This window comes from Lemur catta, chromosome 1 (assembly GCF_020740605.2).
Source record: "Lemur catta isolate mLemCat1 chromosome 1, mLemCat1.pri, whole genome shotgun sequence".
Taxonomy (NCBI): Eukaryota; Metazoa; Chordata; class Mammalia; order Primates; family Lemuridae; genus Lemur; species Lemur catta.
Genome location: NC_059128.1, coordinates 222674234 through 222816726, shown reverse-complemented (window position 1 = coordinate 222816726; position 142493 = coordinate 222674234). Strand labels below are relative to the sequence as shown.

At 48.9% G+C, this 142493-nt stretch overlaps 1 protein-coding gene across 1 annotated transcript; it reads left to right on the top strand.

The window, feature by feature from the left end:
- The first annotated feature begins 55697 nt into the window (after window positions 1-55697).
- PDIA5 (protein disulfide isomerase family A member 5) lies at window positions 55698-141631 on the top strand. Its single transcript, XM_045540131.1, has 17 exons — window positions 55698-55884; window positions 78614-78740; window positions 81723-81810; window positions 90781-90864; window positions 91120-91165; window positions 95039-95131; window positions 98193-98253; window positions 102987-103054; window positions 110275-110366; window positions 110458-110529; window positions 116508-116644; window positions 126815-126885; window positions 127398-127558; window positions 130816-130946; window positions 134933-135003; window positions 140970-141104; window positions 141402-141631. The coding sequence occupies exons 1-17, from the start codon at window positions 55843-55845 to the stop codon at window positions 141480-141482; spliced, it is 1560 nt and encodes a 519-aa protein (XP_045396087.1). The 5' UTR covers window positions 55698-55842; the 3' UTR covers window positions 141483-141631.
- The last annotated feature ends 862 nt before the right edge of the window (window positions 141632-142493 follow it).

Genomic DNA, 142493 nt, shown 5'->3' with positions numbered 1-142493 from the left:
GGGTTCAGGAGCTCTGTTCCTCACCCTACATTGGAAATATAAAACCAAGGCCCCCATTTTTTTAAGAACATGCTCCATCCATACTTTGAAAGATAGAGGAGGGGGAAACTGGGATGTTTTATGGCTTTAGCTCTCTCTTTAACAATAACTCAACACACATTTCCTGAGGCCTCAGTGCCTGGCATTGGGCTGGGCAAAGGGACACAAAGATAAACCCTGCTCTGTTCCTGCTCTGGGAGATGGGCTCACAGCAGGGAAACCGCACAATGATGCAGTGAGGCAGCACCAAGCGCTGAGGGTAAAGGCAGGAAGAGGTGCCTGATTCCCCTCCACAACCCTAAAAATATAATGAAGCCCAGCCCCAGGGAAGTGTGGAACCCCAGGGCTTAGGGCCAGGGCCTGACACCCATCGTCCCCCGGGATGCTCACATTGACAGCACAGGCCACGTGGTATGATGGGCCAGAGCGTGGAATCTGGAACCAGAAGACAACGGTTTAAAATTGCCTCTTAGGCTGGGCACGGTGGCTCATGGCTATAATCCTAGCACTCTGGGAGGCCAAGGCAGGAGAATTGCTTGAGCTCAGGAGTGTGATGTTGCAGTGAGCTATGATGATGCCACTGCACTCTAGCCAGAGTGACAGAACAAGATTGTCTCAAAAAACAAAACAAAAAAAATTGCCTCTCAGTAGATATATGGCCCTGGACACATTCTTTCTGGAGAATTTCTTCACCTGTAAAATGGGTATAACAGTACCAAACTCAGAACTGTCCGTAACAGTAAGAATTAAATGAGATAATGTACATAACACATTAGAACAGTGTCTGGCATGGAGTTCAGTAAGGGGAAGTTGTGGTTGCTGAGAGAAGTAAATAAGGATGTGAATGTTCTTTGACAACAGTCAAGCACTCCATTAAAAAGTGGTTTCTGTCAATCTCATCATCATCGTTTAGCCCAGGGCAGGTGAAGGTAAATTACCTGAGACTATAATGAACAGGTGAGCAGCCCAGCCTTGCAGCCCAGGGGCCAGAGGAGTGGGCAAGGCCAGGAGCCTGGCAGCTGCAGTGGGGGGTACCCTACTTATTGCCTCTCCCAGGAACTGTCAGCTCCCAGAAGGCCAGAGCTGTGCCGTATTCATCCCATCGCTCCAGCATCCAGCACAGTCCTGGTATATGACAGGTGCTCAAGTCAATATGTGTCCAAAAAATGACAAATAGCATATATTGGACATTAGATCAGTCCGAGGTGGATCTAGAGAAATGGGAGGGCAGCTCCAGGGGTCAACACTGTGAACAAGAGGGTCCATGTGGGGCACTCGGCTGGCTGAGGGCTGTTAGAGCCCAGGGCTCCAAGCAGGTAACGCCACGGGCTGGCCCTGGTCCTGGGCTCCAACGCCAGCTGCCAGCCCTCTCTGTCCTGCTCTGGCTCTTCCCTGCTGAATGTGGACCCATGTGGGGCGGGGACGGGGGGGTGCTAGAGGCCGCAGGAATCCTCACACAGAAATGCTGCCATTTACTCACATGTCAATGTCCCCACCTGATCGAGGCCAGGTAATCCTGGTTTCTCACCTATCACTTGAAATGTAAATCTTATCACCAGATAATGAGAACACTAGAAGCTCACAGGTTGTCTCTTCAAAACACTGAGAATGGCAGTGACTTTTTCATACCAGGATGTCCCCATCTTCCACCCATGTCCATCGTCACTCAAGGACCAGCTTGGCTATGAACCCAAATACACAGTCCTGCCTGGCCCAAACTCCAGAGTCACTTAGCCTCCTCACCCCAGCACCTCTGCCTGTGCTAGATGTTACCCCAGGTCCCCCCAAGCACTGTGAGTCTCCAGTTTACTGCAAGCTCAAGGTTAATGCCTCCATCCTGGGGTCTCAGAAAGGGTGCCCAGGACACAAGCTCCTGAGAGAGGTACAGGCCTTGGTGTGGTCACTAGAGGGCTTAGGATGGCACCGAGGCTCCTGTCCCAGAGAAGCCACAGGAGAGGGACAGACTGGGAACCAGAACAGGGCTGGGGGATAAGAGGTGGAGGTCGTGGCTGTGCTGGCTGAGAAAGCACTTCCTACAGCAGAAGCATGGGGTGGCCGCCCATCACCTCTCCAGGACATAAAATGACCCAGAGAAACCCTCTCTGGGGCTCCCAGCAGCAACAGTGCTTCTGAGCAACATCCCTGCAGAAAACACTGCATCCCGGAAATGCTTGAGCCCCCTGGTTTCCAACCTCCCCTCGGTCACCACACGCATTCCCTGGCACACCGCTCTGCAGGAGCCTGCAGCCAGGCCTCCAGCCACCGGGAGAGGCCACTGTCAGTGGGAAGAGCACACTTTGGCGTCACTGTGGCCTGGGTCCAAATCCTGCCTCCACCTCTACATAGTTGTGGGATGTTAGGCAAGTTTCTTAACCTCTCTGAGGTCTTTTCCTCATGGGTAAACTGAGGAATCATCTCTCCCTCACAGGCCTTTGTGAGGACTTAAATGAGAGACTGGCCCAGTAGGTCCTCACACATGGTAGTTGTTACTATTTGAGAATACAAAGCAGGTCCCACCAGAATTAATCCCTGGGCTGGAGGCACTCACCCGGCTCCCATGCCTTCTCCCTGGAGCTGCCTCTGCCCTCTCCCCGTGTGCTCCCACACACACCCATTTTCCTCTAACAGAGCCCCTGGACGAGGCCACAGCACCAAGCTGCCAGCAGAGGGCTTCACTCGCAGGCAGGGAGGGCAGGGCAGCATCCCAGGCATGTCCCCTCCACTCCTGCCCCACCCAGGCCCCAGGTGTGCGGTCCTTCTCCCCAGTCCTGCCCTTTCAAGGACAGGTGTTTCTGAAGTGGAAACTGCTGTAGACATTTAGCCCAGTGTGATAATCTCTGAACAATCCTCTCTCCCAGCAGGACGTGTGAAGTGTAATTAAAGCCATGAGTTAATTAGGTGAGGCTGCCATCTTGCCAAGAGGAGAAGCTCACCTCCTGTCATCCTACACCCAGAGGTCCGCAGCTGCGGGAGCCAGGAGGGGGACCCCACGACCTTCTCCCATCCTCTTCCTCCTGCACCCCTCCACCCCAATCCGAAAGATCTCCAGCAAGGCCGTGCCTGAGTTGCCATCCATCAGCTGTAGCGTCACTTACAGCCGTCCCTCTACAGATCCCTGGAGGGAGTGGAGACCTGGACGTGAGCTAGGGCTTCAGGGAAGGTGCCCTGAAAGGTGTCCTTAGAGATGGGCAGAGCCTTGAGCCCCCAGTCCCACCGAGGAGATGGTGTGAGGACTGTTTCCAATGCAGGATGCTGCAGGATGCTGCAGGATGGAGCCAGGGATGGAGGCAACGTGATGAATGAAGGGAACAGGAATGAAAAGCTGCAGCAGTCAGAGGAGAGAGCTGGGAGCCAGCAGGCCACGTGGCTCGGAAGCCTGGGATTAGATTACTAGTTATCTAATACCTCCTTCTCTCAGCACATCTCAGTCACCCCAGCTGTAAAATGGGGGCACTCTTAGGGCTTTCTTGACCTAAAATACATACAGCTTGTTAAATGGCCTGCTACAACGTGAGCTCTCATAACCCAGGAAATCCTCACCACACCCGCCCCTTCCGGGAACTGCCCAGAGGCCCGAGCTGCTCCCTTCCCCACCTCTCTCAGACACTCCTTCTCCACTCCCGTGGCCTCCACAGTCCTGGCCCTCACCCTCCTGCTGGGCCCGTCCCTGACGCCACCTCCTCCCCCACCCCCTCCCCATCCCAGCCCACCCCCACCCCCTCCCCATCCCATCACAGTGGAGCTCCAGCTCACTAGAGCGCTCTGCGGAGGGACGGCTCTGTTTGGTGCCTTGGGGTCCCAGGCACTTCTTCAGGTGAACTGCTTTACAAAAAGGAACTGATTTCATTCAATTCCCACGACAACTCTCTGAGGTCAGCACTATGGCCAGTTCATAGATGAGGAAACAGAGCCTCAGAGAAGAGAAATAATGTGCCCAAAGCCACCCAGACAGTAAATGGCAGGGCAAGGGCTCCAGGCTTTTCCTGCCACCCAGGCTGCCCTCCAAGCCTGACTCCTCCACGGAGCATCTGAGGCCTTCATGTCCAGCACCCCTCCCTGCCCCCAGTCCAGCTCCTTGAAGCACCTCTCACCTTCACTCCGGTGCTCACCCCACAGTCAAGGGCAAGAACAGAAAGGAGAGAAGGAAAGACTGCAGGGGAAAGAGAGGACTGGAAGCGTAAAGGATGCTGAGGGGCGCTAAGGGGTGCCCTCAGATGTGTCCTACAGCTGTCTCCAGCTTGTGGGATCCCACAGGAAGGAAAGAAGAGCAGAGCTTTGGGCACAGGAGGACCAAGCCGGAGGCTGGTGAGAGGCCGGCAAAAGAGGCTCCAGCTGCTCTGAATGAGTTCAAGCCACTTGGCCAGGACAGGCATCAGGGAACAGGGAACATGCAAATGAGGCCCAGCACAGCTGTGGGGAGCTCACAGGAACCCTGACAAGATCCTGGCATGCACTGGGGGCTGGGAGGCCTGGCTTCTAGAAAGGGGTCTGAGGTGGTTTTTGCAAACCACAGAGAGGTAAACTCGATGTGTCACCTGAGAAAGCTTCCTGCAGAGACTCTAAAGGAAGGGTGGGGGGCACTAGACAAGGGCAGCTGAGGTCATGGCAGACAGTTGAGGGACAAATCCTGCCAGGCAAAGCTCCTCTCCTCCACTGACAGGGTTACCATGCTGGTAGACAGGGGAAATGACACTTGCCGTGGAGCTGATCTTGAGAGAAACATCTGACAAGCTCTTCATGAAATTGCTGTGTACAAGCTACAGAGAGGAAACCAGAAGGCAGTAGAATTAGTGGGACATAGAGCAGGTTGACTACTTAGCAATGGATCACAGCCCCTTGCAGGGATGCGTCCTGGGGTGTGCTGTAGAGCTCAGACCCATACCACCCCATTCAACCTCGGATCAATTCCTTGGATCAATATACAAGAAGCACTTGAAGCCGGGAGCAACAGTAGATATACTGGATGACAGAGACAGGATCCGAAATATCTTAACCAGCTGCAGAGATGGACTGAACTTAAGATAAAATAAATTAGGGGAAAATGTGCCAAACAGGAGACCAAAAGGCCATATAGCACTGTTATGGGATGACCTATGTCCCCCCAAAACTCATATATTGAAGTTTTAACCCCCAATACCTCAGAATGTGACTTTATTTGGAAATGGGATAGTTGCAGATGTAATTAGATGAGGTCATTCTGGAGGAGGGTGAGCCCCAACCAATATGACCGGTGTCCTTATAAAAGCGAAAATTTAGAGACAGAAATGCACACAGGGAGAACAGCATGCAAAGATGAAGGCAGAAATTATGTCAATGCTTCTGTAAACCAAGGCATACCACAGACTGCTGGCTACCCACCTCTGCCAGGGCAGGGCACAGAACAGATTCTCACAGCCCTTAGCAGGAACCAGTCCTGCCAAAACTTTGATCTCAGACTTCTAGGCTCCAGGACTGCAAGACAATAGGCATCTGTTGTTTAAGCCACCTAGTTTGTGGTCCTTTGTTATGCAGCCCTAGGAAACTCATATAAGCACAAAGACAAAATTAGGAAGATGGGGCTGAGTAATCATTTATGTTAAAGAGACCTGGGGGTATTGGTTGGCTGTAGGCCCGGTAGAGATTCACAGCGCTGTGGCTGCTAAAAGCAGCCAGTTCAGATGGAGGCTTCGTTATTAGAAGGTATGATACCTGCACCGATAGGGGTGTGCTGGTCAGGCCTCACCTGGAGGGCGGGGTTTGGTCCTGGTGATCTTCACTTGAGACAAGTAGGAGGATCTTCAGAGTCTGGCACCAGAATGAGAAACAAATCAGAGGACTAATGGAAGTGGGGAGGAGGTGGGAGGCTGATTGGCTTCCAATGTTGGAGAAGCTGTGGCATAGGAGAGGGACCCAACAGCCACAAGGAGAAGAGCTATAATAGAACCCGTAGGAAGAGAAACAGACTTCAGAGAAACACAAGAACTTTCTATGGGCAGTGTTGCCCAAAAAATCAAATGGGCCACCCTGGGGGCACATGAGCTCTCTGTCTCCGAGGAACTCAAGACTCCACCTGCTGACCACTCAGTAGGGACTTGTACGGGTCACTCAGGCGACTTGCACCTCCAAGAAGGGTCCACTCACATTACTGCCTGCCTTGACACCAGCAACTCAGGCTTCTTACTATTGAAAGTTTGAGGCCACCATGAAATGTTTGGTCTCCAAGACTTTCAACTGATGGCTTTAGCAGATTAAACTGCATGGTGAGGGCAGGAAGACTCACAGGCCTCAGGTGAGACCCAGGTCTACTGTAGGGATGAAGCTCATGCTCACAGGACAGGGGTCCCAGGAGGATGAGGGGTGGGAGGGACAGCTGGCCTGGCTCTCCATCGGGAGGCGTGGAGCTGGCAGCCCAAGTGTTAACTGATCCCTAACTCCAGCGAGCCCCCACATTGCTGTGTGCTGTGAGGGGATACAAGGGAGCCTACACCCAGAACTCCCTTTGAAGGCTCAAGGAGAGCTCACGGGGAAGACAGGACGCTGTAGGAGAGGCAACTGTGATGCCAATAAGAAGACACAGTCTTTCTAGCTTTTGATTTAAAGTCAATAAAAAAAGAAGAAGAAGACACAGTCATCCCCTCGTATCTGTGGGGGATTAGTTCCAGGACCTCCTGCGGATACCAAAATCCACGGATGCACAAGTACTTTATATAAAACGGTGTGGTATTTGCATATAACCTACACACATCCTCCTGCTTACTTTAAATCATCTCTAGATTACTTATAACATCTAAAACAATGTAAATGTTATGTAAATAGCTGTTATACGGTATTGTTTAGGGAATAATGACAAGAAAAAAAAGTCTGCATTTGTTCAGTACAGACACATTTTTTGCCTGAGTGTGTTCCATCCACGGTTGGCTGAATCCATGGATGTGGAAGCCACAGATACCAAGAGCCAACTATACTTCCCAGGCTGACCTGATTCTAATAATGAGCATCTACATGAGCTCACTTAATCCTCCTTTAAACTAGTCCTCCTCATCATCTTATGGTTAGAAAACAAAGCAAAACAAAACAAAACCAGAGAGGGAAATGAACTTATACAAAATGTACAACCAAAAAACAGCCAAGCTGAGTTTGAAACCAAGCCTATCTCATTCTCAAGCCCATGCTCATTCTAAGGGTCTCCACTGCTTCCCTAGTAAAGGGTCGTGGGTTGAGTTTCAGATAAGTGCCACAAGCATTCAGCAACAGAAGGAATGACCTAGCATGGTCCAAAGCAGTGTCTCAAACTTCAGCATGCAACAGAATGACCTGCACGGCTTTATAAAGCACAGGTTGCTGGGCCCCACCCCAGGAGTTGCTGATTTAGTGAGTCTGAGGTACAGCCCAAGAATCGTTGCATTCCTGCCAAGCTCTGGGTGGTGCTGTTGCTGCAAGTCAGGGTCCTTGCTTTGAGAACCACTGCTCTGGAGAAATCAAGAAGGGAAGTGGGTGTTCCAGCCTCAGAGCTACATAGAGAGAAAGGTACACTGCGGAGTTGATCATCTGGCTCCGGGACAGGAGTCCCCTAAAAACCAGGCAGCAGGACTGCCAGCCAGTGATGCAACAGAAGCTTACTCCACTAGAACCCATCTGGCTGGGAAGATGCTCATTCTAGAAAATGAAGGTCCCTGTACTTTCCACTCTGGGCTCCTCTGGTTCTCCCAGGCTGCTGAGCCTTGTTCTCTTCTACAGGAAGTCCTGCTGCCTCTGTGGTCGACCACTGTGACCCTAGTGTTTTCTCCCTTTCTAAACAGAGGAAATCCTTTCACCAGACCTTTTGTGGCTGGGTTTCCCAACTCCCTCTTGAAGCTGGACCCTCTCAACCAAGCACACTTGAGTTGGTCAGGGTCCCTCTAAAATCTGTGTTCAGAAATGAGCACCCAATGACCAGGAAGAATTCAATCTAGAACCTGTATTTCTCTTAATGGTATTTAACACGGTGTTATTTTGAGCAACCCAATCACCTTGTTGGCTCTGAGAAAGGCTGTGCACAATTAAACCCCTCAGATCTTTTTCTCAGGACCTCAGCCAAATCAGGTCTGCCCCCACCCCCAACCCTCTCATGAACTTGAGTAATTAATTTCTGCAATCTAAATGGGACTTTCCATCTGCTGCTGTTAAATTTCATCTTGTTAGTTTAAACTCAGCATTCCAGTTTGTTGAGATCATTTTTATATCTTTATTCTGTCTTTTATAGGAGCTGCCTATCATGGCCTTGTCATCAACAAATTTGATTAAGCTCGCTGACTCCAGTTTCATCCAAGTTGTGAATAAAAATGTGAAGCTTCATCTTTCAGAATCTCACCTGCCACAAACCATCTTCCCTTTTGGAATCCCTAATCATACGATCATACTTTTCCAAATCAGACTTCCTATAGTCTAAGGGAGGTCTCTGGGCATGTCATTTCTTTCCTTGGCTATTATTAACACTAGCCTGATGTGGCCTCTTTCATCTGATCGTCTGTCACATTACCTAGTTCTTGGTCATGGTCAGAATCGAAACAGAAGGATGGTTTTGGTTGCCATTTCTTGACCTTCTCAGCAATGACAACACTACAGAGGCAAGAATGCAAGAATAGATCTGATCCTCCACTTTAAGGAGTATTTGACTTCCAACAGAAGTCAGGCTACCTATCTCCACCATTACTATAGCATACTTCTCTGACAGCCTTATAATCTATACTGGGAAATTAGCATTGAAATTCTTCCGACTGGCTGGAGAAGCTGCAATAGGGATATGTCATAACTTGGACCTGTTCAGCTTGCAAGGCATGCTGGGATCTTGGCAGCTGGTCAATGAAGAGGCAAGAAATGTTTTCTAGCATGAGTTACTTGTAGAAAGAGGGTGAGGATATAGCTTAGGAAATAAAAAAGAAAAGAGGGCACTGATGAACAGCACCCCTATCTCCTGCCCTCTTCTGCTGGAGAAAGGCACAGCATATGTCCATGGAATGTTGTTGGAACATTTTGAACAACTTGTTGACAACAAGCCAAGAGTTACCCCAAGAGGATGGAGAATAGCATATGCAGGAGTTAAGTGTGTAGGCTCTGGGTTTAAATCCCAGCTCTACTACTTATTAGCTGTGTGACCTTGGACAAATTGTTTCATTTCTCAAGGTTTCAGTTTCCTTGTGGGGAAAGTGGAGAGAAAAATAATATGTGTATATAATGCACATGGGGATTAAAAGAGATAATGCATATACAAAGTTTAGCAGACTGTCTGGTACATAGTAACAGCTCAATAAATAACAGCTGTTAATAATATGATAGAACAATATCTTGCAGGCACTGAGCAGTATTTACTAATAGTTCAGGGGCTGGAGGTGTGAAAAGGAAAGAGCTAAGAAGGTGAAAGGAGAAACCAAGGATGCTAGAGATCAAGGGCAGGAGAGACTCCAAGTTCATCTGAAGGGATGTGGCAGAATTGTGTGAAATTGACTTAGAGTTGGAGCCTATGACCTAGACTAGGTCAAGGGATTCTGATCTTAAGTCAGGTACAGCAAAGCAGTCATCCTGAAGCCTCAGAGGATTTCAGTGGAAATAGTTTGGTATTTTAGCTTTGAATCCAAAAACCTTTCATTGCTATAAGAAGTCAGTCAAAAATGGTCTAAATGGTCCATGTTAGAAGGAGGCATAAATATTCTACTTCTAGAAATCTGTTCTGAGGAAATAATCATCGATAGGCACAAAGATTTATGGACAAGGATGTTCACTGCAGCATTATTTATAAGAGTGAAAAATGGTTTACAATTTAAATGTCCAACCACAGGGGGGTTGTTAAATAAATTATGCCACATCCATGTGATGGAATACCAGGCAACCATTAAGAAGCCTGTTCTAGAAGAACACTTAGGACATGGGGAAATTATTACAGTATGTTGTTAAATGCAAATGGTGGTTACAAAACAGCACAGATAGTACAATCACAATTTTATTCCATACATCTCTAGAAGGAAATATGCAAAAATGTTGAATGAACATGCATTACTTTTATAAATGCTTTTTAAGAAAAAATGACCAAAAACAAGTAACCAGACAGGAGCTCCCACAATCAGCTTATAATAGAAAGTCATTAAATTCAGAACACAGGAACACAAACAGTAGCTATGATCTGAATGCCAGGAGCTGTAGCTGGTACCGATTAGAAAGGACCTGGCTGTCTTAAAGGGCTGAGGGCTAAGAGGTTTTGCCTGCCATTGGCGTGAGTCCAGGCGGAGTCCAGGAAAGAAGATTTAGGTCAGTGGCTCTCAACCATGGCTGCCTATTAGAAGCTCAAAAAAAAAAAATACCAATGCCCAGGCTCCACTCACAGGGATTCCAACTTAATTAAGGTCTAGAATGGGGCTGTCATATAATTTTTTAAAAGCTCTGCAGGTGATTCTTATGGGAACCAGTGAAGTAGGGGCTGAGCTGGACCAAGCCTCTCTTACCTGTATACAGAGGTACGCTTGAGCCTGCTCACCCTATTTCACAGTTAGCCTTCTTTCTAGACTGGGCCAAGCATATGAAGACAGACCCACTCTGGAAGCTAGAGAGATGTTGAAACGGAGCAGGTGCCCCAAGTTTGGCCTTGGGGGACATTAACAGAAGGGCTCCTTAAACTTTGCCTGTTGGGAACTTTTACCACAAGGACACTGCTATATATGTAGGCTCTTGACCCAGGGTACTAGGTGACTCTGTAAACTGAAAGTACAGGCTCTATAAAAGGGAGAAGGAAAGAAACCCAGGATCCTGGGAAATCTACAGGGACCTGACCCTGCAAATGCAGGAGCTAGTGGTATTTTCCTCTTCTGTCCTGCTTTTGGGCAGAAATACACACCGACCAACAGAGCAATGTGTAAACCTTAAGAGCAGCCTGCTTTGGGTGGATGAGGCCTCTCAGAGGGCTCCCAGTTTCCCCCAGGCGCCTTGAGGGAAGAGGAGCAGAGGGAACTGGCTGCTAGAAACAAAAGTTTGTGTTAAGTGATAAGATCTCCCTCAGCTTCTCACTACAGATATAGAGTTACTCAAGGCACCGAAGAAAGAAGGGAAAGAAGAGGCCTGAGTTGGGTGCTTCAAACACTGGATCCATCTATCCCTAAATAATTAAGAGCCAAATGCAGCTCTTTTGTACTCCTTGTGGGTGGGGCTCCTGGGGGGCCTCCAGGACAATGAGGAGGCAGTAGGGAGGGAGCTTTGGCTCAGGTAGACCAGTGGGGCTGGCAAGTGGGAATGGACCTAAATTGCTACCCCACCAGCCATTTCCCTGCAGTTGCCTCTCTGGGCAGTCTGGCGGAGGAACAGAGTTGCAGGTAATCTGATGATCAGACTGAATAATGCACAGTGTTGCAATACATTGTATCTGTGTTTATACCTGGATATATATCTATGTTTATACATGCACATATGCCTTAATACACAGCCCATTTACCTTCCAAATGATGTTTGGCTCAGGCTGAAGAGAAAAGGTGAATGTACTCTCTGAAGATGCAGCAACTGGCAGGCAGATGGGTTACCAACAGGGGCTCTGGACGGCACCTGGAAACTAGCCTGAGACTAACACTCTCCACAAATAATCCACAAAAAAGTGAATGAACCACTCTTGGAAAAGTTAGGAAGTGTCTGCAATATCCATTCCAAACCACTGACTTGAGGGCCAGAAAAGGCTTTAGGGTCCTTCTGAACACCTCACTTTTACAGCCAAGGAAGCCAATGGTTTGGCAGAAGCACTCAAGCAGGGATTTCCCCCTCATTTCTAACACAGCCTCCTCCCTCAGAAACTTAGACCTATCTCTTCTAATTTGATCCTCAGGGGGACTGGCAGAACAGATGGTCACCAACTATCCTCCAAGTACCAACCTTTCCCATCACAGAAGATGCCAGCCAGAGACATTCCTGGGTCAAATGCAGAGATATTCTGATACCATCGACAAGGCTTCAAATTCAAACAAGTTCCATGTCCAAGTCTGATTAAGTCATCCTTACTGAATGCAGATGGATAAGGGCAGTGTCATGGTGGACTCAGCACATACAGCATTGCCTTTAAAGCTTTCATGTACCGGTGGAATCCTTGTCCTTCTGTTTCAAGTTTGACAGTAGAGGAAGATAAGTAGGCCAGTTGAGCACAAGGTCAAACTCCCCCAAGCCCTGTCCCCATCTCAGGGGTCCCTCCTGCTTTCTCTGCTTTACCTAGCAGCAAATTGGACAGGAAACCATCTTCTTTTGTTGTTGTTGTTGTTCTACTCTGAAGCCACCAAGTCTAATAATTTCTCAATAGCGAGTCCCCCACATGTCAGGATTAAAGAGTGCGTTCTGCAACGTTTGGTTTTCCTCTCTCATGTTCATTAAAGCAAAACACTAAAACATAAGAGAAGGGAAGTGACATGGCAGAGCCACAGACATTCAGCACCCTCCCTTCCCTTTCCTTTCAGAACTCTGCTCCCAGCTGGAACTTCTCCCTGCCACTTTCTAGCATTCAAGCTGGTCATAAGGGAAATTTCTTCAGAAGGAAAGTTTTGGAGGAGATCCATCTGAGATTGAGAATGGCACACACAAAGATCATTCCTTTCCAGATTACCCGTTAGAGAATCATCTCCTCAGCTAAGGCAGATGTCATCAAACCAAAAGTCACAGAGAGGGAGGTTTGCAAAAGTACAGCACTATGCCTGTGAAACATCCAGGTGTTGCCCCTGCAAGCTATAAAAAAGAAGGGCTCAGTCCTGTCAATGCAGTGAAACTCCATTAGTCAAGACACTTGCTTTGGCCTCTTGCCATACATTTAAGACCAAGTTATTTAAGTGTTGTCATAAATTTAAGACCAACTTAGTGATGGCTAAACTCAAATGCAAAGATCAGAATGGAAAGAAAACTTATTCATCGGAAATAACCATTTCCAACACACACACACACACACACACACACACACACACACACACACGTCATCAAGGAATGAAGGCAGGCTAGTGATTGTGGTGACTAAATGAGGCACGGGATAGTCCCCAGGACCCACTGGGGTTCAGACCCATAACACTCCCTCCCAATACCCAATAGTTGTCATCCCCAGATCTCCTGGTGCCTGGCTTTGATGCTCAGCCCCACTTGAGAAGCGAGGAATCTGAGGCATGGAGAGGGACTTGGAAGTAGGGGAACAGCTAAGGTGGTGAAATCCTAGCCCTCTCAGCCCTCTCCCTAAACTCCAGGTCCTTTGGACAACTCCACATTAGCTGTCAGGTCACCCAGAAAAACCCCCAGAGAAACACACACACATACACACACACACACACACACACACACACACACACACACACACGGAGTAAATTCCATCATAGAAGTCGAAGCAATGCTGATAATTGTGTTTGAGTTATGCTGATTCACCTCCATCAGGGGAGGTCAGAGACATATCTTGTTTATTGTTGTATCCATACCTCCTAGAACAGTGTCTGGCACATAGTAGGTGCTTGGGAAATAATGAACATGTGTGCTTATTGCCACTGTTGGTCTCATTTACCCTGAACCCAGGCAACAACAGAAACAACGCTTGTTATGATCATGGGGAACATCTGGCTATTGACAGGGTCTGGGTGCTGGGGCACCAGAACTCAGCCCTGGGGCCTTTAAGGCAATATAACAAGGTCACATGCACTTCTCATCAGGGATCTTGTCCTTTTTCCCTTTGTGTCCATTCTACCACTTCAGTCCTCAATGAAAGCAGTGAACTGGTTGCCATATTGGTATTGATCCGAGTTGCCATCTTATTGACTTTCCCTGTGGGATACAGGAGAGTGACCAAGACTAAGGACAGGGGTATCATGGCCAATGTTCAAAATAATTGTACCCAATAGCATCTTCTTCCCAAATACATATACTCCATCCAACAACCTTGTCAGCCTAACCTTCATTAAATGTCCGCCATTCCTCTACCCCTTGCTGGAGTTCCCTTTCCTCTTTTTAGACCCACACTCAGGACTCAGGGCTTTCTTTCCTTTTTTTTTTTTTTTTTTGAGGCAGAGTCTCTCTCTGTCACCCTGGCTAGAGTACAGTAGTGTGATCATAGCTCACGGCAACCTCAAACTCCTAGGCTCAAGCGATCCTCCTGGCTCAGCCTCCCAAGTAGCTGGGACTACAGGTAAGCACCACCGTGCCCCACTAAATTTTTCTATTTTTAGTAGAGATGGGGTCTCTTGCACAGGTCGAACTCCTAACCTCAAGTGATCCTCCCACCTCAGCCTCCCAGAGTGTTAGGATTATAGGCATGAGCCACTGTGCCCAGCCAGGGCTTTCTTGATGTTCCGTGGGATCTGCAAACATCCAATATGAGAGTCCTATCTTTTCTCATCCTATATCTTTACTACACTACAGGAAACAAAAAGTCATGGTTGTATTTTTTCTTTTTTATTAAGGATAAAATTGTCCAGAGATGGTGGAATATGCCTGTAGTCCCAGGCACTCAGGAGGCTAAGCCAGGAGGATCACTTGAGCCCAGGAGTTCAAGGTTGCACTAAGCTATGATGGTGCCACTGCACTCCAGCCTGGGTGACAGAGCAAAACCCTGTCTCAAAAAAAAAAAAAGAATAAAATTTGTCCCACCAGATTTCTAGTGGGGAGAGGGACAGAAGACCTGAGATCCAGTCTTGGCTCTGTATTTGGAACGCTGTATTAATGGAGGTGAAGTGCTCATATTTTTATAATACAAGATGGCTCCCTGACCTTAAGGAACTTATCATCTCACAGAAAAATCTTAATGGGTCCAGAGGGTAAGGGCAAGCCAGGGGTCTGGCAGGTTGGAGGTAGGACCAGGCTGTGCAGTATTCCAAGCAATCGCCAAGGCATCAGAGAGACACGATAACTTTACATCCAAAGTAGGTGAGATCACTTCTTAGAATCTTAATTTCTTAATCTATAGATAAAGGGGGTCAGATTACTCAAGGGCTAGAAATTGATTTTGTTTGGACCATTTCATTTGGCCAATTTAACTTTGAACACCCAATTGTCCACAGGCTGAGCCACTCCAATTATCTAATCAACACATTGTTACCTGCCTGCCCTTTGTAGGCATTTGAGTTTGATTCCCCTGACATGGACAATCTCCAACCTCTTCCAGCTTTGGGCCTCAATAAGAAGTGACTAATAGGGAGGTTTTCAAACAAGCCAAGAGGTTCTTCCTAAGACAAGATAGTTTCTGGGGCTCCTCCAATCCCAAAAAGGAGGTAGCAATCTACAAGAGGCTTCTCTTGTCTTCCTAGTTTAGTTCTAGGAAAAGTGGTAAGGGAGTCCCTTCCCCTCCATCCCTTCTGCTGTCCCACCTTCCCTATACAGACATCTGGTGAGGAAGGGGGTGCTGGCTCCTCTCTCTCAAGGCAGAATAAACATCCCAGTTCTCTGTCCCACCTGAGTCACCAAGCTTTTTTTAACCAGTCCTTGTCTAAACCCTTGGTTATGATTTGGCACCTTGCTGCCTTGTACTGCTTGTGCATTTTCCTGTCCCTGTTCTCCCTTCCCAAGCACATACACAAGTGTCTCAGGATCAAACTGGCAAATTTAGCAACCTTTCCAGGCATGGGCTCCTTCCTGTACCTCTTTGTATCTACCAGCACCTAGTACGGTGAATTGCACACGGTAGGTTCTTAAACAGTGTTTGATGCCTACAATGATGATAACGGTGGCTACTATCAGCTCTGGAGAAGGAAGGCTCTAGCATTGACTGGAATGAGAAAAGAGATGCAAGATCTGCCAGTCCTTCCCAAACTGGTGATGGTAACCGTCGATGTGCAGAAAGGAGCTGTCTCCCTCCGCCAACACACGCACACACACACTCACACACACACTCACATACACAAATCTTTCCCAACCTGGAACAGCCAGAGAGAGGCAGCTCTACCTTCTGAGTGGTCTGCCTGGCACCACTCCCAGGAAGGCCCAGAACAGTCTCACAGCCCTATGAGTGACCCAGTGGCAAGTTCTCCCTCCCTCTTCTTGATATGACATTCCCCTTGCTCCTCCATTGGAAACCTAGACTTGGGGCAGGGTACCCGCGGTTTCTTTCCAAGATGCTTCTTAAACTGTCTCCCTTTTCATTAGTTGAGGTCCAGTTCTAAGGCTCAAGTTCCTCTCTTACCCCTTCCTCAAGGTCATCTATCCCAGCCCAGAAACGATGATGAGAGGCCACTTATCAATGTCAAGATGAAAAGGGGGGTGGGAGTGAGGAGAAAGAATGAAGGAGAACAGGCTAAGAATAGGCTGAAAGGTGAGGAGGGGACGTGGGCGTGGGGAGGAGGAGGAGCAAGCAGGCAGGAAGGGCGCTGGAGACAGGCACCGAGGCCAAAGTGGGGTGGCGGGTGGGGGTGCCTGAGAAACGTGGAAGGAGGTCGGATCCGCTAGGGGCTGAAGGAAAAAAATGGGAGCTAGGACCAGAGAATGTAGGGTCACAGTGGGGTCTAGACACAGGCAAGCTTTCAACACCCCATCCCAATTCCGTTGGCCGGCGAGGAGCGCACCCGAGGGTAGGCGTCCTGGAGTGGGTCGCAGGGGTGGGGGTAGAGTCCAGCGGTCATCTCTCCCCATCCAAACTCGGGGCCCACTTCTGCCTGGCGCGTCAGGGCGGTCAGATTGACCCGAGGACTGGGCACGGGGCGGGGGGATGAGGAAGGGGCAAGAACGGCGCTGCAGGTGGTCCTCCTCCTGTTTAAAGTTTGCGATAGGCGAAGGAGTCGGTTCCGTGTGGCCGGTCCGCTCGAGCCTCGCCTTCTTCCTCCGCGGGTCCTACGAGCACTTCCCTCTGGCTTCGGCCCCGCGCGGGTCCCGGATCCCCTCTCCTGTCTCCATCCCTCCCTGTGCCCGAGCGCCCCCCGTTCCCTCCCTCCGCGCTGGATCTCCCGTACGACGTGAGCGGAAAGTGAATGGGCAGCCCAGACCACAAAGACAAATTACCATGAGAAAAATAAATCGGGAAATCGCCGTTCGCGTCCCGGGTTCCCGCCGCCGCACCCCTCTCCACCCGCCGAGGCGGGGGCGCGGGGCTCCGGGCCTGGCGGGCAGAGTTTGGGCTCCGCAGGACCCGGTGAGGGCAAGGGTGTCCTGGAGGGGGGTCTGGGAAGAATCCGGGTGGGGGCCCCGCAGGCGGCGGCGGCGGAGCGGGAACGTCCCCGAGCGGGAGATTTCACACTCCAGGCGGACCACGCGTTCCCACGCACCTCGCCGCCCGCACTCTCCCTCCACCCCGTTTACTTGCCGGCTCTCTGGGAGCCTCCATGTCCGCGCCAGTCTCGGCGTCTCTGCCCCGCTCTCTCTCAGGCTTTCAAACGACCGTCCCCCTCCTCCAAGACCAGGCCCCGGGTCCCCATCCAGGCTGCAGCCCAGACGCGCCGACCGCAGCCCAGGGAGGGCCCAGTTCAACCAGAAGCCGGAGCTGGCGGGCGGCGGGAAGGCGGCAGCGCCGAGGGCGCCCAAGCGGAGGTAGCAGCGGGCGGCGCGGAAGCCCGGGGACCCTCTGTGCTCCCGCCCGCAGCCTCCCCACCTGGCTCCAACCTCTACCCACCCAAGTTGCTGAAGTTTGCAACTTGCAGCCTCAGTCAGCGCGGGGGAAGCGCTCGGGGCTCCCGGGACTCACCTCCGGGCTGCGCAGGTGCCCGATGCCCGGCTGCTCTCGGCGGCTCCCGGCTCCCGGCGGCGCGGAGCGGCGGGGGCGAACCAGAAGGGCTGACAGCCCGTCTGGGAACCGGGCGGCCGCGCAGGAACGGGCCCCAGCCCTCGGCTCAGCGCTCCCGTGCAGTCTCCACCCGGGCCCGCGTCCGAAGCGCTCGGGCTCCCAGCAGCCGCTGGACGCGCGGCCGACTCGCCCGGCTCCGCGGAGCTGGGCTCTGGCACCAACCCCCGCGCTCCAACCAGCTCCCGACCCCGCGCGCTGGAGAGAGCAGGAGGAGGGGACCGAGGGAGCGAGAGGAGGAGGGGAGAGGCGGTGGGGGAGGAGTTGGGAGCGAGGGGAGAGAAGGAGGGGAGCGGGAGCGAAAAGGAGGAGGGGGTTGGAGAGGACCTGCCGCGGCGGGCGCTTCACCCGCCAGCCCCGAGGCGCGCGGAAGAGCGCGAGGGGGCGCCCTGCTTCTCCACGTCGGCTCAGCCGGACTCCCGCCCCGGACCTGCCAAGTGTGTCACCCGGAGGGTGGACCGAAGCCCCCTTCCCCAGTCGGCATTCTAGCGGCGAGACTTCGATCCCTGAGTGCTTGCCACCGTTTGCTACATCCCGCCTCACGGTCCTCGGTCTCCCGATTTCGAATCTGACTTCCTCCAGGGGCATCAGCGCGGCCTGCCCACCCCAACCCCGGGGGCCTGAGGAAACACCCAACACCCCCACCGGCTCCCAAATCCCCCAACCCTATTAGCTGGGAGCAATCTTCCTGCTTGTGGCTTTGAAGGGGAAGGGGACCGCGATCGGCTATAAACTGCAGTAGCCGGGAGCGAGGCTAGGTTGCTGGGCTGGACTGGAAAGCCAGAACTGGCCGGATTATGGTTCACCTTGCAAGCTGTACGACCTTGAGCGAGCCTCTCCAAGCCTCAGTTTCCCCAGCTGTAAACTGGGGTTGGTAATAACGCACCCTACAGAATTGTGCAGAACAAGTAAGGGATACAGTTAGTAAAATAACATAAGGAACATTGGGAGAGCGTCCAAGAGATGAGCGATCCAGGGAGGCGGTGGAGCTTTCTCGGCGGAGAGAAGGTTTAGCGCAATCACACCGAACGAGGCTGAATTGTTTACAACTTTAAGTGATCTAGTGTCTCTGATGGCTAGAAGGCGGGAGAGAAAGAAGCAGGGGGCAATCTTCAAATCCAGGCTGCCCGGGCTGCAAGAGGGATGGGAAGGGAGCCCTCTGCCGAACAAAAGAGGTATTTTAAAATAAAAAAAGGTGACCTAAGAGAAAATGAGTGAGAAAGACAAAGGATCTGAAAAATTAAAACCAGGGAAGTGTCATTCTAAGAGAAAACCAAAGAGAACTGTGAAATAAAAATAGATGAGTTGGAGGAAGGAAAACATTAAAAGACTTGCTAGAGTATGCCAGAAACTGGAGATTTAAAACAAAGTCCAAGTGAAGCATTTTACATAACGAAATTCTGGGTAAAGGAAACCCCAGATAAAGCAGAAGAATGGAGAACCATCCCCTTCCTGCCACCCCCTACCTCTGAACCAAGGTAGGAAAGCAGTTTGGCCAGGATGATGGCTCTGAATCCAAGAAGGGAGTTTATAAGATGCTGTAAAAAAGAGAAACGGTGAAAAATCTCAGAGATAAAGACTTTCTAGGGCAACAGAAATACTGCAACTCATAATGTGTAAAAAGGAGGGAAACTTGCAAAGGTAAAACATTCTGGACACAAGGAGATGCAGAGAAGAAAATAGGAAGGAAACAGGCATGTCTGGGCATACCAGTGGTAGCCCATCCATTTAATATTGGGGTAGAAATCAAGTTGGAAGAGGCAATGCAGAGTATTGAGTCCAAATCTATCATTTTATAGACAAGGACAATGAGATCTGGAGGCGGGGGAGCCATTCTCCCAGAGTCCTAGGCTGGGATGGGAGCAGGTCTCTGGAGCCCCACTCTGGAGCCCTTCCCTCACTCTGCCCCACCCTCACCCCCACCCCCATCCCATTACCTAAAGAACCATGGGGAATGTTTTTGCCATCACAAAAATAGAAATACCTGCAATATAGAGACACCTTCTAATTAAAACAAAAACATGAAACCGTGCCATATACTGCAGGGGCAGGGAATGAGCAAGCAAGAGAGCTTCCCATTTGTCTGGTTGGGAGAATAGACAAAATGCCTTCTGAGTGGTTCTGTCTGCCACAGCTCTCTCTTGAAAGGCAATCAAAATCTTTTCCATCCTTCATGCATTCTCTTACCCGCCCTCTCTTTTTCTACCACGTTTTGATCATTTTCTCTATCTTCTCTTCCCACCATCACTTCATGCCCCTTCCTGGCTCTCCCTCTCCACATCGCAGATGAGTGTGACAGGGGGCTTGGCACAGGAAAAGAAGAGAGGAGTCTCCCCAGCTCAGGGACACAAGGAAGGAAACCTTCCTTTTCAGGAGAAGCAGGAGCCAAAAAGAGGAGAAACCCAAAGAAACGAAGACCAAGGAGCAGGGCAGCTTGCAGCACTGGGCCAATTAATCCTAAGTGCATCCTAAAGTATTGTATTGATTAACAGTGATTACTCAAGAGCTCTCAATACAAGAGAGCTTCAGAAACCCAACCCTCAGGAAGGGACAGTTTCTTTACTAGCCTGGCTTACCACCTGCTATTTGGCAAACCCAGCCTGGTTAGAATCTCTGATTCATTTACTTGGAACAAAACCTGGGGCACTGATCCCATTACCACAGTGGCACCAACAGCTTCTGCCACCTTCCCTAGACCCTTGCAATAACCTGTAAGATAATTACTTCTATTAAGAGCAATTCTCTTCCTACCAAAACACTGCTAATTAAGCAGAATATAAATACAGTAATTAATACAGAATTATCCCAAACAAACAACCTAACTATAGGGAGTGGGAAGGAGTTCTGAAAATTCACTCTTGACCTAGAAATTCCAAACTTATCCTGAGTTAAGTTTCCAAGGGGTTAAAAAGTAGGTTCAAATTTTCATGTTCAAAGGTAGCAAAGCTGGGAGCCCAATCCTGTCTCCTTCTTCCCACCTGAGGGTGTTTTCTGGGAGATCAAGCTACCTCTGAAATAATGAGTACAGCCTCTCCCAGGAGGCCATATGTGTGTGTGTGTGTGTGTGTGTGTGTGTGTGTGTGTGTGTGTGTGTACACATGCCTGTGCATAGCCCAGGCATAGGCACAAACCTTGCCTTGCAGCAAAAGACAAATAGCCAGTCATATGCTGGAGAGAATTGAAAATAAAAAGGCAGCACTTACAATGTCCAAATAGTTTCCGGTCCCAGAATTGCCTGGTCATTGTGCCTGCAGATGGCAGAGAAAAAAGAAAATTCCCACCCTAGAAGTCATTGTCGATTTGCGAACCGAAAGCATACTCAGGTCAGAGGAACTGAAGTGTCACTGAATGACAGCTTTGCCATTGTCCTGAACTAATGTGAGAGAAGAGATCTTCCTTCCTTCCTTTCTTCCCAAACATTTAAGTGCCACTCATTATGCTAGGCAGAGAGGTCACAGGAACAGCCTCACAGGCGGGCAGGAGAGACAGACATAATCATAGCAAACGCAGGGACCGCCACAGACTGGGAGCTCTGCAGGCACACGGAGGGCCAGTGACCAGCTCTAGCAGGAAGGACAAGGAGGTCTTCATTGGAAAGGGCCATTCTAGCCAGGAATGGAAGATGGGGCAGGAATTTGCCAGACAGAGAAGCGGGAGGAGGCAGAGTATTCCAGGCAGAGGAAATAGCACGTATAAAAGCACAAGGCGATATAATTAGATTTCTGTTTGAAGAATTACTTGGCCCCAGTTAACAGATTCAGAGAGAGCTGAAGCAGTAAATGTGAGCAGGTGCTCCGCGTGGCGGAAAGAACACCATACAAGAGGATGGGGCTTCTCTGTCCTAGGATGAGCCTAGCCACTGAAGAGCTGAGTGTCCTTGGACAAGCCTCTTCACCTCTCCAACCTCAGTTGCCCGTGGATGAAATGAAAGGGATCGATCAACTGGTTTGTAAGGTTGTCCTTGCATATGCGTTCTATGATTCTAACGTGAGCTGCAGATACTTCTTTAAATCTTGCTCTGCATTAGGCTCTTTACAGTATTTATGTACATAGTCCTTTCCATGTGTGTAGCACTTTACAGTTTGCAGAAATATTTTCCATACACTCTCCTTTGACCTTCACGGCCATGTATAGGAGATAGTGATACTCAGATGGTCTTGGCCAGTCACTGGCCATAAACCTCTCTGTGCTGATGATGCTCAAGTTTGTCCTGCAGTTCTGATCTCTCTCTCACATTCCAGATGCACGTCACCAACAGCCTGCTGCCTTTCCTCCACCTGAGCATCTAATCAGCATCTCAAACCTAATAGGTTCAAAGCTTAACTTCTGATTTTCTTTCCCAAACCAGTTCCTCCCTCAGACTTCTCCATCCCAATAAATAAAAACTCCATTCTTCCAATTCCTCAAGGTCAAAATCTTGAAGTCATTTCACGCCCCACATCCAAACCGTCAATCAAATATTTTCAGAATCTGACCGTTTCTCACCACCTCCTCCACCAGCACCCTAATTCACACCCCTCTCTTCTATCACCTGGGTGTTTGCTCTGCCTGCGTCCACCTTTGTGTCTGTAGTCTATTCTCCAAAGAGAAGTCCTCCTAAGTCAGATCCTGTCACTCCTCTGCTCAAAAGCCTTCTATGGCTCCCCAGTTCTCTAGAGGAAAAGCCTTACCAGCCTGACATCATCTCCTAGCCCTCTCCCCTCCCTCACTTCTCTTCAGCTACACCAGCCTCTCTGCTGTTTCTTGAACACTCAAGGCTCTCACCTCAAGGCCTTTGCATCTGATATTCTCTCTGCCTGGGAAGCTCTTCTGCCACATGTCCACGTGGGTCATGTCCTCACTTCCTTCAGTCTCTGCTCCAATATCAGTTCATCAGGGATACATTACCATCTTTTCAAAAATGATGAATACCTGTCATTATCACCACCCGACAGTGTACATATTTATTACCCATCTCCCCTGGCCAGAATGTAAATTCCACGAAAGCAGAGGCTTTGCCTGTTTTGTCCATTGCTGTAGGCCCAGCCCATAGGATGGTGCTTGGTAAAAAGAAGTGCACAATAATGCTGTGATGAATGAATTATTAATATTACTACTATTATCTTCATTTTACCAATAGAAAAACTGAGTCTCAGTGATGCAACTGGTAATTTTCAGAGCTGAGACTTGAACTCAGCTTTTTCCATATTAAACTGTTCTCTCTAATTGATTATTAGCTAATATTTGCACAAGCACTTTAAAAACTTCTTTTTTTTTTTTTTGAGACAGGGTCTCACTCTGTTCCCTAGGCTAGAGTGCAGTGGTGTTATCATAGCTCATAGCAACCTCAAACTCCTGGGCTCAAGTGATCCTCTTGCCTTAGCCTCTGGAGTAGCTGAGACTACAGGTGTGTGCCACCACACCTGGATAATTTTTCTATTTTTTGCAGAGATGGGGTCTCACTATGTTGCTCAGGCTGGTCTTGAACTCCCGACCTTAAGCAATTCTCCTGCCTTGGCCTCCCAAAGTGCTGGGATTACAGGTGTGAGCCACCATGCTGGGCCTTTAAAAAACTTTTTAATAGAAAATGCATATTATTGTAAAACATATACTAATTGTTTTCCAACAGTTAACCACACAGGCCCATCCACCCACACAGCAGCATTCCAAGGCACAACAAAGTGAAAAGTTAGCTCTGAAAACCAGACCTCTAAAGTGGCCATCAATCCAACATGCACACATTCATCCTACAATCACTTTTTTGTTGCTGTTGTGTTATAGTTCTAGTTTTACTTTGCACACTGCTAAGTCAAGGGTGTTGTGAGAGAGAAGGAAGGCTGGCTTTGCAGCTAGCCCTTGGGCTGAAATCAGGGGTAATCACATCTCTCTTCCCAGGCACTCATGGGTGCCCCTCCCCCTCCCTCTTTCCTGCTGACCCGGCAGAGATGGTCAGATCTGGGCAGAGGATAAGCCAGCAGGAGGAAGTGAGGTATGGGGGTGTGAAGATCAGAGGCATGGCTGGTTCAGGGATGACACCAGGCTTCCTGGCAGATGAACAAAATAAAGGGTCAAGTCAAGTGCTCAGCTCTAGGCCAGGGGGTCACAGGCAACTCTCAGGATGTTTAGACCCAAGGAAGAACACAAGGTGTGGTCACCCTTATTGAAGACATTTGAAAACAAGAGATCCATGTCTGTGATTATCTCCCAGGACCAGGGTGAAGCCAGCCACAGAGGTCCAGGGCAAGATCAGGACAGGATGGGCGGTAGCCAAGGTCACCTAAAGGAGTGTCCCCAGAAGGGGATCTGCGTCCCATTAAGAGGAGGATCCCAGGTTATAACCAAGGAGGGGCATGGGCCTGGTGCTTACAGGACCTGAGCAGGACCAGAACCTTGGACAGGAGAGGAGGAGGAATCTGATGGAAAAGCTCCTGCCTAAGTGGGATAGAAAACCACTGGAGTGATTGAGAGGTCCAGAAAGCCTACTTTACCCCACCAAAATATCTCTCCTCTGGTGTTCCATGGCCTAAAATCACAGTGAGGAAATAACAGATTGTCATAATGCCTTATCTAGACAAGGCAACCCATAAATTAATAGCACCTTTGCAGGGGTGAGGGATAAAAAGTCATTCCCTCCAAATTGTCTAAGGAGCACAGCACTGAACCAGGACCACACAGAGCACGCAGAACCCTAGCCCCTGGAGAGAAAGCATTCCATACATTATGATAATAATAATAATTATTATTATTCTAGGAATAATATTCTAGGTTGCCCAGGCTGGAGTGCAGTGGCACAATCACAGCTCACTGCAGCCTTGAACTCCTGGGCTCAAGTGATCCTCACACCTCAGACTCCTAAGTAGTTGGGACCACAGGGATGTGCCACCACATCCAGCCTCAATACATTATTGATTGAACACATGGAGGGACACAGCAGGACATGATGCAGGACCATGAGAAGGCCAGATTGGAGAGGACTTGAATACCACAGAAGGGGACTGGATTTTTGCTGCAGTCCAGGAAAGGGAAATCATACAAGGTTTGGGGCAGGAGGCTGGCATGGTGAGGTGGGTAGCAGTGGGCGGACTTGAGTGAGGGAGACCAGTTAGGAGACTGTTATGAGAGCCCAAGTGTAACAGAGAAATTGGACTGAAAAGGGGTAAAAATGTTTTCTGTCTCTTCAAAACCCCTTCAGCCTTTTTGAGAACTAAAACCTACATCCCTGTGTCAGGCCAGTAGTCGGGTGGGGCAGGAGAGGGCCCTTTGTTCTTTGTGCCACAGGAGATGCCTCGAGGGAATTGCAGAGCAGAGGTCAGAGATTGTTTTAGCCAAAAATGGGATTATGGGATTAATCAGAACCTTTAAAAGCTCTGTAATTCTGCTCAGAGGCAGGACATTGGTACTTTGAGATAGGAGTCTGCCAACCTCCTTAATTTGCTGGCAAATTAATAAACTCCTCTTCCCTTCTCCTCAAACCACTTGTCCTCATTCTTCTGATGCAGCCTTGGGGACAAGTGCTAAACTTTCAGTAACACAAGCACCTGGCTAGGACCTTGATTAGTGCAGATATGACAAAAACCACAAAAACCTATTATCTGCCTTTGTTGTATGAGGTGAGACCCTAAGGGACTGGAACACAGAATAGGGAACTGAGATGGTGAAGAACAAAAAAGAATAAGAGAAAGAGTGTAGGTGATCAGGAAAGGAAGGGGGAGTGTGAGCCAAGTGAATAGTTGATATGGAGCAAGGCCTGTTGGAGAGAGCTTTGACCACACCCTGTCAATCTGGTTTAGAGCTGGCTCCACCCCACATCTGGGGAATGAAGGAGGATGGAATGTGCCCTTAACACATCCTGGTGATGCTGCAGGTAACTTGGATCTCAGATGTTAGCCAAGAAGCTAACATTTGAGTGGGAGGCAGCAGGTTTCTTCATTTCAATTAAATACGAGTTTTCACACTTCTGTTATTTGCTCAGTTCTGTACTGAGGTTAGAGAGGACACACACAGAGGATAAGCAGTGCTTAAGGGATGATCATCTTATAGGAAACGTGAGGTGCATTCGAGAAGTAAATAGCAGGTAAATGCCAGATTTGGCTGCTCCAGGCAATAAACACAAGAAAAGTTCAGGGGAGAGGGAGTCACTGGAGTTTAATGTCCAGGAAGGCTTCTTGAAGGAGGTGGGGACTGCCCTGGGCCACAAGGACAATGCTGGAGTGGGCAGGTGCAGGAGAGGGGAAGATGCATTGAGTGGCTCTTAGAGAAAGTAGAAGAGGAGTAGATAGAAGGGGAAACACCTATAATCTACTTAGACTTTTAAAGAGCTTTTGACAAAGTTCTCTAAGAAAGGCTCTTTTGAAAGGTTAAGTCCCCACAAGGCTTGGAGGTTGGGGGAGGGAATGATGTCTCTTTTATCAAGATCAGAGAATGGCCTGGAGACAGAAAACAAAAGGTGGGAGCAAATTGAGGCTTCTCTCCATGGTGTGCTGTTAAAACTTTCTCCTCAACAATCTATGCAATAAATGGATGAACAAAACGTGGTCTAGACATACAATGGAATCTTATTCAGCCTTAAAAAGGAATGAAAATCTAACACATGCTACAGTGAACTTTGAAGATGTTATGCTAATGAAAGAAGCCAGACACGAAAGGACAAACACTGTATGATGCCACTTATGTGGTGTATTTAGAGTAGTCAACTCACAGAAAGAAGGGGGGACGGTGACTGCCAGTGGCTTGGGAAAGGGGATAATGGGGGGCTAAGGTTTTAAGGGTACAGAGGTTCAGTTTGGAATGACGGAAAGGTTGTGGAGATGGATGGTGGTGATGATGCCCCAACAACGTGAATGTACTTAATGCCCCGGAAGTGTGCACTTAAAAATCACTGAGATGGTAAATTTTATGTTAGTGTATTTCACCACGATTGAAAAAGCAAAAGAATATGTAGAATGGTCCAGTTTATATATTACAAAGTAAAAAAATTTTGTAAATGGCTAACACGGCAAATTTTATGTTATTTCTATTTTACCACAGCAATAGCAAAAAAAGAATCTATGCCAAGACTGGTCTGACTTATTCTTATAAATGTTCTGGAGGGGAAAGTCACATGACAAACCTTTCCCTTGCAGATGGCTCTAGATGGATCCTTCCAGTTACAGAGGAAATAAACTGGCAGGCTTTGACAAAAGGAGGCACCACAGCATGGTCCTCAACCCCGGGTGGACATAGGAATCTTCTGGGGCAGCTTTTAGAGATGCCCCCCAGATAGTCTGATTTAACTTCCCTGGGGTGGAGCCCAGGGAATTGGTGCTTTTTCAAAGCCTACATGTGACTCTAATCTACAGCCGGGTTGACCTCTGAGAGCATCAAGGCTGAAAATCCCGGGCTCCCTGGGTTTGAGTCTGGGCACTGCCATTTGCCAGCTGTGTGATGATCAGGTTACTGGATCTCTGCTTCCCAATAGGCTTGTGTGCAAAGTTAGATAATAAGAGTGCCCACCTCATAGGGTTGCAGAGAGGATTAAAAGAGATACTGCAAGTTAGCACAGTGCCTGAGGCATTTTAAGAGCTTACTAAATGTTAATTATTATTGTTATCAACTGAGTTTGTATGAATTGGCAGAAGAGCAGGAGATAAATTTAACATGGCATGTGCAAATATGCTGAAAAAGAAACAAATCCAAACTCTGTGACTAACATCTCTGTCAAAAGGCAGGAAAGGGCCTTCGGAAGCATTTTCCCTTCCAATTACGAGTTTGAGTACTGCTTTGCTCCGAAAGCCAAGAAAACACACCAGGCACCAGCAAGGGCAGGAGGTGGCTGAAAATAACCGAGCCGGTGGCCCTCCGCATTTCTTTAAACCTGATACATCCGCCCCTCATTGATTTGTGGTGAGTTCTAGTCACTGAACCCTGATATCCTGACACTGGAGAAGGAATGGAGAAAAAACAATTGAAGGCTGCCAGGGAAAGACAGGCCATAATAGGTGAGAACTCTCCAGACTGAAAAGGACAGGATGGAAATCAGTAAACTCATCAATAACCGGGAGAAAGTGAACAAGGACTTATTCAACCCAAATACTCGCCGGAGGGGAAGATGAGTGAGGAACAGTTAGAACAAATAAAAGGAATGGCTAATAAACTCATGGAACACATCATTCCAAGATGTAGTACGTGAGGGAAATATAAATGAATTCACAAAGGGTCCGGACAAACTAATGTCAGAGATGTACATGGCTGCCCAGGGGTGCTGACATGTGCCCACCTTGAAGGCTGGCATGAGGGAGGGCAGTGGGCATGTCCCTTCCAACAATGGCGAGACCACTGTCTGACCAGGATGTGCATTCTGATTTTCTTAGTGTCCCTAGAGAGGGATCTGCCAAAGGGTCAGGGATGCGTATGAGTGTGCTATATTCAGGGACAGTGAACGGCTAGAAAGGGCTGTGTTAGGACATGAGGGGGAGTTGTCTGGACAGGTAGGACTGGATTAGATTGTCAACAGTACCCAGCACTGGCGGGGAGGGACTGAATTAGTCCAAGAATCACAGAATATGGTAGCTCCTCTAGTCCAAGCCCTTCTTTTAAAAGATGAAAAAAAAAATGGAGATAAAGGGGATAAATTCACTTGTCCAAGGGCTTACAATGTGTTAACAGCAGGGTAGAGATGAGAATCTGGAAGCTTTTCCACTGCAATGGTAGATCCGGTCTGGGAAGGATTTTGGAGAAAGACCATTACTACTAAATCAGTGACCTTGAGTGAGTGTCTTGTTTCCTCTGGGCTTGATGTAAAATAATTTTACCCTCCCCAGGCCATATTAGGCTGAGGGTAAAAGTAAAGATTTGGCAAAAGTCACAAAGCTGTATTTCTTGGAATCCACGCTGTTAACTCCGTGGGAATCACAGCTTTCCCCAAACTCCGGTGTATACCTCAACCAAGCCCAAGTGCAGTCAGAGGCCCTTGCTTTGTCCCTCCTTCATCCTTTGGCTGTTTGAATTAATGTCCCCAGACTGTACCACTGTCTCATTTGAGTGCCTTACTGGTGTCCAGCAATATCTCCAATTCAAGTTTCCTAATGTTTGTGAAGAGGGCATTGTTTTGCAGGATGCAGAAACCACTGGCCTCGATTTCCCTTTTTTATTGTCTCCTGAAAATGGAACTGGGGGGCAGGGGAAGAAAATGGAACTGAAGCAACTTTTGTTGTTTCTTTGCTCTGTACCGCAGCTGTCGTGTCTCAGCCACATGGTCTGGGTCAGAGGACAAGCCGAGTGATACACTCACTCCCTGCTGCACTCAGAGTTCTTCCTCTCCTCAAAACTGGCTCACTGCCCTTGAATTTCTCACAATGGTGTCCCTAGCACAGTGTTGGGTACATTGTAGATGCTCAATAAATATTTGCTGAATGAATTAGCAGATAAATTTCTCTCTTCCAGGTGGATTTTGTCTTCAAGCTTAGAAAATTAGTTTTTTTCACAGGAGGCTCAAACCAATCCCTGCGTTCTTGTCCACCCATCCCCCAGCAACCTCCAGCTAGGCTCGTCTGAACCTTAGCATAAACACGGCTTTGGCTCCAGCTAGGACCCTATAAATTTGGGATGCATGTGATGAGATAATGTAGATAAACGTGTCCAGCATAAAGCCTGAGATATCATAGATAATTCAACACCGTTATTCCTTTTCTTTCTTTTGCCTAACTAGGATTACTGACTCCGAAGGGGGGGAAAACATCAAAGGCTTCACACAAAGAAATCTATTTAAACTGAAAGCAATTTGGAGAAGGAAAATTATGGTGTTTCCACATCTGGCATACTATGGATAGTTCTAGTCATCGAAACTTAAAAGGGTTACAATAGTGTTATTTATTATAATTTTACTTTAGACCTCATCTATTTTTAAAAAGGATTGAAGGCAAGTAAAAAAGTTAAAAAATAAATAAATAAACACCTATGTAGAAGAAAAAAGGAAAAGAAATACAAACATATCAACCAGTTGGTTAGGTTCATGTGATTCAAGAGTGGAGAAAGGGAAAAGTGAAGCTGGTTGCAGGCTGAGACTGTCCATGGGTACAGAGCGACGGGTCCCAGGTGCAGGGGACCGATGGCTGGGGAGGGCAGAGATGACAGGCAGTGCATGGCCATGCCACAGGTTAGTGCATTTGAGATGGAGACCAAAGGTGTACGTCCGTGGAAGTTCCCATGTGAAGGGAAAGTTCCTGGTGTTCTTTGATCAATCTAAGAAGAAAATAGAAGCCTGTTTAAAAGGCAACAAAAGAGGAATGTTGTTAAGATTTGAACTTGGAAATGAAAAATAGCACTGCTTTGGAGAAGGCAGTTTGCACTGATGCAACAGAATGATATGTAAGATGTTAACCACAGTTAACCACTGTGTTCTTTTCTTCTCTTTTCCTCTTCTCCATCTCATTCTGGCCTTACCACAAGGGGAGAGAAAGCCCCCTGGGTTTTCTAGACCTTGGGATTGGCATGAGAAGAGTACATCTAGTTCTTATGAATGGGCAAGAAAGTTGAGAGAGAGAGAGAAAGCATGCGCACCAGAGCCCTAGGAGGGCACCTCAGTCGGGATGAGGGCATCATGCATCAGAGGGATGTGGTATGGACTGTCCCCACGGCGAATCTGAGTGGGACGTGACTACAACTCAGGGATCCCCACCACCAGGACAGCTCAGCCTCCATTCAAGGAGGGCGGTACACACACACTTATGCACACACCATCAAGGGTGAGATGCTGGTGCCTATGCCTCAACTCAAGCAGAGTGAAGGGGGATTCAACAGGATCACTCAGAAAACCAAATTGGGCCCCCCGCATCTGGAGGAGAGGAGCAGAGGAGACTGGTGTCTATGTTCCACCCCAGGACACCTAGAAGGCAAGAGAGGTGGGCAGATGGGCTACTTGGGAGGCCGAGAGCAGGGGAATTGCAGTCAAAGAGATGCAGCAGGGAAGGCTCAGAAAAATCCATGAGGGCACCCACAAGAGAAAAAGTCAGCTTTAAAAATCTTTTGTGCTGTGAGAGCACAAGGCCATTTTATGCCAGCACCAGTTAAATAAACACTTCCTTTTTCTCCTTTCCATTCCTGTGACCACAGAGGGATGAGGAACAGCAGGCAGTGAGAGGCAGAGAAAAGCTGACCACTCTCATGGACGAAGGCAGACAGCTTGCCTGCAACTGATCCCAGGTGGGAAATGGGGGAGCCATCTTATCTTGGAATGAAGCTTAAAGTGCTAATAGAATTAACATTCTCTTACTGAATTTAAGATTGTGTTTGTATCTTAAAGTGATCATAAGCTGTTTTATTAACTAGAAGTGAGGAGAGTTTACACTCAGGGAGAGAGGGTAGGTTTCTTCTACCATACAGGTTTAAAGGGACAAGGGAAGCTGAAAACAAGTTGTTTTATTACCTTCTGTGAGTCCTGTTTGCTCCATGTATTGGTTGTGTATTGTTTTCAGGCAGTGCTCAATTGAGGCTTGGATGGCTGTATTTGCCTCTCAGCAGCCAGCCCCCAAACTCTGATTTCCTTGTGGGGAATGACTCCTCCGCCCGTTTTGCAGTTTTGGTAGATGTGTTAATTAAGGTGCTGGCTAAGAGAGGGGTGTGTACCCAAGCTCAGCCAATTGGACTTTCTCTCCAGACTCTTGAATCTCTAGGGCAAGACTGACGTGCAGGAGTTAATTCATCCCAGCGACCAACCAGAGTTAGTTCCTGTACCCAGATCCCTGGATCTTCTTTTGATTCTACAGACTATCCCATGTCCTTCAGATAAATTCCTTTTCCATATAAATTAGCCATGGTTGGTTTCTGCTACTTGCAATGGAAAGATCCTAAGTGTCAAACTGGAGGGAAAACATATGTGGTAGAACAGAGCTGGCGCTGTGACAAGTGTCATCCTCTGAGAGGCATTCCCAAGTTCCTCTAATGAAAATGTCACAGAGCACATCTCAGCTTTTGTGGAATGTGGGCAGTTATAAAAGGTGGCAGGTAGATAGATAGATGGGTAGATAACCAGACATATAGGTATCTATGAATAATACTTTTATTTCAAATATCATATAGTCATCCCTGGCCTGGCCCAGTGCTAACTGAAAAAGAAAATCTATTTAAAGCAGCAAGTGTGGTCGATGGAGTCATGTATTTTCTAAAGGGCTGCTTTGGCACTTCAAAATGAGACGCAGAATTAGAAGATTATACCTAGTAAAAAGCAATCACTTCGTCATGATGCTGTAGACAAATTTTGAGGCTTTTTCAAGGAACTCTTTTCTGAATACCATCTCTCTTGAGCAGTTTTATAGTGCCTCTGAAACCAGTCTGTTATTATGTGAGGCTTAATGGTGTCTATCTCAGCAGGTGTCAGTGAATCAAATGTCCTGGGGTTTAAACAGGATAAAATAGATTAAAATCAAGAGATGTGTATTGAGCCCTGTAGCAGACATTGTTGGTGCCCTATCCAATAGCTACCTCCTTGCTAAGAGAATATGTGTACTGTCCAGATATCAGGCAGTCATGTATTTCAGGGATGGATCGCCCCAGCCCCAGTCCAACCAGCAATCTTAGTCATTCAAAATAATTCTATTTATGTTTCTGGTGATTGGCTTTGAATTCTGTCCAGAGAGATATTAGTAGCCATTTTCTGGGTTGATTGTTCTAAGAGAGGTTTCTTAGTGTTGAATAAAGGCTCAAGGAAAACGTTGTCCCTTTTCTGCCTCTGGATGAATGAAGATGTGATACCTGGAGATAGTGCAGCCCTCTTGTGACCATGTGGAAAGCAAGCTAGTGTACTGAGGATGGCAGAAAGGAGAGATGGCCAGAACTTGAGCCTTTGATGCTGTTGTTAAACCATAAATTGACCAACGCTAAAGCTGCCTTACCTCTGTCCTCCTTATGATATGAATCAATGACAAATTTCTTCATATTTTCAGCCATTTTGAGTTGCTTTCTGTTATTTAAAAGCCCTTTCCCTCCAGGAGTTTACAATCTTTTTTAGAAATTTCACTGAATGGATCTTTCAAATGTATGACATCAGCTGCTCTCAGACAAAGATATTTTTCCTAAGTGGTGCTAACATCTTTTTGAACCTTTCATGAGTGATTATTTAAGAACAACAGAACTCCCCAGCTAAGCAAAGCTATCTTATTACTAGATAGTTATAAGATGCTCCAGGGGGTTATGGACTGAAAATATTTTTGCTGTCTTCCTGCCCTCCTCCAGCTCCATGTTACTTCCTGATCTGACCTGTGGATCACGGGGATATCCAGGATATGAAGCATTATTACAAAACAAATGTCATGAGCGAGCTGCTCTATTATGTAGACACTATAGAGGATTTTTCAGCCTTGTGACAATATTAAAGATATGGCTTTCATATTGCTTATGCCAGAGCGGTTGTTGAAAGTCAAACATTAAAAAGAACTTGAGGAAATTGTGACCAGTGGCATATTGGGAGAAAAGTGTCACCTGGCAATGAGAAGGATGAAAAGATGATGATGTCAAATGATGGAAGAAACTGGGATCAAAGTACCTCTGCACAACTTGTTGGCAGTGGCGAAAGTTAATATTCCTTCTCACCGAAACACAAACCTCCTAAGCATGAAGGCGCAGCAGGTCCGCATCTAGATCCCGGTGGTGGAGATGCAGAGCTGAGTGAGCTTCCGTGGCTGCTGAAGAGCGGAAAGACACGAATGGCCACAGTGAAGAAGAAAAAGCTGTTCTGGAGGACCCAGCAATCACTGGGGGAAAGGCCGCTCTGACCTCTGATTTGCTAATTCATTTTGCAGGAAGGCAACCTGCAGTACACTGCCCCCAACAGCAGACAGGACCCAACCTTCACCTAGCTTTATGAGAGAGAAACTTATAGCCAAAAAGCAAGCTTGAATGAGTGGGGCTTTTCCAAGAGAATAATTTGCAGGGCGTTTCCTGGGGTCAGCGATCACTCAGCCCTCTCGGCCATCCTGTCTGCTGCAGTTACCTGGGTACAAAGCAGTGGCCAGTGTTTGGGAGGCTGGCCCAGGAGACTGCACGGCATGGAGGGACAACCCAGACTTTGATGTTCCCTATCTCCTGCCACTCTTGCCTCCAGTCTCCACCTACCACTAGTTCTGTGACATTGGCCAAATTCCTCATCCCTTCTCAACCTTTGTTTTTCCACTTATAAAGTGCAGATAACAGGCCCACCTGCCTTACAAGGTTATTGTAAAGATTAAAGGAGATAATGAGAATGTAGTGGATGTCTATTGTTTTAAGGAGGAGTAACTTGCTCGAGGGCACACTGTGAAGGGGAGGCAGGGGCTAAAAGCCATATCCTTTTATCTGGGGCCCCCAGCCCACCTACAGGGTTTCCAGGGTAGTCATCCTGTTGGTACCAAGACCCCTGCTCCTTGGCTGCAGTTGGTCAGTTGGAAGATAAACACCAATCAGACCAGTCCAACTGAAGTCTGTCCCGTCCTGGGAAGTTTAGGAATTGAAACAATGGAGAAAGAAGGGCCAGTCTCACTCTGAAACTGAGGACCAAAGAAAGATGAGATTGCTCTGTTCTGCCGTGCAGAGAAAGGCGGTCTGCAATGAGACAGAATCACAAGTGGGGGCCCAAAGACAAGCAGAGGAGAGGGACAGAGCTCCGGGCTCCGTGGGGCTCCAGCCTGGTCCCAGTTAATTCACAGTCCCACAACTCCCTTACAGACTCCAGAAAGCCCTTGGATACGTCTCCAGTTTTGCCTAGCTTAGCAACAGTCATTTTCTCATACTAACAACGAACAGAGTTTTTCATAATACAACGCATTAGGGGTCAGACGGTTCTCACCCACTCATTCAACAAACATGTCTGTGCCAGGCGTGTTCTAGGGCTGGGATACACAGTTCCACCCTCAGGAACTTACAGTCCAGTGGGAGATATGGGCATTTCCCAAATAATCACCCAGATAAGTATATGGTGGTACAACTCTGGGTTCCTTTCCCTTGTGTTATTAGAAAAAGGCTAATGTCTTCTTATGCCTCATACAGACACTTAAGAAGACAGAGATGCATCTTAATGGGGTTGAAGGTCAAGTCTTGGCACTTCAACAGTTAAACTTCAGTCATGAGGAAAATGTACTAATCCCAACATCTCCTTCCCTCCCGCCAGAGCGGTGAGGTGTCACTGCATATCCACGGGTCTCGGTTTCCCATCATCACCTTTATTGCTCTCTAAATCCTGGGGTTTCAATTTTCCGTCCCATCAGAACGATTCTGCTTTTAACAACTGCAGACCTTTCTTCCTGTTATTCCCTCGCCCCGGGCTGGTACAGCCACATCATATAAGAGAGGCCTCTCTCCCAGGCGGAGGGCAGTGCAGACCCCAAGGAGCTGTGCTGTCACTGATTTATGATGCCCCGTCTTCAGCCTGTTGAGGAGAATACCTTTATCAGAATAAAAAGTCAGGTGTGGGGGTGGAGCAGGTTTTCCTGACTGGCTCCAAGCGCTCTCCTGCATATTTCAGAGGCACTTACATTTACAAGGCATCGGGACTGCGTGCCAGCGATGTGGAGAGAAACGACCAAATATTGAACAGAGGTGTGTGATTTGCCTTGCATTTATTCAGGGACAAAGGGTGGGGTGTAGCAGTCCAGAGTGCAGAGATAAGGAGCCAGAGCAACCTGCCTGCACACATTTTAGGGGAGATACTTCTCTGCCTCTTAGTCTCTCATTCAATGGGTCCGAATGCACTTGGGGTTCAAGAGTATCATCTTCATCATCATCAATATCACGATCACCACATTTTAGAACCGCAAAGTTCTTCAGCATCCTCCTAGTTGAATCCACTGCTTCACAGATGAGGAAGCTGAGATTCGGAAAGGAGGACTAACTTCCCAAGGGCACACTGTGAAGTGGAGGCAGGGCTAAAAGCCAGATCCTCTGACTTCCCACCCTTTATTACCAGGCCTTCTGCAGGCGGCCTGAGGTGCTAGGTGCTGCGCAGTGGCCTTAGGATTGCACGTAGGGATCTCAGCATCAGGGTGCCCCCAGCCACAGGCAGACATACGAAAAAATACACAAGGCAGACTTTCTGTTTTTAGTATTTCTTTCTATCTAAGTAGCAATATAATCATATTATAAAAACTTGGAAAGTAGGAAAAAAAAAAGAATTAGTCTTATTATCCTAACATAATCTATGTTAGCATTTTGTTCATTTCCTTTCTAGTTATTTTCTTTACATTTAGTTTCCTCTGCGTGTGTTGTGATTACAGTATATCTGCATAATCTCATGTCCTGTGTTTTCATATAATTTTATGGCACAAGCATTTTCCATTTTATTAATTTGTCTTCATAGCCATATTTTAATGACTAATTAATATTCTACCAAATAGGTGTACCACAGTTTACTTACCCATTCCGGTATCATTGGACATTTAGTTTTCTCCAGTTTTCCATTAAATAAATAATGCTGCAATGAACATCTTACGCATATAGCTTTCCCCCTATATTTATGTTATTTCTGCAGGATATCTTTCAAAAGTGGAACAACTAGGTCAATGATTCCAAACAGTTTTATGGCTCTTGATACACACTGCCAAATTGCCTGCTAAAAGCTTCTCACCAATTTACATAAACAATTTTGAATGAGTCAAAAGGGTAAGCAAATAAAAACTTAGTAAGGAATTAAATAAAAACCACTCCATGTACACATCGTGTATGCAGACGGTTAAATGCACTCTGACTTGTATGCTGTGGGATAATCATCGCTTTCTATGAGAAAGAGGAGAAAGGTAAAGGCCCTCAGGCTTGTCATGCCATTGTTATTTCCAGGCTTGGGCACTGTAGTTCTCATGGCTACACAACAGAATCAACTGAAATATTTATCAAACTGCTGATACCTGGGCTGGCCCTTAGAGATTCTGGTTTAATTGGCCTGGGCTGTAGTCTGGCTCTGAGACTATAGAAGGTTCCCAGGTGATTCTACTGGGATGCCAGATCAAGCCCCGCTGCATGGATTCGGAGATGGGCAGGAAGGCTGAGGAGGACATAAGAGACAAAGCCCCTGAGTGATGTCCCTAGACCCGGTGTTTCCTTCTTTGTTTCCTCTGCCCTGGGGAGACCTCAACCCATGGGTGCCGACAAGTCTCTGCCTGCCCCTCCCATCCTGAGCCCGGAAATGCCTGCTACATCCAGCTCCCACAGGCCCTGACTTTGGAGGCCCAGGGATTCCTAAGAGGATGAAATGAGGAAAAGCACAATGGCAGGAGCAATTGTGGAGCCTCGAAAATGCCAGCCGAAGGGGTCTTAAAAGGATGGGAATCCCACACGTCCAACTTTAGGGGCTTGGTAAACACATCATAGTATGTTCATATCCTGGAGTGTCATGTAGCCACTAATTTATGCTAAAATGAAAAGCTCTTCAAAATCCTAAATGATAAAAGCCAGGAGCAGAGAAAATGTATAGTATGATCTGATTTGGGTAAAAAGAACCCTATTACATACACATTCACTCGTATATACAGAACAAGGTGTTGGGAAAGGTAATAAGAAATGAACAGGAGTAATTGAGAAGGGTAGGTTTGCAGGCGTGAGAGTGGGAGAGTGAAGGGAGTTGAATTATTCCCCTTCTCTACTGCTTATGTTGTGTGCCTCAAACATGTCTTACTTTCATAATTTTATTTTTAAAAGGCCATTATAAGGTTTTCCAATAACAGGGGGCAGGAAAGAGGGGTGATAGTAAGAATAATAATCTCGTACATTCCTCATAGCACATTACGATTTTAAAAGCACTATCATTCTCTCTTTTGAGATGAGTTGGGGCAGTATTATTCCTGTTTTATAGACAAACTGAAGTGCCAAGAAGTAAAGAAATAGCAGGAGAGTCAGGACTGATAACAAGTAGAGTCCAAGGCTTCTGACTTCTAACGCTCTGACATCCTTTTTACGATTCTAGACTTCAGAAATAAATCCCAGAGAAACAGGATTCTGATGTCCCAAAAAACGCTGCCAGATCTTTTCCTGTCTTCACCCCCACACACTGGAGCTTGGGCAGGCATGGAAGGGGGCCCCCAAGGAGCCCGCCACAGAACAGCGGGGCAGAGCCCTTCAGAGGAAAGGAGAGAGATATAGTAAATAGCTCAGACTCCATCAGAGCCCCATAAAACACCACAGTGGCTGAGGCTGACAGACTCTTTTAAAGGTCATTTGTGTACCTGGCTTCCATGCTGCACCCCTCTTCACCACTCCCCACTAAATCTTGAGAGCCTGTTGGGTGAGGGGAAGGTGCATCCTCCCTGCTTCTGTGTCCCCTAAAGCACCTTGCCTCCAGGTGGCATAGAAACTCCTCCATAAATGTACATCAAAGTAAACAGAGGCCTGATGCAGTGGCTCACACCTGTAATCCTAGCACTTTGGGAGGCCTAGTCTGGAGGATTGCTTGAGGCTAGGAGTTCAAGACCAGCCTGAGCAAGAGCGAGATCCTGTCTCTACAAAAAATAGAAAAATCAGCCACCACAGGCTTGGTGGCGCATGCTACTCAGGAGGCTGAGGCAGGAGTATTGCTTGAGCCCAGGAGTTTGAGGCTGCAGGGAGCTATGATGATGGCACTGCACTCGAGCCTGGGTGGCAGAGCAAGACCCTATCTCAAAACAAAACAAAACAAGACAACAACAATGAATGAACACCATTAAAGATGGCGATGGCCAATATTTATTAATGTTATCAATTTTATAAATTATATAATATAAGCATAATATATAATATTATATCAATTCTATACATTTCTATAGATTATTAATTTATACTACATTTATTTATAGCTAATTTTTTATTACATTTATGAAATAGAAATAACCCTTATTAACTGCATTTTATAGATGGAGATGGCCTTACTGAGGTAAAGGAGCTTGCCCGAGGCCACACCACGAGTAAGGGGAAGCCAGGCCGGCAGGACAGTGTGACTCAGGCCTAGTGCTGCCACCCTTGCCACTTTCCAAGGACAGTGTGGTTCTCAGGAGCAAGTGTTGAGCCATAATTAAGCAGTGGGAGATTTCCCAGAGAAGGATGGCATAGTCAGAGCAGTGGGTTCAGAGGGAGGTTTGATAGGGAACTATCTAGGGTTGTTATGTAATGAATGAACCTGTGAGTTGTGTTCATCTGATGAAGAATCTGCCAAGCCACACTTAGGATTTGCGTACTTTTTTGTATGTAGGTTATGCTTCAGTAAAAATTAAATTAAAAAGAACGCGCTAACAAATGGTCCCTGAGGCTCCTGGTGCTGTCTTGTAAAAGGATGGCTGGTTAATGCTTCTGTTTCCCAGTGGGGTGGGAGAAGGCAGGTGTTCGCTCCCCTGGAATCTCTCTCTGCTCCGTAGCATCCTCCACACTGGCACCAAGCTGTCATCCTGAAATGAAGGCCCAAATAAAGGTCCTCCTCTGCCTACAGTATCTCCGTGGCTTCCTGTTACCTACAGAATACACTCCAGACTCCTTGGCAAAGCCAGCCACGTTCTGTGCCTGCCTAACTTTGCAACCTAGTCTTTCACAGGAGAGGTGGCAGAAGTGGTGTTTGAGCTTGGCGACCATGGGCTCCACCATCTTCTGTCTGTGCCACCTTGGGCAAGTCCCTGCCCCTCGTCTGAGGAACAGGAGTGATGGTATTGTGCCAAGGTCAAGGTCATGGTGAAGGGAGCAGAGATGATGCACATTGAACATATGGAATAGTGTTTGGCACCCAGTAAGCATGCAGTGAATGTAGTTTGCTGTCACTTCTCATTTTTCATTTGACTACCCTGACACCTTAAATTATTTTGTCACCATTCTCTGACTATAGGATCCCATCCTTCCCCTCCCACCACTACGTCTTCTTTATGCATCCAGATCCTCCTCTTCCCTGTAAGATTTACTCAGCTGTCCCTCCCCCAGAAGGCTCTGTCAGGCCCCCCAACCCACGTGGACCTTCTCATCACCTTCATGCTCCCACAGTGCGTATCCTGTGCTTCCACCAGAGCCCTTACTGTGTGGCCCCTGCTCTGCCTTCAGTGTGTCCCCAGGGGACATTCTCCCCTGCGGTATCAGCACCTTCTTGCTCATCTCCAGCAGCCAGCACTGTGCACGCTGGAGCAGATGGTGCCTGAGGTGATTGTCCAGGCTGCGAGCTGACAGCCCCGTCCTTTCTCTGAGACATGCCCACTATCCCCAGCAATTATTCTCTACCCACCTCTCCAAGCCACTGCTAATAGGACTAGGGATGAGCAACTGACCCAAGCTGGAAGGATCAGGATATTTAGTCCTGGGAATTAGAAATGGAGGGAACATCTACCGCTGGTCTGGCCAGCACTGCCCCATCCCCTCTGTTATGGCTTGAACTGTGCACCTTCCCCCGCAAGAGAAACAGTATTGAAGTCCCAAACTCTAGTACCTGTGAATGTGACCTTATTTGGAAATAGGATCTTTGCAGATGAGCAAGTGAAGATGAGGTCATTGGGGTAGGTCCTAATCCCATGTGACTGTGTCCTTATGAAAAGGGGAAATCTAGACACAGAGACAGACACGTGCAAAGGGAAGACGATGTGAAGACACAGGGAAAACACCATCTACAAGCCAAGGCGTGCCTGAGCCCACCAGGAGCTAGGAGACTGGCAGGCAGGGAGCGGATGCTCCCTGGCAGCCTGCAGGAGGAACCAGCCCTGCTGACACCTTGATTTCAGACTTCCAGCCTCCTCGACTGTGAGACAATACATTTCTGCTCTAAGCCACCTAGTTTGTGGTACTCTGTTACGACAATCCTAGGAAACTCATGTACTCTCCTTTTCGTGAACTTCTCCCCTCTCAGGTCTGTGGTTCAAAAAGAGTTTACTTCTGCTCTTCTCCCCTCCTCCTCTCTTGCCATCATCATCGTCACCGTCTTCGCCATCGCTAACACTGCAGACCTTACTTTGTGCGAGGCACTACTCTAAGCACTCTACAGTTAACCTTTTAACAATCTGTGAGGTGGTTCTATTATTACCCCTATTTCACAGACACGGAAACTGACATATAGAGAGGTTTAAGTGCCAAGAGTCACACCGCTGATAAGTAACAGGGCCAGGATTTAAACCCAGGCAGCCTGGCTCGAAAGTCTATGCTCTGTCCTCTTCCCTTCTCTGGTACCTCTCCTACCTGGCCATAGGGGTGGAGACATGTCCCCAGCTAGATTAATTAGAGTCTTCTCTAAGGATTTTTTTTTAAATTGGAATTTGGGGAAGAAGAGCCAACCTTCTTGGGTGGTGAGATTTATCAGGTGCTATCAGTGGTCATGTATGTCCTTTAACATGTGGGAAGAGCAGGTCTATATCAAAGAAAGGATGCTCACAGTCAGAGATGAGAAATGGGGAGGTGAATGATATCCAGTCCCTGTTACTCTCTGTCCAGGCGGCCTAGCCCCAACCCTGCCCTTCCCAAAGCTTGTTTATAAGGGCATAGATTACACTTTTGCCCAAGCTAGTTAGGTTCCCATCATTTGCAAGCAGAAGATTCCTGACCAGCACACTTGCAAATTGGAAACTGGGACTGGAAAATTCTATTTCTGTTTGGGGGTGGTCTCTTGAATGGCAGAGATAAAAATAAACCCTGGCTCCTGTGAGACCCGGATCTCCTGCAAGAGGCTGGGTACCAGAGAGAGCTGAGCTCTGCAGGGGGAGAGGGAAGAGCAGATGCCAAGAAAAGAAGAGAAGGGATGGACAGCACACCGTGGAGTGCTGAGAGTCTTCCAGTTCCAAGGCTTGGCTGCATTCTCCCTGTATCCGTGTAATCCACTCCCCCTCTTCAGTTTAAAATGGCACTAGTTGGTTTCAGTAGGTTGCATGCAAAGAATCATAAATAATACACACACAGTAGGAACTCAATAACTGTTGAACATAACGGAAGGTTTTTAAGCAAGGCGGCATAGGGCAGAGAGTGTTCCTTAGGAATGTTGCTGCGGAGGCTGTACGTGGGGGAGATGAGTTGGGGGAGCACAGAGCAGGGCAGGGGTAAGAGAGAGGCCCCCACAGAGGTCAGTAGGAGAGGTGGGAGGGCCTGAGTGACAGGGAAGGAAAGTGGGGGCCCCGAGGGAAGGACTCGGTGGGACTCTGCAACTGCAGAGACGTGGGAGTAAAAGGAGAGAGGTGTCAAAGATGACTGGGAATTTGAGGCTGGTTTCCAGAAGGAGGGAGGGAAGTAGAGGGAGGGAAGCGGGGGGAGAAGATGAGCAGGCTCTGGCTCCCGCGAGCCGACGTTGAGCTGAGGTACCAGTGACAGAGCTAATTAAAGTAACTGAACAGAAAGAAATGGGGCCTGGCGTTCAGGAGAGGAGTCAACTGCCAAAACAGAGACCGGGAGTCACCCTTCGCTGGGAGCTGGGGCTGCTAGAGAGGCCACAGCAGCCCAGGGAGTGCACCGGGGAAGAAAACACGGGAGGCGCGTTATTTAGGAAGTGAGAATAAATAACCCAAAAAATCGAGGAAGAGCAGGCTGAGAGGTAGGGCAGAAAAGCCCCACGTGCGGTGTTGAGGAGATCGAGGAAGGAGAGAGTTTCCAGAAGGGGAGCGTGGTGAATGGTACTCAAAACCACAGACAGGCCGAGAAAGGACAGTTCTCCAGGGGCTGAGGCAAAGTGATTTAACTCGCTGAGGAGGAGATCCTGGGAGCTGCCGAGGGAGCAGCGCGTCGGGGATGAGGGTGGAAGACAGATGGCAAGGCCTTGGGGAGGGGCTGCGAGTAATTTAACGCCACAGCAGTCGGCAGCTGCTTTTGCCTCTCCGGGAGTGGTGAGGATGGTTTTACAACTGGGAAAATATCCAGACAGCCTGTTTGGTGGGAAAGGTGAAGCCTCCAGGACTGAAGCTGGATGTGTTGGTGAGATCATGAGGAACCTGAACTACTCTGCCCGGTAAAGTGGCAGGGCTGAGAGGCTGGGGCTGTGGGCTGCGGGGTAGGGGTTAGCAGCTGCCTCGTTAGCAGGGGGAGAAGGTATGAGAAGGTCGTGCCAGCTAGGGCTCTTGGTTGCAAACAACAGAAGCCAACCCTGACCCTGGCTAACTTAAGCAGAAAAGGACTTCACGGGAAGGCTCACAGAATCCAGAAGTATATTAGCTATATATGCTATGTAAATTATTCTAAAACTTAGGGGCCAAAAACACATTTATGATCTCATAGTTTCTGTGGGTCAGGAATCAGGGAGCAACTTAGCTGGGTGGTTCTGATTTGGGGTCTGTCTCAGCTGACAGTCAAGATGTCAGGCGGCGCTTCAGTCTTCTGAGGTGTGACTGGGGCTTTCACGATGGCTCACTCACTTGGGTGTTGGCAGGAAGCCTTGGTACTTCGCTGGCTGCTGGCAAGGGGCTTTGTTCTCCCACATATGGGTCTCTCCATAACGCTGCCTGAGTGTCCTTATGACGTGGCAGTGGGCTTGCCCCAAAGTGAGCAATCCAAGAAAGAGAGAGAGAGAGAGAGAGAGAGAGAGAGAGAGAGAGAGAGGGAAAGGAGGAAGCCTCTCATGACTTGGTCTCACAAGTTGCACATCAACACTTCTGCCACATTTTATTCATGAGAAGTGAGTCACCAAGTCTAGCCCATGCTTGGGGGAGGGGAGTTTAGCCCCAGCTCTTGAAGGAGGAGGAGTACCGAAGAATTTGTGCACATATTTTAAAATTAAAACCATCCCAGGAAAGTTGGAGAACTAGGCTTGAAAACAGGCAGAAGGCTGGACAGCCAGTGCCCCAGACAAGGCCACACCAAGGAATAGCCTGGTTAGGGATGAACATGGAAGGCCCTGCTGTCCAGACGCGGGTGCCCCTGTTGTACATGTCCCCTGCGTGATTTGTAGCACTTGCTCCAAAGGCAAAGTCGCTGGCCCAAGCAGCGGATTGGCTGGGTTTGGATCATGTGCCCATGCCGAGGCTGCAGTATGGAGCAAGATCCTGACTCACACCAAGACCCCCATAGCTGCAAATCCCCCAAACACACATCCACACGCACACACCACGGGAGCATCCCCATCACAGAAGGACTCCTGTCTGGTTCTCTGACCCTCAGCTGGGTGTCCAACAATTCAATTCAGTTCCAACACTGACTCCCAGAGTTAGTGTAGACCCCACACGTTAAGGGGCTGCGTCGTGTTTGTGTCGGCACAGGATGGAGAGAAACCAAAGTACCAGTGAGATTTATATGCTCCAGTGGAAACAAGACATTGGAGCTGGAGATGACAAGAGGAAACGTCCCATCCCCGAGAGCTCCTAGGATCCCATCCCTGAGAGTCCCATGGCTCTCCAGAGGTATCTGGTGGGGGAAGGTTTTGAGTTTCCCAGCATATGTAGGATGAGGTTTTGAGTCATTTAAATGTAACTATTAACAGAAGGTGACCCCACCAGATAAGGGCTATGAAGAAATCCTGGATTCTGACATTTGGCTTTAAATATAAACCTGAAGTCTTTAGTAATGTGAATGTTACTGTTAAGGAAGAAAACGGTATCTTCTAAGGTCAACCTGGGTTTAATTTTAGCAAGTCAATGATTTTTTTTTTTTTAATAAGCTAGAGCCTGGGGCCTTGTAAGTGAACCCAGTGAGAGAGCTAAGTTCTGAGGAAAAGGAGAAAGTAAAGAAAATATAGATGCATGAGAGATGTAGCTCTCAAGAGAGACCTTCTGACCAGGATGAAAAGGTCAGAGTGCGCTACCTCAGGGTCCTCTGGTCTCACCTGTGGTGCAGGCTTCTAAAGAGGCCGAAAAGCACAGGCCCGGGGAACACCACTGGCTAGGGTTTGTCAGAGACCCCGGCCATGTGGGGCCTGTCATTGTTCTAACTGAAGCCAACAGATGGGTCTGGGGGTGCCACGGGTTTAAGTATCCCACTAGCTGGAGCCAGGATGGATGGGTAGGTGGGAAGGAGGGTAAGACAGTCAGAAGACATAAGGATCAAGGCTGAGGAGGACAGGCTGACAGTGCATTTACTGACGAGAACTGGGCTTTGTAATGTGATACATTCTTAATGAAACATCAGACGGAGACCCTACAAATTAGTCTATGATGAATGTCCAATCAATGTCCAATAATGAGTTACTAGTTATTGGTCAGTAACCAGCCATGCTCTTTCCAGGCCTGCCCTGGAGATAAGGGGCTGACAGAGATATCCTGAAGCTGTCCTTCTAGACCCCTGTTTTTGGAAGGACATAGCTTAGCTCAGGTCTGTGAGGATTCTGTTTTGGTCTTAAAATTACTTGATCAGCCCATTCTGCTATTGTCTATACTAATGTTGAGGAGGTTTCCTTGTCTGGATTGTTAAACCCTCTTGCTACAGTTTATTTCAAACATTTAATGAGCTCCTACTGTGTGCCAGGCACTGAGGGATACAAAAATAAACAAAGCAAACCAGATGCAGCCTTTGTCCTCAAGAGTTCACGTTGTGTATGTGTGTGTTGGGATATGGGGATTAGGCTGGTTGAGAAACCAGACACTATAGGAAAACATGATATACTATGAGGAGGACTATCAAAGAAGAGATAAATATTCATCTGGTACACATGCTAGCTAGATGTTTTGCGTATATCATTTCCTTTACTCCTCAATATAACTTTGTGAAGAAAGTATTGTTATTATCCCCATTTTACAGAAGGAGGATCTGAGATCACATGACTCCTCTAAGGTCACATAGCTAGTAAGTGGCAGAGCCAGAACCCAAATCTATGCCTTTCTAAGGTCACAGCCTTTTTTTTATTGTGGAAAATACACACAAAATTTACCATCTTAACCATTTTTAAGTGTATATTCAGTAATATTAAGTACAAGCACATTGTTGTGCAACTAATCTCCGGAATGCTTTTCATCTTGCAAAACTAAAGCTCTATACCTATTAAACATCAACTTCCTGTTCACTCTTCTTCCCACTCCTGGCAACCACCCCTGTCTCTAAGAATTTGACTACTTTAGATACCTCATATAAGTGAAATCATACAGTATTTGTCATTTTGTGATTGGCTTATTTCATTTAGAAAAATATCCTCAATATTCAGGCACGTTGTGGCATGTACCAGAATTTCCTCTTTTTAAGGCTGAATAATATTCCATTGTATGCCACACATTGTTTATTCATTCATCAGTGAACACTTGGGTTGCTTCCACTTTTTGGCTATCGTGAGTAATGCTGCTATGAAAATGGATGTACAAATGTCTCTTCAAGGCACTGCTTTCAATTCTTTTGGATATGTACCCAGAAGCAGAATTGCTGGATCATATAATAATTCATTTTTAATTTTTTGAGGAATTGCCATACTATTTTTTATGGTGGCTGAATCATTTTATATTCCCATCAACAATGCACAAGGGTTCTAATTTCTCTACATCCTCGCCAACACTTGTACCCTTCCTTCCTTCTTTCCCTCTCTCTTTCTTTCTTTCTCTCCCTCCCTTCCTCTTTCCTGCATCCCTTCCTTCCTTTCTTCCTTGATAGCAACCATCCTAATGGATGTGAGGTGCTATCTCATTGTGGTTTGGGTTTTTATTTCCCTAATGATTAATGATGTTGAGCATCTTTTCATGTGCTTTTTGGCCATTTGTATATTTTCTTTCTTTCTTTCTTTTTTTGAGACAGAGTCTCACTCTGTTGCCCAGGCTAGAGTGGCGTGGCATTAGCCTAGCTCACAGCAACCTCAAACTCCTGGGCTCAAGTGATCCTCCTGCCTCAGCATCCCAAGTAGCTGGGACTACAGGCATGCACCACCATGCCCAGCTAATTTTTTTCTATATATATTTTTAGTTGTCCAGCTAATTTCTTTCTATTTTTAGTAGAGACAGGGTCTCATTCTTGCTCAGGCTGCTCTCGAACTCCTGACTTTGAGCGATCCTCCTGCCTCGGCCTCCCAGAGTGCTAGGATTACAAGAGTGAGCCACCAAGTCTGGTCCATTTTTATATTTTCTTTCAAGAAATGTCTATTCAAGTCCTTTGCCAATTTTTAAATTGGTTTTTGCTTGTGTGTGTGTGTGGGGAGAGGACGGGCTGAGTTCTTTATATATTCTGGATACTAACCCCTTACTAGATATATCATTTGCAAATATTTTCTCCTATTCTGCAGGTTCTTTCTCACTCTGTTGATTATGTCTTTTGATGGACACAAGTTTTTAATTTTCACATAGTCCAATTTGTCTATTTTTACTTTTGTTGCTTGTGTTTCATATCTAAGAAATCATTGATAAATCCAATGTCATGAAGTTTCCCATGTTTTCTCCTAAGAGTTTTACAGTTTTAAACCTTACATTTAGGTCTTTGATCTATTTTGAATTAATTTTTGTATATGGTGTAAGGTTAAGCATTCAATTTTATTGTTTTGTATGTGGATATCCAGTTAACCATTTCCAAGTGTACAGTTCAGTGGCATTAAAAACATTCCCATTGTTGGGCAGCCATCACCACTATCCATCTCCAGAATCTTTCATCATCCCATACTGAAACTTTGTACCCATTTAACAGTAACTCCTCATTTGCCCCTCCCCCACCCCCTGAAACCACTGTTCTGTGAATTTCTCACAGTTCACGTTCTACATGGGAATGGTGGGAGCATAGAGAAGGGACATTTAGCCCTGGACTGGTGGGGGTGTTGGTAGAAGGATGATGAGTGTGTTCGAAGAGGTTTGGGAAGAGGGAGGAGGGATGCTCAAGCGGGCTAAGACCCAACCAAGCAAGGGAGTGAGGGGGAGCTTCATGCCAGAGACACGATGAGCAGAGGCAAAGGCTTGGGAGGCGGCTTGCGGTATTCTGGGCACTATGAGTCATCACGGTCAGTCCGTCTTTGGTGGGACGAGCTGCTTACCCATGCGTTGGGTTACTAAACTATTTCTCATCTGTTTCTTCTTTGGAATGCTCCTTCCTTTCACCTTTCCTGTTCAGAGCTGACTTTTCTTCCCTTCCATCTCATTCCTCGTCCTTTTTTAAATTGTACACTTCTTAGTGAAATATAACACATGTACATCATAATCCATGAATGTGTGTGATGAATTTTCATAGCATGAACATACTCGTGTACCTTGATTCAAATGCAAAATAGAACCTTACCAGCACCCCAAGAGACCCCTTCCAGTGACCACTCACATCCTTCCCCCAAGGGTAGACACTGCCTTTGTTACTGAGCAATCAATGGGCTCACTGCCCGATGCACATAGAAACCAATACGATTGTCCTGGCTTTGAGAAAAGAAAAGCTTTATTGCAAGTTGTCTAGCAAGGAGACTGAGGTGTGACCTAACTGGATCTTGCAATGATGTTATGCCAGGGCTTAATCTGATTTTATCCTGGATCCTGTCATGCAGTGTTTCTTTTTTGTTGTTGTTGTTGTTGTTGTTTTTGAGATAGGGTTTTGCTCTGTCACCCAGGCTAGAGTGCAGTGGCACCATCATAGCTCACAGCAACCTCAAACTCCTGGCCTCAAGTGATCCTCCTGCCTCAGCCCCCTGAGTAGCTGGGAGTACAGGCAAATGCCACCACACCTGGCTAATTTTTCTAATGTTTGTAGAAACGGAGTCTCAATCTTGCTCAGGTTGGTCTTGAACTCCTGGCCTCAAGCAATCCTTCTGCCTTAAGCCTCCCAAAGTGCTAGGATTACAGGCATGAGCCACCACGCCCGGCACCAGTGTTCACTTCTTAATTCAGTCCCCGATCCGGGGTCCAAGCACTTAGGTTCCACCTGTGGTTGCATGTGTGGTTCATCTGGGCCTGCTTAGGTTATATGACCTTCAACCTGGGCGTCCATGGCAACTGAAAAACTACACAAACTTGTTACATAAAAGTTTAGTCAGCTTGGTCTGGTGTGGTTACACCCTGCCTTCTGACAAAATAGACTACTTTTGCTTGGTTGTCTTCCTTATATAGATGGACTCCTACAGAATATACCCTTTTCTGTCTGGCTGCTTTGGCTCAACATTCCTCTTTTTTTTCTGGGCCAATTCTCATCTTGCCCGAATGTCAGAAAACGGTCGTTGTGCTAGTCTTTATCCCAGCCAAGATGATGGAGGAGAACTGGCTACACAAACGTAAGGTGGCATCACAATTCACAATAAATTGCAGGACAAGAAGTGTCTCTGGCCTGGCCCCACGGGGCTGCTGCTAGAAAAATGGATGGCTCCCACTGAGGGCTGAATGGAGAAGGGACAGCACTTGCCCCGTGCTACTCTCCTAATATTTCTAGGAGAGTGAAGCTTAAAATTGTTAAACATTCCCAGAAGGGCCATAAATCTCATTTTAGCTTGTTTCAATTCCAGAATGAAATGGCCTGTTTTCTTGGCAATTTTTATTTTTCTCTCTCAGTCCCTTGCCCTCCGGTTCACTGCTCACAGGTGCATAGCTTCCTTCCTTCCTTTGTCTCCTCAACACCCTCTTTGGCAGTTATATTTCAGCAGTGTTCAGCCCTCCACCAGACCCAGGAACTTTTAGCCAGTCTTGGACTCACAATATACAAGAGTTACAAGGAATCTGAAGCTTAGCTGATTCACCCCACCTTTTATTATTTAGACTTTGAAAAAAATCGAGATATAATTTACATAAAGTGTACAAATCTTAGCATACAACTCAAATAATTAATTCAGCTCAATTAATACATTAATCTTTACATATGTTGACCATCATGTGACCATCATTGAATCAAGATATAGAACATTTCCATCACCCAGAAGGTTTGTTCAAGCTTTTCCCCAGCCAATCTCTACTCCTCCCCTACTTGTTTTTTTCTATCATCATAGATCATGCTTTCTGTTCTTGAACTTCCGATAAATGGAACCATACAATATGCATTCTTTTGTGTCTGGCTACTTTGGCTCAACAACAGGGTTTTGAGATTCATCTATGTTGCTGCATGTATCAGTAATTTGTTCTTTTTATTGCAGAATATGCTATTATTTACTTGTCTATTCTTCTGTTTTAGAACATTTGGGTTGTTTCCAGTTTGGACTACCATACTAGTTTGCCAGGGCTGCCATAACAGAGTACCACAGATCGTGTGGCTTAAACAACGGAAACTTATTTTGTCATGATTCTGGAGGCCAGACATCCAAGATCAAGGTACTGGCAGGGTTGGTTTCTTCCAAAGACCTCTCTCCTTGGCTTGTAGATGACTATCTTCTCTCTGTATCTTCACATGGTCTTGCCTCTATATGTCTGTCCTAATCTCTTTTTTAAAATTGTTATATCCTTTCAAAGGACTTTTATTTATTTTTAAAATTTATTTCAAAGTATTATGGGGGCACAAATATTTTTGGTTACATGGATAGCTTTTTTAATGCACGAGTCAGGGTTATAAGTGTGCCTATCATGCAGATAGTGTTCATTGTACCCATTAGGTAAGTTTTCACCCATCCTCTTCTCTTCCCTCCTCCCTGCTTGATTTCCTTTGAGATTTACTTCCCTATATGCACATGTGTGCTCATCAGTTAATACCAGTTTAATAGTGAGTACATGTGGTGTTTGTTTTTCCATTCTTTAGATACTTCACTTAGGATAATGTTCTCCAGTTCCGTCCAAATTGTCGCAAAAGGCATTAAGTCATCCTTATTCATGGCTGAGTAGTATTCCATGGTATACCAGATTTTGTTAATCCACTCATGAATTGATGGGCATTTGGGTTGATTCCACATATTTGCAATTGTGAATTGTACTGCAATAAACATTTGAATGCAGGTATGTTTTTGATAAAATGACTTCTTTTCCTTTGGGTACATACCCAGTAGTGGGATTCCTAGATCAAATAGTAGGTCGACTTTTCATTCCTTGAGGAATCTCCATACTGTTTTCCATAGAGGTTGTACTAATTTGCAGTCGTATCAACAGTGTAAAAGTGTTCCTTTCTCTCTGCATCCACACCAGTATCTATTGTTTTTGGACTTTTTAAGAAAAGCCACTCTGACTACAGTAAGGTGATATCTCATTGTGGTTTTGATTTGCATTTCCCTGATAACTAGTGATGTTGAGCATTTTTTCATATGTTTATTGCTCATTTGTCTATCTTCTTTTGAGATGCTTCTGTTCATGTCTTTCGCTGACTTTTTAATGGTGTTGTTTGATATTTTTTCTTGCTGATTTGCTTGAGTTCTTTGTAGATTCTGGTTATTAGTCCTTTATCAGATGTATAGCTTGAGAATATTTTCTCTCATTTTGTAGGTTGTCTATTTGCTCTGTTAATTATTTCCTTGGCTGTGCAGAAGCTTTTAATTTAATCAAATCCCATATATTTATTTTTGTTGTTATGATTGTCATTGGGATCTTCTTCATAAATTCTTTGCCTAGGCTGATATCTAGGCAAAGTTGGAAGAATTTTTCCAACATTTTCTTCTAGAATTCTCATGATTTCATGTCTTACATTTAAGTCCTTTATCCATCTTGAATTAATTTTTTTTGAGTAGTGAGAGATCTGGGTTTTGTTTCATTCTTCTGCATGTGGCCATCCAGTTTTCCCAGCACCATTTATTGAATAGGGCTTCTTTTTCCCAGTGTATATTGTTGTCTGCTTTGTCAAAGATCAATTGGCTGTATGTGGATGGTTTTATATCTGGGTTCTCTGTTCTGTTCCATTGGTCTGTGTCTCTATTTTTGTGCCAGTACCATGCTGTTTTGGTTATTACTGCCTTGTAGTATAGTTTGAAGTCTGATAATATGATGCCTCCAGATTTGTTCCTTTTGCTTAAGATTGCTTTGGCTATTCAGGCTCTTTTCTGGTTCCACGCAAAGTGTAGAATTATTTTTTTCTAGATCAGTGAAATATGACTTTGGTATTTTGATGGGGGATTGTACTGAATCTATAAATCACGTTGTGTAGTATGGGCATTTTAGCAATGTTGAGTCTACCAATCCATGAACATGATATGTTTTACCACTTGTTTGTATCATCTGCAATTTTTTTCGTCAGTGCTTTGTGGTCCCCTTTGTAGAGATCTTTCACCTTGTTGGTTAAATATATTCCTAGGTATTTTATTTTCTTTGTAGCAATTGTGAATGGTATTGAGTCTTTGATTTGATGCTCAGCTTGACTATTGTGTATAGGATATGTGTACTGATATGTGTATACCAATTTTGTAACCTGAGACTTTGTTGAATTTATTTATCAATTCCAGAAGTCTCTTGGTGGAATCTTTGGGGTTTTATAGATATAGAATCATATCATCCACAAAAAATGGTAGTTTGACCTCCTTTCTATGGATTTGGATGCCATTTGTTTCTTTCTCTTGCCTGATTGCTCTGGCTAGGACTTCCAGCACTATATTGAATAGAAGTGTTGACAGTGGGCACCCTTGCCTTGTTCCACTTCTTAGGGGGAATGCTTTCAAATTTTCCCCATTGAGTATGATGTTGACTGTGGGTTTGTCATATATGGCTTTTATAATTTTGAAGTATGTTCTATGTATGCCTATTTTGTTAAGAGATTTTATCATAACAGAGTGCTGAATTTTGTCAAATGCTTTTTCTGCATCTATTGAGATGATCATGTGATCTTTGTTTTTTCTTCTGTTAATGTGGTAAATCACATTTATGGATTTATGTAGGTTGAACCATCCTTACTTCTCTGGGATGAAGCCCACTTGGTCGTGATGGATTATTTTTTTGATATGCTGTTGATTCAGTTTGCAAGTATTTTATGGAGGATTTTTGCATCTATATTCATAAGGGATATTGGTCTGCAGTTTTCTTTTTTTGTTGTGTGCTTTCCTGGCTTTGGTATCAAGGTGATACTGGCTTTGTAGAATGAGTTGGGGAGGAGTCCCTCCTTCTCAATGTTATGGAATAATTTCTGCAGAATGGTTATCAACTTTTCTTTGCAGATCTGGTAAAATTTGATTGTAAAATCATCTGGTCTAGGGCTTTTTTTCTTGGAAGATTTTTTTTTTTATTGCTGCATCAATCTCATTGCTTGTTATTGTTCTTTTCAGGAGTTCTACTTCTTCCTGATAGAATCTTTGGAGGTTGTGTGTTTCCAGAAATTTGTCCATTTCCTCTACATTTTCAAGTTTATGTGCACAGAGATTTTCACAGTATTCATAGATGATATTTTGTATTTCTGTGGTATCAGTTGTAGTAGATCCTTTTTCACTTTGATTGAGCTTATTCTATTCCTGGTTAATACCCCCACTGAGAGAACTGGACTGATCATCCAAGCAGAAAAATATTAATAAATATAGAAACATTGGACTTAAATGGGACTCTAAAACAAATGGTCCTAACAGACATTTACAGATATTTTACCCCAAAACTACTGAATATACATTCTTCTCATCAGCACATGGAACATTCTCCAAGATTAATCATATGTTAGGCCACAAAACATAGGCTAATTAAAAAAAATAGAAATCATGCCATGTATCTTCTCAGACCACAAAATCTATCAAAATCTATGGGATAGAGCAAAAGCAGTCTTAAGGGAAAAATTTATAGCCTTAAAAGCCTCAACAAAAAGAAGAAAGATCACAAATTAATAATCTAATGACTTGTCTCAATGAACTAGAAAAGGAAGAGGAAACCAAACCCAAAGCCAGCAGAAGAAAAGAAATAACTAAGGTTAGAGTAGAACTAAATGAAATCAAAGGTAACAAAATTATATAGAAGATCAATGAAACAAAAAGTAGGTTCTTTGAAAAGATAAACAAAATTGATAGACCTAATCTCTTTTTGTAAGGATTCCAGTCATATTGGAATAGGGTCACCTAATGATTGCATTTAACCTTAATTACATCTTGAAGGGCTCTAAATACAGTCACATTCTGGGGTACTGTGGGTTAGTTAGGACTTCAATATATGAATTTGGGGGGACACAATTAAGTGCCTAACAGTTACTATGAATAAAGCTGCTATGAACATTTTTGTATAGATTTTGCAAATATACAGTTGTCCAAACTGGTTGAACCAATTTACACTCTCATTGGCAATGTGGGTGTTCCAGTTGCTCCATATCCTCACCAGCCACTTCATTTTACAGATGAAGAGATGAAGAAAAAGACCTACAGAGATGAAGTGCAAGGGTCACTTTCCCATGAGCTTAGGGTTGCAGAGTGGAGGAAGCCCTGTCTCCAACCTGCTTTAAGAATTTCTGAAATTCCCCAACACATTACCTCATTCAATCAGTCATTCATTACAAAGAACACTGAGAACCACCTGTGGCTCAGGTCCTGTGCTAGGCTCTGGAAGTGAGGTGGTGAAAAGAGAGAGAGGAAACTTACACTCAAGTTGGAGCAACAATGAATGCAACTAAGTAATTGCAGATCATGGTAAGTACTGGAGAAGAACTCAACAGAGCCTGAGGGGGAAAATAAGGGGTTTGGCGGTAGGGAGAGTCAAATTGCCTTTAGATGGGTTGCTCTGAATGGACAGACAGGAGAGCCCTGAAAGATTAGAAGGTGACATCAGACAAAGACCAGGGAAAGTGCTGAGGCAGAGAGAACAGGAAGAGCACAAGCCCTGAGGTAGGAGCAGCTCTGGGGAGGAGAAGGGACAGCCAATGATGTTCTGTGTAACTGGAGCCCAATAGGCAAGGACTGGGGAGAGGCAGGAGATGAGATCTAGAGGGCTGGGGCCCAGACCACCCAGGGCTTGCATGTCATGGGAGGAGTTTGGATTTCATTCTAAGGGCAATGAAAAAACACAGGAGGGTTTCAGAAGAGCGACAAGCAAGGTCCAACTGACATTAACAAATGGATTGTAGGGGGAAGAAGCAGTCACACTCTTTAGGAGACTGTTACCCTTGCCTATGTGACAGTCAGTGTTATGTCAGTTACTTAGACTCAGGAGGTGGCAGAAGAGATATATTTTGGAGGTAGAATTGACAAGACATGATGAGGGGTTGGGTGGGTCTGTTGAGGAGAGAGGTGAGTCAAGGATGACTTCTAGGCTTTGAGCTTTGAATCTCTAGACAGTGGGCAGGGATCTTTCAACGATAATCCACCACACTGTACACGTCTCTTGTCCATCTCATTGTTGTATATCTTGAGCCTCAGGCCATAGTAGCTGTTCAATAAACAGTCTTCAATGAATAACTGGTTGCATGCAGGAATGTTTTAGCACATGAAATGGGTTCCATATAGGGTTTTTTCTTTTGAATTTTTTATTGAGGTAAAATTCATATAACGTCAATTAAAGTATATAGTTCAGTGGCATTTAGTACATTCACAACGCTATTCAACCATCACCTTCACTTAGTTCCAAAATATTTTCATCACCCCCAAAGGAGTCTCTGTACCCATTAAGTAGTCACTCCCCAATCCCCCCTTTCCCCAGCCCCAGGCAACCACTATTCTGCTTTCTGTCTCTGTGGATTTACCAATTCTAAATATTTCGTATAAATGTAATCATACTCCATGTGACCTTTTGTCTGGCTTCATTAGCATAATATTTTTGATATTCATCCACATTGCAAGGTGTATTAGGACTTCATTCCTTTTAATAGCTAAATAATATTCCATCATATGGATGTCACATTTTGTTTATCCATTCTTCCCTTGACAGACGTGTGGGTTGTTTCCACCTTTTGGCTATTGCAAGTAGTGCTCCTCTGAACACTGGCATACAAACGTTTGTTTGACTACCTATTTTCAATTCCAGGTATAGACTAAAGCTCTGGAATTGCTGGTCTTACGGTAATCTACGTTTAACTTTTTGAGGAGCCACCAAATTGTTTTCCAACAGCTCAATAATGTTTCACTGAGTAAAAACAAAAGGCGGATGGAAGCCTGCGAGGCAGGATGAGGGCTTTTCCTATTCTTCACAGGTAGTGCTGATTGGGGTCAAATTATTTAAATTCTCTGGGCTGCCTCCTCATCCTCAAGGTGGGGAATATAAAACTTACATCTGTGAGCAGAGTGAGATATTGTTTCTGAAGCTCCAGGCACAGAGTAAGCTCCCCAAATTGATCGCCTTCCCTTAGTCCCTGACTTGGCCTCTCCCCACGCCCTCCGGGCCCGGTGTCCGCCCGCAGCCCCCGGCTCAGCCTGGCTACGAACTACAACTCCCAGCAGGCACCGCTCCCCGCCGCCGCTCGCGGCCTGCTGCGCATGCTTTGGCAGACGTGGCACCGGGAACTCGGAGGCGGGGAGCGGCTGGAAGTGGCCGTGGCTGTTGGCCACGGTGGAGCTAGCGAGCGGCCGGCGCGGGAGCCCGAGCGGAGCGGCAGCCGGGCGGTGGGCAGCGGCGGCGGGGATGGCGCGGGCCGGGCCGGCGTGGCTGCTGCTGGCGATCTGGGTGAGGCTGCAGGGCGGGGGCCGGCACGTGCCCCCCGTGTGCCCTTCTGTGCTCTTTGCTCCCAGCTCTTCCCGGGACGCCGGGAGCTGCCTTGGCGCCGGGATGAAGGCGCGCGTGCCAGGCGGGCGGGCGCCCGGTGGCCGCGCGGGAGGCAGCGGGGCGTCCCGGGGCCCTGCCCGCTGAGCGCTCCCGGGCGCAGGGGCAGGAGGCAGCCTTGGGGCGCTGCGCGACCCCTCGCAGGGTGCTTGCGCCGTGGGGACAAGTTTGCGGGGGCGTAGGTCGGGCTGCGGCCATCCGCTAGGGCGGGACGCCGGGGAGGGGGCCTGGGGGTGCGCCCGCCCCGGACTCCGAGCCCTGCACCTGTGTGAGTGCAGGCTCGGGTGTGGGTGCTTTACACCCGCACTGCCGGAAACCTTGTTTTAGGGCCACCTTGTTCTTGGTTTCGACCCCAGGCGGTTGGCAAACTGCGGGTCACCACCTGGGCCTCCGCCCACGGCCGTGCTGGGAGGGCTGGGTGGGGTCGTAGCCGCCGGCCCCCGCCGAGGAGTTCAGCTCCTACACCGGCTGCGGCTGGCTGGAGCGTCGGCCACTTTGTAGCGGGGTGACGCGGCGGCTCATTTAGCGTGTCTGAACTAGTCTGCTCATCCGTGAAATAGGGACGGTAAAGATACCCCCGACAAGGGGGTCGTGAGGGACGGATGAAGTGTCGGAGGAGGAAGCTCTGTGCGCTGCACAGTCTTGCAAGAATGGAGGAGTGGGGGGGCTCCGAGAGGAGTTTGCCACACTTGGGCGGGGGTTGGGGGTCCAGACGTCCCTGGGAGAGGAAGGAATGGGTGTACCGGCTGCACCCAGACCCGGGCTTTGGTCTTGGTGTTGCTGTGGGTGTGTGATGGAATATCGTGGTCTCCTTCCCCATCTCTCCCATAACTCTGATCTCCCTTATTTTAGGACCATCCTGGCACTTTTTTTCCCTGAAGTTCCAGGGAACTTATTGCCCCTGGCACCCTCAACAACCCACATTTTTTCAGTTTTTTCCATTTGGGTGTGGCAAGGAGCTGGCCAAACGGGAGGAGAAAAAGTGTGGATTGAGTTGGTTTAACGACTTCGATCTCCCAATACCCTACCCTTTTCACCACTGAGGAGTGGCCCGGGATTTTGGGGGTGTCTGTCTGGAAGTGGGTGGGAGGGGAGCTCCCTGTTCCCTTAGGTCTGCATTCTCCCTCTAGAAGTGAACCAGGCTGGAGTGAGGCAGTGTCACTTCACTGTGTCTGGGTATGTTGGACGTTCCCTTTGCCACCAGTTTCCTAGAGCCAGTTGGTCTGGGCCGGTCTCTGGTCCAGGAAGGCCTGTTTAGAGGACACAGCCATCTCCTGTGAGACCTCTGTCAGGTCCTTGCTCTTGGGCTGTTTGAGGAGAGCCTGCTTTCCTCCCTTATCCCTCCCTCCTGTGAAAACAAATGGCTTGGGAATCTGAAGTTCCTCCACTCTGGGAGGCCAAGGTGGGAGGATCACTTGAGCTCAGGAGTTTGAGACCAGTCTGAGCAAGAGCGAGATCCCGTCTCTACTAAAAATAGAAAGAAATTAGCCGGGTGTAGTGGTGCCCCTGTAGTCCCAGCTACTTAGGAGGCTGAGGCAGGAGGATTGCTTGAGCCCAGGAGTTTGAGGTTGCTGTGAGCTAGGCTGACGCCATGGCACTCTACTCAGGGCAACAGAGTGAGACTTTTGTCTCAAAAAAAAAAAAAAAATCACATTGTGTGGCATTGGGTTGGATTTTGGGTGGTGACCAAAACACATATTGTGCCTGCCCACTGGTGTTTCCCTGGATTGGGTGGGGGAATCAGTCCTATGAGCAAATAATGACAGAACAGCAAATGCTAATACCCTAAGTGCTGGTAGCCTGCATTAAATGGGAGCCATACATTAATTTAGATGCAGGGTCAGCCATGGTTTTCCTGAGGTGGTGGGTTGAACAGAGTCTGAAGGGAGTGTGGTAGTTAGCTAGGCAAAGAAGATCTGCTGGAGCCTTCCATGGGAAGGTGCGGAAGAGCAGGTAGGTTTGCTGAGAGCACTGGAAGTCCTGAGCAGACAATTTATATCTTCTCCTTTCGCTGAGCCTTGGAGTTGGCTTAGCAAGTAGGGAGTGGAGAGGGCGTGCCAACAGGGGCAGTGGTGAGTGGCTGCTGGACACCAGGTTGGGCCTCTGTAAATTTAAATGCTGTGTCCATCTGATAAGGGCTCCTGAGGTCCCTGGGAGCCGGTTGGGTTTCTTTGTTCACTCAGTATTTCCTAAGGGCTGATATATGCACAGCACTGGGTATAAAGAAGTATAAAGGCATCTGCAGAGATTTGTGTACAGGGATGTACACCCACCACAGTTTTTACAATAGCAAAAATATGGAAATGGCTTAAATGCTCAACAATAGTGACATGGTTAAATAATATCTGGCCTTGTTCATACTGTGAAAAGTGCTGTTTTTCTTCATCAGTTTGGCCTGCTATAGCAAATATCCCGTAGACTGGGTAGCATATAAACAACAGAAATTTATTTTTGCATAGTCCTGCAGGCTAGAAGTCCAAGATCAGGGTGCCAGCATGGCTGGGTTCTGGTGAGAGCTTTCTTCTGGTTGCAGACAACTTCTCATTGTATCCTTAATATAATAGAGAGAGGACTAGAGAGTTCTCTTGCATCCCCTTTTTTTTTTTTTTTTTTTGAGACAAAGTCTCACTTTGTTGCCCAGGCTAGAGTGCCGTGGCATCAGCCTAGCTCACAGCAACCTCAAACTCCTGGGCTCAAGCAATCCTCCTGCCTCAGCCTCCTGAGTAACTGGGACTACAGGCTGGTGCCACCATGCCCAGCTAATTTTTTCTATTTTTAGTAGAGATGGGGTCTCGCTCTTGCTCAGGCTAGTCTTGAACTCCTGAGCTCAAGCAATCCTCCTGCCTTGGCCTCCCATAGTGCTAGGATTACAGATGTGAACCACTGTGCCTGGCTCTTGGGTCCCTTTTTAAAGGGCACTAATCCCGTTCATGAGTACTCCACCCTCATGACCTAATCACCCGCCAAAGTCCCCACTTCCTAATACTGTCATATTGGGGGATTCGGATTTCAACAAATGAATTTGGAGGGGACATAAGCGTTCAGACCATTGCAATATTTATAAAGAATGTATTTACTAGAATGTTATGTTTATTATTACAATATTTTATGATGTCTATGAAGAATATCTAAGGATGTGGAAAAATGCTCAAGTGTGATAACTAGGGGAAAAGCAGGATATAAAACCAAGTCCCAGGGTGACTGAAGTTATTATGTGTGTGAAGAATTAGCAGCACATCAAAATGTTAACAGTGATTGTTCTGGAAGGTGGAGTTGTGGATGACTTTTGCTTCTTTGTTTATGCCTTCCTTTGTTTTCCAAGTTTTTTCCATGAATATGTATTAGTTTATAATCAGGAATGTTAATAAAGATTGTAAAAAATGTTCCTTTGGAGGCCCTCAGCCTTCCAGAAGAATACTGGGGTGGGAAGTATAAAGTGTCACAGTCAACACTTGGGACAAGTTAGTCCTGAGAGCTTCCAGGCTGAGTGTCTCTGTCCTCAGGGGCTGTGACTAGGGAGGCCCATCCCCCATCCCTGCTGTCCAGCGCAGCTCCTCCCTGCAGCTGACCTTCCCTAGGGCCACCCAAGCCGATTATCCATGCTGATTGTCTTACAGTCTAGAATGGAGAAATGTGGAGCTGGAGAGAACTCCGGGTCTCCTAGCTCAGTGGTTCTCCAACGTCAGGCCAAGAACTGGAGCTGGGCTGTGATGAAGTTTTCACGGTCCGAAGATAGATTGGAAAAATAACAATGGTGAATGTTTTTTTCCCCGTGAATCCAAATATTATCAGTTTTAAAACTTGCTCACTTTTCTGATACAATGTCCATATTTGTGGGGTAGTGTCATAGTGTCCTTTTGAAAGATGAAACTGGTTCTAGTATATTGTGATTTCTTTTTAAAAGGTCCATCCTTGACAAAATTTATTTAAAACAAATAAATGTATATTATGTGTTATAGTTTAAACTATATTTTAAAAAGATATTCTGCCAATCTGTGAGATTCAGGAATCTGAGAACTGATGGAACACGGCCGTGTCCGCTAACTGCAGGCCACCCGCTCTGTAAAGGCGGAGCTGGGAGTAGAGCCAGCCCTGCTGAATTGTAAACTGGGTTCTTGCCTCTCCCCTATCTCCCGCCTGCTTCCCTGCCCCTGCCCCTGGGGGACAGTGGGTGGAGATGTAGGAGGCAGATGTTTGCCCCTGGTCTCCCCTGCAGAGCTTTTAAGGTATACTTATTTAGGCTCTGTGCTCTTTCGGACTGTTATATATTTAATAGGCTTTTGTGGGCTGGCCTGGGGACCTAATTGCCATCTATAATGCTATTTGGAACCTGGAGTGCACTTTTCCTACAGAAAAGAACACATTACATCGGAAGTGTTAAAACAGGCCTGGCACACAAGGTGGAAGTATAGCTGAGTGCTGTGGATCAGGACACGGCCAGGCAGTGGAGCACCAAATGGCCAGACGAGGCCCCAGGAAACAGTGAGGTGTGAGCTGCCTTCTCATGGAGGGCAGACTCCGAGCGAGCTCTGTGACAGCAGCCATCCTCCTGTCCTGGCATCGTGTCCCCAGCACCTGGTCCAGGGCCTGGCATGCAGTGGCGCTGCTCTGTGTTTGGCTGAAGGAATTAATGTTGCAGGCAGAGAAGGAAACCTTCCAAGTGAGAGACATGGGAAATGAGGAGTGATAGGCCAGGCTGGATGGAAGAGGGGTTTGAGTCTGGCAATGGGGGTAATAAAACTGGAAAAGTGGATCATAAAGAACCTTAAATGCCTGGCAAAGCCATTGGGACTCGATTCGGTAGGTAATGGAGAGACATGATGAAAGCTGCTCTTTTAATAACAAGATCAGTCAGGCCACATGTAGGGCTGGGTTGCAGAGGGAGAGACTGGGTTAATTTTCCCAGTACAACACTTTCATCCTCTTACTTTCCTCTCTGTAATCTACAAGATAAATTCAAGTGTAATGTGGTGGAAAGAACATGGGCTTTTAGCCAGCCAGACCCTCAGGAGCTGTGTGACCTCGGGCCCTGCCTCAGTTTTCTTGTTTATAAATGGTGGTAATAATATCCATCCTGCAGAACTGAAAGGATCGGAAAGAAACAGGAAGCACCCAGCACAGTGCTTGGCAAAGGTGCCCAAGCACTGGGTGTCTCAGCAGTCCTTGCAGGTTGTTGAATAAGAAGTGATGAGGGAGCCAGTTAAGAGGAGGAGCTGGGCAGGGAAGGGCCAGAGGGGGCTGTGAGGGTGGCCACTCAACTTCGACACTGGGTGGGGGGCTCCTGGGCTGCTGGGATCTCCCTATCGGAGGTCCTTGGACTCCCTCCCGGTCTCCTTCCTGCTGGGCCCCTGCAGAGACCTGGGGTTTGAGGGGAGAACATGTGCAGAGGGACTAAGGATCTAAGTGCACTACGATTCTCTCCCCTTCTTCTGAAAGTGGATCCTCTCTTGGGAATGGAGACACCAACCACACTGTATCCCTGGAGGGTTTTGCCCCAGCTCTGCGGTTTTGTTCTCTTGGGCTCTGTGTCTTGCTTGGTGGTTGTGGTCAGTTTCAAGGCTAGTGATAGTGGACCAGAAATGATGCATGGGGTGTAATGAGAGCTTAAGTTCTTTGACACTTCCTGGACTTTGAATGGTTTATTTGTCCCCCACCCCTTCCTCCCCCCCCCCTTTTTTTTTAAACTAGGCCCCAGTTGAGGAGGGAAGGAGCCACAATGCTCACCCATGGTGAGCTGGCCCATTCGTTCTGCCTGCCCCATCTTGCCGCACTGACTGGAGCCTGTGTTGACAGAACTGTACAAAGTCCTGTGCATTTGTAGAGGTCTTTAGAGTTTGCAGAGCATTTCCACATACCTCACATCAGTGCAGCTTTGCGCCCAGAGTTATCTTGGTGAGGTAAGCTGGCTAAGTACCATTACCCCAGCAAGGGTGGGTGGACAGACAGAGGGGTGGGAAGCGACACACCATTAGACAAGGTTGGGGTGTGTGGCCTGGAAGGTGAGGGCGCAGAGAGATAGGTTGGGACACACAGGAGTTGTTCTCGGGGGCTCACTTGAATGTTTAAGCAGCCGTGTTGGCAGCCCTTTTCTGGGAGTGTCCTTGAGACTTGCTCTTTAGCTCCCTGATGGCTTTGGCACAGGAGGAGGTTGGTTACCTAGGCACTCACGAGCTTTGTCCTTCCAGGAGTAGCTCCAGTCTGCTGTTCCCTCTGGCCACAGTATGTCAACAGGGCCTCTTTCTATATACCAATTGCAACCACTTCTAAATAATTAGCTTTGTGATCGTGCAGTGGGGGGTTAAAGACTCAGATAAAGTATGGGGTTAGAATAACCTTTTTTGTGTCTTTTATTCCTCAGAGTCATACTGAGGCCCCAGTTTAATGTGCATTCTGATCCCAGATGGTGTGCTGGTGGCCTGTGCCTGGCTTCAGGGTTTCCAACTCATCACAGCTTGCTGTGGGGAGGGGTGGAGTATCTGTTCCCCCAAAGAATCCTACAGTTCCTCCAACCCCTTGGCACAAGCAGATTTCTTGAATTTGTGAGCAGGTCCTTTAATCCTTGTTGGAAGATATTAATGAAGATCCAAGTTGGGGGCTGTACGCTGAGGCTTAAACATAAAGGCAGTCCCATATTTGAGCCAGATGTGGGCTTGGTTGGAAAGCTCTGTTGTTGGGCCGAGTAAGGCAGGGTCCCGAGGAACAAGCAGGTTTGTTCTCTTCAAGGGGTCTGGTTTGGCTGGGTCCTGGGAAGAGTATTGTACATCCTATTTTAAAGAAATGTGGACCAGCATCATGTGCCACAGGTATTCATTCATTCAACAGATCTTTTTTTTTCCAAATAGATATTTCCTTGAGAATCTTTTACAAGCCAGGCCCCATGCTAAGGCATTGGGGATAACGATAAATACAACAGACACCATCCCTTCCTCCCACGGCCTAGTGGGAGAGCCACTGATTAATTATTTAATTCAGGTAGTAAGTGCTGGAAAGAGAACATTTAATGTGGTAAGAGAATGTGTAACAGGGATTCCTAACCTAATTCAGGGAGTCAGGAAAGGCTTCTCTGAGAGCCTATGGGCTTTTCTTAGAATAATGCTTTAAATGTATTAAACAATGCATAGAATTATGAAGAAACCAGTTATATTAAAATATAGTTATCAAACTATTATAACAAATTTGTTGTGATAAGATTTTTATGTTTATTAATGCATCATATAAGAAGACTAAGTTACAGGTTTGATAACTTCTATAATTTTAAGGTGATGAACATAAATAGTGTTTCAAGACACCTTGCAATGTGATAAGAAAATATGATTTCTGTTAGTGGCAAAGTCACAGACACTGCTACTGTAATTACTATTATAAGTTGTTCCCTACATTCATAAGAGCAGAAAACGTTTATTATACATTCATAAGTACATTCCTGATAAAGGAAAGGTGAAATTTCAGTTAGAGGTTTGTGAAACTAAAGATGTAATTTTTCTCCACCCAAATTCATAGACCCTAGTGTAAAGAAAAATTATCCAAAAAAACTTGGAAATAAAAGATGATTTTTTGACCTTTTAATGTCATATGAGAGTATTGCCTAAGAAGCCCACCTAAGGGCCATTTGGTGTTCTTGGGCTGCGGGCAGGTCAGTGGGGCCTCAGAGCTCCACCCCACCCCAAGCCTTGTCTGTGTTTACGGCCGCTCCCCTCCCCATCGCTCTCGTCACGGCCTGAGCTCCACCTAGCCCCGCCCAGTCTGTGGAAAAGTTGTCTTCCATGAAACCGGTCCCTGGTGCCAAAAAGGTTGGGGACTGCTGTTCTAGGGGATATAACTGTTGTTTATTATTCTTTAGGGCCCATAGTCTATAAAAGGTAGGTAGGATGCAAATAATTTCTTTTTGATAAAGAAGAGAAACCCAGAGGTTATTGCCCTGAAGGACATTGACCAGTTTGGAATCTAATTTAGCAGACTTATATCAGGATTCTTTTTTTTTCCCCCCATTGGCCATATGTATATTAGCTTCTTGTATCTTTTGGGGGGGTCTGTTATTAATGAGTTAAATAAAACTTTGAAATATGTTTAGTATTTATTTAATATTTATATGAGAATTAGGTTTTTAACATTTGAGAATTATACGTCTGAGCAAGCAGGATGTAAGGACATGTTGCTGAGAAGAGGGGTCTGGGCTGGAGGTGTTAATTAGGGGTGCCACTCAGGAGAGGGGCTGAGATCCCCCGGGGGAGCATGTGTGGTGGAGAGAGAGGGTGGACTGAGTGAGCCCCGAGGAACTTCAGCATTTAAAGGATGGGGGAGAAAAGGAGGGTTTATGAAGAAAACAAGAAACATGGCAAGAGAGGTAGGAGGGAAACCAAGAATGCCCCATCTAGATGAAGAAGCTGAACAAAACAAAAACTGGAAGTGCTTTTAGGGTTTATCTACAGGGAGGTCATTGTTAAACCTCCACCAAAAGCCTCTTTGGTGGTGGTGAGGGCAGATTTCCAAGGGACAAGGAATGGATGGGAGGAGGGGGGACATAGAAAATTCTGACTGTGATTGGAGAGGGGAGAGACCTGGAGTTCAGAGAGAGGGTTTTAAAAGATAAGTCAGTGGTGGAGTGTCTCTAAGGGGATATGTGTAAAAATGGATTCCTGGGCCCCCAGACCCTTGAGATGATTTTCTTCAAGGATAAGCCCCAGGAATCTGTATTTCCAAAACATCTATACTGAGTGCTGTGGTGCAGCTACAAAACTGGGCCAATTTATAAGTTAACAACATTAATTTTATGTGGTGGATAGTATTTTGCCAGCCAAGGTTACCACTCTCGCCTGAGCGTGTGGTACAAGTTCTGCTGGTATTGCAAGCTGTGTCACTGTTGTCCACTGCAGCGTCACTTGGCCTGAACACGTGCTGTTTTTGTTTTCCTCTGAAGGGATTTGGGGGATTGCATGGCGGGTGCAGAGGAAAGATGGATCAGGTTGTCACTGCAGCTCTTTCCAGCTGGTCGTGCTCAGTGGCTAGATTGGGAGGGCAAGCAGACTTGCTGGCCTCTTGGGTGTTGTTCTGGGTGGAGCTGCAGGGAGCGGGAGGGAGCTCAAGGGCTATCTGTGGGAACCATTCACATTGACGGGCGAAGAGAAGAGCATTGGCTCTGTGCTCACAGACCTTAGTCTGGGTCCTGGCTCTACCGTCTTAGGCTTGACCCGCGGCAAGTCCCTTAACTTCTTTGAGCCTCAGTTTTCACATCTCTAAAGTGGGAGTAGTACCACTTCCACCTATAAACACAGATTATTTATAACAGCTTTTAAACTCCTGTAAGAACAATTAGTTATACATATTACAACATAGCCTAGTACCTATATACATAAATATTAATGTAACAGATATAAATATTTATTGAATGTGTAGTCTTGCTACCTATGATACTCAAATGTTTTCTATTGTAATTTTTAAGCAATGCTGGTATAACCCACTGATTTTATGACTTGGCTCTTGGGTTGAGACCTGAAGGGTAGAAAATGCTGGTTTAGACTCTAAACTTTAGAGGATTGCATGGGATAATGTGTGTAAAAACATGGATGTACATCATAGGTCATAAGCACTGAATTATTTTCTTATCAATCAACTGAGCTTTGAGGTAGAGGTGGAGTTCTGCTTTTTTTTTTTTTTTTTTTTTGGAGACAGAGTCTTGCTCTGTCACCCTGGGTAGAGTGCAGTGGCATCATCATAGCTCACTGCAACCTCAAACTCCTTGGCCTAAGCTATCCTCCTGCCTCAGCCTCCCCAGTAGCAGAGACTACAGGCTGGTGCCATGATGCTGGCTAATTTTTCTACTTTTAGTAGAGATGGGGTCTCACTCTTGCTCAGGTTGGTCTCAAACTCCTGAGCTCAAGCAATCTTCCCGCCTCGGCCTCCCAGAGTGCTAGGATTACAGGTGGGAGCCACTGCTCCTGGCCAGAGTTGGATTTCTGGAGTGGGAACTCACCTGCTCTTCCTCCCTGCTGCCTAATTCAATGTTCCTTCTACCAGTTCTTCCGTGCTAACAGGCCTGGTACAATAGACTGGCAATGATCCAAAGCCCTTGGCTCTAGAAGAGGTTTTCCAAAACATTAAAAGCTTTAGGGACTTAAGTCCTGGTTAAATGCACTGCAGTTGCAAATTCAGGATAAGAAAACCTGTTTTTATAAACCCTCAGATAAGTTGTCCTGCCCTTGAATTGTCCCTTGTTGACAGCCACATTTGTGCAGTGGGGAATACAGGGTGGGAATCTACTGTGTGGCCCCAGCGTAAAGTGTGGTTTTTAGTGTTTTTTGTTTTTTTTTTAGAGACAGGGTCTCACCCTATTGCCAAGGCTGGAGTGCCAGTGGTGTGATCATTGATCACTCTAACCTCAAATTCCTGGGCTCAAGTGATCCTCTTGCTCTAAGTCTCTAGAGAAGCTAGAACTACAGGTGTGCACTACCATGCCTGGCTAATTTAAAAAAATTTTTTTGTATAGACAGGGTTTCACTATGTTGCCCAGGTTGGGTCTTGAATTCCTGGTCCCAAGCAATCGTCCCACCTCATCCTCCCAAAGTACCGAGATTACAGGCATGAGCCACTGTGCCTGGCCTAAGGTGTGTTTTTTTAAAGGAAGTAAAACATAAGAAATGCAGCTGGCCTTGCATTCACAGGAGCAAGCAGTAAGATAGACGTGTGTGGCTCTGAGAATTTGTCTTCTTTATGCTCCAACGCTGGCACTGGATTCTGTCAGACTTGGGTTTGAATCCCGGCTCTCTTACTTACTTGCTGTAAGACCTTGAGCAAGTTTCTTAACTCCTCTTAGTCCCAGTTTCTGTATCTACAAAATAGGTATAATAAAAATACCTACATCGGCCGGGTGCGGTGGCCCTTGCCTATAATCCTAGCACTCTGGAAGGCCGAGGCGGGTGGATAGCTCGAGGTCAGGAGTTGGAGACCAGCCTGAGCAAGAGCAAGACCTTGTCTCTACTAAAAATAGAAAGAAATTATATGGACAGCTAAAAATATATATAGAAAAATTAGCCGGGCATGGTGGTGCATGCCTGTAGTCCCAGCTACTTGGGAGGCTGAGGCAGGAGGATTGCTTGAGCCCAGGAGTTTGAGGTTGCTGTGAGCTAGGCTGACGCCACAGCACTCACTCTAGCCAGGGCAACAAAGCAAGACTGTCTCAAAAAAAAAAAAAAAAATACCTACATCATATACTTGTCAAGATAATTAAATTAGGTAATCATGTGAACTGCTTAGCTTGCTGCTGGTCACACAGTCAGCACGCTGCACTTTCAGCTGTTATTGTTATCATGGGCTAATCCCCTAAGCCCTGGATTTTAGAATTAAAGAACCTCTCTTGGGTTCTGTTCCTTGCCAAGTACTTTCCCATTTTTCTCTCTTTCTTAATAAGCACATTTAGCTCCTTCAACTGCCACTAGCTAAGGATTCCACATCCCAGGGATAGCCCCCTCCCCACCACCCCTTCCCCCCAAGACACACACACACACACAGTGTCACCATTCAGGGACTCAAGGTGCTCAGTTTTATTTCGAAGGTTGCTGGGCAGATGTTTAAACAATTGAGAAGCATCAGTGGTAAGATACCCAAACTTGATTTGAGGTCAGGACTTCACTCCTTGTGAAGAGTGGTATTTAGCCATGATGGTTGGTGACTGATGCTTAAAATTTGCCGTTTTAGGGATAAATTACCTATATTTTAAAATTAATGTTCTTCCTTATATCTCTTTCTCATTGAAACCATTCTGTAAGTATTTGCTAGGTGTAAGTTTTATGTCAAAGCACTTTGCAAATTGCATATAATATTTCCTGAAAAAAAATCTGCCATGTCATGTGAACAGACAGTCCAGCTAGCAGTGAAGAGGGCAGATAAGCACTGTGCTTTCGAGGGAGGTCTCCCTGAACACCTGCTAGGTGGCGAAGGGTGTCAGAGAGGCAGGTAGGGGCAGTATTTGGTTTTGTTTTGGGTGCCTGTTTTCTTTCTTTCCTTTTTTTTTTTTTTTTTTTGAGACAGAGTCTTGCTCTGTCACTCTGGGCAGAATGCAGTGGCGTCATCATAGCTCACAGCAACCTCAAACTTCTGGGCTCAAGAGATTCTGCTGCCTCAGCCTCCCGAGTAGCTGGGACTACACGTACACCCACCATGCCTGGCCTCCTTTTTTAGGCAAGTTTTTTTTTCTAATTTATTTGCAAATATTGTCAGATTTATAGAAGAGTTACAGGAGGAATACAAAGGATTCTCATATGCCCTTTATCCAGAGTCCACAAATAATAATATTTTATCACATTTGTTTTATCATACTCTTCCTCTCTATATATAAAATTTATATATGATGCTCCTTTGCCCCCTAAATACTTCAGTGTTTCTTAAAATGCAAGGGCATTCACTTCCATAACCACAGTACAATGACCAAAATCAGAAAAGTGGTATTTGGTTCAGGACCCAGTCCAGAATCACACATTGCATTTAATTGTCCTTCTTTACTTTAGTCTCCTTTAATCTGGAGCAGTTCCTCAGGCTTTGTCTTTTGTGACCTTGACATTTTTGAAAAGTTTCCCTCAATTTGGTTTTTGATGACGTTTCCATTTAGTGCATTTTATCAGGAGGCACATGATATCGATTTGACACACAGCTGGTGATGTTAATGTTTGGTCCTTTAGTTAAGGGAGCTTCTGCCTTGCTTCTCCACTGTGAAGTTAAATTTTCTGTCGGGGAGGTACTTTGAGACTGTTAATTATTTCGATAATGGTAGCCAAATGGTGGCAGTTTTTTTTTCTTTAAATATTTAGATTGGACATGCTTTTTATGGTGAGTTAGAAAAATAAAGGGGAAGAATAAAAACTATCCAAGGACAAATCCTTACTTTGGTACATTTTTCTTCTTCCAGTCTTCTGAGCATAATTTCGTTCACTTATAGTTGTGGTCATACCATGTATATTTTGAATTCTAGTTTCTTAAAACTCAACATTAAAACAAATCTTTTCGCATTGCAGTCTTTAAATACATCATTTAAATGGCTGTAATATTCTCTTGAGTGGTTTACTGTCATTCGTGTAACCATTCCTCTGCTGTTGGACATTAGATTGTTTACGGGTTTTAACTCTTACGAGCAGGCCTATGTGAGTCATATCTGTGTCAGAACCTCTGCTAATTTCCTCAGCACAGATTCCCAGAAGTGGAATTACCAAGTCAAAGAGCATAAATACTTTTCAGATACTTGATGAATTATGCCAAATACCTTTCCGAAAGAATTTGTACTAATTTAGGTTTTTGCCAGCGGTGTGTGACAGTTGGGCTGCATATTTTAAGAGATTCACTACTGGTGTCTCTCAACCTTCTTTTTTTTTTTCTAAACTGAGTCCCACCAGTGAAGATTTGTGTTGAGATTAATTTCCTATATTTTGAATTAGGAAAACATAGATATTTATTTCTAAAAAAGAAATTGAGGTGTAACGTAGCATATTACTCTTTTCAAGCTGTCACACCCTACTCCCCGGCATCCGGATGAGCTGTGAGAATCACTGAGGTGTCTGTGTCTAGGGAAGATCGTTCAGGGTAGTGAGGGGTTTGAGGTCACATGTGAGGATTGGGATAGTTCACCTAGAGAATCTTAAGAGGGGATGTGTTTGTCGTCTTTATAGTGTGATAGGCTGACCGATGGGTGTGGGAGAGGGAGGAATTTAAACTTTCTAATGACTGGAGTTATCCGAGATGCAGTGGGTAGGGCACAGGACACGGACTTCTGCATATTAACATGCTGAGTTCCCACAACCTTCTGCGTCCAGCTGACTTGAGCAGTCTCAGGAAATTTTGAGTCCTTGGCTGTGGAGGGCTACCCAGCTGGAGATGGCATGCAAGGAATTCTGAGAGGATTTCTGTATAGGGGAAGCCAACCAGCCCAACTCAAACCTGTGAATTGCATGAGATGTCTTGGCCTTTTGGTCTCTTGTAGTAGTCCCCTTACTAGAAAAGGGCTGGGGTAGGGGAACTGGGGAGTTCCCAGCTAATTCTCCTTTCATGTGTGGGTAGCTGTCCCCGGGTGACCAAGATACCTGATAAGAACAGGCACAGTGAAAATTTTGGTTATTAGGAAGAACACAGGGAACATTAGTCCCTTAACAGTCTCTCTGTCTCCTTCCTTATAAATAGTTTATCTAAAGTATAATGTATGATTTTGTACTTTAGGCGCTTTGAAATATCCCAACTGGAATAGCTGTTAATATCTTTTTTCTAGTTAACTCTTTTATTCCAGTAGGTACTCAAAATCTATTTATATGTGTGCCAGAAGACCCAAATGATAGTGCCTTAAAAAGACTGTTTATTTCACTCATGTAGAAGCCTGGAGAGGGATATTCCAGGGCCTGTATATGCCTGTGTGGTGTCAGGGAACCACGTGTCTTCTATCTTAACTCGATATCTTTAATGTCTTTCCTCCTCATTGTCTCAAGGTGGCTGCTTAAGTTCCAGCCATCTTGTCCAAATTCCAGCTGGCAGGAATGAGGAGAGGACTAAGAAGACTCTCATACCAGATGTCAGGGACAGTTCCTAAAAGTTGCCACATAATGCTTATGCTTACAGTCCAGGCACTGGAATTTAGCTACATGGCCACATTTGCTGCTGCAAGGTGAGAGGTGCGGCTTTTATTGTGGGTAGCCACATGCCCAGGAAAACTCAGAGGTTTCTTCACATATTGTAATTAACTTACGGTGCTTCTCTGGTCATGGTCACGAGAATAGGTTTACCAGATGTCGCTATGGGAAAGGACTTTGGAAATCACTCTCAGCCCCTTCGTTTTACAGAGCAAGAGAGAGACTTGGAGAAGGAGAGATGACTTGTCCAGGGTCACACAGCCATTAACTATCAAAGTCAGCACAAAACTCGGGTTTCTGACTTCAAGCACAGTGCTCTTTCCACCAAACCTTGAGCTCCGAATTCTCAGCCAGCTCAAGTTCCCTGACTTTGGGTTCGGGCCCTCATCTGTTCTTAACCTTGGCCATGAGTCCCTTTACCAGCAGCTTCTTAAGAGTCTAGACTGTTACATTCTGACATTTCAAAACTATTTTGAGCAAAATGTGGGTTAAACTAAATTAAACCAGTTTCTTCACAGCTCCCAACATAAGAAGGGTATCTTTTTTCAGGTGACAGAGCAAAAAAGGTCAAGTTCCACCTCCACCCTTTTTCCTAAATGTTAAACTTCTGTCCCCAGATCTTCCACCTTTAGCAAGCCACTTTTATGTAATTGAGTATCTCTGGCTTGAGATCCGCGTTGACTAGTAAATCTACAATGACAGACGGCTTTGCCGGGTACAGAGAATGTGAGTGTGCTGGCACACGCCCTGGAGACGAGGAGCTTTTTTAAGCTGAGGTGTGCTGTGGCGAGGACTGCTCTCCCTGCTAGTTTCCCAGTGCTCTACGGCCCTTTGGCCTGGCGATGTGGTGGTTGGGGACCAGCATCATTAGGCGAGGTTAAATGAAGAGAGGGGTTTGTGTGTGTTGTGTTAGCGCGTGGGGAGTGGGGCAGGAGGGGCCAGAGCCAGGTGGGAAGGAGCACATACTCCTGTACACAGTCTCCGCCTGGGAACAGACCTGGCTTAATTGTCACATTTAGGATCTTCATGCTCTTGACCTTCAAAACCCTGGCAGACTCTAGGATCCTCTGGGCTTGCAGAAAGCAGAGGGTTAGTGTAAATCCCTGCTGGGGACCCTCCTTGACCTGGGATTCTGGGAGATGGAGGCTTCTCCTGGTTGCACGGACCGGCCCTGCCTAGGAGGCAGGTGCTTTTTTTTCTGCTTGGGCTGTCCCATCTGTTGCAGCAGTCCAGGGAGCTTGTAGGGTTAAGAGAAGCAGGCCTCCTCTGGCCAGGAGTTGGGAAACCTGCTACTCACCTATTGTGTGACCTTCTTAAGTAATTTAACCTCTCTGAACCTCAGTTCCTCATCTGTAGGATGAGGTGAGTATCTGCCCACTGGGGTGTTGCGAGGGGTAAACGTGGTTGATGGGTATGAAACCTGGGAAGCACACTCTAAATGTGCTGCATGACCTCTTGGTCTGGGTCACTGTGCAGCTGGGTGGTGATTCCAGGTTTTCTGATGCTGAGTGTGTGTACGTGTGCACTCCTTCCTGCCCGGACCTGCTGTGCTGCCTGATTGCAGACGGGGCCCTGGAGAGGAAGAGGTGGTCCCCGTCTTACTGTTGTCCTTGCGCCACTTGTGGTTGTCTCACTAATAAAGCTCATCACAATTATTATGTATTTTCATCCTTTGTGTACCACCCCCCCGCCCCCGCCCCATTTAATCCTGAGCCAACCCTGCAAGGTAGATGTTGATCAGTATTCTCCTCTCCACCTTACAGGTGGGGAGGTGACACTCAGCGTTCTAGTAACAGGCCTGAGGGCGTCTTGCTGTACGTGGTGGCACCTGGATTTATCTCGGGTCTGTATGACTCCAAAGCCAGTGCTCTTTCTGTGGTGTTTGGATGGTTGTATATCTGGCAGGCCCTGATGGGGGCAGACACCTCTTACAGGCGCACTGCAGGGAGTCTGAAAGAGGAGAGAGCTCAGCCTCCATCCCATCGCTTCCAGCCACGGCAGACGGTAGAAGTGAGGACCTCTGTGCCTGCAGTCAGGGGAGGAAGGGGACTGGTGCTGGGGGTGCGGTGCTGGTGCTGCGAGGGGTGTGGGGGTGCTGATTTGCAGATACAGGCAGGGCCTGGCTTTGGAGGCCTCTATTTCCCAGCAGCAGAGAAGGGGAAGCCGTGCTTCCCAGCAGCCTTCTGCCCTGCACCAGGGAAATGTTTTATGGGTCTCACCCCAGCCAGTGGGGGCCGCTCAGCGCTGCTGTAAATACTGTTAAAGCTGAGGGTTGGTGAGCAGAAAGAAAGCAATTATTGGAGAAGGTCAGAAGGAGTTTGTATGGTGAACAAAGGGGATCTTTTTTCTCTCCTCTACCTCTGAAGGGGTTGACTTAGAATGTCAAGAGCCTGCCAAGCCCAGGAACAATGCCATGGCTGGCTTGGAGCCGTGGCTGGCTTTGGAAGCACTTCTGAAACCCTGCCCTTTCCCCCCTGAGGGCTTGACAAAGGAGCTGGTAGTTCGTGCATCATTAACGTTGTTATTGTTGCTCTAGTTATTGTTGTTATCAAGGTTTGTGGGTTGTGACTTATGAAGTCTGCAGGAAGGCTCCTGGTGAGGCCCTCCGAGGCTCACTGGGGCTGCATCTTACGGCAAGAAAGGAGCTTGCTCGTTGGAAAGGTTAAAATAGACTGAAGGGGAGGAGAAAGGATGTTAAGTGGCTGGAGACAGTCCCTTGGGCTTAAGGGCAGCGGAGAAGGGCCTCCCCTGGGCTGCCTCTGTGGTTTCCCGCTAGGGTGAGGGTCTGTCTGCGGCCAGGCACAGAGGGACCTCTCGTCCTTCCCCCTTCTCAGAAGCCTTGTTAGCATCTTAGCTCTTTGGGTGCCCTCTCCCTGGCCTCTCCTTAGGTCCACCTCTCCTGATCATTGTTCCTCTCTCCCTCTCAGATCTTCAGAGCTTGTCTCTCTAGGCAAATCCTGCTTCTCCTGTGCCCACAAACGCCCCCATGCCCCCGTCTTCAGTGGAGACAACCCATCCTTCTCCTGACCCTGCTCCCCCCATGTCACCCCAGCTCCTGCGCTGGGTATACTTTCTCTTCCTGGCAGCCTGGCTGCCAACCCCTGCCCGACCCCCACCACTGATGTTCTCTCCGATGTTCCTGGGCCCTTTTCCAGCCTCTCCCCACTCGGCCTGCCTGTGGGTCACCCGCTTTTCTCTGTAAGCGTCTCCTGCCTGTCCCTGCTGACGCAGCCTTCCCCACCTCCCTCCTGGTCCTTCCTCCTCTGTGACTGAGGTGTTCTTTGTCTTCTCCCTCTGATCCTGGCCCGCAGAGACTTCACTTACATCATGGCTCACCCTACAGCCTAGAGGATGCCTGGATTTGATGCCTTATTGTCCACATGTCCAAAACCTGAGCCCCTTGTCATCTTCCCCATCATAAGAGAAAAGCCTCCTCCACTTTCCATTGTTCCATCTCTGGCTGACATTCCAGTCTCCTGGCCCAGACTCCTGGTGGTGACTTTAGACTATTTATTTGGACTATCTCTTCCTTGCTTACCCATCAATAGTCAGGAGTTTTGTTGTTTTTCCCTTGGAGGCTTTTGCATTGACCCATTTCTCTCCACCAAGGCAGCCACATAGCTGGGCCCTCCATCTCCAGCCTCCCTGGCTGCTGCCTGGTCTGAGGTCATGGCTAGAAGAGTCTCGTCAATACTGTGTTCATCCCTTCATTCTCCTGCTAACCTATCAGTGATGCTTCCCACTCGCTCCCTGCACCGGGCCAGGTCTTTGCGCCAGGCTTCCAAGCCCCTGGCCTGGCCCCACTGCCTTCTCCAGTCATGCTCCATCCCAGACCCTCATTGCACTGTGGTCAGTCTGGTTTCATGGTCTTTTCTGGCACTCCCACAAGCTGCCGTGGACTCACCCCACAACATGCTGGTAGTGGGTGACCTCTGTGAAGGTCAAGAGTGCTGTGACAAGTGAGATTTGTCATGTTTATTATGCTGGACAAACATTTGCTGAGGGCATTCGATGGGCCAGGCCCCGCACTGCACCCTGCCCTCCGGAGCTCTTAATCTTGGGGGTGGGGGTGAGGGTAGGAGGAGACGGACCCTTCATAAGGCTTCGAAACCAGGCTGGCTGGAGGTGCCCCGTCTGTACCCCAGCTTCGCTCCTGGTGATGGTTTTCAAGCAAAGTAAATAAGCTCAGTGCATTTCTGGTTCAGCTTACATTCTCCACTGTGTGAACTAAATACTGGGTCAGAGGCTTTGGTGGCTGGCTGGAAGGTGGTTTGTTTAATCTCAGGTGGCCCGTGGTTAGATGACCTGAGGGACTGACTGGGTTTTGTAGGCAGGAAGCTGAGAGTTTGCCATCAGCCTCGGGCTCTGTGGTTTTGCTTGTAGGCACTTTGCTGTTGCCGCAGCTCACCCTTCTGTCTTCCCTTTCCCTTCTCCTGAGTTCCAGAGTGCAGGGGCCTGCCAGTCTCAGGAGGCGCTGGTCTGTAGGTCGCAGTCCTGAGGCACTGGGCAAGGGCAGTTCTTCTGGACTGGTCAGATTATCTGAGGACTGAAGACAGAGCAGCAAGTCAATGTGTTTTTCTAATGGTTTCTTACCCGCCCCCCCCCCTTAAGCGTGTGCATTGAGCTGTGGACTTTTCAGTCTGAAGTCCATTGCTCCCTGGGCATAGTAGGATGATCGTTTTGGTGAGCCCTTAAGGTGGCCTGAGTAAGGGCAGTGTGTCCTCAGGTGTTGCACGCAGCTCTGGGAGGGGGGAATGACGGAGAAATAAGTCCTCGGCTTTCTCCTGGGTGGCTTTACTCTGGGGAGAAGAAAGGTTTGAATCAATGGCAGGTTATATTTAGACACACTAGAATATGGTCATGTTTCAGTCTTATACTCTGCTGAGATGGAAATTTGTGTTCTATATTATGGTAACTGATGACTATCACAGTGCTTTATGATTTATAAAGCACTTTCAATAAGTGATCCCATTTTGTCCTCACAGCAGTCCCGTGAGGGAGGTATTATTATCTCCATGTCAGATGTGAGTCACTAAGCCTCTAAAAAGTTGGGTGATGTTGCCTAGGCATCTTAGCTATTGAGCGGTAGATCTCAGACTCAACTCAAGATTTCTGGCTGCAAAGAGGCAGTGAGGTGAGAAGGCATGGGGTCAAATTTGAGAGACTGGGGTTTAGGTCCTGGCTTTATTTATTCGCTGTGTAACTCTGGTCAGATTATTTCTTTTTAAATTATTTCTGGCAAAAATTAAAACTCCTCTCAGTATGTTTAAGCTGAGCGTATCAAATAACCTACAGTTGCCTCTTTTTATTGACCACATTCCTCCATTCCAGCTCTGTTCTTGCTCTGTCCTGGTCTGGTTGCTCTGACGGCTGCTGGCCAATTGCTGTCCTGGGACTGCTTTTCACTGTCAGTGTGGTCATTCTCCTTGCCTCCCTCTTCTGTTGGATCCTTTGTTTCCTAGCTTCCATCTCTCTCTCATTCTTCTTTTACTTCTTGTTTTTGTGGAACATGGGTTCCAGTACTTCCTGAGAAAAAGCGTGTGTTGGTGGTAAATTTTGCATATCTGAAATCTTTAGTCTGTTTGAGTAAATCTGTTCTCACGATTGATGGATAGTTTGGCTGGTTATAGAATTCCAGTTGGAATTCACATTCCTGGAGAAAGCTTCATTGCCTTCTGGTGTGCTGATGAGCAGTCTTATGCCAGTTCTGACTCCTAATCTTTTGTATGTGGTACTTTTTTCTCTTTGAAATTTTTAGAAACTCCTCTTTGTCAACAGCATTCTGAAAGTTTTCAGTGATATGCTTTGGTGAAAGCCTTTTTTTATTCATGATGCTGGGCGTTCTCAACTGGAGACTCACATCCTTCAGTTCTGGGACATTTTCTTGAATTTTTGATAATTTCTTTTCCTCTGTATTTTTCTTTTTCTGGAGTTCCTTTAATTTGGTTCTTGCACTTAATGGGTCCATTCTCTTATTTTTCTTATCTCATGTCCCTTTTTATTTGCTGATCTTTCTGTTTTATTGTCTAGGAGGTTTTTTTCAACTCTACTTCCAACCATAATTATTTCTGTGATAGTTTTTACTTTCTTAGAGTTTTTCCTGATTCCCTTTGACTATTCCTTTTTCATAGCATTCTATTCTTATTTTATGGTCCACCATTTTATTTCTCTGAGAACAATTTTGTTGTTTTCTTATGTACTTTTTATTTTCTTCTTTTAAGTTTCATCTTTCCATTGGTTTGTTTTGGTCTCTGTCTTGTGTGTTGAGACAGAAGATATCTGGTGAACCTTGGTTAGCTGTCTGCATTGAAGAGCAAGGTACTAGCACGTGGATTGGTGGCACTAGCATGTGGATCAGTGGCTCTGAGTGTGAGGAGGGAGTAGAGGGTGCTTGTTTACTGGGAGAGCCTCACAGTGGAGATTTGAACAGATACTCAGTTGTTTCATTGGAGAATCTCCAAATCACTGTCTTCAGGCTGTTTTCTTGTGCTCCTGTTTCTCCAAAGAAAATTCCCTAATTTCTTGCCTGAGGAACAGGACTGGCAGGCAGCATTCTGGAAAAGGGAAGGGAGATGCCAAGGGGTGGGAGCTTGGAGGAATGGGTGATCTCAAGTTTCAGTTTTGTAGAGTTTCCCTTAATCCCCTTGTTTTCTCTGGGGGCCGCCTTTCTACCCTCTGTCTGGTGTCTTCCAGTGGGACTCTTCTCATTCGTTCTCTCCATATAGCAACCCACTTGTCTTGTGCCTGCTGGACAAGGGGCTGTTACCCAGCTGCACGGGCTGGACGAGGGGATCTGCTTTGTGTCTGCTCCTTATTCAGACTTTTAACAACCTCCCCCTACCCATTGCTTTCAGCCCGCTCTTCATTGTGCCTGCAGAGGTGCCTGGTACCTCTCGTTCCTAAAGTTCTCCAGGGTTTCTGGGGGAGAACTGGCTCATTTGTTGTCTGGCCTCCTGAGACCACTTGGCTGAGTGAGAAAAGTTAAAAACCTCTTACCCAGCCGTTCCCATCCTAAAAGTTAAGGGATGATTTTATTTCTCTGTGTATTTTATGCTTTGGTACTTCTGGGTGTGATGGAGTTTTCATGTTGTCCCAGTGTATGGTGTTTGGGGTAATGTGTGGAATACAGATGTTGACTTCTCAGGGGGCTCTTGATTGATGGGTAACAATGCAGAATGCTTGTACACATCCCTTGGTATCCATGGGGGGGATTGGTTCTAGGACCACCACCTCCAGGATACCAAAATCCACAGGTACTCAAGTCTTGTATATAAAACAGCATAGTATTTGCCTATAACCTATGTACATCTTCCCATATACTTTAAATCATCTGCAGATTATTTACGTGATGATACCTAATGCAATATAAATGCTATATAAATCATTGTTATACTGTAGAAACATAAAACAATATGTTTTATTGTTGTATTTTTTTCCTAATATTTTTGATCACGGTTGGTTGAATCTGCAAATGTGGAGGGCTAACTGTATGCATATGCAGTCCATATAGCCTTATGGCATGGAGGCCGGGCGCGGTGGCTCACACCTGTAATCCTGGCACTCTGGGAGGCAAGGCAGGAGGATCACTTGAGGTCAGGAGTTCGAGACCAGCCTGAGCAAGAGTGAGACTCCCGTCTCTACAAGAAATGGAAAAATTAGCTGGGCATACTGACATGTACTTATAGTCTCAGCCACTTGGGAGGCTGAGGCAGGAGGATAGCTTGAGCCCGGGAGTTTGAGGTTGCAATGAGCTATGATGACGCCACTGCACTCTAGCCAGGGTGACAGAACAAGACTCTGTGTCAAAAAAGAAAAAAAAAAAAAAAAGTACATGGAGAGGGTGAATTGGAGCCCAGGAATGGGCTGAGAGGTGTCCCTAGAGGTGAAGAGGTAGGTGTGGTGCTGTGAGAAGTGTTGGTTTGTCCTCATCCCCTGGAAGTAAAATGTGCTCTAGGCAGCACATCTGGGCAACAATTCTTCCCTAGGCCTGGCCAGAAGCTGGGGCTCACAGTCTTTGGCTCTTTGATCCCCAGGTGGTCCTGCCGACTCGGCTGTCCTCCTCGAAGGTCTCCTCACTCATCGAGAGAATCTCTGACCCCAAGGACTTGAAAAAACTTCTCAGAACCCGGAATAATGTGCTGGTACTTTACTCCAGATCTGGTGAGTGTCCCTCCTGGCCTTGGGTCCTCCATCTGGGGGGATGGGATGGAAGGGAAGGGGCAGAGGTTGGTGGGGAGACCTTAGGACTGAAGCCACTCAGGGAGGGTCTGCGGACGTCTGGTTTGTCAGCTTTCCACTGAAGGCAGAGGCAGAGGCACAGAGAGGCATTCTGGCAGTTTCAGATCCCCAGGGGTCATTTCAGTTCCTTTTTATGAGTATTTGTTAGGAAAAATCCTCTGGAGCCTCTCCTTACCTCAAGAGGGAGAGGCCATGTGTGAAGGAGGACAGAGGGTAACAATGGTGGGTGCCAGGGACGGACGTCCTGTCTTCCTGCACAGGACGGGCCATGCTTCGCCAGAGCTGTTGATTAACTGGCTGAGCCGGCCTGTGTCCAGCTGAATAGGTCCCAGGCTTGGGGGCACTCACCCGGGCTGGCAGCCCTGGCTCTGCCTGGCCCATCTGTCCCGAGCTGGGGTCAGATGCCAGACTGTATCTGGGGTGGGCTCTAAGCTTGGGACATAGCAGCTTTGCTGGGGGCAGGAGCAGCGTCCTGCCTCTTCTGACCTTGAAGCTGATGAGGGCACAGCTCATGGAGAGAGATTTGCTTGGCTCTTGGCAGCAACCTTGGGGGAGGGTGAACGGCTGACTCTGTTGAAGTTGTTCCAGCAGAGTTAAGTGTTTTTTGCTGCTTCTAAGGATGCCAAGTTTTCTGTGGCCCTGGAGAAGCAGCAGCCAGTGGCTGGGCCAGTTCCGGGCACAGCTCTCCCTGGCAGCTCGGCCTCGACACTCATTGGCACTTGGGGTTGATGGATGCTTTGGACGTGTGTCCCTCCTGAAGCGTACATCCTCCAGGCATCCCCGGCACATGGCTGCTTTCGTTGCCACTTGCTGCTCCTTCCCCTCCTGAGGATCTGGCACACCCTCCTGAGTGTGGTGTTGGGAGCCCAGCAGGGACTAGCATTTCTCTGCTGTCAGGCATGGGGGAGAAACTGAGGCAAGGGAGAAGCAGTGTGTCTCTTGAGGCCTGGGGTATTGCACCCTGAGTAAATGTGGCTCGCCCCCATGGGTACTCCTGGAGCTGGCATGGGGTCAGTGAAGGAACATGCTCCATTCCTTCATGGGGGTGGATCCCATAACACAAGCTCATCATCTCATAAGGCCTCTACAAGGTGCTTTTATGATACGGTCTCATTTGCTGCTTTGCCACGAGGGAGGCAGTGCAGGTTGTCAGATGACATTCAGTTTACAAATGAGGAGATTGAAGCCGAGAATAACTGACTCGTTCGAGGCCTGCCGGCTAGTAGATGGTAGAGCTGGTCCCCTGGGCCCCCTGCCTCTCATTTCCTGTGATGGGGGCTAGGAAGAAACATATTGATTCTGCAGTGACAGAAGGTCTTTGAGACCAGAAGGGGCTGAGACCAGGAAGCCATTATGGGAAGCTGTAGAGTGGGAAGGTGGGGTCTGCTGTTAGAGGCTTGCAGGCGGGAGGCAGGGCCCGAGCTCTCCTGCTGTGTCCAGCCATCCTCTCCAGGCATTGACGGAGGAGCTTCCCCCTAGCCGGCTGCTTCCTGCCTCTGTCTGCGCAGTGGGGCCTGGGTGATCCTTTGTCTTCCCGCCTCCCTGCCCACGCTTGCTGCATGAGACCTGTGACCTTCAGTGGGTTTTTTGAGCAAAAACTGGATGTTCTTACCTCGCATCCCTCCAAGCAGTGCCTCCCTCTCCGTTGCCGAAAGGCAGGGTTGGCGTAGGGGCACTGGGTGTTGCTCTGCTTTGTTTCTGCCTGCCCCCTGCTTCCCAGGCCCAGTCTGAAGAGTGGGACAATGGCTTTCCCCCGTGTCTCGCCCTCCTCCTGTTGCCCTGGCTGTGGTTTCCTGGGAGTGCCTCCTCTGAGTGACTCTGTGCATGTCTCCTGAACGATGCTTTTTGTTCGCTCCTGTGAAAGGCTCAGCATGCTCTGTATTCACAAACAGCTGCCATTATCCACACTAGAAGGGGAGATCTGTAGAGGCACATAATTCAGACATCATTTCTGCTTGGCTTTGGGATGTATCATGTGGCTTTTGGCGGGAGAAGGCAGCAGCTCGCTCTCCCCACCAGTGTGTTCCTGGCAGGCCTTTTGAGTGAGCTCACAGGTGTCACCCGGGAGAAGGTGATTCAGGAGTCTACTAGCCACAGGTGTCAAAAACTGGCCACAGCCCCTCTGCAGTGGATCGTTGCAGGCTGGCAGTGTTGAGATCCAGGCCACAGAGGCTCCGTCCCTAAGACTCTGCCCTCCCACAGTCGTATCCAGGTGCTTTGCCCCGACCTACAGGGACTGACATTTGGACCAATGAGAAACTCTTCCTTTCTCACATTCACTCCATCCTGCCCCAAGGCATAGTCCACGTTCCCGCAGCTGACCCCGGAGATGCTGCCAGGGCTGGCTCTTGCCCTGTGGCTTCCAGGGAAATGGGCTGTGAAATGTGGCTTAGGTATACTTGACATGGGCCCATCAGAGACGAGTGTCTTGTACAGAGCTCGCTTTATCACCAGGTTGTACCGAGCTCCTAGCTGAGTGTGTACCGCACAAGTAAAGGTAGGATTTGGACCCAGCTCTTGTCAGCCTCCAGGTGGGGCACCAGGGCAGACGAGCATGGAATCAGCAAAATTGTGCCTCCATTAGTTACAGAATTGTAATTTTTTGTTTATGGAATTTTCAAAATTTGTCCCAGAAAGATATGAGTCAGAGATTCTACTGGGCTCTGGGTCTGACTGAGAGATTCTTGGGAGAATAAGGGGTGAGGTGAGGCTTAAAGGAGGGGTGAGTTGGGGGTTCCGTGTCTAAGGAGGGCCCCTGAGGATGGTGGGATCAGGGATCTCTTGGAAGAGCTGGGCTGTGCTTTAACTGGGCTCAAGATTTCCCCAACCCCTCTGGGATTGGGCTTCATCAGTCTCCATCCTTTACCCTTGGGTTCAGATGTTTAATTTTTTGTTTTTTTACAGAGGCAGCAGCTGAAAATCATCTCAGGTTATTGTCCACTGTGGCCCAGGCAGTGAAGGGACAAGGCACCATCTGCTGGGTAGACTGTGGGTACGTGCTGGGGACGCAGTGGCTGGTGGGCAGGGGGTACTTGGGCTTTGGTGGGTGGTGCAGGTAACTGTCCCTTGATGAATTCTCTGGAAGAGAAGATGTGATGAAGAGATCCCCCCAGTGATACTTTGAGGTCCCTTCTGCATTGGAGGAGGGGAGATCTGGCTTTTCCTCCCTTTGTTTCCAGCCTCAGCCTCCTTTCTTCCCTTCTTCCACAGAGCTTTCACTTTCCACTGTGTTTTCACTGTGTTGATTTATTTTGTCTTCCTTGAGGGAAGTAGGTAGCAGAGGAGGCATCCCTGTTTTATAGAAGTGGCCTTGATGCCCAGAGAAGCAGGGTAGTTTTCGGAGTCATCCAGTGGGTTTGCTTGTGGTAGACCTGCAGCAAGAGCCATGAGCTTCACCTGCCACCCAGGTCATTATCACTGACACCTCTGCTGCCCACAGAGCAAAGGTGGTGGGTCAGCTGGTCGACCTGACTGTGCCTCGGCCTCCAAGGTTGCTCAGCCTGTAAAGGTCTTTTCATCTTTAATGTATAATAGGTATTCTTGCCCAAGTCGCAAGCCCTGCTGCTACCCTGAGGGTTAAGTGAGCTTGTGTGGGGTCTGCTCCAGTGCAATCCTCTTCCTGCTCAGTCTGAGTTCTAGATGGCTGTTCTGCACATGAATTTTTGGGACACAACTGATTTGCAAGTTGATGACCTCAAGCTTTTACTGCCTGCGATTGAAGAGAATTGTGAAGGAGATTCACATTTTGACAAAGCAGAGTGAGACCAGGAGAACAGGTCTTAGCCAAGCGGTGTGTGCTGTAGCGGTGTGTGTGTCTGTTTGTCTGGGTCTGGCCTCGTAGCTCCAGATTCATTCAGATGCTGACTGAACAGAAAGCATTGCTCACTAGGTGGCCAGTCAGATCTTAGCCATTGGTTAATTCTAGTTCACAGTTGGTCTGAAATTGTTCTTGTCTTCGGGTATCTCTCTGTGTCTCACATTTTACCAGCAGAGCTCTGTGTGACTGCCAAAGTGACAAAGCCTATTAGATGGGACAAGGCACTTTGGAATTTCCCCATCTGAAGATGACAACAGTTCTGCCCAGCTGATGGAGCCTTCTCGTAGGGAGTTCTTAAGAGGCCTATAGGTGGCAGAAATGGGCAGAGCAGCTATGGGTTAGCCGCTACCTCCGCCTGGGTCCATTCAGCCATTATCAAGCACGCACTGTGTGCTTTGAGACCACACAGATGAATAACTGCTTCCTCCGGGAGCTCAGTGTGCAAGGAAGACGCAGACACATTCCAAGGGATTAGAATGGCAGGTGAGACGTGCAGTAAACAGAGGGTACGTGTGTAGAGAAGGTAGAGTCACCTCATTCTGCCTGAGAAGGCCGAGAAAAGCTTCGCAGAGGAGGTAAAGTTCAAATTTGGGGCAAAGACCTGAGGACACAGAGGACACAGCACTGTGCGTTCGGAGTGCCCTGGCTTTCCCTGAAGTGCAGGCCCTGGGGCACTGCCTGTGGAGGCGAAAGGCCTGCTCCAGGGCCCCATGGGCTGGAGAACATCAGGGCAGGATGCCGGAACTAAAATGGGGCCGGGGTCAGGGTGTGAAGACAGACTGCCAAGATTAGAATTCAGGACTCAAAGTTTGGAGGGAGACATGATGTCTGGAGTCAATATCTGTCAATGGGAAAATCCTGTGAGTTTTGATGTGCTAAAATTAGAATTGGGCTAGGGAAGCACCTTAGAGCTTAAAAGAGGTAAACTTAAGATGAAGGGATGGACTGTTCCATGCAGTTGCGTCAATTTATTGAATTTATCCCTGTAAGAGGAAGTATAACCTGAAATGTTAAATAGCTTTTAAAATACTTTAGATAAGTAGGTGGATTATGGAGCCAAAGTGGATCACATTGGAAGAAGGCATATCTCGGTCTGAGGTTGAAGTTAGAGGCAGGTGCAACTAAATCTTCCCAGAGCAGCCCAAGGGAAAGGACGCTGGGCTCTGGTCCATGCAGGCCACCCTAGGTGGCAGTTCTCAAGGACCACTGTTAGACAAGGAGATCCCCAAGGGCACAAGTGGGGCTCGTCCACTCCTACTTCCTGGACTTCTGAACTGGCCCTGTTAATCATGAGGGCGTGGGGAACCTTCATGGTAATGCCACGGGGCCCTGTGATGACAGCGCTTGCTGCTGTCTTGAGTGCATCCCGTCCGTATCTGTGGGTCTGTGAATGAGACCCTCCCAGGGACGGGCAGCAGTGCTGTTGGGAGTGCTTTTTGGCGCTGTCTGCAGAGGAGTGAGCAGGTGGCACAGAGCCACGCTGCTGTCTTTATCCCCGCTGCTGTCAAGCACCAGATGGTCAGCCAGAGCTTATCTCCCTTCCAGCGGGCCCTGCTGAGGTTCCCATCTCTCGTCCTTTCCAGCTCCACTTTCTGCCGTGTCTGCAAAGGTTTGGCAGCCAGGATGCAGACAGGGCTTGGGGTGGGGTGACCAGGAAGGCCGGGAGTGGACAAGCCACTCAGCCTTTCCCTTTGAAGGGCAGGTGAGGGGAACAGGGAGCACCTGGGGCGAGAGAAGACGCTGCTCTGGGGTGGAGGTCTTCGAAGGGGTGTGGAGTAAGGGGAAAAACCATGCACTTAGAGGAGGCCTGGGGTGAAGGGCAGCTCTGCTCCCAACTGGCCCTGTGACTTGGGACAAGTTAGTTTCCTCAGCTGTGAAATGGGACAGTGGGACACAGTCTCCCTTCTTCCCAGGTCTGTGATGAGGATCAGGTAAATTAAAGTTCTTTCTAGAATAGAAAACGCAATTTAAATGTGAGATATCATGCTGTTATTGTTGTTGTCCATCTGGGCAAGATTGCTCAGGAAGAAGCTGGAGGGGGAGAGATCATATGTTTGTTCATTTAACAACTGTTTATGGGGTGAGGATGACCTTGGGCATGGGAGTGAGCCCCAGCCCACGAGGTGTTTTGCTCTGCCCCTAAAGAAGTATGGGGTGCAGTGGAATCTGCGGGAGTGCAGGTCAGGGGGCCTGGCTTTGAGTCTAGGCTCTGACAGCAAATAGCTGTGAGGCCTTTGGCAAGTCACTGCCCCTCTCTGGGCTTCAGTTTAATCTTCTGTGAAATGTCGAGTTGAATCTTCCAAGTTTTTCTCATCCCTAAATAGCCTGGTTCAGAAAATGCTGGAAGCTGCCAGGTTTGGTGTGCATGTTATAAGTATGGTGGTAGCGTGTGCCTTCCAGTCTTGGGTGGGGTATTTTTCTCCTTGTGCCCCTCCCTCCTCATTCTGGGTATCTCCTTTCCTTCCCCCTGAGGACGTCTCCTTCCTAGCCCTTTTTTCTCCCTCCTTACTAGGTTTCTGTTGCCTTTTCCTTACTCTGAGTCCCTGCCTGCCACTTCTTTTGGCCTCTTTCTCCTCTCTCTGTCTGTATAGATATTTCCTTTCCTCCTTTTTTTTTTTTTTTTTTTTTTTACTTTTCTGGCTCTTCTGTCCCTACTCCTGCATGTGCACCTGCAGGAGCACGCATGCCCCTCTCCCTGGGCTTCCTCCCTGCTCCCAGGCCCTGTAACTTGTTGCTGTGCAGCGTCTGGAGGGCGTCTGGCTTCTGTCCAGGGTTTTGTCAGCTCTGCCTCCCCTCACTCCACCTCCTGGCTCAGACCTTAGCAGCCACGCTCGCTCTGGCTGGTGGTGGTTGTCCGGCTGTTAAGTGGGTTGTGTATGAAGGAGTTGGTATTCCCCTCGTGCCCTGCGGCCTGGCACTGGGGCTCGGCCTTGGCGTGGAGTGCTGCTGTCTGGACTGCTGAGCTAGAGCCAGCATGGAGCTGTGCCTGGTGTGCTAATTCCTGAGCTGAGCGCCACAGGGGGCAAGGCTGTGCTATCAGGTTCTTGCTGCTTTCTTTTCCTGGGGTTTAAGCTCATTGCCTAACCACATTTGCTTTCTTCCCTGCTCTCCTCCCATCTGCTTGATTTCTCTGCAGCAGTGATGGCTTCCCAGATGCAAGATTGGGGGCTTGCACGGGCAGGCATAACATATTTTAAAGTCTGATGTTTTCTTCTAAAAATTAGCATTTATTCCTTTATATATAAGCACATTCAATATCACTTACCTTGGGATAAAATCGGTGTCCAGAAGAAGTGCTGTGTTTATCCTGTGGCTTCAGCTACCTTCTGGCACGTCACCATGCACTTTTTGGGGTGACACGTCCCTGTGAGGAGCAGAGCCTTAGATCTGTGGGCTGGGAAGGCAGTGAAGAGGAGGTACCGTACATGTCTCTGTCACTTTTGCTACTCTTATCCACGGTACCACATCATCCAGACCTTGTCATGCACCTTCTTCAGGTAGGTACCAAGGGGAACTGCCAAACTGGGGGGGATCCCCGGTGTAGAGAGTCCTTTCATCAGAGAGTGCCAAATGATGACCCAGGCCTATGTAAGTTCCAGGTTCAGCTCTTCCAGGACCGTTCTCTAATTGTGTCCTCCAGCCACATTCTTCCATGCTGTCCTTGGCCTGGCACCGAGCATTCACTCTCAGCATTTCTTGCTCAATCCTCGTCCCCCATTTGCTTCCTGTCTGTGAAGTGAGGGCATGTCTGCCTTTCTTCTCCTACCCATCCCCAGGGGATCACAGGTTCCTCTGCGCAGTATCCTGCCCTGTTAGACCCAGCAGATGGGAGGAAGAGATTTATCCCTTCTTTGATGGGGAAAGGGAGCCAGGAGAGACTGGGGTAGCCATAGGCCCAACATCAATGGCCCAGACAGGCGGAGGCCCTGCCTCCTGGTTTTCAATGTAGTCTTTTTCCATCCCATTGGGTGGAGGCTGAACGTGCTGTGCTGTGGACGTAAGAATGCTGTCTGAGTGAGGATCCAGATGGGAGGGGAGAGGTGATGGGGGTCCGGATTTTTTTGAATCTCCATTTTCTATCCTGGGTTCTGGCTCCTGGTTCATGTGTCAAGACACAAGGTGGCCTGTCTTGATGCTTTAATGTTATTTGACCCCGTAGAGGACTCAGAAGCTCCATTCAGCTTATGTGGACAACTCCTGCATTTTGCAGCACAGGAAATCAAGGGTCCTCCAGAGGTCACAGGCTGGCCAATGGTAGAGCCAGATATAGAAGCTGTCATTCCAGCTGGCTGTGGAGCTTTCCTCTAGGGAAGGTTTGGTACTTAGGCTGGACTTGTGAAAGACCCCAGATACCCCCTTCCTTGGCCTCTAGCACCTTATTTCTTCTCTTTCTTCCTGCTCTCACCCCCACCTTTGATCCCTGGGTCTGACTCCCAGGAGCATAAGTCACCAGTCTCTTGGGTGATTATTACTGCACATGAAGATCTAGTGAACACAGCACCATGTACCTGCAGCAGCCACTCCAGGCTAGAGCCAACTACCCCACTGCAAATTCAGAAGAGAACGCCCATGGCTGTGTATCTGTCTGGGTGTGGGGTGTGGGGCGGGAGGGAAGTGTGTACAGGCCTCTATGGTCTTTGCTTCCACATTCTCCGTGGAGGAGACCCCAGCCAGGTGGGGAGGGATAGGATGTAGCAGATCGGATCGGTGGCCTTGACCTTACCCACTGGAGGAGTAGGTGAGTGGGCGGAGGGAGGCCTGGCTCCTGCAGGGTGGGGGCCGGGGAAGTGACAGGGGAGGGCCTGTGCACTGCCAGGCCCACTCGCGATGACCCATGGCAGTATTGTTCATCCCTTCATTCCAGCAAAGCATCTTATTTCCCTGCTCACTGTCTTTGTCTCCCTTTTTCCCTAGAGCCTCAATCACTGGCTGGGGAAGGGAGGTAGAGAGGGAGGCGGCCAGTAGATCAATTAATTGTACTTAATCTATCAACCCAGATCCTTTTAAGTCCCTGAGCTTGGGTAATTTTCTTCCCGTCTTGAACTCTTCTGACTTTGATCGTCTGCACTGCGCAATTAGTCCATGCACATGTGCCTGCGTATGCTTGCGGGCACGTGCACACACGCTTATACCCTCTGAGAGACAGTATTGTAGGAGGGAGGGGAGCGGAGCTGAGAGAACACTGTCAGGAATTGTCACCTGGCAAGATTTCTGGAGCTCCATAGACAGCCCGGAGAGCCTGGAAAGCCAGAAATGTAGAGCCTTGTTCCAGGATTAGCAAGACGGCGTCATTCATTTCATTCATTCACCCATTCACTCAGGTTATTTATGGAGTGCCTACTATGTGCCAGCTGCTGCTGTAACCCTGGAGAAATACCTCACATTCATGGAGCACACGTTTCTTATGGGACAGTCAGGGACAAGTTGGGCAGCTGTCAGTCAGTGCCGTGGAGAGGAAGACATCAGGGAGGGAGATTAGGGGTGCTGGAGCCTGTGGCCGAGGCTCTCGGGTCTGTGCCAGAAGTGTCCTCACACAGGACAGGAGGCAAGAGAGTGTGTACAGGGGAAGGGGAGAGGAGAGATTGCTCAGTAGTGTCACTTATAAGGAGGAAGGTCGCACAGACTGCAACAAGGGGTTCTGTGGCAGAGATGGGCAATCACTTAACTGGATTGAGGGTAGGGGGCCGCAGGCTGGGCTGACCTGGGAGGCCACACTGAGGAACAGACGGGGAGCCTCTGTGCCCAGCTCTACCAGCCAACCAGGCAGCTGGTTGGTTTGGAGCCTTTCGCCTAAGCCTGGCCTGGGCCCGGAGGGAACCTAAGGCTGCAGTGGCAGGACTGCTCCGTGGAGTGGGGTCCCGAGGACCAGGCAGGGATTGGGGCTGGGATGACCTGAGCTCCGCCAGCCCCTCTGCTTCATGGAAGTCATAGGCAGAGGCTGCCGGCCAGGCTTGATGGCAGAGAGAGTCACATGGCGTGGAGTTCTTCCCCTCCCAGGCTGCTGTGCAGCGTCTGAGCCATAGGGCAGGCGCCCTGACATGCATGTGAGAGGCGGGGAGCAGGCCCTGTGGGCGCCCTGCCAGCTGCCCACGTGGGGTCGAGGGAGGCCGTGGGCATCCACGCCCTGGTTCCTGCCCCAGCACTATCTGTTGTTGCAGTTGGGTGGACGGACCGTAGGTGGTCACAAGCAGTTGAGCACAGCAGAACAAAGCCCAGCAAGGAAAGTGCCAAGTGAATGGTTGTGAACGTCCCAAGTTGAGCTCTCTTTCTGGGGGAGTTAACTCAGGCAGGGAAAGGGCACCTCATTTGCAGTTGTTCTCAAACCCTCCGCCTGTCAGTGCAGCTTTGCCACAGAGCCCTTGCGGGGCGGGGCAGACCCGAGCTGCAATAGCCGTTGTCAGGAGAGGCGTGTGTGGCAGAGGGCTTTAGGATAAGAAAGTTGCCAGAGACCAGATGCCCTGGGCTGCCTTCTGATGTGTGCCGTGGGCCCCCACCTCTCCTCCCCGCTGCCAGCTTATTCCTTCTCTCCGGACTCCCCCATCCTTAAAGTACCCTTGCCACCTTTGGGGAGGAACCACTGCAATGCCGTTGGCCTTTCCTTTCTGAGTTCATCGTGTGTTTCTTGAGTCCCCACTGTCTCAGGCCTGGGGCTGGAAGCTGCAGTGGCCACAGAGATGGCTGGAAAGCTGGGACTAGGAGTGAGGGAAACCCCTGGGCCTGGGTGAGGTGGGGCAGAGTGACCCTTCCCCTCTCCCAGAGGACCCGCCTGCCTCACGGGACAGCTCATACCTCTCCAGTAAGACGTGCTTCTTGAATTACAGATTGCATCGTTTAAAATGAAGTCCTACATTTTGCACATCCATTGATGAGTGTTGCTTTTAGAGTTGAGCTGACTGGTTTAATTAGTCCGTGTGACATGGGGCAGGTGCACGGCTGGGTGAGGCCGATGTGCGTCGATGGAGGTGAGGTGTGTAAGCAGGTGGGAGATGAAGGGCCTTGCGTCAGCTGTCTGTCGTACCAGGCCGAACAAAGTCCCCAGAGATGCGGGCTGCGTGACCAGTGGTGATCAGTGGGTGTGGGGTGGCTGAGATCCCCTCACTGAGTCCTTTCTGATGTGGGGAGATGGCCCTGAAGTAGCAAGCAGGGCTGAGTGCAGGGAGGAAGGGGAGGCTGTGAGAGCGGGTGAGGTCTCCGGGGGGCTGGTGTAGGGCACAGGCGGCCAAAACTTGTGGAGGTAGAGGAGAGGAGGAAGAGCCAGTGAAGGATGCTGGTCTAGCACAGTGATTCCCAAACCTAAGCACATATCAGAATGAGCTGGAAGGCTTGTTCAACACAATGGCTCAAGTACCCAGAGGTTTTGCTTTCGTAGGTCTGGAATGGGGCTGAGAATGTGAGTTTCTAACAGGTTCCTGGATGATGCTGATGCTGCTGGTCCAGGGACCACATTTAGAGAGCCATGAGTGCAACAGGAAGGACAGGAGAGTTAGATGAGCTTGTGACGGGTGCTTTGTAAGTGGTGACTGCCACCTGACAGGCATTGCTTGCTGGAAGAACTGCAAGAGGGTCGTGTCTCAGACGTCAGGGAGGGGCTCCTTTGGCCACAGCCTTCCCTTTCCTGCTGGTGGCCTTTGTCAGTACCTGATCAGATTCATGACTTCCTCAACACAGTAGAACGTCTTCCTGTTACCTTGGTCAGATGGTGTATAGCAGATGGCATACGTTAAAGCTTTAAAAACACAAATCTTGCTTGGCCCCACCTCCAGAGAGATTCTGAATTAACCATCTGGGAAGGGCCAGGAAATCAGTATTTTCAGTATTTCCCCAAGTAAGTCTAAAGAGTAGCCAGGATTGGAGCTTGTTTTTCTTTTTACAATGGGCTGTCCATCCCCTAAGCTTCTGGGCACTTCCTTTGGACCTGTCTGTGTTGTCACTTAGAAGTCATAATATGTCCTCTCCTGTCTGCTTGTCCCTGTCTGTCTTGATCAGCCCATCTCCTGTTATTCTCCTCCCTCCAGATCTCTCAGAACCCGTCTATAGTAAGGTCCTCATCTGCTTTGAGAATTCCAAGTTACCAGCAGATTTTGCTGTCAACACCTTCGTGAGGACTTCAGGTAGCAAATGCTTCCCGACATTTGTGTCTTTCAGTGATGCAGAGAGTAGAAAATTGTGTAAGAAGATGAAAGTTGACCTGAGCCCAAAGGACAAAAAGGTCGAATTATTCCATTACCAGTAAGTACACATGGGCATTTCCAATTTCCAAGTAAGTGCTGAAAGCTTTCATTGATATTCTCAGTGAACAGCGATTTTTAGTTAGATTAATTTTATTTCAGAATGATTTTTTCCCTGTGTTTACAATTATTTCTTCAAAAAAAAGTCATGAGCTGTGTTCAAAAGCTGAATCTTATTAAGATGCTGCAGGCAACCAAAGGTGTGTATCTTCACAACCATTCTTAAAGTTAACACCTTTTTCTCCTTACTTGACAGGGATGGTGCATTTCATACTGAATATAACCGAGCTGTGACATTTAAGGTAAATTTACCTCTCTCGTTCTCAGCAGAAGTGGAGTCTGAATGGACGCCCAAAGTCTAGCAGGTTCTCTCTGAGGGGAGGAAGGGCAGATTGCACAAATAGCTCTTCTGAATGACCTGAGAGATTCTTATCTCTAGAGCATATGTCAGCAGAATATCTGAAAAAGTTTGTAACTGTTCACACAGCGGGGATGACCCCGCCTTGGGATAAGTCTGTGAATGTATCAGCAATTGCCCAGTGAGGCAGGTGCTGTCACCCCTCTCCCCTCCAAAGGCTGGGTCTCCTTTTGCTGTGGATTTAAAGGTCTCCCCTCATCTCTGCGGTGGCAGCTACAGTGGCCACCACCAGGCTAGAGGGGACTTACAGTGCCCAGGTTAGCACAGGGCATAGGACATGGACAGGTTGGCACCTTTGGGCTGGTGCAGCTTGTCCAGATGAGCTGCAGGTGTCACTGTGATATTCCTTGCCACCAGTCCAACTTAGGAGTAGTCAGAAAAGCATCTGTGAAAGGCAGAGTGAGCTCCTATAACCTGCAGGTGCCGCCGTATTAGCACAAAGCAGCTGCCCCAGCCCAGGCCCTTCTGCTGCACTTCCACTCTCCCTCCTCCTCATCAGCATCCTCTTCCTCCGCCAGTCGTCTTCGACTTCTGCCCAGGCAACATCTCCGCCTCGCGGGGGCCATATGCTGCTTCTGGTCCTGACATATGTCTGAACTCAACTTTTTTGCTAACTCTCCTGTTTCTCAGACCAGGCTGGAGACTGCGATCCTGTCTCTTCGCCTGTCCCTTCTCCATCTGTCCTTCCTTCTCTGTGTCTCCTTCCGTTCTTTCCTGTCTGTGCATCTGTCTGTGCACTGTCAGTGCCCCCTCTCTGTCTCTCTGTCCTTCTCTGCCATTTCCCCAGGTCATCTCTCATTTATTCACTAACACTCATTCTTTTTTTAAGTCGCTACTGCTTTTACCTTATGTAGGGACTCAGCCTAATGACTCATCATCTTAACACCCACTTAGACACTTTGAAAATTCTTTCAACTAGAGTTGCCCAGCCCTTCTTATTCTGCGTTAGGACGTCAACTGAAGTTGTCAGAGAGAACACGTGCTCCTCAGGAACAAGATTTAGTTGGGTGGGATGGGGGGAGTGCTTATGCAATGATGGAAAGAGGGGCTGGGTGTTTGGTTTCTTTTTGGAGGCTATGTTCATCTTGTATGTAGCCAGGACCTCTGAGGAATCTGTCCTGGGATCACGGAGCAGGGAGCAGTGGCTGCTCAGAACTGGAGTAGGAGGAAAGGTGCAAGGAGCCCAGGTGGCCAGCATGCTGCTGAGTGTCTGGGTGGGAGAGGCAGAATCCTGGCCTCAGTCCCACTCCTTGCAAAGACCAGGTGTGTGAGATTGGCTCACTCTCACCTTGTGAGTTCTGCATCAACAAGGTGAGACAGTGGGCTGAGCATTGTATGGTGTCAAGGTCTTTGGCTTCAGACGGAGAGAGGGCATTCTTAGTCCCAGTGTTCTCAAAGCCCGTAGGTCTGAGAGGGACTGGGCTAGAATCCTTGGAGTTCGCCAGGGTAGAGGGAAGGTGGCCAACATTTCCCTGACTGCCTGATGGCTTCTGCCTTTTCAGCTCGAGCAACTGAGATCAAAGCCTGCCTCAGTCACTTGATTAACTCTCCATTCAGGGTTTCTCCTGGGACTGTGTCTCTAGAGAGATGGAGGAGCCCCTGGCAGGGTGGGCACACTGTCTGCAGGCTCGTGCTCTGGCTGTTGTTGCTGTCATCCTGCAGGGGTAGACAGGGGCCTGGTCACAGGGACTGTGCCATGGCCCCCAAAGAGGGCCAAGGCTAGATGAGTGAGAGCTTATTGCAGGTCCCCATTGGCAAAGGCAGGAACTCAAAGAGGGGAACTTCCTGTATAACAGCCTTTTGCTTATCAGCATGTGTCCCCGAGATCCTTACCGTGCACGTGGTAAGGACCTAGATTCAGACGACCCTCTAATGACCTTCTCCCAAGGCTTGGTAGCTGTGAAGACATCCTGAAGGCCAGGTGTGATGTCAGGCAAGTTTCCGGGGATTCGCAGCACCCGGAACAGGACTGCTGCGGGTGGGCTCCCAGGCTCTGCTCTCGCAGACTCTTCCACCCAGGTCTTGTTGAGTTAGACCAACAGGAGAGAACTGTGGAAATTCAGTTAAATGAGAATAATCCCCATCTGAAAAACAGAAGGTTGTGAGCATGAATATCAATTGTTACGTTAAAAGAGGCCATTTATTTCCTTTTTCCATCCAAACCCGTCTTTGTTTCTGAGGTAGGAGACACAATGAAGTAAGTGTTTTCACGTGCGGGGTTCCCAGACTCCTGGAGTCCCTTGTGCACCCTCAGTTGAGAACCCTGCACTGAGTGTTTCTGGAAACCCAGGTGGGTGGGTGCCTGCCAACATCCTTCTCACGTGGGCAGGTGGGCAGGCAGCTCTAGAGCTGTGGCGAGTATGGGTTTGGGGAAGGCCCTGCCAGTTCCATTTTGCTGTATGTTGTCACAGTGAAGCTTTGACAAGGGACTGAGAAAGGGCGGATCTGCCTTTTGCCGTGGCAGAAACGGCTGTTATTTTGCCAGGAGGCGTTCCACAGCTCCACTTGGACAGACAGGAAGTGCTACCTGAATGAATTCCTGTGAAGTCTTGGCTGTTTCCCACTCTCCCATAATAGTTCTTTCCGGATAGGAGATTCCGGAAATAAGAAGCCTCACTCACTCAGGTCCTCTCTGTGTGGAACCAATGGATGGGCTGAATGCACAACCTCACTAAAAGGGCATTTCCTCTTCTCACCTTGGGCCGCCTTCCACACACACACACACACACACTGCAGCATCTGCTTACTGGAGGTTGGTCAGAGTTGACAGAGGTAATGGAATCTTGCTTCATGAAACTGGGGGACACAGAAACCCGCAGCTCCCCTCTAGGGTTGGAAGGATGGAGGCCTGGTTGGTCTCTGGTACCCGTCCCTGGTTCTCATGGACGTTGAGTGCCATCTCTCTGAGTGACTGAGGGGAAAGAGGATGCTGCTTCTGTCCTAGACCAGTGCAGTATGGCAGGTAGGGAAGGGAGCAAGGGACAGTGCCCCCTCTTCCCTGCCCCTGTGTGTCTTCCCCATTGTCCACATGCCAAAGGCCAGTGAAGCCCTTTATCTTTAAGGTCTTTGTCAGATCTTCACTGGGCAGTCTAGACAGGGGCCCTCAGGAAGAGAAGTACAGCAACAAGCCACCAGGCTGATCCACGAGCCTCCTGCCCTGGGGCTTCCCGGCCTGGGCCCCACTGATTCACACACAGCAGGGGATAAGGAGGATTTATAATAACCCACTCCAAAACCAATTTAGACTGTGAAATACTAAGCAGGTAATAAATGGTGTGATTATCTGCTAATGGGATTGACAATTTTAGTTGCTGCAGGAATGTGGAAGTATCTCCTTTGGACAAGACTGGAGACCATAGTCAATGAATCAGAATGACTTCTTGGAGTAGATAAGATGCAATAGAAGCACTAGTGTGTCTCTGGTTTGAATATGCCAACTCATGTCTCAGATTTCCCCTGTTTTGTCCATGAAAGTGCACGTTAGGTATGGATCAGCTGCTGGGAGTGAGCAACGTGTCCTGTGATTGAAAAAGCCTGGTGGGTGTGGTGGAGGTCTATTCTTTGGGCACTTAGTGGTGATGTCAGTGGACAGTGGAAATAGCACACCTCCAAGCCTTCGTGCTGCATGCAGTCTTGTGCCTGGCACTTGGTGTACCTGGGTCTCCAGGCAGGGAAACGGGCAGGTTCCTGATTCCCCCCCATCCCAAACTCTCTCCCTAGCTGCAATGCATTTTCTCTTCTCTCTTTTTTCCCTCAGTCCATAGTGGCCTTTCTGAAGGATCCAAAAGGGCCCCCACTGTGGGAGGAAGATCCTGGAGCCAAAGATGTTGTCCACATTGACAGTGAAAAGGTAACTTATTCCCCATCAGTTCTCCCATCCAAGTACTAACCAGGCCCAACTCTGCTTAGCTTCCGAGATCAGATGAGATCGGGCGTGTTCAGGGTGGTGTGGCCGTAGACGCCTCATCAGTTCTGATGGGTCCTGGAAACTTTCCTGGTACCACGGCCCCCCACAGAGAGAAGCGCAGGGCCCTGGAAAGGGGAAGAGCTAGGCCAGGACCCTAACACTTGACTCCCCTTCCCAGCTCCATGATGCAGCCAACGGGAGATCACAGGCTGACTGAGAACTTTCTCCAGTCTTCATTTTCCTTATTTAATTATTTTAACATGTTTGGTTTTCCTTACACGAACATAGATTTAAATGTCCTGTCCCTATTATGTAATGCAGATGTTGCTGGCATCGACGTTGCATTTTTTGCTTGTTTAAATTTTTTGTTGTTGTTTGTTTTTAAGAATAATCTCAGAGATTTGGGTTGGATTTCCAGAGAACTAACTGGGTCAGGTCTCTACAATTCTGAGTCGTTGTGTAACTTTGAACAAATTTACCATTTTAAGCATCAATTTCCAGATTTGGCCAGGGTGGTGGGTGGAAGGGTGGGTCTGGTTTATAGTTGTCATTTGTTCTTGAGTATTTAACAATAGCCGTGACACATCCGTGCCCCTCCTTTGCGGGCCCGCACGCCTGACCTGAATGTGCATCTGTATCCCTGCACACCTGTGTTTGTGTGGTGCCTTGTGTGCTCAGTTGTGCCTTCACATGGGATGGGCAACAACTTCTCTGTAACATTCCAGATGATCTGTGAGGCCAGCAGTGCTTTTTTGTAGATGGAGGCAGAATGCTCATTCTTATCTTGGTAAAATAAAACATAGCTTTTATCTTCCTCCACCTCCTCTCCTCTTCATTTAAAATTATTGACTCTGCTCTTAATGCTTGTTAGCCCAAAAGGAAATGATGCTTTTTTTACTTTCTGGAGGAGGATCATCTGTGATTGTTGTGGGCCAACCACGTGGGTCAGTGGTGATTCAAATTAAGGGCTGGGCGTCAGCATTCTCCAGGATAGAAAGTGCCAGTATTGTCAGCTCCAAGATAAAGCCTTTTTAAAAAGCATGTGGGGCCAAGGGAAGAGGGGCAAGTGCCAGGAGAGGGTGGCACACGTGCCCACAGCTGTGGAGACACAGGCAGCTTAAACTGAGCGCTGCTTCGGTGATAATATTAAATACACGTTTGTAGCTTCTTTGGAGAGTGGCCTGGTGCCTCCCTGCCCCAAATGTCATGTCCTGAACTTCCTAAGGTGGTTCTTCCGCACTTGTAGGAACATTAAGCAGAAATACTTTTTTCACACCTCTGTGTAGTCCTCTCTTATACTTCATGCTCTTTTTCTCTCATGTGGACATGTGAGTTGTGGCTGCTTTTCTGCTAATAGAATCTCCACATAAATTAATTAACAGTTTCCAAATTCAAGTTTGAGTTGCTGATTCCATTTGTAGGCTTGGAATTCCTTATTTGTGAAGGTAATTAAGCATCTTTGAATGAAATACCTGTTACTGCTCAGGATAGGAAACCGATTTGCCATAGGCTCTGTAAAACCGTTTCTTCTCAGATCTGTTACCAGGCTTTCTCTCCAGGGATCCCACAAGATAATTTTGAAAGTGTTTGCATCCTCCACCCCTAGTTAGGGTCAGATATCTTGGTTACTAATTCTGTTTTCAAACGAGCACCTTAGCCCTCCAGTTACGTAAACAAGAGTAAACTTTTCCAGAATTTATTTTAAAATATTTTAGACGCCCACAAAAATTTGTAATCTTTTTTATCTAACTGAAAAATTGTAGGTAATACACATTCATTGTTTAAAATTTAGAAAATACAGCTTAAGCATAAAAGCAAAAAGCAAACATACCTCTCCACTGAGAGATGCCCAGTGCTGACGTGTTTGTAGTCTTCCAGGCTTTCGAGCTTAATGCAAACATAAATATTTTTACTCACAAAGATGTCATTACATTTTATATGCTGTTTTGTAACTTGTTCCCCACCCCATTTAATATAACGTTCACATCTTATTGTGACATTAAATATTCCTTCTTGTAGTTGTCAATGATGCAATGGTATTCCATTGTGCGGTTTGGGCCAATATTTATTTACCTAATGCCTTCTTGCTGCCAGAAAACTGCATTTTCAAATTTTCTTATTTTCCTTATTATTCAAAAGAGAAAACCCTCTAATTTTCTTCTTTGAAAACTGGTTAGAGCAGCATATTTTAATCAGAGTATGCTCTGTCATGGTGCTTCACTGCAGTCCTTGATAGATTTGCTTTTCCCCATCGATCACTGGCTCTCTACCCACTTACACGTACGTCTTTACATTAGCACTGTGTGACCATTTGTCTTTTTGCCTTTATTGTATTTATTTAGCAAATCATTATATATTGTTTCATAATGTGCCAGGCACTGTTCTAAGGGTTTCACAAATACGAATGATGCCTTCAGCTTGCAGCCTCCTGGGGTGGGGCAGGCGCTCCGCATGCCCTGTCTGCTCAGTGGACTCCTGGGGACAGATGATGGTGCTGGGAAGAGATTAGCAGGAGATCATCGGGCATGGGTGGCGCCCCTTCCCACAGCGCGCAGGCCCCCATCTGGCCAAGCAGGGCGTATGTGAAAACAACCACCCTCGCCACAGCAGAGCCACGTATCACACGAAGAAGGGGTCACCTCTGTGGCAGCCTCGTGGGACAGAAATAGCCCTTCGTCATCTTTTCACTGTTCAGGTGGAGCTGAAAGTCAAGCCAGTAGCCTGCTCCTGACGACTTCCTCTCACCAGGTGGCCTTAGCAAAGCCGTTTGCCCTCTTGCGGCCTCAGTTTTCCCATCTGTGCCACGCAAGGGTGGTCCAGAAGAGATCACTCCTGAGATTATCCCAGCACCCACCGTGCTGCGACCGCCCCTCCCCAAGGCAGACGTGTGGTCTCTGAAGTGCTCACCGCCGCTCCTCCCCCAGCTGCGGGTGCCGGGGCAGGGGCCATCGCGTCCTGGGATTGTGCTGTGTGTGACCTGCTGGTGTTCTCTCTTGTGCCTCAGGACTTCAGGCGTCTCCTGAAGAAGGAAGAGAAGCCGATCCTGATGATGTTTTATGCCCCCTGTGAGTGAACTTTCCCCTTGGGGCCAGACTTAGTTGTGTAGTCTCCTGTGGGTGGTGGGCGGTTGGGGGCCGTGATGGGGAACTAGCCCCGGGTCTCACACTGAATGCTGAATCAGTCGCTCATACTGTCTGTCTGTCTGTGCCCCTTTTCCTTCATCTTTGCCTTTTCATCTGGCTCCTCCCCTCTTGCTGTCCCCATCTGCTTTCTCCGCCAGAATCAGCCTCCTTCTGCCCACTTTACCCTGAGCTCCACCCTCAGTGACAAGGGTCTCCTGTCTAGTTAGCCCTGCCCACCTTCCGCCACCCTCTGCCCCCTTTCCTGCCCAGCGACTCCACACCTCAGCGCCGGGGGTACCCTCTGCAGTGCTGCTGCTCTGCACCCCCGGTCACTCCTCGCAGTCCAGAGCCTGGCCTGCCCCTGGGGACAGCAGCTTTTCTAGCACTGGCTCCTGCATCCCTCTGCTGGTGCTACCTGTGAGGGATGGGGGCAGCGGAGAGAAACTGGGTCCCAGTATTTGGGTGCAGTCCCTGTGTGAGGCAAGAGACTGTGGGGAAGGGCAGAAGGATCACTGAGGTGACAGCCAGAAGACCTGGACCCCAGTCCCCCGTGCTACCCACGAGCCAGGTGAGCCTGGCCTCATCTGTCAGCTCTCTGGGTCTCAGTTTCCACAGCTGTAAGAGAAGGGGCTGGATCGGAGCACTGGCTTTTAAACTTTTTGACAGTATTTCACAGAATTAAAAATATTTTATATTGTAACCCAGTACTAGAAGTATATATAAATTATATGTAAATAAGCTAAAACAAAAGTTTCACAAAACCATACCCTTACTACTTGCCATCTACTGTTTACTAGACGTAGCATACACTGTTTTCTATTCTGTTCTATTTAAAAATTATTGGTTTTTCCTACTGCTTCATAAACCGTCTAACAAAGGGTGAGAAAACTATAGCCCATGGGCTGGCTACTTTAATTTTTTTGCAAACAAAGGTTTACGCATTGTCTGTGGCTGGTTTTGAGCTATACCAGCAGAGTGGAGTAGTTGTGACAGAGACAGTATGGCCCATAAAGCTTCAGATATTCACTGTTTGGGCCACCCCTGCGTCTAATGGGTCCCAAGTGACAGATGGAAAGACCCTGGATTCGAGCTGGCAAGGCGTTTGGAGCTGTGCCTCTGTGAACTGCACGTCCCTTCAGACCCGGCGTCTGCCTGGAGCTAGAGAGGGGGCTGTGTGTGGTGCAAGGCGGTGTGGCCAGGTTGTTCGTGGCTCACGTGGGAGTCACAGGCTGTGGCACCAGGGTCCCGAATCCCCTTCCTAAGAAGTTCCTTAAGCAAAGGCTCCTCCCCTGTGCACCCTGGGATGCTCCACTGTGATGCTCTGGTGCTTCTGCCTGACTTGAGCCTGTAGCTTACTCACCATGACAACAGCCTCTCCCCAGCCCTGTTCTGATTGCTGGGTGTCCTCCAGCCCCAGCCTCCTCCCCAGGCCCCCTGCCGGCCCCAGGGGGTGTGCCTGGTTGTGGGATGAGGCCTTGGTGTCCCATTTGCTGTGGATCTGGCTCTACCCAGAATGCACTTTAATCTTGGTCATTCTCTTTGTTAATGCTCATTAGTTGGTTTCACTGCTTTTTGTTTCTTCTTGGAGGGATCTTATTAACTGCCCAGCAGTGAATTGCTTCAGGAATTATCCTGCCCACACAGCCCCGGGAGGACTGGGGCCTCCTTTGGTTTACCTCAGAACCCTCTGGGACTCGACACGGTGGTTAAATGAAGCTGTAAGGCGAAGCGTGTGTCAGTATGCGGTACATGTCACCAAGCAGGATCGTGGCAGAACCATGCAGGTCTCAGTGGGATGACATTAATCATTTAAAAGAGTGGATCACTGGCGGTTTGCACCTGAGTGCTTGTGCGCTCTCTGCCCACCACACGCCAGCTGTCTGGCAGTGTGCCCGTCCTGCTCACCCGGCCGACGCATGAGCATGGCTATTAGATTTACATAATGTAAAGCCGGGGCAGGCGAGGTCAGGGCCTCGTGGGTGTCACAGAGCACATTAGTGGTCGGGAGGGAGGAGAAAACTCAGAGGTTAAGTTAAACTTTTGGCAGAGGGTCCGATTGGATAGCCTGCTAGGTCCCTGGGGACCCCAGAATCCTTTTTTTGTTATGTGTGTGTGTTCAAATGAATCAAACTCGTGCATTTATGATATTAGCCTAATCAAGCCTTCACGGCATCATAATTCAGCCTATTCCTGGAATACACAGCAGTTCCCTAACTGGGAAGTCTGCTAGGACTCAGATCCTTTGGTCACATATGGGGCAAATGGACCCAAAGGCAGTGGGAGCCTCTGGTTGTGACAAGGAATCTGGCTCCCCAGGCCCTACTGCTTACTCTGTGAATGTTTGTTCACTGAATTAATGAGAAAATAAAAGGGCTGACTGCTCTGGCGTTTTGTGTTTGAGAGTGATAATTAGTCTTACCTCTTCCCCTGCTTCCCAGTGGAATCCGTTGGAAGATAAGCTCAGATAGGAATCACAGGACCAGCTCTATTTTTGGTAAAGTTAAATTGGAAAGCGGCTTGGCCTGTAGCTTCCTATTACTCCTCCACCACCTCTTCCCCCCAGTAACTTCACCGGAAGGCCTGGCCGACTTACCACCTGTCTGAGGGGCGGGGGGTTATGTTGCTGCAGGCTGCAGGCAGGCAGCCTGGGAGGGAGGCCACACTGTGGAGACAGGCAGTAAATTACATTCCTGATCGATGAATGTGGCCCAGCAGGTGTCAAACTGAAGTCCCTGAGCCAGGAGTGGAGAGGCTGCAGGTGTCCCCCCTCATTTTCCCTCCTGGGGAGTGGAATGACAGCCTCTTCCCTGTGTGGAAGTGTTCCCCCCACAGACCAGGAGGAGAAGGCTCCGCAGGCACTGGCTGCCCCCCGCTGAGGGCCAGCCCCGGCCCACCCTCCCGCTGTGGGCTTCATCTGGGGGGCAGGTGCTGTCTCCACAGACAGGGAAGCTGAGGCTCAGAGAGCCCGAGTCACTTGCCCAGGGTCACAGAGCCAGCAAGGGTCAAGGGGAGATGCAGCTGGGGTCTCATTCTTCCTGGAGCCAGGCTCCTTCCTCTGTGTCACCGTCACCGAGCAGCGTCCCGTTTCCCTGCCATTGCCGTGTAGCATCCACCTGCTGTGTTCCCACTGGAGCACCGTCCCTGTTTCCATTCCCCGCTCTGTGAATCCCCTGACAAGTGTCATCTTCCTTCCTTCTTGCTACCTGTGGTGCTCACACTACGATGGGAGGTCCCAAAGAGAGGCGCCTCTCCTGAGGACAGATCCTGGAGGCTCGTGCTGTGGGCTGACCTCACAATAGCTCCTTCTCTCCTGCCCGGACTAATGGCGGGAACCCAAGCCCAGGTTTAACATGCTGGGATGAGGGTGTGTGTGTGTATCCGTTGGCCTGTCAGGCAGGAATGTCAGGGAGGGGACCACAGGGCATTTTTGGAGTTTCCTGTCAAATGCCCTACATCTGCACCTTATCCAGTAGGCTTGGAGCTGGGGAGGTTTGGGTGGTCCAGGGGGAAAGCTGGCCTCCTCCCAGTTCTCCTGTGTGTCCGCCCCAGTGGCCAGAGCGCCCTCTGATCTGGATCACTCTGCTCACGGCTTGCCAAGGTGTTGGGTAAACACGGATTAGAGCTGCTCAGCCTGTCACCGCGTGGCCCCTGTCCCTGCTGTGCCTGACACATGGTTCCAGGCAGCTTTGGTTTCTGTGGCCTTGAGATGCGTCTCAAAGTCTGTTTTGCAGCAGTGCGGCTGTCAGAAAGGGTGACAGCCTGGCATGTCAGAATTCCTGGTGTCTGAGGAAACTGCCTCTCCGGTCCTGTGGGGTCAGTGCTGAAACGTGGCCTGCTCTGGTTAAAGGGGAGGGGTTTAAATTAAGGTCACTCTGAAGTAGTAGTGGATGTTTGGGGTGTGGCCATCCTGGTCCCTCGTCCCCCAAGGCTGGGGGTCCCCACCATCCTGGGAGAGGATTGTGACCGTGGTAGACTGCAGAACCCCAGAGAGACTCGGCCAGAGCTGTCACAGAATCCTCTGCTGTCAGAGCTGGAGGGGACCCGAGGTTGTCTAGTCCAACTCCTCTCATTTGCCGGGAGAAGAAACAGCCCAGAGAGAGGAGGTGACTTGTCCAGGGCCATCAACGAGTTGAGTGCAGACCAGAGCCTGAGTTCCGAGTCCTGGCCCAGTGCTCCCTGCTTGCTGGGCCTGTCTCCAGTCATTGCTTAGTTATCCTCGTTAATGAAAGAGAAAGGAGGCACGGACATCCCAGAAGTCATGGTATTTGTGGTCACAAATTTTCCTTCCTGATGGCATTTGACCCTGGCTCATTTGCAGCCCTTACTGTGCGTGTAGGGGCTCGCTTCCTGACACCGTCTGGCTCCCCGAATTCCTGGGAACTCATTATTGGCACTGAATCATTCTGAACTCTGTTCTCTAACATTCATGGCGTGGCTGCGCACTCTCCCAGGGTTTTTTTGTTTTTTGTTTTTGTGCCATTGGGACTGCAAACTTTTCAGGGGCTGGGGCCTCTGCCTCCCATTCCTTTTGGGTTCCCTGGGTCTGGGACAGTCCGAGCTTCTCGAGGCTGGGTAAGTGTTTGTTGGATAGAGGACAGCTGAGAGGAGGCAGGGCAGAGTGTGGGGGCCCAGCCATCCTTGTAACCTGATGTGGTTTTCCTCCTGCCTGTGACCAGGGTGCAGCATGTGCAAGAGGATGATGCCGCATTTCCAGAAGGCTGCCACCCAGATGCGAGGCCACTCTGTAAGTGAGGCACCGCGTGCCAGGCAAGGCTGGGTCACTCTCAGATGTGGTGGGGGAAGGGTGCTGGGGGCAGAGTGGTGAGGGCAGGTTTTGAAATGGTGAGGGTGACTGATCCTGCTGCCCCTGCCGCTGCTGAAATGAAGCCTCACATGGGGCTCTGTGAAGGTTGAGAACACCCCCGAGTTGCTGGGACCAGGAGGATTTGGTACCTTTCCAAGGCCAGTGATAAAATAGTCAGGAAACCAGCAAAGGCACACACGTGGCATTGGTGGGAGGCCAGGAACCAAGGGCAGAACATCAGGGGTCTGGGGTTATTGGAGCTGGGCTCCATAGTGGTCTGAGGCAGTTGTTGGGGAGCCTAGTGGCAAAGAAGAGGGTACAGTGACACCACAGTTGGACGAGAATCACGCAGCAGGCTCACAAAGGCATGTTCTGTCTGGGCTTCCCAGGCTTGTGTTTCCTGTGGGCTGGGAAGAAAAAGGCAAGTCCAGATGGAGCGGGAGGGCTGAGAATGCAGACATTCTCCAAGTAGGGAGTGCAGGGGAGTGGAGGTAGACAGAGCAGAAACAAGGGTGGCATAGGGAGAGCCAAGTTTAGGGGACAGGAAGAGGAGGAGGAACCACTAAGGAAACTGGCATACAAAGAAGTAGGAGCAATTGGATGGGACATAGAGGTAAGAGGTAGCGTGGGGCATCCAGGAGTGAGAGGAGAGAATGGGGGTGTCAGATGTCACCCAGAGGGGCTGAAGATCAGCCACTGAGTGCTCCCTGGTCACTTTGTGTTCCTTCACCCTGCCAGGCTTCTTTCTTCTGTGCTGTTTGCCCATATTTTTTTTATTGTGCTAAAAACCACATACCATTACATTGACCATCTCAACCATTTTTAAGTGCACAACATATTATGATATTTACATTGTTGTGCAACCAATATCTAGAACTTTCTTTTCTTGCAAAACTGAAATTCCATACCCATTAAACACTAATTCTCTCTCTCTCTCCCCACTCCACCCCTGCCCATGGTGAATACCTTTCTGCTTTCTGTTTCTATGATTCTCACTATTTTGGATCCTTCTTATGAGTGGAATCACGCAATATTTGACCTTTCGTGACTGGCTTATTTTGCTTCGCATCATATCATCAAGGTTCATCTGTGTTGTAGCATGTCACAGAATTTCCATCTTTTTAAAGGCTAATATTCCGCTGTATCTATTAATATATGCCACATTTTCTTTATCCATTCATCTGTTGATGGGCATTTGGGTTGCTTCCAGCTCTTGGCAATCGTGAGTAATGTGCAATAGATATGGGTGTGCAAATATCTCTTTGAGGTCCTGCTTTAATTCTTGTGGATCTAAGTTTGTCCATTTTTGCACTCACCCTGAGTAGCAGAAGTGTTTTCTTTTGGTGGCAACAGGAAAGAGCTGCTGGCTCCTCTAGGGAGCATGGAAAAGTCCATATACCTTTCATGAAAGGTTATTGGGAGGGGCCCTCTCCACGGGGCTGGCCAGAGTCCCATAAAGGGAGATCTGAGTCTTGAAACTGCATCCTGATATTTATGGATCAAATTAAGTGGTGATTAGCTCAAAGTCAACTTAAAAAGTTTAGGTGGCAGCACCTGGGCATGGAGATGGCCCTGCTAGCCAGCTGCAAGATTTGGTTGCAAAGAACCAAATCTTTCTCTTTTGACCTCATTCTAGGGGACACCAGTGTCCTGCTTGTTTCTCACTAATGAATTTTTAGTAACTTGCCTGGAGATTTCTGGCCTTGGGGCACACATACATCACTCCAGGGAAGTTTCACTTCACATTTTTGGGGCCTCAATAGATACCATATTTTAAGATTATTTAGCCTGGAGAAAAGACTTAATTACCCACAGTCTCTCCCTGCCTGCACCCGCATACACTTAGAAAACTGCTCAGCTCAACCTCCAGTCTCGGTGGTGCTGTGGAAGGTAAATAGCTCCAGCCCCCAGTCGGATCACGAATTATCCTGGCTGGCCCCGGTGAAGCAGAAGAGGACTCAGTGCCAGTTGCATGTGTTATCATGGACCATTCTCAGCCTATGCCGCGTTCATGGCCAAACAAACTCACTATTCCTCCAGGCCCCTCCCGTGCTGCCACGGAGCTTGTCCCTGCCATGCAAAGCCAGGTCTGTCGTTTGCTTTTGTTCCAGATCACTCTGATACTGATTATAATATGTGAGCTTCTTGGGTGCAGGAGCTGTGTTCGATTCATGTCTGTTTCTTCAGCACATAGCACAGGGCCGGCTAATCACAGGTACCCAGTACATGCTGATGAATGAATGAATAAGTGTGTGGCTCATCACTCCTGGGTATGCTTTATTTTAAGCTCTGTATTTCTATTAAGTGATATCTCCCCCCCTTTAAAGGAATTCATAGCATTAGTTATTAAGGACAGAGACACAGTGGGAAGGATGTTTGTGGGCTGGGGACCTTCCCCCTTGGCCCTGGGCTCATACTAGGCTCTTTTACAAGGTTAACCCTGAAGGTCACTTGTGTTAAGAATATCTGCTTCTCCTGCCTGGGCCCAGGTCTAGAAATATAAAAGGTATCCCTTCCAGTTCCCTTGACAGCATTATAGAAAAGTCAGGGGGTTGTCTGTGAATCTGGGCAAGTCCAGCTGTGGCCAGGTGTTACTCACCTAAGCCTAAGACATCTGGGTTGTGTGAATTCATGTTTCCTTGCTTGTGTATTTTCTTGATTGGGGGTTTTTCAATTCTGTTTTCCTCTTAATTTCTTAGAAAAGCACCTTTTGAGAAGTTCTAACCTTTTCCCAGCCACATAAAGGGGGAAGGACGCTGGCCAACATGGGCACCACCTGCTGTAGGAGGCCTCTGGGGGCCAGGCCAGCAGCTCGCCAGACCCTGGGGACGGGGCTGGAGGGGTTGGGCAGTAGAGATGTCAATTGCTTTCTATCTTCATACACAGAGAAGAGACAGGACTGACAGATGGGCTGTTACTCCCCGGAAATCAAAGCTCACCCCTCCCCACTGAAATCCAGCTGGATTAGGGCCTCCTGTCTCCTCTTCATCTCCATCATTTTTGAGCCCTTTTTGGCTGGCTCTGTCTGTGGCAAGGGTCAAAAATCTTCCCTCTCTACAAATTTCTTGGGAGGTGTCCAACCCGATGATGTCATTGAGAAGGAAGCCAGGCCAGGTCAGGATGCGCAGCCTTTACCGTTTGCCAGACTCAGTTCTGTCCCGTGGTGAATCATCGGCGTCTGTCCCATCTACTTCTGCTAATTGACATCCTCAGCAGCAGCCGTGCCACTCCCTGTCCCAGAGCTGCCGTCAGAACAAGCCCTGTCCCCGTCTGCCTCCTCTTCCCAGCCTTTGAGCTTTGCCCCATCCTCTGTTGACCTTGGCCATGCTGGGCCAGTCTGGGTGTAAACACCATGAAATGGAACCGTCAATGTGACAGATTTGTACAGACCAGGCTCTGATGCTGCCTGTCACTAACGGGCTTGGAGACCTTGGGTGAGCTCCCAAGGCGTGGAGCCCACGTTTCTGTCTGTAAGATGGAGATATGGTGCCTACCCTGCCCACCTTGCTGGGTCATCGTGAGGAGCAAATGGGCTGTAACCTGCGGAGCACCTTGTGGATACAGATGAGTGACCCCCCAGCTGTCCCTTACCCGTGTTCCTCCTGCTCCCTAAATGGGGGTGCTCCCAAGGTTCTGCTTTCTTTCTTACTAACACATTGGAGCAAGGGCTTGTCTCATGGTCTGTCCCTCTGTGGAGCCGAAGTCCTCCCCCAAAGTGCCAGTACCACGTGTCAGGTGGCTTGTTTCACACTTAGTCTGGGTTTTTCCCCTGTGTACCAAATGCAGGATGTCTAAGATAAAAGTCAGTGTCTTTCCCTCTGGCAGACAGCCAGCTTTCCTTGAAGACCTTTCTGAGGACCCGGGCTCTCCACCCTCGCCCGTTTGCTGGGGCATTGTCATGGGTCTCTTCATGCCCCCTCCATCCGTCCTCTCCCTGCCAGCACCTGGGGGGCCACACTAGGTGGTTGCCAAAGGCTGCTGACCCACAACTCTCCCCTTAGAGCTCCTCCTTTCTACTTCAAACAACGCAGCTGGGTGGTAGTTACTTTCTTACTTAGGAACCCTCAAGAGCTCCCTTCACCCCCTGAATGAAGTCCTGATTGCTTAGGTGTTTAAAGCCTTTTCCAGAGTGCCCCCAGCTACCTGGCTCAGCCTGCTCTCTTCCTTCTTCCCCTTTCTGTGTATCCCACGGTCCATTTCTTGGGCCACATCTGGCTTTGCCTTGCCTCCATTTCCCCTCCTGGGATGTCCGTTGAAGTCTTAACCTCCTTTGAGCACTAGCTCACATGCCGCCCACCCCATGACACTTCTGTGATCTTTCCTACAGCACGGCTGCACCATGTTCAGGGAGGGGTTGTGGCCTTATCTTCTCTGTACATTGAGACCAGGTATTTCACCTCATTTGGCTTCATAAACTCTAACTCCAAAAAGTGTTTGTACATAGTTGTTCAAAAAATAATGTGTCTCATTAACTATTAGATACCTCCAAAGTGGCACAAAAGTGCTACACAAACTTGAAGAATTGAGAGTTCACCCCAAGCAAAGGGGGTTTGGAAGGCTGCCCAGGGAGGTGAGATGATTTGCCTTAAAGGATGGGTGAGTCTCTCGTGGTAGCCGAGAGGTGGGGAATGGACATCCCCAGCGAGAGGACAGGAAGGCACAAAGTGGGGGCCAAGAAAGAACAGTGAGCCTTGTGGAAGTGTGGGCAGAATTAGAGAGCCTCTTAGAAGTAATAAAAATAGCTAATAATTTTGAGTGCTCTAGATGCTTGTATTATCTCATTTAATCTTCACAACAGCTACATGAGGTGGCTGCAGATGAGGAAACTGAGATACAGAGAAGCAACTGTGACTTGTTCAAGAAAAGGCGTCTACTAAGTGGGGAGCCAGGACGCAAACCCAGTGCTTCTAGCCAGTGTGTGCTGCCGCTGCTGCACTCGGCGAGGTGCCTGAGAAGGCAGTCCAGCTTCCTTCCTGTGCAGAAACCTCAGACTGTCTCATTTCTGGGAGAATAAAACATCTAGACCCTAGCAGGTGTACAATTAAGAGTTTTGTAAGAAAGAAGGATTAAAAAATGAGATAGGGACCATATGGGCTTTGAGTATGGAGTTGGATTTTAGCCTATATTCAATGGAATTGAAAGGTTTTGTGCAGGGAAGTGATGTAATGAAAGAGGAGGATGTGTAAGATTAATCTTGTGGTGAATGTGCACTGACACGGGGGCGATCAATTAGACAGAAAAAAAGAACTTTAAAGCAGACAAATATTACTGGAACAGGCAGCTGAATTAGTCTGGGAAATGAGCAGAATGGTTTGAGAGGGTTCCAGGGCTTCTAGTAAGTTCTATTTCAGTTTTAGTCTCCCTGGATTTTTTACAGCATTCTAAAATGGACTGAAAAAAAATTGATGACTTAGTAAGCATTTATTGTGTGCCTGCTGTATGCCAGGCATTGTGCTAAGTCCTTAAAACATTTGGAAAGACCAGGCATGGTGGCTCATGCCTATAATCCTAGCATCTGGGAGGCCAAGGTGGGAGGATTGCTTGAGGTCAGGAGTTTGAGACCAGCCTGAGCAAGAGCGAGACCCCATCTATTAAAAATAGAAAAAGTAACTGGGCATGGTGGCACGTGCCTATAGTCCCAACTACTTGGGAGACTGAGGCAGGAGGATCGCTTAAGCCCAGGAGTTTGAGGTTGTAGTGAGCTATGATGACACCACTGCACTCTAGCCTGGGTGACAGAGAGAGACTCTATCTCAAAAAAAAAAAAAAAGAAACAAACAAAAAATTGTAAAGACATATTCAGATGGTCTAGGGACGGAGAAGCCAGAGGCACTGTCATCTGTCCTCACCAGGGAGATCTGGTAGGAAATAAGGAACGTGGCAGTTACTGAGCACTGGTCGTGTGCTGACACCTCTGACATGGGTCACCTCATTCAGTTCTCTTCAGAGCTCTGTAATAATCCCATTACCATGTCTTCCCTGCAAGGAACCTCAGTGAAGGGGACCGACTTGCCCAGGGTCCCGTGACTCACAGGTGGAAGCAGTCTTCTGAATCAACGTTTATTGTCCACTGAAACCACTATTGCCATTTTTCTCTTACTATGTGTGCTTGTGCATTGTTCAGTAAAACTCAGCTGGGTTTCTTCTCTCGGCTTCTATAATTGCTCCTGGCTGTTTTGAACTTCCTTTCCTCTCGCTTCTATGCCACCCTGCTTTGTGGAACAGCCTTCCCATGCCGGCCATTCTGGCTGTGTTCTCTTGTGAGAACAGATTCAAAGTCCTCTTTCCTGGTTCCTGCTCCAGCCCTGGAGAGGAAGGTCCCTGCTTCAGGAAGCGGGGAGTCTGAGGGGGTTCTGTGTTTGGGCTGTTCTTAGTATTTGGCCATGTCATCAGTGACACAGCCCCTGAGATTCTCCTTTCCGACTCGGGTTGTGGATATGTGGACCTCTGGAACCAGAACCTGGCTGGAATGCTGAGGTGATGGTCAAACCAGGCTGAGGTGATGGTCACAGACAGGGGGAAAGAGCTGGGGAGGCGGAGCTGGGACTGGAGGGAGGAGAGTTTGGCAGGCGTCATGGCGCCTCTTTCTCACGTTCTCAAGGAGACCACAGTCTCCTTGATCACATAGGAGCTGTAAGGTCTGAGAACATCACACGTCAAACCTAGGCAGGCAGACCGCAGGCAGGCCGTGAGGCACGCAGGGAAGTGTCCGAGGACATCGTGCAGAGCCCAAGTGATGTACAAAAGCTGCTTATTGCCATAACTTAGGAGAAAAGTGTATCCTCAGCTGACATGAGCAGAGAAGAAGGCGTAACGTATTAATATGTTTTTGGGTGGCAGGGATCCCTCTCTAAGACCGGTTTGAACTTGGTAGCAAGGCCAGGTTTCTTCCTCAACCCTCAGAACTGTGGTTCTGCTCCGGATGGTTCTTCCTGCAGGCAGGCAGAAGCGGGCAGGTGTGTGGAGCACAGCACGTAGCCAGCCATGGGACTTCTCCAGAGCTCTTGGTCACGACTCCTGGCTGGCTCTGCTGGCCTTGCCTGCCTGTGGCCTGGTGCACCTCAGTCTGTGAGGCTTTGTCCCATATGTCTTTCCGGTGGGACAGCTGGGCAGAGAGCACATGGATGAGACGAGAGTGTCTGTTTGCCTCTTCCTCCCAGGTGCTGGCCGGGATGAACGTCTACCCCTCTGAATTTGAAAACATCAAGGAGGAGTACAACGTGCGCGGCTACCCCACCATCTGCTACTTTGAGTAAGCCCCCGCCTCCCTTCTAAAGCTGTTTTCCTCCCTGGTGGCATTTGTATCCCTGGCTGAGCCCACGTTGCTTCTCCACGTTTCACAGGAAGGGCCGGTTCCTGTTCCAGTATGACAACTATGGGTCCACAGCTGAGGACATTGTGGAGTGGCTGAAGAAGTAAGTCGGGTGCTGGCGTCAGGGGGTGTGTGCTCAGAGGGAGGGGCATCTGCTGGGCCGAGGGGGCGCGGGGCTCTGGCTGGGGGCTGGGGAGGAGAAGGAAGAAGGGAGAGAGACTTGCTGCGCTGCCTGCACAGCTGTTTCCGGGTAGGGTTGGGGTGGGGATCTGAGTTTAGGTTGCAGCAGTCGTGAGGATTGGGTGTGACTTTGGCCTGATGAGGGGACCCTGACTGGTGTGCTGGGTGGGGAATCTGTCTCCCCTACCTCCCATCTCCACAGCCTGGAGCTGTGGAGGGGCCACGCCTGGCAGATCTCCTGGAGTATATTGTCAGGGGCTTTCTGAACACTTTTCAAATCGAGTCCCCCGCCCCCAGTATTTATCTGATGGATGGAGGTTTTTCTCACCCAGCATATTATTTTTGAGAGAGGTTCCACTGCAGGTCTCTTTGAAAATGGGATTGTCAATTGAATACTTATTTCACACACGACGGTGGATTAGGTGCTATGAAGCTACTAAGAAATATCATGATGCCTTAGATTTGCAGAGTACTGCACTGTTCACCCCCTTCCCTGCTACCCACCTCAGATGCTGCTTCATAGCCACCTGTGATCCCCGTTTTATAATGTGATTAGATCCCATGACACCCAATGTCACCTGGGGCCCCCATCTGGTGCCTGCTTTGTCCTGCATGTCCACCCCATCACTGTTTCCACCTGTCTAAGCCATACCGGTGCTCTCATGACAGGTCTGGGGTGTCCTCTTCTGGAAGCCTCCCCAGGCCTCCCGGCACCCTGCTCGCTCTGCCCTCTGTGTGTTGCAAGTTTGGTACTTGCCAGCCACTACTGATTTGTGGATATTTGCGTGTAGGTCTTGGGATAACAACAGCTAACACTTCTGGGGCTCTACTTTGTGGCTGATACTATTCTAAGCACTTTACATGGATTCTCATTTAATCCTCCCAGCTGTAAGGAAGATATTACTGCTCTCCTTACTTGATGGACAAGGTCACTGAGACACAGTGAGGAGGGTCGTGCAGCTGAGACCCAGTAGCAGGGCTGGGACAGTCCCTGCTGACCTGCCCCCAGCAGCCCCCACAGCCCAGCTCGGCCTCCCCACCCCACAGCCCCGCTGCCAGTCCAGTGGACGTTTACGGACTCCTTCCCTCAGGGGCACAGTGAGCAAGCCCCCGGGTTAAAGAATTAGTTATCCAAAGATATGGAGATTGAAAGTGTGTCTGTTCAGAATGGGAAAGAGGGTGAATTTTGTACCCCAAGCCCCCCACAAGAAGCAAACTGTTAGATTTGCAAAGGTGGTAAATGCCAGCCTTCTGTTCTGCTGGCCCCCAGGGGCCCAGGAGATAAGCACAAGTGCTGGCACCATGTTTGCATCATGTTGTCTGTTTCTTGGCAGCATTTTCACATCTCTGTCCCCATGGACTACCTTGTTCCAGCCCCAGGCCACTCCCCATTATCCTGTGTTCCTTGCCTTAGCCCAGCCTGCGCTCTCTTCTCCTTTTTCATTTAATAATAAAAATGTCCTTTCCTCCAGCCAGACACATCTCACTCTGCTTTGGGAGAAGGTCTCAACAAATAGCAATCTCATTTGTCACCAGAGCATAAAATCTGTCTGCTGCCTTCCCCTTCTCTAACCTTTTCTGGTTTCAAAACACCCTGATATCTTTTTGGAAGGATAAGGTTTGTTTTTTTAAAAAATATATATATATATTGAGAATTGCCTGCTAACCCCTAGACAAAGAGCACATTGATGGCATTTCTGAGATGGGCTCCCCACTGGAGCCTGCCACCCTGTCCTCCCACCCCTCTTCTCTGAGCACAGCCCACCCCAGCTCCCCCACAGATGCTTCAGTGACCAGCCTGCACCCCACGCTGCTTCCACATTCCTGTCTTGCCCTGGTGCCTCTGGTTCCCACCTCCAGCCCCTCTCTCCACCCCTTACCTATGGGAAGGAACCCTTGTTAACAGCGTGTGGTTCATCTGTAGCCTCCAGGGTAATGGGTACGTGCCGGGAAGGAAGGGGAGAGGCCTGGGTCTCCCTGCAGCCTCTCCCAGCCCCCTGAGAGCACTCTGCGTCAGGGCTGCGTGGGGCAGGGTGGGGAGGCTGCTCCTCCCAAGGCGTGACTGCAGCCCACTCCCCCAGCAGGGCAGGGGCAGGGAGGGACCACTAGCAATGTCGCTCTGCCACCAACCGGCTTAATTTTTAAAGATCTTTTCTGACTGCGGAGATATTCAAGTAAGACATGTTTATTATAGAAAAACTTAAACATGTAGTTGAAAAGAAAAGCTCTCTCCCCTCCCCATTACCCGTATTGTGATATTTTGGTGAATTTCCTTCCAGCTTTCCCCCCTACACATATCCATATCTATGTGTGGTTTTTCCCTGTCCCATCTATTTTAAGCCTTTACCAGTTTTCCCCAGAATCCTGGTGGGCGGTGGTGACCTCACCTTTCCTGCTTCCCCGGGCCCCTCCGTTGGCCCTGAGCTGCTCAGGGCTCTGCGCAGCCACGTGTAGACGGGTGAGGGTGAGTCCAGCCTGGCTGATGCTCAGACGCCCAGGAGAGAAGAACCTACATCCCACCCTCCAGCCAGCGACTCTGGTGGGTGGGCCAGGGAGGGTGGCGCCGCTCATGGCCGTGTTTCTCATCCACCCCCCGCCTGAGTTGGGCTCGGCAAGCAGGTGGAGGAGCGTATAAGCAGCAGTGCGTTTGGCCCACCCATTTCCGCCTGTGTAGTATGATACCAGCCAGAAGCATGCTGAATCAACACACCTAGTTTCCTTGACTCGTGATGCTTAGAGTTGCATCTTCCCATCCATGGCACGTGCTCCTCTCTCAGACTAGGATCGGACTGCGTGACCCTCCCAGTCCTAGGGAGCGTGGGACGGCTGCTGCCTCCAGACCACAGGGCACGTGAGGTCAGGCTCAGGATTGGCAGGGAACTAAAGTCATCAGACTGCCCCAGCAGCTCTTTAAACATTAGCATTTCCTCAGTCCCATTTGTCTCATTTTGAGGTTGCCTGTTCATGTTGGAATGATTCTTATGATACAGGTTATGAATGACATGTAGGAACATTTGGGTAGTACTTTAAAAATTTACAAAGTATCTAATATCCATTATCTGCCTAGATGAACCTGAGAGGTAGCTAAAGAAAGGGCCGCAAACACACTGTCCCGGAGATGCTTGAAGTCAAGTCTGCTCGCCTGGGCTCCAGAGTGGAGAAGTGGAGGAAGCAGGACTCAGACTTTGACTCCCAGTTCGGCACATTCCCTCTCACCTGCTGTAGACAGAACATTCTTACTTACACTGAGAAGAAGTTTCTTTCTCTGGAGCTTCCACTTGTTCATGTTGGTTCTTCTCTTCAGGGCCATAGAAAATAAATCTTCATTTCTCTTGATGCAGTCTGAAACATTTCAAGATAGCCACTGTGTTCTTCTATGTCTTCTCTCCGAGTTAAAAACCTCCAGTTCTTGTAACCATTTTTCTCTCATTGCCATTTATTCAGCAAGCATTTATTGGGTGCCTGCTGGGTGTTAGGTGCTAGAGGTAAAGAGATGAGAGAGAGCTTCAAGGAGCTCACCATCTGGGGAGCAGACAGTAAAAAGTGTCACGCAGTGTCTGGGGCTCAGACTCCCACTCAGTCCTTCTCTTTCTGGTACATCCGTCCTCGGCACCCAGCCCTGCAGTCCTCTCCAGAAAGGAAACTTCCAGTTGTGTGCTGGGTGGGAGGGGGTGCCTCCCAGGATCTGAGGGTCCGACTGCTCCAGTTTTCAGCTAAAGCACCTGTTTGGAGCCACAGGCTGCGGCCCTGCTCCAGGAGCCTCAGTCTTGGCGTGTGAGCGCAGTTCCTGGGCCCCTGCCCTGCTCCCCCCGCCCTGCACCTTGAGTGTCTGCCCCCTGCTTCGCCAAGTCGGTTTTCTAGCTTCTAAAATTGCGCTGACCTCTTTTTCTCCCTTCTGCTTTGTCTTTATTGTTCTTTTTGCTCCTGTGGGTTCATACTTTAAAAAAAAAAAAAAAAAACTTCTGAATTGTTATTTTAGCAGTTTTAGAACATATTCTCCTCTGTGTTTAACTGGAAGTTTTTCAGACTTTGTCATTTGCTTATATTCCTGCTAAGCCCCAGCTTCTCCATCCTGTGTTTATGTTCTTGCTGGATTTGTTTTCCTTTTTATTTTAATTTTTGAATCAATTGCATTCACATAATTCAAAAAAATTTTAAGTGCTTAAAAAGTAGACATTGAAAAGTCTTGTTTCTACCTAATTCCTCCTTCCCCTTCTGCCTCCCACCTCTGAGCAGTTCCAGCCTTGCCTAGTTTCTTGTGTGTTCTTAAAGTGTTTCTTTATTTAGATACAAGCACATGGGAATAAGTATATTTTATCTCCCCCTTTTTCATGTAAAAGCTAGCAAGTCCTAGACTGTCCCGTCCACCTCCCACTGCGTCCGTGTCGTTGTCCTTCACGGCACTTCACCCTCCCTAGTGTGGGGGGACGAACTGTAACTTCCCCCCGACTGATGAACACTGGGTTGTTTCCAGTCTTCGCTATGACAAATAGTCTGTAGTAAATACCTTCGAATGCACATAAGTTGGACATGTGCAGGTGTATTATAAAGACAAATTTCCCTGAAGTGGAATGGTGGTGTTTTGAGGGGTCAGTGGTTTGAGCCCAAGTGTAGGAACCTAGATTTCATGATGTTTGTCTGGGACCATTGTCTGGGTAGTGACTCATTCTAGAGCTGGGTTTTGCTGCCAGTCCTGTCTGCCACTGGGTATGCCTGGGCTGGGAGTGATTTGCCCTCTCCTGCCACTTTCCATTTCTCGGGACCAGGGAAGCTGTGGCTGCCAGTGGGACCTAGTCAGAAGCGCCAGAGCGGGTTTCTGAAGATGACATCAAAACCCAGGCTTCTGTGGGGGGTAGAAAGGTGGGGGCAGGTGGCTGATTCCATTGTGTCGGCTACATTGCTCTTTCTGATGAATTTGCAGCCCTGGCTGCTGGAACTTTGAATTTTTTTCTCCTGTAGGCTCTCAAAGGCAGGAAACAATGGTTGTCTTTTCACATTTTTCTTCCTCAAGGGTTTTTTCAAAGGTGCAATTAAGGTGCCCTGGCAAAGGTGCTTGTGGCAGTAAAGCGGCAGGGAGTTTGTGTCACTGCAGTATTGTCCTAAACTTGGGAGCAAGGGAGGGCACCTGTGAGCCTCGCCTCTACATAACAGCTGGTGATATGGATATCAGCCCTGGTCACACTGGAAAACAGGCCCCAGAGAGGTCAGACAGCTGAGGGCTGGTAGAGCTGGTTTGGCCTCTGGGAGACCTGGATGAGTTGGTTCTTGGCCTCTGGGGAGGATCCGTGACATAGGGTATGCTGTCACAGTTAGGATACCCCCGGCCTCGCTTCCCTCACCGTGACCTGGCTGATCAGTGAACCCCCCTGCACCCACGTGTGGCAGCTTCCCCTTGGCCGGCCCAGATTTGGTCTTTCTCAGACACCCGGCCTCTCCTGGCCTCCTCGCCCCCTCCCCTCTACTATCCCATCCTCCACTGGCCTCTGGGCAGTTGTAAACACAACTGTGAGCTTTTCTGAAGGTCACTTTTTCCTGTTGCTATTTATTCTTGCCAGTCTGCTAAAAGTTTGAAGTAGCTTGAGAAAGCTAACAAGCCCCCAGATTCCTGGGGAGAAGTGAGATTTCTTGAGCTACCTAGAGAGCTATAACTAAAAGCCACTATTTGTAACAGGACATGTGCTAAGAGCTTCTCTGGGGCTTTGTGGGGAAGGTGGAGGTGGGCAGGGCCACACCACTCACCCCACGACTCCTCCACAGGGGTGGTTTCTGGCTTGTTAAAGCCCAGGCCCTGGAGTGGGCCATGCCAAGCCTGTGGGGGCTTCGTGTCCGGGGGCTGGATCTTGGAAGGGCTGCTCGGGCCCCGGGGCCTGCTCTGAGCTCTGCCTGTTTTTGGTCTTCCAGTCCACAGCCGCCACAGCCCCAGGTCCCCGAGACTCCCTGGGCAGATGAGGGCGGCTCCGTTTATCACCTGACCGATGAAGACTTTGACCAGTTTGTGAAGGAACACTCCTCTGTCCTCGTCATGTTCCACGCCCCATGTGAGTGGAACTTTGCTCTTCCGCCTCCTGCCCGCTCTCAGAGTAGGACGGGTGTGCTGCTTTGGATGTGAGTCCGGCCAGCACTGACTTGTTGGTTGCCAGGAGCCATGCTAAGCCAGGGGATGCAGTGGTGACAGCCCAGGTCCCCGTCCTCCCCGTGCATAGGGCCGACCCTGCGTCACTGTAGAAACAGCACGGCAGTCCTGATAAGGCTGCAAGTGTCCCTTAGCTAGAGCTCAGTGAGGGTCCACCACCCATGGGTCTGAGCGGCTTCCTCCAAGTCAGCATGAGTTGGAGGAATTAGGGCTGGAGGTGCCCTTAGATACGATGAGCAGCTGTTGCCTCTCATTGTATGGGGGGTGCGGGTGGGGGGCCTGTACTTGCCCAGTACCTGAGCCTTCATGGGGAGGCCAGGCTGGAGCCTCAGGTCTTCCCGCATCTAGGATGCCTTCTTTCTGCTTCACCTGGTTTCAGTCTCAGCCTGAAAGGACCACAGTGAATCAAGGAAGTAAATGCCATAAAATGTGCTTGTAATAATGGCTGGAAGGCCTGTAGCTCAGGATTTTTCTGGGCCAGTATCCTCCCTGTGGAGAATGGAAAATTGACTATTTGGTTTCCAAGGTGGAGGAGGCTACTCCTGGGAAGAAGAAAGGGCCTCGTGAGAACCAGGAAACGGCAGCCCGGGGCACAGAGCTGGCTCCAGCCATCTGATGGGCAGTCCCCAACACGGCCTGGGGCAGGTGTGTGGGGAGTGCTCTTCTCTTGTAGCCTCCTGCCGGTTCTTTGGCCCAGTGATGGTGGGTAAGAGATTGTGGAGGAGGAAAAAAAGCAAGAAGTAAGTGCTTCGCAGGTCAATGCCATAATTGCTATGTCACAGTGCATAAGGACAGTCTAGTCCATAGAGGTATATTCTGGGATGAGAATACATTATTGATCCTCTTAATCATAAGGGTCCTTGTGCCAACAGTTTTGTCACCCTGTGGTAATGACAAAGTGCCTTCCCAAAGGGTTGTCTCCTTTCATTTTACCCACAGTGCCACAAAGTATGAATAGCCCCATTTTACAGATAAGCAGACTGCTGCACAGACAGCTGACACAGACTGTCCACTGCTCTGTGAGTCCTGTCCTGCTTTTGACTTTAAGAGCTGTATGATCCAGGAGGAATGGGTCCCTGCCCCTCTCCCCTTGCCCCACAGCACCTGTGGGTTTGGTTAGTCTGGGAACTGTTCATAAGTGTGCTATCTCTGTGGATTTCACTAACTCTTTCTTTCTCACAAGTGCTAACTCTTAAGCAGATCCAAAAGAAAAGTATTTCCTATGGCTCTTCTCCTTCTGAGTTTCCAGAAAACAAACAAAAAAGCCCTAAAAAGTAAGTTTCAAAGACCCTCCAGTCTTGCGTGACTCTCTGATTCAGGGCTGTAGGAGGGTGTCACCCCCAAGTCTGCTAGGCCCTTGGTGAGGGTGTCCCCGAGGTTAGAGGTACCTGAAAAACTGCCCACCATTAGTCCAGCCAGGCAACACTGCACTGGTCTCCCATTAAAATAGGCTCTCCTGGCCTGCTGCTGATGGAAGCAAGTCTTGCCGGAAGTTATGTTGAAATCACCCTGCTTGCCTCCCTGAAGGAAGGCTGTTTTCACTTCCCCCTTGGGGAGCTCCAGCTTCCTCGTCCCCATGTGTCTGTGCTTCTAGTCAGAGTCAAGAGAGCCCACCAGTCCCTGGCCATTCAAGGCTCTGTGTGTGGGGGTTGATTTCTGCTGGGCCGGCAGAGTGAGAGGGTCAGGCCACAAGCACACAGTTAATTTCCTGATGAACTGCCCGTTAACACTGCCATCAGATGGCAATGGCTCTGCATTAAATAATCTCCTCTCTACACACTCCTTCTTCGTCTAGGAGCACAGTCTTTTGCCTGGGAAGGGATGGAATGCACAAGGTTTAAAGGGAATTCAGAGCTCTGGGCAGATGAACTGACAGCAGAGAACTCTTAGCTGCCTGGCTTTCCAGAGTGCTCCGGAGAGCCCCCAGTATCCAGAACCCGCTTTTGTATTTGAGGGGCCCGGAGAAAAGGACAAATGTCATGAGGCCAGAGACCAGCAGTGCTGTTCCAGGTTTCCCAAGTGCAGAACAGGTGAACTCCGGAAATCATAATATTACAGGTGTCAGTCCCAGGCCAAATAGGGAGTAATTTGGAAACAGACCACTTTGGAGACTTAGAAGAAAAACAAGGTGGGATGTGTCAGTGTAATGCACCATAGATTCTATTCAGGATTGTTGGATGTGCTTCGTTTGTTTCTTAGCATAGGATTGCTAGCTTGATGAATTAGCGTGTCTTTTTTTTTTTTTTATCAAGACATTTGACAAAGTGAGTTGCTGTTTTCCATCCCCTTGGTGCATTGTGACTATGAATCTGGCCCTGCTTCTGTCTAGAGGGTGTGCACTTTTTTAAATCTGCAACTTTGTTGAAGCTGTAAAAAACAAGGCATACTTAGGCACCTGCAAGGGTTAGAGTTGGAAAAAGGATAACCAACTAAAATATCAAACAATTGCATTAGGATTTTAAAGCATCCCAGCAGAACCAAAATAGTGGGGTTCAAATTAAAAGGCCGAATTTATTTTTATGAGTCTACTAATTATGAACATAATGCATGTTCATTTTATTAAGGGATGATGTAGGAAACCATCGAGAAGAAATTAAAATGATTCCTGATACTGACGCCCAGGGAGAACCGTGGTCTGTCTTTGCAGTGTTATTTCTATGCATATCGCAAGTGCTCAGTCCATGGTGGTTTCCTTCCTGGTCCTGCTTTGAAAGGCCAGGAAGGCAAAGGGTCTTCAGCTTCCCTCCTGACCTGTACCTGCCCCAGCTGGGTCCTCCCTGGCACCTGTAGGTTCCAGAGGTAAGTCACTTGCTTCTCTGCCTGAAACGTTCGTGGAGCGCCTGTGCAGCCGCGCTCCTGGGCTCTTGGCAGGAAGGCCCACGGGCCCCGCAGGTTGCTGCGTGTTATCCATTCCCTGGAGTTGGACTGTCCCTGAGACCTCCACGGGCCGCTGCTCTTGCGCTCTCTTCCCAGCACTCTTGCCACTCACTCCCCACCTCAGTCTCTCATGGCCGCATTGTCTTCCTCCCTGCCCTCTCCCAGCAGCAGAGTTGTTAGAAGCCTTGCCACAGATTCTTCGGTGGCTTCCACATCTGATGCCTGAGTCACCACTGAGTAAATAAGCACAGGCCAGCCACAGCGCCAGGCCCTCTGCCTAGGTGGGCTCCGGTCCTGCCCCAGGTCTGCCCCACAGCCCTGCCTTCCAGGAGCTGGGCCAGGTGTCCTGGGGAGGGCAGGCCGAGAGTGAGCAAAGGGCTCTGAGAGGGCCGTGCATGCAGTGCCGCGTGTGGCAGAGCCTGGCCCTGCGGCCCAGAGCAGCCCTTCTGTCACTCGGCGCTTCCCTTTGTCAGCAGGTTTCATGCCTGTCCACCCTCTGCCCCTTGGCATGGGGCCTCGCATGCAGCATCAGGCCCAGTACTCATCCTGCAGGGGACAAAGATGGTGTCCACAAAGGGCACGTCAGCAGGACACTGGCTGCTGCTGCCCCATGGTACCTTTCATTTCTTTCTGCAGTGTTCTGTTGAGAAAATCAGATTGTCTGTTGTCAGTCATCCTCTCTTGTCGCTGTTTGGCTTTTGTCCCTCTCCATGAAAGCAGGCCTGTGTTAGGCAGGGAAGGGACACAGTGTCATCAGTGGGGGATCCCAGGGAGGGGCGACCCTGTGGAGCAGCGTGTCTCTCTGCTGGGCCTAAGAAAGAAGCTGCCAGAGATGCAGAGCACCCTTGCCCGTCCTCTCTCCACTCCTGCAGGGATCTCGGGAGCCACGTGGGTCTGCCTCCCGCCCCACCGGCCCCTGTTCCTTGGCAGGAGGCGCAAGACGAGATGTTTCGAGACGTTTCGTTGCCACTGCTCCCCACCGGCAGGTGTGTGCCGGCAGCTGCAGCAACGCCTGCCTTCCAGGAGCTGGGCTGTCTCTGGCAGCAGGTCCCTGTCAGACTCCAGATTTTCTGCCATCACCTTTTTTTTTTTTAATAAGCTTTTAACTTTATTTTTGTCTTACTCTCAAAGTGATGTATGATCTTTGTGGAAAATCTAGAAGGCACAGAGAAATATAAGTCATCAAGGAAAAAAACTACCTATAATCCCATTATACAGAAGCAACCTCTTTTCACTTTTTGGCATCATTCTTGCTAGTCTTTCTTTTATTTTTTCCCTTGTTTTTAACTTTTATTATTTAAATTAACGTACAGTAAAGTTGACCCTTTTTTCTTCCCATGTATACATTTGTGTAACTATCATGCCAAAAAACACATTGATGTCATGACTTTTATTTTTTAATTACACAAATAATTTAAGAATAACATTAACAGTGTTCTTGTTATTAGCCTTGCAAGGCTCAAGGGTTAGGTAAGAATATCGTGCAAAGAGCGAAAATCGCCTGCTCCCCCTCCTGCCCCTTCCCAGGGCTGACCACTGTAACAGTTGGTAGTATATACCCTTCTGCCGTGCTTCTACCTATATAACAGGGCTTTTGCTTCTTTAAAAAAACATAAATAAGATCATTCCCTATCCATTTTTCTGGGATTTGCTTTTTTTTTTTTTTTTGCTTACCAATCGGTCTTGAAAATGTTTTCATGTAAATGTAGAAGATGGCAAATAAATCTACCTCGATGTTTTTATTAACCACTGAGTAGTTTTTTTATAATTTGGGTATGCCATACATTTTAAACCATTCCCATATTGATAGACATTTGTCTCCAGTTTTTCACTATTCAAACAACACAAGAAACGTTTGTAAACACATATAATTGGGAACATGTCTAAATATTTATGATTAATTCCTAAAAGTGAAGTTGCTTGGCCATGGGATAGGTATGCTTGCTTGAGCTTTGATATAATAGATGCTACCAAATTGTCCTCCAGAAAGGTTTTATCCTACCTAGCAGTATGTGGCCGAACCTGTGTCCTTGCAACCATGGCCTTTTATATTTCTGCTAAGCAGGGCAAAGAGCGACCTGTCTGTAGCTCTCTGACCTCTAGGGAGGTCGAGCATCCTTTCATGTGATAATCAGCTTTTCATGTTTCTTCCGTGGACCACCCATTTTTCTGCTGAGTTGTTTGTCTTTTTCTTCTTGACCTAGAACTCTATAATTATGGCTGTGTGCAATGTTCTCTCTTTTAGTCTATTGCTTGCTTTAACTTTGTTTATGGTGCTTTGCATTGTACAAAGCTTTCTATATTTTGTAGCCAAATAATAGCTCTAATAGTTACTGTGAATCAGGCATTGTTCTAGGCACTTTCCATACAGTCTTCACCACAAATCCTATGAAGTTGGTATGATTATGCCCATTTTATGGGTAAGAAAAGGGAGACACCAAGAGGTCAAGAAACTTGCCACAGTTCACATAGCCAAAACAGCGATCCAGGATTCAAACGCAGGCAGTCTTAGAGGCTACAGCCTGACCACTGAGCTGTTCTGTAAGTCTGCCTCCTCCATCCTGACCTCTGGGATTCATGAGTTGCTTAGGAAATCTAACCCTAGGGCATGAAAATAGTACCCTGTATTTTGTTGTAATATTTGTATTTTTTCATTTCTTTCTTTAATTTATCTGGATTTTTCATATGTTTGTTGTGCCAGGTGGGAAGAAGGGATTTAATTTTATTTGCCTTTTTTTTCTATGCATCTTTTTTCTTTATATTTTCCCCTTAACATTATTTTGTATTTTCATATGTTGTTAAAAATGATTTTTGTACATGCTTTTTGTGGTCACATAATACTCCATTGTATAATGGCACCATAAATTACTTAACCAGCATCATAATACTGAATATCTGAGTTGTTTACCATATTTCCCATTATAAATCATGCCGCAGAGAACATTTTCATACATAAATATTTGTCCCCATGTCAGATTATTTCCTTTGGATAGAGGCCTGGAAATAAAATTTTAAAAGCCTGTTATCTACATTTTGCACTAACATAAAGGAAAAAAACATACTCTCTTTGCACAAGAAGAGGGGCTGTGTGATGAATAGAGAATCCATTAGTGTGTGAGTCTGCCCCAATATGCCTGTGACTGTCGGTGAGTCCGCTTTGGCACGTATATAGTTGGAAGCCTTGAAAGAGCCCTGAGTCTCTGTTGAAAACATCAGTGTCTTTGCTAGCATTTGTAGGAAACCCATCCTTCCTGGCTTGCCCCAAGCCATGTTCCAGGCAAGGCAGGAACCAGGCTCACCTAGAGTCCCGGGTACTAACCTGGTACCAGGGAGCTTTGCAGATGAATCTGGTTCCCTGGAAAATTCTGGTTCCAGCATCCAGGAAAGCCCCATAGCTGGTCTGTAATGAAATCGTAAGTATAACTGAATTTAATGAAATCCAGAGGAATCTGAGGGCTTGGAGTCGACAGGAGGCCAGTGTTCCCACAGCCAGAGAAGAGGTGCTGGGGGAGCTGAGGTGCGGACCTCTGTGCCAGGTCGCGAAAGTGAGAGTGAGCGCGCTTACGCAGATGGCAAAACCCAGCAAGGAAGTCTGCAGTAAAACTTAATGGCATATCATATCACAATCAGGACACTAAAGCCAGTGGGCTGGAGTCATCCCCGGCTATCCCACTGCCCCCGCAGCCAGGGACATCCTGAAGGCCAGGCCCAGGGGGCTGGGCCCAGTCATGGCCACCTCTGTCTGTCAGCCCCAGCTGCCAGGACAGGGGGTGTCCGGGAGGGAGACGTTTGCTCGGCCAGACCTTTTTCCTCTTGGGCCTGGCCTGGCTCCCCATCCTAAACTCTGTTTGCAGAAGTTTATTGCTTGGCCTCAGTGTCTTGCTGAGGGAGACACAGAGAACTGAAGCCAGAAAGGGAAGCTTTAAGGATATCAAGAGAAACTCTAGGGTATATATGGGAAACTTCAGAACAACATCTTTAGATGTTGAAGATTTCTGGAGACCTTTTCCAGACGTAGTAAGGAGCAGGGGAAGTATGTAAATGGTAGGGGAGGGGAGGGGTGTGCACAGTACCTGGCTGGGCACTAATTAGAGGTGTTTAGTCAAGTTAGCAACTATTCAGGCACAAGCCATGGCCCTTGCCCATAAAGAATTTAGTCCTGTTAAACCTTTTGTGCACAAATATAAACCTAAACAATCCGGTCCTGCGGTTAATTGATTCAGAACGTGTGTGGAGCACGCCATCGCTGTCAGGGCTATGGTGGTGAGCTGGACGGAGCCTGTATCCCAGTGGAGGGGATGGGCAGGGAACAAGTAAGCAGCCTTCTCCAGCTCTTTTAAGTACAATTAAAAATAAAACAGGATATTGGAAGAGAGCATGATGGGCTGCAGATGGGCCAGCAGGGGGAAGGGGAGAAGAAGCTTTCGTTAAAGCCCGGAGTGTCAGTGCCTGGCTCTCCCCGACCCCTCTCATTCCTCGGGTCGCTGAGGTGGTGGCCGCTGCCTGGAAGGAGAGGCTGCTTGGCGTCCCCCACTGGACTGCAGGCTGCGTGTTTCCGTGGGGGCAGCTCAGTGAGGCAGAAACAGCACCGCGTGCTCCGTGTGCTTCAGGTGCCTTCCGTTAAATGGGCGTTTGCGGTCGCTCCTGGGGACCGGCCTGTGATCTGTGTGTAAGAGTGTTTCTGTGGGGAAAACTAACCGCCAACTTACCAGAACAACCCTTTTGCAACCTGCTTGGGTAGAAAGTGACAAATGGGTTGTCATGGTGCTGAATGTTCATTTTTAGAAAATAATGTTCTTATAATTCAAAACAATGATGACCTTGACACCTCACAGGGGTAGGGGTCCCTAGTGGGCTCTAGTCAGACCTGGAGCTCCCAGAGTCGTCTGTAACCCTGTGTGCGTTTTCCTGGAAAGAGGGTTTACACTGGGCTCGTGATCTCAAAGGTGCCTGGCCCAGGGGCTGCTGAGACCTCTGCGGTGGACAGCCGGGCTGCCCTCCCCACCCAGGCTCCTCGGGAGCCAGGAGCTCAGTGGTCCCAGGGGAGCCTTGCCCAGCCCAGGCAGCAGAATTCCGCACTGCTGTGTGGGATGCAGGGACGTCCTCCTGACTGGGCCCTCTGTCCCACGTCTCTTAGTAACTTGCCCATGTGTCCTTTCATCTGCCTCCTCCAGGAGGTCTTCTCAAACCCCTGGTCTCCCTAGTTGTTGTCTACTAATTATTTAAGTAGGTCTTGTCTTTTCATTGCTGACCAGCAAATATTTATCGCGTATCTGTTAAATGATAGTCTTTTTGCTTCATGTGGCGGTACCAGGTAAAAAATCCCCAGGCCCCGCCTTTAAGGATTCTTGGTCTGGAACTTGGCACCCAGCACGATGAGTGTGTAATGCATGTGTGGCATGTCCAAGAGTCCCAGGAAGGAGCTGCCAGCTCCCCAGGGACAGGGGACAGAGGAGTGCCCCTTCTCTGCTTCACCTCTTGAAGGCATCATGTGTGTACCACGTCCCGCTGTGGACCCAAGACCACGGTGCTGTCTGTCACCAGGCTGGAAGATCCCAAGGGCTGGAACCGCCTCTCCCCGTTCTTCTGCATTACAGCCCAGCAAGAGCAGGGAGCCCCCACGTGGCGGCAGCAGGAGTGCCCACATGCTCAGCATTTCTCCCCATCCTGCCCACTGGGCACTGTGGAGCCTCTGAGTTGAGGGTTAGAGGTGTCCCTCTTCTTTGGGCCCATTTGGGAAGAACCAGCATGTTGGTGCAGCTGAGAGTTGTAGCCATTCCCTAAGCTGTGGTCCATCAGGGTCAGTGTCTCTGACCGAGTCATGTCCCCAGTGCTCTGTCCAGAGGAGGAGCCTGGAAGCACTGCCTGGCAGCTCAGTGATCAGTTAGATTTTCTGTTATCATTAAGTGGGGGGTAGCCGCTCTGGGGCCCCTTGACCGTGGGAGAGACCAGGTGAAGATGGGCTGAGGCAGCCAGGTGCAGGCAGGAATGGAGCGGAGAGATTAAGAAAGAGATATGTTCGTGTCACCCGAAGCTGAACTCTGCAGGAACAACCTGGAAGGAGACAGGAACTTTCATCCTGGCCAAGGGCTCAGATGGAGGCAAGAAAGCTGATCTGTGGCTCAGAGGGCTTCTCAGAGGGCACGGCAGGCCTCTTGGGAGTTCTCCTCCTCTGATGCTGGTGTGTGACTTTCTGTCTTCCTTTCTTCTTGTCTTTCCTTTTCCTGACAATCAATAGTAGAATGGCAGTGCTCTTGCTCCCACACGGTAGCACTCCCCCAGAAGGTTGAGTCACGTCCTGTCACCCACTGAGCCTGCTGTATGCGCAGTCCCGACACAGCCAGGCGCTCACCTTGCGAGTGGCCTCCAGCCTGAACCAGTAGGGACCTCTCGCCTCCCAGGCCTCCAGCATCACAAGTCAGAAAGTGCTTTCTAATAAATGAAAATAATTTACAAATTCTGATGTCCGTCATCTACACAGAGTGCTTGTTTTCTTTTTAATGTATCAAATTTTATTACTTGTGACATCTTATTGCATTCACGTGGTTATAAAGGAAAGGGCAAAGTGGTCTTTATCCCAAGAAAATGCCATTCATTTGGAAACAAGTCAAACCCCATCATATCATGTGGGGACAATTGGAACTTAATTTTTTCCCATACTTTTGCTTCTGTGAATTTTTATTTCCAGTTTAAGGCCCCAGACTCCCCTCTTCCCAGAGAAGATGATGGTGATAGCAGCGTGGTGTCAGGGAAACACCTGCTGCCTGTGGCCCGGCCCCAGCCAGATTGCTTGGGTCTTCAGCCCAGCTCTGTGACCTGTGGCTGTGCATGTAGCCTTGGGCTGTCATCCACCCTCCTGGTGCCTCAGTTCGCTTATCTGTAGAATGAAGATAATGTCAGTTCCTACCTTGAGGGGCTGTTGTGCGGATATAAAGCACTGGTCAGTACCTGGCACGCCAGGGCTGTGTACATGTCACCAGTGTTGTTTATGTGGTTATTTCATTTTTGTCTCTTGAGTGCCTTTCTCCAACCCCACCCTACTCCAGGTGGATTAGGGAAAAGATCTCCTCTCTTGAGGAGGCAAATGTCCTTCTTTCCTCCTAGGTACCCTCAGTGTCTGGGAATCCTTACAGAGGTGGTGCAGGACACCCCTGGGCTGCACGCCACGGGAATAATTTCTCTTGCTCTCTCCCCACAGGGTGTGGACACTGTAAGAAAATGAAGCCAGAGTTTGAGAAGGCAGCGGAAGTCCTCCATGGAGAAATGGATGTAAGCTTCCTTTCCTGACCCTGCACCATTTCTCTTTTAAAGAATCACTGACATGGGGAATCATTACAACTGGCCCTGCAAGCCCTGCAGCAGCTCTCCCGGTCCCTAGAGGCCTGCGGTCCCTCTGTGTCCCCAAGTAGACATGTTTTGGTCAGATAGGTGGGCTGCCTGCCAGGGATCAAGGGGACAGAAGGACTTTGGGGCCATGTTCCCATGCCCGTCCAGGTAACGTGTCTGCTCCCTCTCCTAATGGCTGTTAGGAGCAAGGCCCCAGTCTGCCCAACGTGACTGAGGGGGCAGATTGAAAGGCCTCATCTCAGCCCATAAATGAGAAATGATGGACATGCTAATGGTCAGTTGTTCCCTGGGACTGGGAGCCCCCAGGGCCAGCCACTGCCAGTCAAGCTCCAGCAGGTCCAGGATGGGTTTGGGGGGGCAGCATCTGGGCCCCTCTGTTCCGCCAGCGCCGCGTCCGAGGCTGTAATGCATGGTTGGCCTTTCCCCCATCCCAGAGCTCTGGTGTCCTTGCAGCTGTCGATGCCACTGTCAACAAGGCCCTGGCAGAAAGATTCCACATCTCAGAGTTTCCTACACTGAAGTATTTTAAGAATGGAGAGAAATACGCAGTGCCTGTGCTCAGAACAAAGAAGAAGTTTATTGAGTGGATGCAAAAGTAAGTTTTACGATCCCAATAGCACATCTGAGCTGCCGGCTGTCGGCCGCTGGAGGAGATGAAGCAAGCTTCACGGCCCACTGTCCTGGGCTCAGGCCCACAGGAGCCGAGACAGATTTGGCTCCCCAAAGCCACCCCTCATGTGCTGGAACCATGTCCTGATGCAGCAGGTCACCGGCAGCCCCTCTGGATGCAGCTCTGTCAGCTCCACTAAGCCGTGGGTTCCCTTTTCTCTCAGTCTCCTTGGCCCCAGCTCCACCATCTGCATTTTATTCCATCCCCTTGGACAGACGAAGGGAATACACGGCTCCTCATGTCCAGAGCTGGCCTCATTTTGTCCTGGGTTTGCTGGTGGTTGGCTGGGCCTCCTGTGGGGGCCACAGTGCAGGCCACGGTGGTTTGGGGCTGAGGGTAAAGATTGTGAAGTGCCCCTCAGCCTGTGTATCAGGGTCACCATAACAGAGTAGCAGAGACTGAATGGCTTTACAACAGAAATTTGTTTCCATATAATTGTGGAGGCTGCAAGTCCAAGATCAAGACTTAAGCAGGGCTAGTTTCTTCTGAGGGCTGTCTCCTTGGCCATGGTCTTCCCTCTGTGTGTGTCTGCGACCTAATCTCCTCTTCCTAAAAGGACACCAGTCAGATTGGACCAGGGCCCGCCCCAGTGACCTCATCATAACATAATTATCCCTTTAAAGTTTCTATCTCCAAATGTAGTCATATTCTGAAGTACTAGGTGTTAGGACTTCAACATAGGAATTTGAGGAGGACACAGTTGAACTCATACAGCCTAAATTACTTTGTCAGGACATTGGTCCTCAAGCTTGGATATACGTAAGCATCACCTGGTATGAGGTGGTTATTCAAAGCACAGATTCTGGGGCTTTTTTCCCTGAAGCTTTGATTCAGGAGTTGTGGATGGGCTCCTCAGCCGTGATGTTCTGTGAAACACCAGCTTATGGAATGGGAGCAAAGTTACCACTAGGTTCAGGAGAGGCCTCTGGCAAGAGGTGAGTGGGCTGGCGAGGTCCTGGCCTCGGCTCCTCCCACTTAGTCCTGCTTGTCTACTAGGGGAGGATTCTATGGGTAGCCAGGCCATTGTTTTAGGGACCAGGGGGAGAGGGGCGATCTTCCTCCGAAAGGGACAAGGTGCCTTCTGGTATCTGAAGCAGGTGGCTGATTGACACCTGCTTCTCCAGCCTTGCTCTGGTGCCAAGGCCGTTTTGCTGGGAGGTACTGAGTGGGGTGGAGTCAGGCCAGGTCCTCCTGATGCTTGGACGTGTGGGTAGAGATCTGAGGAGGTTGGGGGCATTGATCGTTGCTAAACAGTGCTCTGGAGTCCTGGGCAGAGGGCCCCCGTCCTCCTGTGTGTGGCCCCTGCTGCGGAGGGCCTGAGAAGCATTGAGTTAAAAGCGTGGGCTCTGCAGTCTGAGAGACCTGTGCTCCGATTGTAACCCTGAGCCACCTCCTTGGCCCCTCTAAGCCCAGGTTCCCATCTGTAAAATGGAAATGATACTTTCCCCATAGACCTGTCTAGAGAATTAAATTAGACTGTTGTAAAAAGTGCTTAGCACAGTACATGATATGGAAACACTGAAACAAAAGAAGCTGTTTTTATGACTGATTCTAGCCGTCACTGGGGCTTTAACTGACAATATCCATGCATAAGTGATGATACTGCCCAGGCTTTGCAGAATGCCTTCCTACCTCTTGCCCCTTTTCATCCTCAAAGCCCTACTAAGGCCACAGTTCTTATGCCTATTTCACTGATGAAGAAACTTAGGTTCAGAGAGGTTAAGTGCCCTGCCCAGGGATAAATAGTAGTTCTTTCAGGCACTTGAAAGGGATCCTTCAGGTGGAGCGTGAACGGCAGATGGCTCTGGGATTGGAAACTGAGGCCTGTCACCCAGAGCAGGGAGAACAGATGGCATCGGGCAAAGCAGATGGTGTTTCCAGGCATGTGCATGGATGGCCGAGCTGTGGGTCACTGAGACGTGCCTGCCAGCAGGCCAGCCTGGGGAGGCAGCATTCAGGGAAAGGGAGAGCAGAAAGGTCAGGTATCAACCATGGAGCCAGGGGACCAGGAGGAAGACAAGAAGGCTGGGAGGGGCCAGTCTCGGTCACCAGCACAGCAAGTGCCTTTAGCCTAAATGGAGAAGTCAGGAGGAAAACTGGTTTGGGAGGTGTGGAAGAAGAGCGAAGAGTAATGTGTTCTAAGTCACAGTGGGTTTGAGGTGACTGTGGGACCTCCAGCTGGAAATGCCTGAAAAACACCCGGAATTTGTGGGCTTGGGTGAGAGGTCGGGGCTCACGTTATCCTCAGCCACAGGCTTCACTGGAACTGTGTAGAGGGGTAAGATCTTTTAAGAATTTCAGGGGCTCCAAATAGAACTAGAAGAAGAGAGAGGGCCATGCTCAGCAGGGTGTTAGGCCTGGCGGTCAGGAGCCGGGTGGTGCAGGGGCCGTGGCGAGAGTATGGAGGACAGGGCAGCTCTGTGCCCCCTCCAGACCCTGCTCAGAGAAGAGAAAGAGGGAAGTTGGGCTGTAGAGAGGGGAGCAGGGGAGCAAAGGCTATTGAAAGACCCTGGGGATCCATACTCGTAGGAGGCAGAGTGGAGACAAAAAAATTATAAGCATTTATTCAACGCCTGGCATTTGTTAGGGCACCAGTAATTATTAGTCCCTGGACAGACGAGGTGCTTGACACATAGTCTCTGCTCTTCATAAAGATCCCAGAAGCAGGTGCCATTGTCCTCATTTCACGGGAAATGGAGGCTTACGGGGTTTGGCAACTTACCTAAGGCCACGTAGCTGGTAAGAATCCAGATTGGAACCTAGACCCACCTTCTTGGCCTGTGCTCTCTCAACCAGAACAAAGGCGGAGGATTAGAAAGGAGATAATGGACGGTCACTTAGGGTCCCAGAGGAGGCAGGGAGGAAGGCTGGGGAGCCAGGTGGAGGGAGTTCTCCACCCCAGGTGAGGAGATGAGGACCCACACCCGGGGAGACTGCCCTGCCCTAAAATGGGACCAGGCTTCCACAGCTTCACAAAATGGCCCCTGAATAGGCTCTACGAGAGAATCAGACTATCTTTGCCAATGCTACAGACTTCTTCATGTTTCAAGTGAGGTTTTAAAATGAAACGTTAGAGGGAATGCAGTGATTTCTTCATGCATGTTCCCCTGGGTGGCTGGGGGGTGGGTTTGCTTGCCTAATTTCTCCTCGTGACTGCTTCCCCCTCCCCTGACTGCTCACAGCCCCCAGGCCCCCCCTCCTCCAGAACCCACTTGGGAAGAACAGCAGACGAGTGTGCTGCATCTACTGGGGGACAACTTCCGAGACACCCTGAAGAAGAAGAAGCACGCCTTGGTCATGTTCTACGCGCCTTGTAAGTAGCTCAGGCGCTTCCTGAGGGCCTGGCCCGACCACACCACCCAGGGACCAGGGCAGAGTCGATCCAGGATCACCTCCACTGTGAGCCAGGTGCCCTCATCTCATTCCAGGCTGAGAGGTGCTTAAAAGTCCAGGGTCTCCTTCTGTTAGCCCTGTAGGGTGTCCCTCGTTTTGGGGAAGCCTTTCTCATGTCAGTCTGAAAGCCACCTGCCTCTGTTAGTGGTAGGGGCCAGTCCGCTCCTGTCCCTGGGCTCCTCGTGCTGCCTGCCCCTCACCTGGCCACTTTCTTCCCACCCCCCAGCCACACAGCGGAACTCTCTCCCTGACCTTCCTGGAGCCACCTGGGGCAGAAGCTGGGCTGCAGGCACAGGCACATTCGCTCCTCAATTCTGGTTTTCATCAGAGCTTAAGTTGAAGTAACACGTTAGCTGACATTGGTGTTTGTGACCTCAGGTTTTGTGTACTCCCATTTTGAAGTTGTTAACTGATACTTAAAAGGAAAGGCTCTTAGACTTCCCCACTCTTCTGTTGCCCTCCTCTCTCTCCCCCCAGGTTATAGCTCAGCTTAATGGAGTGGGGATAATAAAAGCTGCGTCTACAGAGAAGCCGGCAGCTCCATCTAGTCGTAAACTCGCTGGGCTGGAGCCACAGCCGCCCTCCTGTTGGCGCCCCGCCCCCACCTCTCAAGTGTCAGTAACCGTGAAGTCTCTGGGCTCTCTGGTGTCTGCGAGGGGTGGCCTCCCTGCCCCTCCCTTTCTGCCTTGCCACCCCAGAGCCAGACTTGTGTCCCCAATTCCTCGTAGAGCTTCTCACTGTCCTTGGCTGTGTAGCGTGTGCCTAGAAGCCTGAGTGGATTTTGAGAAGTTGACACCTTCCTTCTGGGCAAAGTGGAGTGTGGAGGGCTGAGCCTCGCCCAAGGCTGTGTGACAGGTTAGTGACAGGCCCCTCCCATGGCCTGGGTGGCTCTGTCTCTCTGTGAACACTCACAGTCCAGCAAGTGAGTGTTCTTAGCAGTGAACGAGAACCTGGCTACAGAAGTAGGAGCCCCTGACCAGCCACTGGGTGGACTTTACAAAGGCCAAACTAAGTACTTTCCCAGAGATGCCCCCACCGTCCCTCAGACCCCTGGGCCGGAGATGTGGCATTCCCACCACCTCTCCTCAGCCCCTTCCTGACCACGGGGCCTTCGTGACGTTCACAGAGGCCCCACTGTGGGGCAGGCAGGTTCCTGGATCCCCAGGGACTCTGGGCTGGTGACTACTGCCCTGCTGGGCTCCTAAAGATCAACGTCCCTCCTTCCCTCCTTCCTTCATCAAATATATAATGACAGCTCTGTGCTGGGCCGTGTCCCAGGCCCAGGATATGGGGGAAGGAGACACGTCCCTGCTGGGCCTCAAGGGACTCACGTCTATTCCAGCAAAACTCTAAACCTGTCCCATTCAGGGCAGCATCACTGAGTGACTCAGCCTCTGGCAAAGGGCTTGGTCCTTAGACTTTCCTCATCTCTCTTAACACATTTTCTGTCCCTAAATCTTGTCCCAGTATGTGTAGGGAGATACATCTTTACCAGTGGGTTTAAGGAGGAAGACTATCCAAGGACAAAAAAAAACCTTTTTTTTTTAATGATAAAAAAATAAAACATTTTTAATATGTATGTAGTATATAATATGTATTTAGTTATTTATATATAAAGAATCTAAACACTACAGAAAGATCAAATAGTAAAGTCACATACCTGTTACAAAGTAAAAAACAAAAACCTATTCCTACATCCCTGCTGCCCTTATATCTGCCCCCCCACATTATTGCTCCCCCCAGGTCTGCCCCCACATCCTGCCTCCCCAGTCTCCACACAGATCCTCCTGCTGTTTCACTGTCCCCTTTACTCTGCGTGGCGTGGCCATGGTGGCTGCCCTCTGAGGCCAGCGTGGCTGGGTCTCTAGAATTGGAATTTTCCATCCTGTCCTCAGACTTTGCTTCTCTCTCCCCACCCTGAGAGGCTTCTTTGGTTTCCTGCTACACAGATGTGATGCCTTTTTTTAAAAAGCCCAAATAAGAAAAATCATGCCACTGCTGGCCCACCTGACACCTCTTGGAAACATCTTCATGTACTTTCTGCAACAGCCTCCCTTCCAGTTTCTCATCTGCTGTGCTCTTGCTCTTGGGTAATGAGAACATCAGATGCAACAGAAGGCCATTAATCTGGGGCCTCGATATTTTCAATTGATAATAATGGGGGTTTGCACCAGGCTGACAGCTACCTTTATACTTTGAATAAGCAAAATGATTAAAAAGGAAAAATCAGTAGTGAAACCAGATTTTGAGGGAGGGGGTGGGTTATTTTCAACCAGGGGCCTGTAGCTGCCTGCAGGATGTGTCTTTGATGTACCTTGTTAACCAGTGGCTTGTGCTCTTCAAGTGTTTTGAAAATGATATAACATCATTCCTTTCTGGGATGACATTTTCATGAATTTGAGCTGTTTTTCCCTCTGTTAGGGCAAATTAGTGAAGTGTTACTTGTAATTGTCATGTCAAGCCATTAAAAAATCATCCATCCAGTCTCTGCCATGAGTTAGGCTGTGCTAGGCACTCTGTCTCATTTAGTTATGCTGTGACCCGTAACCAGCCCAGGTCTCTTCCACTCCTGCTGCGTCAGATGTTGGGAAAATCCCTCCTGAGCCCGTCCCCATCACCCCCACGCTGTTCCGGGCCAATTGGCCACTGCCAGCCGGGCTATATGGGTGGTCCTGCCCATCTCAGCAACCGGCTCAAGTACCAAATTCAGATTAAACTTGTAGCTCAGCCTTAATTTGGTTTCACAAAACCTTTTGAAATGCCAGTCATTATTATCTTATTTTAAAAGGAGAAAACAGATAAACAGAGCCATTTCTATGCCCGCCATGTCATCTCTGCAGGTGGCCCGAGTGCCTGCCGATGTCAGAAGGTTGTGGGCCGGAGCCAGGTCTCCCTACGGGGCTTGTGGCCTCTCCCTCCTGGTTCTGATCAGAATTAATTACCACGGTCAGGGAAATCCTCCCCTCAAAGCCCTTCTGCCCTCTTGGCAGTTCTGTTCACTGGTGTCTGGGAATGGTTGAGAGAGGAGGCGGGTTTGCGTTCTGATCTGTTCATGCTGAGGGAGGGGCCAGAGCAGCCTGCAGTGTCCAGGGCTCACTGGGACAAGAGGAAAAGTGGCCCACAGAGATGGCCCTGAGATGTTGTCGTCAGAGCTGCAGGAGCTCAGGGTGACCCACAGAACAAGAGACAAGATGACGCGGGACACCAGCGTAGCTCACAAGCCCTCTCCACTGATAGGCCTTCTAGTGTCAGGGGACTTGGGAACTGTCTGGTGACTCCGTGTAGTTCGTCTTCCTCATAGCCTGACCTCGGCCCATGTTCTGGCTTTGAGGTTCAGGCTGATTGCAGAGCAGAGTGGAGGCCAAGAGCCGGAGGACAGTCTGGGGCGGGACGGGGCTTGCTAGGAATGTGGAAGTTAGCAGAAGGCATGAGCAGTGGGGCTCAGGCAGAGTGGTCGCCCCCAGCCCCCACGCCCCTGGTTTCCAGCGCCATTTCCTCTCAGTCGTGAAAGAGAGAGATTTGCCATTGTCCATGGAGCAAGAGAAGATAGTGACAGGCTCGGAGAATCCCTCCCCTCCCTGGATCAGGCTGGGCTGCATCCTGAGGGCAGCCTCTGTGGAAGGAACGTACAGAGCCAGACCTCAGGGGCCATCCCCCTGGCCCAGGCAGGAGCAAGCCCTCCTTGCTGCTTTTGGCAGGGACTCCTACAAAGCCCCCTTGATGACAGATCAGACACGGGGAAGCGGGGTGGTTTGAGTGGCAGGGTTGGCACCTGGACCCTGACAGTGGGGCAGGGAGGGCGGGCTCTTGGAAAGGCTTCTCCCGGGTTCCGGGAAGCACCCCTGGCTCTTCCTCCTCCCTGCATGTACAACACTCTGTCCTGTGTGCTCTCTCCCCCTCACGCAGGGTGCCCACACTGTAAGAAGGTCATTCCACACTTTACTGCCACTGCTGACGCCTTCAAAGATGACCGAAAGGTAAGGATACCCCTCTTCATCCCCCGTCCTGCCTCCAGCGGATCCTGCACCTTCCTTCCTCCATTCAGGTCTCCTTCCCTGAATGGGTGCAGTTCTGCTAAGGCCTGTAGGCGGGGGGTTCCTTGGGAACAGGACAGCTCTTCATAAGGCAAGGTAGAGCAGGCTGGATTTACGCTGCATAATCACTTGCTTGAAGGAGAGGGATGGTAAAAGGGGTCGTCTGTTTATTCTTTTAGTGTTTGAACCTTTTTGCAGTAGGATTGTAGTCATGCATTACTTATGTAATTGAAAATACAAATTAAAAAATCCAACAAAACTCAACTGGAGGAGGCCACGGTGGAGGGGAGCGAGGCCGTGTCCATGGAGCCGCGTCCTGTGTACGTGAAAAGCTTCTGCAGCTGCCGACTGATGGAGCATAAAATTAACAAGCCAGAGCTACAGATTGGATTAGAGTGGGCCGCCAGGCGCGTCCCCCAGGCAGCTCCAGCAGCCGGCGTGGTGGCGGCTGCCGCCGGGAGAGGGCTTATGGGGCAGGGGCAGACCCCTGAACTCAGGGAAGTCAGGTCACCTCCCCGTCCTTGAGTCCCTTCTCATCTGCACCAGGCAGGGTGCTGGGGCAGGGGCCTGCGGAGGCTCTTCCCAGCCCTGAGACTAGGGTACGGGTACCTCTCGCCTAACAGGCCCCAGAAGCCCACGGTCCTCTCCAGGAAGGTGCCCTCCAGGCCTGGCCCGTGAGAACTGTACAGTGAGTCACAGGAAGCCAGACTGGGACAGGCACATGTATGGGGAAGGGGACAAACTGGGGACCAGACCCCGTGACCCTCCCTGGACTCGGGGCCTCCGTCATTACCCATAAGCCCTGACTGTGCCTTTGAGGTACCCCTCACCCCCTCCAGGAGGAAGTACAAGGACCAGAAACATTTTTCTCTTCTGCCGCCATTTGCCCTGCACTGAGAGGAGTATGGCGGGAAGGGGCTTCCCGCGTCCCTCTCCCTCACCACCCCACCCCCTGTGCCATCCAGGCCCTGTGCACACCACAGGTGGTTGCTCCTGCTCTGGGCGCCCCAGGGATAACAAGCATAGCCGGGGCTGCCTGTCCCCAGGACTGGAATAGCAGTCACCCCTCATCACTTCCGTCCCCCTCACCCAGAACGCTGGGCGCTCTGGGCAGACAGGAGAGTGGCTGAGGTGGGTGTAGTCGCCCTGCCCCGCTGGCTGCTCGCGTCTCCACAGGCTGCGGATATCTGGGAAGCGACCCTGTGGCATACACAGAGCCTGGGCATGCTTCTCGCAGTGTGTTGAGGAGCATGGTGTCAGGGAGCACGGTCTGGCAGGGCACCAGGGTGGCTGGGGAAACCCTGGAGGGACGGCCCACAGTGACACCTCTCTGCCCACTCACCGCTGAGGCTGGTCGGGGGCCTGACCCACATCAGCACAGGGGAGGCCAGGCTTCCAGGCCCACAGCAGGAGCTGAGAGCCAGCCCCTCCTCTTCCTCATTCCCCTCCTCCAATGCACATGCACCCCATTTCCTTGAGACACCCCTCTTCTTAGACACTGATACACCTGCCTTTGCTGGCTTCATTGTCCCTTTTTTTTTTTTTTTTTTTTTAAGAGATAGGGTCTCACTCTGCCACCCAGACTGGAGCGCACAGTGGCACAATCATAGCCTACTGCAATCTTGAACTTTGGGCTCAAGTGATCCTCTTGCCTCAGCCACCTGAGTAGCTGGGACTGCAGGCACGTGCCACCATGCCTGGCTAATTTTTAAATTTTTTGTAAAGTCGAGGTCTTGCTTATGTTGCCCAGGCTGATCTTGAACTCCTGGCTTCATGCAAAGTGCTGGGATTACAGGCATGAGCCACCGCACCTGGCCCATTATTTTAACTGGGGCCAGTAATGTTGCTGGCCTTTTCCGGGTTCACTCCCTCCGTCCCTCCTTCCAACTTCCTTTATTCCAAGCCAGGATCACCCTCACTCATTTTCAGGAATGTACTTCTTAACCTCTCTGTCCAAGGCCGCTGGCTTGCCTGGGGTTCCTGGGGGTGGCACTCATAACATCAGGGAAGCCAGCCATCTGGGGGTACTGGTCACAGGCTAGTGTGTGGGGACTGCTGGCCTGTCCACTTCCCCCACCTTTACTCATGAGGGATCAAGGCCCATGGAGCTGTGTCCCTGGCCCAGGGATGTCCAGCAGGTCACTGACAGCCAGAACTGGGTCTCCTAACTCCCAGTTCTTCCTTATACCCCATGCTGCTACCTCTTAGCTGGAATTGTGTCTTTCTTCCACCCAGAGGCCGGTCCCTGTTCCTTCCCCAATCAATATGCAGTTGGTCGTTCACTTCCATTTTCATAGCCAAAGTCAATATTAGCTCCTGCAGAGATTTATTTTACTGAATCAATAAAGCTGTGTGTGGCAGCTCATATTTTAGCTGGGGAGCCTCCGCCCCCTTCCAGGAGCTCACTTGGGGACTTTTATCAGTTGACACACTGTGGGAAAAGGACTGCAAACTGTTAATGTTGGACCGGATGGTGTCATTGAAGGTCAAGGAGGACAAGGACCCATAGTGGGCTGGCAAGGTGGGGCTTGCCTCTCACTGCATGTCAAGCTGTCCCAGCCTAAGGTGTGGCCAGCAGTGCTACCCTTGGCTGCCTGAAGGTCATCCCTCTGTGATTGGCCCATGTCACTCCTGGAATCGGGCCATGTTGTAGGTCCTCCTGTGTCCAAGGCTGGCTACTGCCCATCAGGAGTGAAAGCTCCCCAAGGCAGGGGCCGCATTTGGGCTTGAATTCCCCATAGTCTTGACACCTTAGACCTCCATAAATGTTGACTGAATGAAGGAACAATAACCTGTTTGGTATTTACCGAGAGCTCTTCCACTAAAAGCATCATGTCATGTTGTCCTCACATTAGCTGCTCAACTAAGTGCCACTTCACTCCTCATTTTGCAGATGAGGAGACTGAGTCTTAGAGAGACTAAAGGACTGGCCCAAAGTTCCTCAGCTGGAAAGGGGCAGAGTCGGAATCAAACAAACAGCGTAGTCCGAGTTTGAGTTCTCCCAGGAGCAGACTCTGCACGGGGGCCTCCTCTGCAGGGAATTTATTTGGGAGGTGGTCTCAGGAAGCACTGGAGGGGATGAAAAAAGTGATACAGGAAAGGGCAGAGACCAAATCAGGTGTGGTGTAGGCTGATGAGGCTCCAGTCCACAGACCTCACTGGGATATGTGCCACAGAGTTGTCCCACTCGATTGTCACGGAAGCCAGGGTGCTTGTCCTCACCCCTCGTCTGGTCGCTGGCCTTATGTCCAGCTCCCTGTGGCTGGGAGGAAGCTCTCAGGCCAACAGTTGCAGGCGCTGTGGCAAGTGCCAGGACATGGCAGGGCACTGACAGCGTGTGGCCCCAGGAATTTGTGCCACCTACCATAGAACAAATCTAGAAGTCACGGGTGCTCATTCTGTGCTGCAGGCGGTGGGCGCAATGTGGAGTTCTGTGTAGGGAGGCAGGCGTTTAGATGGTGAAACTGGGGTAACTCAGAAGAGGTTTATCTGCTGCCTTCTTTCCAAAGAGGCTAAGCTGCTTCCTTTGGGAAGGGCTGCACTTGTCTCCTCTTCTGTAGAAATGGAGCGTGGATTGGCCTTTGCAGCTAGAAGTTGCCTTCTGTGTGTGGCTGGCAGCTAGTTTAAGTGATTCAGAATAAGTACACATTTTTAATTTAGTAGATTTATAAAACCATACACTACGTTTCCAACAGCTCCAGGGCATGTATACAAATTAAATTCATAATTTAAAGTGGATGCAGGGAGGGCAGCAGCCTGGAGCAATGCTCAGCTAACACTTGCACAGTGTAGCGGAGGAGCCTTGGCCCGGGATGGACGCAGAGGGCCCTCAGCTGCTGGCCAGGTGAAGGAAGAGTGCGTGTCCCCTGGGCCAGACCCCACGGCACCTGCCCTGAGAAGTGGAACCTTGCAAACAGAGCCAGAGGAGCATCTGCCTCGTGTTTCTAAATAATTCAGAAAGTGCTAGAGGGTGAGCTGGGGTGCCCAGAAGGCTGCAGGGGCCATCCTGGCAGCCTGGGTGAACTGGGCTCCATGGGGACACTGGCGAGGGGCACACTTAGCCAGCTCGAAAGAGACAGCCGCCTCCCTGCCTCAGCCGGTTGTCACCCGTGGGAAGGCAGGGTAAGTGCCATCTAGTCTTCTGACTTTTAAAGAGAAGCTAGAAAGCCAAATTTTTATATTAAATTTTCTGGCTCCTTTTCTATGTTGGCAGCTAATTCAGATTTATTTTCTTGTTAAATTTTATGTGGGCCAAATAGAACAGGACTGAGAGCCAGATACGGATTGTGTGCAGTGAGTTTGTAAACTCAGCTCTCCGAATCTTGCTGTATAGAACGTTACGTAGCTGAAGATCAGAAGGGAACTGAGAGAGAGGGGAGGGTGAGTGTGGCACACTGGTGGCCCCGCGAGGCCGTGCCTCCCTCTTCACTCTGGCTGTCAGTCCTGCAGCTCACCTGGGCACCAGGTAAGTGATCAGCAAATGTGGCCATTGGTCACCTGCAGGGCCTTCCTACCTGGAAAGGGGGACTGGGTCCAAGTGTGAATAGCCAGCAGCCAAAGAACTGTGTGAATCATGGTTATTCAACAATTTTAAATTATCTTACTGAATCACCCTCTTTTAATTCTTCCAAGCATTCATTAGGCTCTATCTGAAATGATCTCATTCGTTCTGTGGCAGTTGCCTGATGACGGGACTTTTTCAAGGTCACCTTTGTTCCCTAGCATCAGAGCGGGCTCAGCACACAGCAGGCAGGGCTCCAGTGAGCGTTGCTGGTGAGACCTGCCCTTCCCCCTTCCATGATACTCTGTACTGTGTACTGCCATCGATGGGCCCCTTCTCTTCCCCTGGCTTGTGACCCCCAACAGGAGAAAAGTTTTGCTTTATACTCTTATTTTGAAAGCACAACAAATGGTGAGGAAAAGCTACCCTGCACATGGGATTTGTTAGATTTGCGAGAAGAGGCCAATGGCCAATTTGAGAAACTCTTTCTGACCGAAAACTCTGATTGCTTTAGTCATGCTGAGCCCCTTCCCAGTTTCTGGAATGTGCTCTCCTGGCTTTCTCCTCATCACCCTTCAGGCCTGGGCTCAGGTGGCCTGAGTCGTGCAGGGTGCCTTTGCTCTACTCACCTGGGTGCCCTTGGCACCTGGACCACCTCCATCGTGTCCCACTTCACACTGTGTTGGGATGGTCTCCATCCAACTCCCCATGCAGACCCCCTGTCCCTAGTGGGGACGGAGCTTGTGTATGGGGTTGGAAGGAGGGATCATAATAGCAGCTGACATTTACTGCCCACTGATTCTGTGCCAGGCTTGTGCTGACCGGCTCACTTGAATTCTCTTACTCAGTCTTCATGTTCTCCTGGTAACCTAGATGTCCTTACGATCCCCATTTTACAGCTGAAGGAACTGAGGCACCGAGTGGCTAGGTCATTTTCCTTAAGTCTTAATGTTCAGGCAAGCCAAGATTGCACTTGGGAAACTTGATTTCAAAGTTCTTGCTCTTGCCCTTGGTACTACACCACCCGCCGAAGTAGATGTTCAGGAAATACTAGTTGATAAACAAATGAATCCCACAGAGCCTCACAGAAAGCATCACAGAACCTGTAGTGTTTACAAATGCTTTCAAGTCATCCTGTCCTTTGTAGTCATTATGCTCTTGATTTTAAAGGGCAGTCTGGAGGCACCCCAAGCTGAGTCCCCTAACCCATCTGCCTTGGAAATTAAAAACAAGCACCATCAGTCTCAAGGGTATTAAGCTGGTGATGCTTTGGTTCAGCTCATCCCTGCTCCTCGGGAGAAAAATCAAAGTGAGCCCCTGATGTGAGCCAGACGTGCAGTCTCTGTGTTGAGAGTTCCAGGCCACAGCCTGGGGTGCCCGTGCTGACCCTCCCTCGCTTTGCCCCTAGATCGCCTGTGCTGCTGTTGACTGTGTCAAAGACAAGAACCAAGACCTGTGTCAGCAGGAGGCCGTGAAGGCCTACCCCACTTTGCACTACTACCACTACGGGAAGTTTGCAGAAAAGTATGACAGTGACCGCACGGTGAGTAGGGGAGAGGCATCTGCCGGAGCTCCCTGCTGACGGGCAGGAAAACAGCCACTGGGGAGAGGCAGCTCGGGTGGCTTCCCAGACACCACGGAAGTCCTGGCCCCAGAGCCGGGTGGTTTCCAGGATGCAGGGAGTTTCCCCGCGTGCGTCTCAGGGCTGGCCTCAGGAGCCAGCGCAGTCTGCCCACCTCTCTCTGTCCCAGGACGAGCTTTTGGGGGGCTGGGGGAGGGAGAGTGGCTCAGGGGTTAATGCTCCTTGTCCTTTTTCTCTCTCTCCTTCCCTTACCTGCAGGAATTAGGATTTACCAATTTTATTCGAACCCTCCGGGAGGGAGACCACGAAAGACTTGGGAAAAAGAAGGAAGAGTTGTAATTTCTGCCTCAGAGAAAGCTTTTCCATTACACTGTGAAATGATACCTGTTTTGTTGTCCTTTCTGAATTTCCACGTGTTCCGAAGACAAAGTTTTTTACAGCCGCTTATGGCCATTTTGTACAATTTTGAAATAAAATTAAACCATTTATTTGGTGGCGTGGTTTATTTTCACGGAGCCCGTGCTAACAAAGGTGGACACTCGGGTTCTCCCTCATTCTGCCACCTCTTCCGGGAGGTGCAGAGCGCTCCAGGGCCGCGTCTGCCCCTGCGGGGCTGGCCCTGTCGGTCATTGGAGAGCAGAGCAGGGAAATGGGACCACGGAATATCCTGTAGGAAGATGATGAGCTATTGGGAGGAAATACATTAAGATGACTGGGGAAACAGGGCTGCTGAAGCAAATGGAAACCAGGCACTAACTTTTTCTGGATCACTGTGGTTTCAGTTTTGGTGTGTTCTCTACCAAACTCGTTTACGCATTTCTGTTTCTCCAGCTATTTCTATCTTTTCCTCTCCATTCCCTTCTTGCTCTCCCTTTAAAGAAAATTAAGTCGCCACTTCAGGGTGGGGTAGGGGGCCCCTGCGCGGCTGCTTGCCACGCACGCTGGCTGGAAGGGATGGCGTATTCAGTGTGCCGTGTTGGATCTGTTAGCCAGCCAGCACCGGACAGATAGCCGCCGACATTCCCGCCATGCAGCCACGGGTGGCACCTCCCGCTGCCGCCGCTTGTGTACCTCTCTTCCCTGGTAACCGTCCGCGCCAGTCCTGCTTCCTGCATCCTTGCGTGCCTAGCGCGCCCCGTGCGCAGTAGCGCAGCCGGAGGCCGAGCGCCCTGTGCCGTGCTTTGTCCGCTCAGTGGCATTTCTCCATGGGCCGCCCAGCAGCCTTGCTCTGGATATTTTGACTTTAGTTCTAAGTAGCAGTCCTAGGCTTGGATTCCTCGTGTGGTTCGGAGGGGGAGTCGGCTATGCGGCAGTACTTGGGAGCATGCCTTGATGGCCCTGCTGGGGAGC

What these genes read in the sequence shown, in the direction of transcription:
- PDIA5 (XM_045540131.1), top strand. Translation starts at nt 55,843, where the DNA reads ATGGCGCGGGCCGGGCCGGCGTGGCTGCTGCTGGCGATCTGG. An exon ending in GGCTGCTGCTGGCGATCTGG is followed by an intron (nt 55,885 to 78,613) that starts GTGAGGCTGCAG and finishes TTTGATCCCCAG; the next exon opens with GTGGTCCTGCCGACTCGGCT. An exon ending in CCCAGATGCGAGGCCACTCT is followed by an intron (nt 103,055 to 110,274) that starts GTAAGTGAGGCA and finishes TCTTCCTCCCAG; the next exon opens with GTGCTGGCCGGGATGAACGT.